We start from the raw sequence: 144,179 nt of genomic DNA on the forward strand, positions 1-144,179 counted from the left end.
ATGTTTGAGTGTGAAACACAGAGAAGGAAGGACTGATAATAGAGCAGCATAGAAGATGAGAGCAGAGAGAACATAGTAAGCACAAAACATGAGAAAATAGAAACACCTAGAGTGTAAACACATGAAGTGGAGAGCAAATTTGTAGCCACAAGCACAATTAGGATCAGGGTCGAAAAACCCAAGAGGCAGAGACCAGGGGAGCTGGCTCATGGGAATATCTGTTTGACTGTTGTTGGGACTTGGGAGCTGGAGTATCTGAACTCATGTTCCAGGGCTCCCCCAAAACCTGTTGCACACCAGATGAGTCCATTTTCTGTGCCTCCTTACTTCAGGGTATTTCCTTAAAATAAACTCATGTCACCATGGTAACAAAGACCCTATCTCAGGTGCTGCTTTTGATCTAAGAGAGGCCACACAGGCATAGTAATCATAGATTTAGGGTACCTATACACATTCTTCATCTTTTCAACAATTTAATGCAACCTTTTCTTGCTTTTGAGCCTAAACTTCTGGTGGGTAAAAATATGCATTTGTATACCAAAAGCCAAATTCTTTGGTGCTGATCTAGCTGTAAAAATAATGAACACTCATTAATCATAGAGAAATGTATCCCTAAGGTACTAAAAACATAGGTTTTCTTTTGTTGTATAATCTGGTGTTCTTCTCTGACCTTTTGCATTTCTGTTGTAAACTTTTGTTAGGACAACAGAATGGATGTCAGTTACTACTTTACGCTCTGTAGGGGAGGACGGTTTTCCTCAGCCCTCTTAGGGTCCCTGGCTGGGTCTGAAACATAAACTGACAAAGACAGATTAATGGGAGAAAAGTATACAAATTTATTTAATGTAAGTTTTATGTGACACAGAGGCTTTCATAAGGAAATGAAGACCCAAAGAAACAAGCCTGTGTATTTGTATGCTAGGTTTGAGGAAGAGTGGAGGGTTGTGGAGGAATATGACAGGTTAAGGAGCATGAGGTAATTGTAGTAAACTGGGGGACACTTAGCAAGGCCTGCCTGTTAGGATTCTTCTTGGTACCCTTTGTCTTTGGAGATAAGAATTCTCCTTCCCTCTGGGTATGGAGAGGGCACCTCTCACATGAAGAGTTTATAACTTGCTTCAGGGAAGAGCAGTAAGTGGGGGAGGAGGTCTGAATGACCTGTCTGCTTCTGCAGGAAACTCTTTCAGCTTAAAATATTTTCCTAAGGTATTCCAGAGAATAATAGCTCTGAGCAATGTAAACAGTTGTTATTAAGAACCTGTGATCAACTGGGTGTGAAAAAGCTGTGGAAATGGGAGATTTAATAAGATGATTTTCCCAACTTGTTTGTCCATATATTTTTCTTGAAAGGTATCTGTGGAACCTACCTGGAGAAATACTACTTTATGGCATCCTTGGTAGAGTCCAGCATTTTATTGTTTATATAAACTTTTTAATGAACTATAATAAGCTCAAAGAAAGCTGCAGAATTATGAGTATACAGCACAAGAGATTTTCTTAAAGTGACATCCTTGTACAACCACCACTCAGATCACAAAAAACAAAGCAGAGCAAAACAAAAACACCAGTATTATACCAGAAGCTCCATATTACCCCACCCTCTGAGCACTATCCCCGTACAGGTAACAGCCATCCTAATTTCTAACACAGACATTAGTTTCAACTGTTTCTTGGCTTTGTATAAATGGAATCATTTAGTGTGTGCTATTTTAGCTTCTATGTTCTGTGTTATGTTTGTGAAATTTCTCAGTATTGTTACATGTAGCAGAAGCTTCTTCCTTTATATGTTTGCATAGTATTCCATTGTATAACTGTACCATAATTTATTTATCCATTCTGTTGATGGACATTTGCATTGTTTTCAGTTGGGAGATAATACAAATAATGCTACTCTGAAGCTTATTGTACAGGTTTTCATTGTATATATGTACTTCTTTTTGTTGGGTGTATACCATGGAATAGAGTCATGTGATATGCATAAGTTCAGATAAGATTCTAAAGAACATTTATGACAATGCAAATTGCTCCACATTCTTGTCAGTACTTGGCACTGCCAGTCTTTTAAACTGTATCTATCCTAATGGATGCATTCACCGGATAGCTAACATTTATTGACCGTGGAAAGATCTATTTGTGTGTGTGTGAACTGTCTGTTTGGGCCTCCTTGTCCACTCTTTAACTTCATTTTCTGCCTTTTACATATTGATTACTAGGAGTCATTTATGTGTTCTGGATATGAGTCCTTTGTCAATTACACTTACTGCAAATATATTTTCCCATTTTTTAATATTGGCTTTTCACTTTGTTAATGGTGTCTTTTCTTAAACAGAAGCTCTTAATGAAGTAAAGTTTATGAATTAGTCCAGTATCCTTTGACCTGATTATGGACCATGTCATATTGCTCTGATGTCTTTATGAAATAGTCTTTAATAAATCATTCCTTTACTAGGTTTAATTAATAATTTGTAGCCTATTGTCTCATTTATAAAATTTAGGATGTTTCACCATAGATGACTTTCCTCATCCTTGCCCACTTCAAAGCCCTAATGCCTTTTATTTAGATCCCTCTCATAACGTTACCATAATTTGTCTTGTATGATAAAATGATTCACTACCCAGATGGTTCTATCAAAAATGTGAGTTTCCCTGGACATTCCTTCTTTCATGACAGGTACAGATATCACAAATGTAATTTACCCTGGCACCATTCCTTGTGGGACGATAGTTTTCCTCTTCTTCATTCAAAATGGTTCATTCATTTGCTTATTCAACAAACACTAATGGAGTGACTGATGTAAGTTAAGCACTCTACAAGACACAGTTATATAATAGTAAACAATATTGAGCACAGCACTTACCTTCATGCATTTTAGAGTCTAGAGGGAGAGAGAGACATTACATCAATTATTATAGATATTTATGTAAAGTAATTGTGGCAGGTGCTATAAAGGAAAAGTGCCATTGTCAGGGGATAGCCATTTTTCCAGGCAAGTGTATCAAGGGCTTTGTTTTTCCTTGTGGATCAGACACAGGAATGTTAAGAAAATAATGATTCATGATTCCCAGGAGTTTGGGTATGAGGAATTACTCCAGCTCAGTGACTGCACCAGTTGAGAGCATGATATGTGGCTTGTGATCTGCTTAAGTGAGCAAACATGGTGGCAATAGCCAGACCAAGAAAATCAGTGGGTGTTAACTTTGGCAACTTGTGATATAATATTTCAATCTTCATTCTGTAAATATTTGTTTTGGAAGAATTCCTGTCCTAAAACATTTATTATAATTTCTTCCAATTGATTGGGTAAAAAGTGTTCATGAATGTTCCAAGAGGTATTTTTCCTATACAGGAAATACTGACTGACAGAAAGCCTGTGGTGTCTGGTTTTTTTTTTTGTTTTTTAAATTTTTCTCATTCTACCCACCTTTCCTAAAAACGTGGGATTTTTTAATTAATTTTTTTAACTTGTGAAAACATTTCCAGCAGTAGAGATTTTGTAACTTTCTATTATTATTTTTATGTCTTCTTCGAAGCTAACGGTTCTTTAGTCTACTTAATCTAAGAGAAGCCACCTAATTATTTGCATCCAGGAATGTCTGTAGGGAAAAAAATCTGCTCATATCTTCAATTCTTTTTCCTTTTCCTTTTGATTTTTTTATCTGTATTTGCAGTGGACACATAATCCAGCATTGTCCAATGGATTGCAGAGCAAGCTTCATTTTCCATGTAGTTATTGGATTTCCTTTTATCTGATATTTTAATTGCCTGATGTCATATAGGTATGTTATTAGTTTATTTCAAATGACTGATTTTGGCATTCTGTTTTTTATACCATGGTAGAATGAGCTATAGTACCAGCAACACATTCTAAAATAATAGTTTATTTTTTCCCTTTGTTATTAAAAAGTAACATAGACTTCTTATAGGGAAGAGTGATTAAAAAAATGAAAATTTAAACATTATCTTACTTTTGGAATTTTGATATATGTTCTTATAGTCATTTATTTTGCTATAGCTTATATTTATTTATAGAAATGGTATCATACTTTGTATGCTGCCCTTTAATTTGCTTTTGTCATTTTACACTAGGTAATGAACATCTTTCTGTTATTACATAGCCAAAAATTAACATAATTAATGACTACTGCATATTTTATCATTTAATGTTTCATGATGTATTTAACCTTAGTTTCTTGGTCTAATTCAACCACACAATAATATTTAAAAGTACAGTGTGTGACTGGAAGACCAAAGGAGCATGCAATACAAATTTAGATAAAAGAAGATAGCAAAAAATGACCACACAAATGAATCAGTAAATGTTTTTTCATAAATAGTAGATGAAAAATAGAGAATATGAGCCATGTTTACTTTACCAGAAACAAAAATTAACCAAATATTTTAAATCTGTGCTGAAATCATAGTAAAAATTGGATTTATATCAAAAGATCATCAAATTTATAGCATAGGTCAAGAAAGTTGAAAAATGCGGTTTATGTGTCCATGCACAGATTGAACAGCATATACTTTGCTTGAATTATCACATGGTTTACTGGTAGTCTCTAATATGGTGCATCCTTTTTTTAGGTGAAACTCAACCATTAGCTATCATTTCTACATCCATTCATTCAGCAATTATTTGTTGAGGACGTAGTGTCTGCCAATGTCTTTCAAGACCTAAGGGTCCAGTAGTGAACCAGATAATACAGCCTTTCCTTTCAAGAACTCACAAACTAATGAAAAGGGCAGAATTTAAATATACCATTACACATCTAAGGGTAGTGGCCTAACTTTTACCCTTCATACTCTCTTGCTCTTCAGATCTGGCACAAATAAAACCAAGGACACATAGGGAGGCCAAAGGGAATGAATCTTGCTGGGATTCGAGGTTTTTACTGTCTTGAAATCACACCACATTGAGGCTAAACCACCGGGTGGTTATTCTTCCTTCTCTTGCCTCACAGTGGAATCCAAAGCTCAGCTTCCCTTTCCTATCCCCCATCAGCTGTGTAGCTGAGTCCAAGAATGCCAGAGTCCACAGGGAAAGGGATGTAAAGAAGCTGCAAAGCAAGGAGGTTTCCCTCTTGGTTGGAAAGACACTCTGGATTTATGTGTCAACGTATCTATGTTCTTGGATGTTTAAATTTGGGAACATAAATACCCATGCATGTTTAAAAGCTTTTAGCACAACTTGTTCTACTTTTCTCCCATTTACTTACAGAGGTATGTTGAGGGACATGAAAATCAACTCCTTAAGAAATCTTGAGGACTTCTGGTACAATATGACCAAAGAATCAGCTAATGCAATTGTGCATCTGGCTCTATGAATATATTCCCAATATATAACTGCATGTTCAAATGTCTATGTGTGTGTGTATTTTATAATCCTCTTGCTTGTGCCCTGCTATATCTAAGACCCTGGAATAATGTTTCTTGGCTGCACTCACTTTAGAATCAGCTGGATAGTTTAAAAATTTTTTGACTCCTGGGTTCCACCTCCAGAGAACCTGATTTGATTGGCCTGGAATGTGGTCTGTGCACATTCCAGACCAGTGTGCTGTAACTATAAGTGTTATACTTGGAACTTAAACTCTAAATATTAATTACTGTTTTCTCTTGTTTTTCTATTTTGCCCCAATACAAATGTCTGAGATAGAGCTGCCCCAAGACTCTGTCTGAATTCTACCCCTCCACTCACCAATTTTTGCTTATCGTATGCATCCCAACTTCATGTGGCCTATGTGGGGAACTTCAAATACCTCTGAGAAACTCTTCCCTGCTTACAGCTTTATACCACAGGAGGAATGGAAATAAGTGTCATTAAGATAACAATTCTATTATCACATATACTGCTTTCTACTGCATTTATATTCTCAGAACTATGCTTCTTATGGTGAATATGTATAAATCTTACTTCAGAATATAGATGAAATTACACCTAGAGCACATATTTAAATAATGTAGAGCTACATGACTTAAGGTGAGGAAATAAACGTTTTACATTTACTCTGTGGCATTTTTACACAAAAAATAGAAAATTGTTAAGCTTCAAATAATACATTTGGTTTCGCTTCTCTAATAAAGATTTCCTTGAGGTGGGGATGAGAGCTTTAAACTGAACATGGGATATATGATTTCAATTTCAATCTGAGCATACCCTAACTTAATCATTCATTAAATTAAAATGTGAGTTACTATGAGTGTTAGATAATTTCATGTGTCAATTAGATTTTTCTTTAAAATGCTCACCACATTTAAATTGGACATTGATACTTAAATATTTACATTTCCAAATGGTCTACTTTCTGAAACTTGGAACACAAGCATCAAGTTCAATTTGTTCACTTTCAATTTTTTTAAACAAGTACTTATTGAGTGCCTACTATATGCTAGACAATGCTCAGCATTGTTATACTAAATTGATATTGGATTGTCTTATGGAACTCATAGTGTAGTGAGGGATACAGGTAATTAAAAACATATGCTAATAAATACAAAATTATAAATTGAGATAACTACAATGAAGTAAATGGAAAATGTTCTCTAATGGAAAATAAAGGATGAAGAATAAGAGATTTTAGACTCTTGCAAATTAAAAAGCCCAGGATGGATGGGGTATAGGAATAGTATTTTTAGTCTTGGAAACAGTATGTACTAAAAGCTACCAGATATAAGAGAACTTGAAGTGTTCAAATTCATGTGGCTGGAGTTTATTGACCTGCTGGTGAGTAAGATATCAGATGGCCTTGAAAGATAAGTATGACTTTGCAGAATAAGGTAGCTTTATATTTTATTTAAATGGGATGGGAAGCCATTAAAAATTTTTAAGCATGATCCAATTCATATTTTAAAAATGTCCTATCAGTCTAGAAAATTACATTTAAGGCAAGTATAAAATCAGACAGATGAATTAATAGTTTATGGCAGGAGTCAATATGAGAGATGATGGTAGCCTAGATTGTGAAGGGGGCAAAGGAGGTTGATTTGGAATGGACTGGATGAGAAGGCTTGGAAGAGGAAAGACTCAAAACTTACTGTAGGTTTCTCAGTTGAGGAACTGGGTATATGCTGCAAGAATTACTGAGATGGAAAGACCAGTAGAAAACAGGTTTTATTGCTCTTGTTATTATTATTTTAGTGGGACTTGTGGAATTTGAGTTGGGTTTTGTATACATTAAGTCTGAGATGCCTATAAAACAATTATACTTTGATATCTTGGTATAATTATATGTAGCTCCATGTGCAGAGGAGGGGCAGGACTAATCTAGATTCAGTCAGCATCAGCATATGGATTTTTAAAAATGTTTTTATTATAGATTAAAACGTACACAGAAGTAGAGACTAGAACAATGAACCCCCATGTGCCCTTCACCCACCTTCAACAGCCATCAACTCATGGCCAATCTCGTTTCAACTATATCCATCCATTCTACCACCCCCACTGCTCCCCTCCTTCCACCACCACCACTAACACTACTGGATTATTTTGAAGCAAATCCCAGGTGGAATATAATTTCCATCATTAATTGTTCAGTACGGATTTCTAAAATTGAGGACTCTTTATAGAAATATAATCACAATATCATTATCACAACTAAAATAACAGTAATTTCTTTATATTATCTATTCAATCAGTGTTCCAATTTCCTTGACTATCCATAAATTATTTGTTACAGATTGTTTTTTAATCAAAATCTGAATGTTTTTTTTTTAATTTTTTTTTTATTAGTTTCTGCTTTATAACAAAGTGAATCAGTCATACATATACATCCGTTCCCACATCCCTTCCCTCATGCATCTCCCTCCCTCCCACCCTCCCCATCCCACCCCTCCAGGCGGTCACAAAGCACCGAGCTGATCTCCCCGTGCTCTGCGGCTGCTTCCCACTATCTATCTACCTCACGTTTGGTAGTGTATACATGTCCATGCCTCTCTTTCGCCTTGTCACAGCTTATACTTCCCCCTCCCCATATCCTCAAGTCCATTCTCAAGTAGGTCTGTGTCTTTATTCCCGTTTTACCCCTAGGTTCTTCATGACATTTTTTTTTTAATTCCATATATATGTGTTAGCATACGGTATTTGTCTTTCTCTTTCTGACTTACTTCACTCTGTATGACAGACTCTAGGTCTATCCACCTCATTACAAATAGCTCAGTTTCGTTTCTTTTTATGGCTGAGTAATATTCCATTGTATATATGTGCCACATCTTCTTTATCCATTCATCCGATGATGGACATTTAGGTTGTTTCCAGCTCCGGGCTATTGTGAATAGAGCTGCAATGAACATTTTGGTACATGTCTCTTTTTGAATTATGGTTTTCTCAGGGTATATGCCTAGTAGTGGGATTGCTGGGTCATATGGTAGTTCTATTTGTAGTTTTTTAAGGAACCTCCATACTGTTCTCCATAGTGGCTGTACCAATTCACATTCCCACCAGCAGTGCAAGAGTGTTCCCTTTTCTCCACACCCTCTCCAGCATTTATTGTTTCTAGATTTCTTGATGATGGCCACTGAATAAGTTTTATACATGATAATTTGTTGCTTTTTCTTTTAAGTTTCTTTTTCTTTTCTCCCTCTTTTTTCACTTGCAATTTATTTGTTGATAAACTAAAGTTATACTCTTATAGAGATTCTCACAATCTGTATTTTCTAGGTTGCATCCCCATGTTGTCATTTCCCGCATTATTCTCTCTTTCTCCCTTATTTCTTGTAAATTGGTAGTTAGATCTATAGTTTTTTACTTGACACAGATTTGATTTTTTTTTGTCAAAAATATTTCATAGATGGTGCTATGTACTTCCGTCATGAGGCACACAATATCTGGTTGTCTTGCTTTTTCTGATGTTAGCAGCCACTGATGACCATTGCCCAGATCCATTATTTCCTTTAATGTTGCAAAAAGTCTCTTCAATTTTGTTTCTGGGCAATTTGGACACATTTCCTACCTTATACTTGGATTCAACCGTTTCTCTCAGGAACTCGAGTTCCTTTTAGTTGAAAATGGTATTTCAAGAACACTGTCTGGGTATTCATTGTTACTGGCTTGCTCATTTTGGATACAGCTAGGAGACGTATCACACATTCATACTGATATTTTTCTATTAAAATCAGAATTACTAGGTTTTTACTTAGCTGCTTCAGTCTAGAATAGTGATTGTTTCTAATGTCATCAGAAAAGAGTGTGGAGAGGGCCCCAAACTGGAGTCCTATGAAGATAGACATTTAGGGATAGAAAAGAGGAAAAAGACCTGACGAAGCTGGTGGAGAGGAGCAAGTGGGTGTGCTGCCCTGAAAACAAGGATGAGGTAATGTTATAAGAAGGAGAAGACAACTGTATTGGATGATCCTGAGAAGTTAAATAATACAATGTGAAAATGTGTGAATTTGTATTTGGCAAAAACGAAGCAATTTCTTGCAGTGGAATGACAGGTGTAGAAACCAGTCAGAGTGGGTTGGTAAGTAGCTGGGAGATGAGAAAATGTAGACAGTGTGAATAGGGGTATATCCTGATTCTGAAAAATGGAAATAAAGTGGCCATTTATATCTGTTTTGCCTGAAGTATTTCTTAATTGATAAAACCTAGGTCTCAGTCAGGGCAAGTTTCTTCTTGAAGAAATCTGAGAGAGTCAGACATCCATGCTTACAAAATATAAATTATTGGGGAATAAATAGATTTCTACACAGTCTCCTTTTACATTACTAGATTCCTTAGTGTACTAAATGATTCAATATATGAAAATGTATTTACACACAATTCTTTTGACAAGTCTGTCATGAACCAAGAAAATTTCCACCTTCACTGAGCAGTAGAGGTCTATAGAAACTGTAAATTACTGATGTCTTATCACTGGTCACATCACTCACATTTCATTTTCTTACATTAGCCCTAGATTCCTCTTTCTTTCAGCCATTTCATTGTTCAGACTGTAAGAAGATTCAGAAGGTAAAGAAGAAAATCCAAACTTTCTGTCGTTTGCATGTGTTGTAGTAGATTCACCTAAAGTGATTACCTAAACTATGTATTCTCAGCCTCACTGGCTTGGCCAGATGGTGTGTTCCTTTCCTCTATAGCCCGTTAGTTTATTTTAGCAAACCCTTGAGACTGCTTTAACCTCCCATAAATGGAGTCGATGAAGGCCAGGTTCTTTCTAGGTTAATGATTTTGAGATCAGTATTTTTGAAAGCTAAGCACTGTTTCAGCAAAGAAAAAAAATCAACAGATGGGAGAGAGGGTCGCTATCGGTGATTATGATGGCAATAAAACAGCTTACAAAAGGAAAAGAACAGACCGTGTAGCTGAGTTTAGTCCTTCCCCGTAGTTAAGTGGTAATAGATACAAAAGTGAATCAGGCCTGCCTGTTGCTTCAGAGAGTCTTGAGGAGTAAAGGTAGATGGTAAAATGACAGTAATTATTTTCATGCTATTCAGTTTGGAAGTGTTTCACTTCTTACTAAGTGTTATTTTTCCAGGATTACAAGGCCTGCCTTTGAAATGAAGAGGGTAATGTTATTTGAGTAACTTTTATTTTGTAACATACAGTCAGTAGCAAGTAATTTTAAATGTTTTTGAAGAATAGCAATCTTGTGAATCATAGGAAGGCTCCATTTAAGTGGACCCAGTGTGACTATTCAAATTCAGCAAATTATTTCTCTGGAGGGAAAATTCTTTTTAATAACTATGATTAAAAACAGCTTATCTAAAAACAGTACTGGCAAAGACATGGGGGTTTTTCTTACAAAGAAGTTCTGGAAAGGGAATGAGGGTGAGTTTTAAAGAAAGAAAAAATATGAAGGATTAATAGTGTACTCTGCACTGCATTTCTTTTCTTTGCACAGGTGTGGGGACAATAAGGACCCACTCTGGTTTCGGGTTTGCCCTCTCTCTCTTTTATCTTGATTGTGCTATCACCAGAGAACTTTATCTTTCCAGCATCATGTAGAACAAAGATCAAATTAAAACACCCTAGGCAGAAGGGGTTGGAGGATGGGTACAAGAGGTGGAGTTGAGTATGGTTAAGGATCACTAATAGCTATAATTTTGTGAGGGAAAAGAATTTTTGAACTTAATATCCCAGCACCTAAGCTATATTTCCTGATTCATATATAATGGTCTGAAAGAAATATTGTACTGAAGATACCAGGAATATAGATTGAATGTCATGAAGAATGGCCTTCAAAAATTGCACCACATAATTATAAATGCCTCTCTTAATTGGTTAGAATCTTGAGGCATGTGTAGACTAGAAGTTAAGCTGATTTTCAGAAATTTTGGACCTCAAAAATGACTGACAATGCCAGCTTCACTTCTACTCTAGGGTAGATAGAATCAGTATGGGGGGAGTAGACCATTCCCTTCCTAAGTATGAGGTCATGGATACAAACCAATATTTCTTTACTGATGAGTTTTTTATTATTTTATGTAAGTTACAGGTATACAGCATTATAGTTCATCATCTGTATACAGAGTGATCACCAGCTATTATCCATTACCATAAAGTTGGCCTCCTGCACCCATTTCACCCACCCCACAACCCCCTACCCCTCTGGTAACCACTAATTGGTTTTCTGTATCTTTGAGTTTGTTTTTGTTTGATTTTGTTTGTTTGTTTTTATTATTTCCAGATTCCATATAAATGAAATCATATGGTTTTTGTCTTTCTCCAACTGACTTATTTCACTTAGCACAATACCCTCAAGGTCCATCCATGTTGTCAAAAATGGCAATATTTCATTCTTTCTTTATGTCTGAGTAGTATCTCATTGTATATATATACATACCACATCTTCTTCCATTTCATCCATCAATGAACACTTTAGGTTGTTTCCATATCTTGCCTATTGTAAATAATGCTGCAATAAACAAAGGGGTGCATATATCTTTTCAAATTAGTGTTATCGCATTTTGTCATATAGCAATTCTATTCCTTTTTTTTTTTTTTTTTTTTTTGAGGAATCTCCATACTGCTTTCCATTGTGGCTGCACCAATTCACAGTCCCATCAACAGTCCATGAGGGTTCCCTTTTCTCCACATCCTCTTCAATATTTGGTATTCCTTGTCTTCTCAATAATAGACCAGTGTGAGGTGATATTGTGGTTTGCATTTCCCTGATTATTAATAATACTGAGTATCTTTCATGTGCCTTTTGGCCATCTGTATGTCTTCCTTGGAAAAATGTCTGTTTAGATCCTCTGCCCATTTTTTAACTGAGTTGTTTGTTTTTTTGTTGTTAGTTGTATGAGTTCTTCATATATTTTGGATATTACCCCCTTATCAAATATATGATTTACAAATATCTTTTCCCATTCATTAGGTTGCCTTTTCCTTCTGATGATGGTTTCCTTTATTATGTGGAAGACTTAGTTTTAGGTAGTCCCATTTGTTTACTTTTGTTTTTGTTTCCTTGTTTTTGGAGTCAGAACCACAAAAATATATCTAAGACTGATGTCAGTTAGGTTACCAACTGTGTTTTCTTCTAGGAATTTTATGGTTTCAGGTGTTACATTCAAGTCTTTAATCCACCTTTAATCCATTGTGAGTTAATTTTTGTGTATGGTGTAAGATAGTGGTCTAGTTTCATTCTTTTACATGTGACTGTCAACTCTTTCAAGCAGTACTTATTGAAACAGTGTCCTTTCTCCACTGTATGGTCTTTGCTCCTTTGTCATAAATTAATCATCCATATATGTGCAGTTTTATTTCTTGGCTCTCAATTCTGTTCCATTGATCTGTCTGTTTTTGTGCCAATACCGTGCTGTTTTGATTCCTATACCTTTGTAGTATACTTTGAAATCAGGAAGCATGGTACTTCCAGCTTTGGTCTTCTTTCTCGAGATTGTTTGGCTCTTCAGGGTCTTTTGTAGTTCCATACAAATTTTAGATTTGTTCTAGTTCTGTGAAATATGCCATTGGCATTTTGATAAGCATTCTACTGAATTTGTAGATTGTTTTCAGTGGTATGGACATTTTAATAACATTAACTCTTCTAATCCATGATCATGGAAAATCTTTCCAATTTTTTTGTATTTTCTTCAATTTCTTTCTTTAGTGTCTTATAGTTTTCAGTGTACAGGTCTTTCAGCTCCTTGGTTAAATTTATTCCTAGGTATTTTATTATTTTTGATGCAGTTGTAAATGGAATTGTTTTATTAATATTTCTTTCTGATAGTTTATAATTAATGTATATAAATGCCACAAATTTCTATATATTGATTTTGTATCCTGTGACTTTACTGAATTTATTTATTAACTCTAAGTTTTTTGATGGAATCTTCAGGGCTTTCTATCAGCAAATAGTGGAAGTTTTATTGATACTTCTTCCTTTCCAATGTAGATGCCTTTTATATCTTTCCCTTACCTAATTGCTGTGGCTAGGACTTCCATTACTATGTTTAATAACAGTGGCAAGAATGGGCATCCTTGTCATGTTCCTGATATTAGAGGAAAAGTTTTTGGCTTTTCATCATTGAATATGATGTTAGCTATGGCTTTATCATATATGGCCTTTATTATGTTGACGTATGTTCCCTCTATACCCACTTTGTTGAGAGTATTTATCACAGATGGGTGTTGAATTTTGTCAAATGATTTTTCTGCATCTGTTGAGATTATCATATAATTTTTACCCTTCATTTTGTTAATGTGATGTATCGTGGTGAATGATTTGCAGATGTTGAACCATTCTTGCATCCCTGGAATAAATCCCACTTGATATTGGTGTGTAACCCTTTTAATGTATTTTGGATTTGGATTGCTAATGTTTTCTTGAGGATTTTTCATCTATGTCCATCAAAGATATTGGCCTGTAATTTTCTTATTTTTGATGTCCTTGTCTCTTTGCTCAGGGTAAGGCTGGCTTTGTAAAATGTGTTTGGAAGGTATCCCTTCTCTTTAATTTTTTGGAACAGTTTCAGAAGGATAGTTATTGAATTTTCTTTAAATGTTTTATAGAATTTTCCAGTGCAGCTGTCAGGTCCTGGGCTTTTGTTTGTTGGAAGTTTTTGCTTACTGTTTCAGTCACCTTATTAGTAATTGATCTATTTAGATTTTCTATTTCTTCATGATTCAGTCTTAGAAGATTTATGCTTCTGGAGATTTATCCATTTCTTCTAGATTGTCCAATTTGTTAGTGTATAATTGTTCGTAGTAGTCTCTTTTGATCCTTTGTATTTCTGTGGAATTAGGTGTAACATCTCCCCTCTCATTTCTGACTTTATGCATTTGAGCCCTCTTTTTTTTCTTTGTTAGTTTAGCTAATGGCTTGTCAATTTTGTTTATCTTTTCAAAGAACCAGCTCTTAGTTTTACTGATCTTCTTTATTGTTTTTTGTTTGTTTGTTTGTTTCTGTTTTCTTTTTTTTTGGCGGTACGCGGGCCTCTCACTGTTGTGGCCTCTCCCATTGCAGAGCGCAGGCTCGGGACGCGCAGGCTCAGCGGCCATGGCTCACAGGCCCAGCCGCTCCGTGGCATGCGGGATCCTCCTGGACCGGGGCACAAACCCGTTTCCCCTGCATCGGCAGGCGGACTCTCAACCACTGTGCCACCAGGGAAGCCCCTATTGTTTTATTTTTTAAGTCTCTATTTCACTTATTTTCTTTCCTTCTACCAATTTTGGGCTTTGGGTTACTTTAAGTATAAAATTGGAATGTTTTGGGGGATTTTTCTTGTTTCTTGATGTAGGCCTGTACTGCTATGAATGTCCCTCTCCAAACTTCTTTTCCTGCATCCCATAGATTTCGGTATGTCATACTTTTCATTTCTTCTCATTTGTGTTTAGGTATTTGATTTCTCCTTTGATTTATTTGATGACCCATTGGTTATTCAGTAGCATATTGTTTAATCTTCATGTTTTTGTGCTTTTTTCCATTTTTTTCTTATTATTGATTTCTAGTTTCATACCATTATGGTTACAAATGCTTGATGTGATTTCAGTCTTTTTGAATTTACTGAGATTTTTTTGTGACCTACATGTGATCTATCCTAGAGAATGTGCCATGTGCATCTGAGAAGAATATGTATTCTGCTGCTTTAGATGGAACGTTTTATATATATATCTGTTAAGTTGTTCTGGACTAATGTGTTTTTTAAGTCCAGTGTTTCCTTATTAATTTCGTCTGGATGATCTATCCATTGATGTAAATGGGGTATTAAATTTCCTACTATTATTGTATTGCTTTTCATTTTTCTCTTTAAGTTCATGAATATTTGCTTTATATAATATATATTGGTGCACCTATGTTGGGTGCATATGCATTTATAAATATTTTACCTTCTTATTGGATCAACCCCTTTTTCATTATGTAATGTCCTTCTTTGTCACTTATTACAGTCTTTGCTTGAAAATCTATTTTGTCTGCTCTGATTATAGCTACTCCAGCTTTCTTTTCATCTCCATTTTCATGGAATATCTTTATCCATCTCTTCAGTTTCATTCTGTGTGTTTTCTTCTGAAGTGAGTCTCTTGTAGGCAGCATATAAATGGGTGTTGTTTTTTTATCCATTCTGCCACTTCATGTCTTTTGATTGGCGCATTTAGTCCATTTACATTTAAGGTAATTATTGATAGGTATGTACTTATTGCCTTTCATTAATTGTTTTCTGGCTGTTTTTGTTTCTTCTATGTTTATTTCTTTTTCTCTTTCTCTCTTTCATTGTGTTTTGGTGGTATTCTTTGGTGTTGTGTTTAAATTTCTTTATTTTCTTTTGTGTATTTGCTATAAGTTTTTTCCTTGTGGTTACCATGAGGTACACATATACTATCATATGTAAATAGCAGTCTGCTTTAAGTTGGCAGTGACTTAAATTTGAACACATCCCGAAGGTTTATCGTTTTGCTCCCCATCCCACATTTCATACACTTCACAGCACACTCTACATTTTAAAATTGTATTATGGGGCTTCCCTGGTGGCGCAGTGGTTGAGAATCCGCCTGCTGATGCAGGGGACACGGGGTGTAGTTTTCTTCTTGGTGTGCCTGTGTCCTCATTTCTGCTACTTGTCTTGGTGCTGTCCTTTTGCCATTTGTTGTGGAGACTCTGCTCATCCAATTTTCAGGTCCCTTTCAGATGGAATTATTCCATATATGATTGTAGATTTCTTGTGCCCATGAGAGGAGGTGGCTTCAGGATCTTTCTTTGTCACCATCTTGAACCCCCTCCTCTCAATTCTCCCACTGATAAATTTTCAATTACCTATACAAGCTTCATATTAAAACAGAATGATTTGGCACAAAAGATGCCGTAAATTTGAAAATACCTAAGTTGTACAGATTGGGCTGTAGCTCTGAGTAGTTCAACATTTTTTTTTTTTCAGAAATGATCTTATCCACTTGGAAAATATGCCTTCTCACTGATTTCCATTCATTTATTTAAATATTTAAACCTAAAAAGCACTTAGCTCCCATTTACCAAAATGGTTCATATCCTGACACAATCAAAATTGCCCATGTAGATGAAAGTAAGTTATGGGTCTGGGAAGAATAAGGGAGTAATACTTCACACTTTATCTTATTTTGAAATTTTTCTTGTATAAAAATTGTAGGAGGGGAGCCCCCTGTGTCCTTTATCTGTCAGATCATGCACATGTCAAAGTCCAGCTATCTACCACATAAAAATTAAAACCCTTCTAAATTCACAATGAGGAGCTGAAAGCATACAAGAATCAGTGGGCAACAGCCAATATTCTGGGTGTCTTCCTGTCTATCTCTATGTAACTTCAGTATATTCTATTTCAAATGCATTGTCTTTCGGCCCATTTCTAATTGTCCCAAGGAAAGCAATTTCAAAGTCTCCTTTAAGCATACAAGTCAAATAGTTTTTTATGTATCATCGTAAGAACAAAACATTGCCAATTTTTACATTGGAATCAATTTCCATCATTTGAAAAAATAATTATAGTGAAAAGTTCTGCCTTTGCTTTCTGAAATGAATTTAGGAATGCTTTTATCTTCCATTTGCAAAGAAGTCCTCCATTTTTCCTGTGGAGTCACTTTCTAATCACGTTCCCTCGCATTCGGGAAATCCCATCTGTTTATGTTAGCAATGAACAGGCTAAGCAGAAAATGGAGAAAAAAATCAGAGGTGGGAAATAGAGTCTTGAAAACATGTGAGAAATGCTCAGAAAATACACACATACATACATATATTTTAGCAGTTTCCTGGAAACAATGGAAATCCCTTCTCTTCTTAAAAAATCTCCCTTCCTCCCTCTGCTCTCTAATTCCCATCCAAAACCCAGTGTTTTAACAGCAGTAATGTTCCCAGAATGAAACAAAGTGTGTTTCAGAGGAAACATGGGAGACTGAGAGCTGTGAACATATGTGCAGTGTAATGTGGTACTAAAATATAAGCCTTTTTAATTAGATCCTAAAACTGCTTTTTTAACACTATTTTTTTGAAGTTAAAGAATTGTATGGTTTTCTGTCATATAGATTCATGCTACTACCAAGCTTTCTTTTTAATTAATACGCAAATAAAGGATACATAAAGGGTTGCTCAGAGATGGCACATTTATCCTCACTAATGAGGACAGTGTGTGAGGATGCTCACTTCTTGCCTAAGGCTACGCTGTTTTCAGTTCTTCATCCTGTAATTGCGGAATTAAATAGTTTACACTGGCTTTGTGATTAGGAAAAGGAGAAACACATTTTAAGAGGTTAAAAGTCCACTTGGATATGGCATAGTTACAATTTCTGTTAACACCAAGCCTTTAAAATTTTCTGGATGCATGATTCCTATCTTGCCAGCATCCACCCCCAACTCCAATTCCCAGAACAAAAATATTTGGTTGGGAAGAATTAAATGGTAAGAGTTCAAGCCCCTCTAACTGACCAATGAGAAATACTGAGCCAGATGCCTGAAAAGGAGTTGAGAGAAAGTGAGCAACAATGGCAAACAAATGTCTGGACAGGGCAAATACTAGCTCATCAGGCCTTGAGCAATAGCTTAAAGATGGGGCTTTTGTTGAAGCTTCTCTGTTAGATATTTTGCTAGGTACAACAATGAGTGAAAATAAAACCATGCCATCAGGCGCTGGACCATCAAGTGAATGAGATGAAACAGATGTAAATAACTGAAATATAAGGTAGGTCAAGTTTAGCTGTGAGAGTGTCAGTCTGTTAATGATGGGCAAAACTTCTTAGAAGCAGTGGGAAATCCAACCAGTGAAAAGGCTTAGCAAGACATGTGTTTCAAAATTGGGCTCTTTGCATTAAAGAGAGAGTTTTAATTTATTGTTGAGGTTGTTGTTTAACATCTTTTTCCCAGTCTCCTGTCCTTATGTGCCTGGTACCATATAGACCAGGGAAAGAAAGGGCTCAGTGAGATGCAGGGAAGGGCAAGACTCAGGGATTCAGTAAGGTCAATGACAAATTGACATTTGAAAATAGAAGCTTAGTACAGAGATATAGTGCTTTGCAAAAAAGAAGAAAATGAACATCTCACTTTCTAATATTCCTCACTTTATGACACTTAGTGTAGGGATATCCTAGAGTCCTTTCATTCTTCACACACACAGAAATTTCAGTTGGGACCAAAATAAAACAAACAAAAAATCTGTTTGCCATTGATATATAAAATATTAAATTGTCCTATTTCTGGATGGAAACATACATGACATAAATTACTTACTGACATGAGTTTATAAATTCTAATGATGAGGGAGTTCATATTAATAATTAGCCTGAATTTGTATTAATACATATCTTATTTTGTTTTTTAAATGATGATAACATACGTGGGTTACATAGAGGAAAGTCCATTCTTATTTTTTTTAATTAATTTGTATTGGAGTGTAGTTGCTTTACAATGTTATGTTAGTTTCTACTGTACAGCAAAATGAATCAGCTATATGTATACATATATCCCCTCTTTTTTGGATTTCCTTCCCATTTAGGTCACCACAGAGCACTGAGTAGAGTTCCCTGTGCTGTACAGTAGGTTCCCATTAGTTATCTATTTTATACATAGTATCAATAGTGTATATATGTCAATCCCAATCTCCCAATTCCTCCCACCCTCCTGCTTTCCCCCTTGGTATCCATACATTTGTTCTCTACATCTGTGTCTCTATTTCTGCTTTGCAAATAAGATCATATATACCATTTTTCTAGATTCAACATATACGCATTGATGTACGATATTTGTTTTTCTCTTTCTGACTTACTTCACTCTATATGCCAGTCTCTAGGTCCATCCACATCTCCACAAACGACCCAATTTTTTCCTTTTTTACAGTTGAGTAATGTTCCATTGTATATATGTACCACATATTCTTTATCCATGAGGAAAGTCCATTCTTATAAAAAGATTGTATCTAAATTGATTTGTGCAATATCTAGCTAATATCTATCAATACCATATACAGACAAGAACACTTTATTAGAAGGGGAAAAAAATCTATGTTCCAGTACAGGTTATGCTCATTAGAAACACCATGTCCTTAGAGAAAGTACCAAAACTTTTATCTGAAAAATTAAGCATAATATTCATAACTCCTTTTTGTAGCAATTTTTGAGGATTGATAGAGATGTTTTACATGGAGGCGCCTTAAACATTTACACATTAATATTTAACTAAACAGAATCTTGTGAATAGATGCTTTGAAATGTTAAATTAATAACAACCTGAAATAAGCCTCTTACAACTCAGCAGTGTAATCCTTTTATAAAGTAAAAGACCTGATGTTCAAGAATTTCAAGGTAACAGTGTTTTTACGTACCTTTGTTTCTTGCTGGAGTTAGTTCATCAATAAATCTAGTGCAGACAAAATAACTGGAGTTTCCAACAAACTCATCTATATTGAAGCCATACAGGTTAAACATGATCCTTTTGAAAGTTTCTTTGGAATTGAATTATTTCAAACAGATTTATGGACCAAATATAGTTGAGTGTAGTTGATCATTTGATTTAGAAACAATGGAATGATGAACTATTCAAATGTTGCTGCTAATTGCCTTGCATCCTAAACACATAAATCTAGTCACTTTCATCTCTACCTCATCTGTCTGTTTCCTAATCAGCATTGTTTTATCTTGGAACTGAATTTCCAGAGGTTCTTTCTAGAAGTTGGGCAATGGAACATTTGCTTATTCTGAAGTAATTCAAACATTCTTTAAATGAGAAAAGCTCAGATAATGCAGTAATTTTTAGTTAAATTTTCTTTAATCTACTCTTAAAAATCAATTAAATTGCTTTTTAAAGTACCTATAAAAATTTCATTTTGATGCTATGTTTCCATTAAAGTTTCTTACATATTGTGTTATTCCAGGATTGTATGTCAGAATCTTACTGAAAGTGTTTGTAGTAGTGTCTTGTTTGTAAATAGGTGGAATTAAAAATATATAGTTCTGTTTCAGTAGTATGTGGGTTCAAGTTATTTTCAGGAAATCTTTTTTTTACCTTTTTTTAATGTTTGTTTAGGCAGCTTACCAGAAAAAGAGGTGGGGTGGATGGGAGGGAAATAATGGGAAAAGTATCTCACAAAATCAAATGTAGGGAAAGCAGCTAGGCTTCAGAGAAACCAAAGCAAGAACAGGAGAGCCTGCCGGAGCCAAGAATCCCCTCTTCGTCTCATTTTGGGCTTTCATCGGTTTGTAGCTTTGCCTCTCTCTTCACTTCTTTTCCTTTTCTAAATGAATTGCTTTATTGATGTATAAAGGTTGTAAGTGTACAGTTCAATGAATTTTTACAAAATGAACTCATCAATGAAATCATCACCCAGATTTATAACTAGAACAGTATCCATAGCCAGAAGACCTCTTTTGCCTCTCCTACTCATTAGCTCTCTCCTTCCCAAAGGTGAATTTCTGCTATCATAAATTAGTTCTATCTGCTTTTGAACTTCATATAACTGGAACTATACAATATGTAGTCTTTTATGCCTGGCCTCTGTCACCCAGTATAATTTTTTTTTTTTTTTTTTTTTTGCAGTACGCGGGCCTCTCACTGTTGTGGCCTCTCCCGTTGTGGAGCACAGGCTCCGGACGTGCAGGCTCAGCGGCCATGGCCCACGGGCCCAGCCGCTCCGCGGCATGTGGGATCTTCCCAGACCGGGGCACGAACCCATATCCCCTGCATCGGCAGGTGGACTCTCAACCACTGTGCCACCAGGGAAGCCCCACCCAGTATAATTTTTGTAGGAGTCATCTGTAATGTTTCATTTGTAGTTTCATTTGTTTTCATTGCTACGTAGTACTCCTTTGTGGAAATATGCTACAATTTATTCATTCTACTATGGTTGGAAGTGTGGTTTGTTTTTCACTTTTGGCTATTTTTAAAAAGTGCTTCTAGGCAACAAAATAAAAAAATAAGTAAATGGGACTACATCAAACTGAAAAAACCTTTGTACAGAAAGGGACACCATCAACAAAACAAAAAGGCAACCTACTGAATAGGAGAAGATATTTGCAAATGATATGTCTGATAAGGAGTTAATATTCAAAATATATGAAGAATCCACACAACTCAATATCAAAATAACAACACAATAAAAGAAAATGGGCAGAGGATCTGAATAGACATTTTTCCAAAGCAGACATACAGATGGCTAACAGACACATGAAAAGATGCTCAACATCACTAATCATTAGGGAAATGCAAATCCAAGCCACAATGAGATATCGCCTCACATCTACCAGAATGGGTATTATCAAAAAGACAACTAAGAACAAGTGTTGGTGAAGATGTAGTGAAAGGAGAACCCTCATGCCCTGTTGATGGGAGTGCAAATTGGTGCAGCCACTATGGAAAACAATATGGAGGCTCTTCAAAAATTGAACTGCCATGCAATTGAACAATTCCACTTCTGGGTATTTATCTGAAGAACATGAAAATGCTCATTCGGAAAGATATATGCACCCCTATGTTCATTGCAGCATTGATTACAATAGCCAAGATATGGAAGCAACCTAAGTGTCCATCTATAGATGAATGGATAAAGAAGATGTATATATATAATAAAAAATGCTCAACCATAAAAAAAAATAATCTTGATATTTGTAACAACATGGATGGACCTTGAGGGTATTAGGTTAAGTGAAATTAGTCAGACAGGGAAAGACAGATACCATATGATTTCACTTATATGTGGAATATAGAAAACAAAACAAACAAACCAAGAAAACAGAAACAGACTCATAGATACAGAGAACAAGCTGGTAGTTCCCAGAGGGGAGTGGGATGGAGCATTGGGTGAAATAGGTGAAGAGGATTAAGAGGTACAGACTACCAATAATAAAATAAAAGTCATGGGAATGTAATATAAAGCACAGGGAAAATAGTCAGTAATATTATACTAACTCTGTACTGTGACAGATGGTTACTAGACTTATTGTGGTGATCAATTCATAAGGTATATAAATGTCAAATCATTATGTTGTATACCTGAAATTAATATATTGTATGTCAACTGTATTTCAATTTAAAAAGAAAAAGAAAAAAATGTACTCTGTGCACATACTTTAACTTGTCTCTGGTGCACGTATTTGTGCTTTTCTGTTGGATGTATACCTGGGAGTAGAAATCCTTGATCTTAGGTTACAAGCATATTCAGGTTTAGTAGATACTGATAGACAAATTTCCAAAGTGGACATAGCAACAACATATGGCTTCTCCAGTTGCTCTACACTCACAATACAGTAAAGTAAATGTAAATTAAAACCACTATAGGATGTTAAGATAATATAAAATTAAATTATACTGTAGTAGTACATATCCAGGATGAAATTAAGAGTCCATTAATTATAGCATTTTTCAGATCTAGAATTTTCTTTTAGAAAATTTAGAATTTCTTTTATCTAGATTCCTTTACTCAGCAGAACATCTCCCTCTTGTTGTCTATTTTTTGAGCATATAAGTCACAGTTGTATTAAAATCCATGTCATATAACTCCATTGTCTAGATCATCAATGCAACTCTTTCTATTGTCTGCTTTTCCTCTTGGCCCTGTCTCTTGGTATGCCTTATATATTTTGATTGAAGGGAGGATGTTTTAAGAAAAGTTGAGAAGCTTTGGAAATGTGGCCTTCCTCCAAGACTGGATTTTATTTAGGTTCTTGCAGGTTGTTAGAGTAGGACTAAGCCAACCTTATCCAGTCTCACCCTGAATTGATTTGGGACTGAATTTTAGCCTTTTTAAGGATTGATTTATCTTGTTCAGATGTCTCAGCAGAAGGCTGGACTGTTTACTAAGGTCTTTTGACATTGGTAGGCTCTTAGCTCCAATTTTTATCTCCGAGCACAGTGAGACTACTGATAACTATACTTAGGTTTTCGGCCTTTTAGCAACTGTTTTCTGCTTGGTTCTCCAGACTCTCAGTCTGTTTCATTTATGAATGACAAATGCTTCTGGGGAAGGCCGCTCAGACTGCCAGGTTTCCTTCTCTGTACTTCCCTTCTCTTCAAAATATTATTCCCTCATACTTGAGCTGCCTTGCTAGCCCTGAACATCAAAATTTTTCTCCCCAGGTCCATGAGACTCCTGAAGGCTATTTTCAGCTTCTGTACCCCTTAGTCAACTCTTTCTACTTAGTTTATTATTGTGTCAGGCAACACTGCTTATGAATCAGCCAATGGATTGAGGCAAAAAGCAGTATGAAATGTCATGTTTACCTCAATGAATTTCTCTTCTCCCAGAGATGTTGACCCATTAAGCACTGGGTGTTTTAATAGCTCAATAATATTTCAAACAGATTACTCTTGTATTCTGCCCAGTTTTTGCAGTTGTTTTTATTATGAAGATTGGTGTGCTTCAAGTTAATTCACCATAACTAGAAGAAACAGAATTCTTCTCTTTATCTCTTCCAGTGTATGCTGACATTATTTTGCTTTTTCTCAATTTAGGCTTTTTCTCAAAGGCCTCTCTGGAGCCTCATGACTTCCAGGTCCACTACTCAACAGATATTGAAGGAAGTTTTGTGTGTCAGTTCCAAATTTTCAAGGTGAAATCTAGTTGTTTGAGCATTATAACTGACATTTGGGGGGGTATCATTTGGCCTATTATCTAAATCACAGGGAATCTGAGAAAAACTTCTCTAAGAAGCAGTAGTGGGATTTGAAGAAGGGAAAAGCAAGAATAATAGTACTCAAAAAGAAGCAGAATCAAACAGAGAAGAAAGGCAGATAGATATAACAAACATATGACCTGAAGTCTCAAGTTGCAATCTCCAAGGCTCTGTTTCCTGAGAGCTGTTTTTTTTCTTTTTTCTTTTTTTAAAGTTGGAAGCTTCCATGGAGTCTTTCCAAATTACAGTAGTCAAAAAAACCCAAAAAAACCTGTATGTGCTTAGTCTAGTTTTTTGTTGTATTTCTGTGACACATTCAAAACATCCTGACTAATAAATAAAACTCAGCCTCTAGGATGAAAAAATTATCTGACATAATACAGGTTACAAAATACTAGATAGACAATTTAAACTCCTTTCACCCTTGTATTGCTCAATTCTGTTGATCCTCTTCAGTAGGTCCTTGATCTTAGCACACAGCTATGCAGTGGTTTGTAGTATTTTGATTCTCTTTGCATTTCCTGCTGCAAGAAGCCCTATGAAGAAGACCAACAATCATCGAGAAACTGAGAGGCCTGCTGCCAATAGCTACGCTAGTTGGTCTTCCAGTCCCAGTCAAGCCTTAGAAGTAACTACAACCCCAGTGAGCATCTTAGTTACAGCACCATTAGACTTCTCCAGCCAGAACCACCCAGAGAAGCCACCTCAAATTTCTGATTTCTGATTTCTGAATAAACAATACATGTTTATTGTTAAGTCACTCTTGGGGGGTGATTTACTATGCAGCAATAGATAACTAATATGCTTCCAGGAAGACCAGGGCCAGTGCAGTTGAAACATTGTGAGTAAAACAGAGAATGATAAAAGATTAACTTAGAGAGAGGTTTGGGGGTAGATTATTATACAGGGAACCACAGAGTATGATAAGGAACTTAATTTTATTCCAAGTTCAATTGAATGTCGTCAAAGAGTTTTAAGTATAGAATTAACATACTGCGGAGAAAGAGAAACCAAATTTAATTGTTCATTCATTCACTTAGCAAATATTTGTTAAATGCATGTTTATAGCAGTTATTGAGCTAGGTACATGTGATACAATGATGAACAAGATACATAAAATGCCTCCTTTATAGAATTTTCATTTCAGTGTTCATGGCAATAACAAGCAGACAAGCTAAAAGTAAAACATAAATTTAGATTGTGGCAGACTGTGAAGGGTGAGTGGTAGTAGAAGGAATAGCGTGAAAGGACAGGGTTGAATGAAAGAAACTACTTTGGGGTCAGGAAAGACCTCATGAAGATGATAAGGTCCAAGTCCATGCCTTTAGGAAAAGAAGGCAGTAGGCATGGAGAAGTAGACGATAACTATCTTCAGGCATGTTGAAAAGGTCTTGAAGTGGGAAAGAATTTGACAAAATAGAATAGAAAAGAAGTTAGTGTTGTCAGAGCAGTTCAAGCAAAGAGGGGGTAGGATGAGATGTGCTTTCAGAACCAGACAGGAGTTAGATCATTTAAGGCCTCATGGACCATAGAACGGCATTTGGACATTAATCTAAATGCAGGGAATAACCACTGGAACTTTTTGAGCAGATGAGTATTAAGATCTGATTTATATTGTAAGAATCATTTGATGCTATGCAAAGAAGAGTTTTTAAAATATTTTATATAAAATATAAATAATTTATAAGAAATATATGAAGTACTCAAGTTTTTATTGTAAAGGGAGCAGGAGAAAAAGCAGGAAGACTAGTTAGTGGCTTTTGCATCAAGTCTGGCTAGAGAAAATCTGTCCTGGATTAGCCTGTGGCAAGCTGTATAAAGAGAAGTAGATGGATCCCATGGATACAGGATGTATTTTGGAAATACCTGTTGGCATTGCTGCTTGATGAGGGTGGGAGGATGGGTTAGTGAATGCTAGGGAGGATCTCTTTGCCTTTACAATTTAATGGCATGATTGTTTTCCTGTCTAAGGAATTATACGCAAGTATTTTAAACAATTTTAAAACTGAAAGCAAGTGTAAATTAATTTTGTTTCCAATTGCTAAAAAAATTTATAATACCTCTTGAAATCATTAACAAAATAAGGAATTACTGAATTAGTAGGTAATGCTAGTTCTTTGACCTTTCCTAGGGTATCTGAGAAAACAAGGAGAAAGTATATTTGATAATGTGTAATAATAAATCCTGCAGATAGAAAATGCCAGCAAGGTCTGATGGGGCAAATATAATGAGAATGATTTTCTGATGTGGACCTCCCTTTATTTAGAAATTAGATGTAAAAGCTCCTTTTTTGCACACACGTGCATTTATTTATTATGTATGTAGATACTTCATATGCATTATAGGTGCTTGTATTTTTACTGTGATCAGAAGGTCTCATTGCTTTCCTGTCCACCCCTCATACAATTTTAATGTTGTATTTTATATTATCCTCAGTATGTTATTTTTCACTTCAGCTCCCCCCTCCCATTTTTTAAGGAAAAAAAATCAGTCAGTTTAGGAGATTTTTATTATATTTCTTAACCCGTTATAATATTTCCTCCAAGAATAATACCTATGCTGTCAGTTGAATTACCTAGTGACTGCTGATAAATATCTGGAATATTAGATTACGCTTCTTTCTAGGTGTCTAAGATCAAGCATTCTTATTTCTTGACAATTGTTCAAGTTGATTTCCACAACTCTGCCATGTGTTTGCCCTTGAAATTTCTCATCCTTTTAGTTGAAGCATTGCATGTTAAGCCATATTGTGTTTAAGGAAGCATAGAGTCTGCAGAGGTGTGTGCCCAGTTAAAAAACAGTTGCCTTGTGGTAATACTTTTCTCCCAAGGCCATTCTTTACAGATTTTGTAAAGCGGGACATGAGGGAAAATCTCTTCTTGGAAGTCTGGAAGCAACCTGAAACACGTTGTGAAATCACAACCACTCTATTCTCACTTCAATAAAAATCTGTTCTGTATATTTTTTTCTCCCTAAAGTGATGTTAGTTTCATTGATTATGTGATTCCTTTCTTCTCTTACATTTTATTCCCCACCTATTCTTGTTCACCTATACATATCTTTTTACTGTCTGTAACTCATAGACTGCATCTCTTCATGAACTCGGCTACCATCTCCACACTCTGCCCTAATCTCATTTTACTCTATTCTTTTTTTGTTCTTCCTGATTTTCATACCTATATCCAATATGTGTGTATACATTTTTATATATGTACATGTGCAAAGGTATACAGGTGTAAGAATTTGTACACACCAGTGAGGCTGTAAACAAATTGATTTCTCACACTTTCTTCTATCCCCCTACCTAAGCACTGCCTTCCTCGTTTTCATTTTTAATCTCTCCTGGAATGAGGCCATGCACCCAGCTTTAATACTCTTGTTTCTGAATAACAGGTTTTTAAGGGTGAGAACTTTACAGTCAGAATCATGGAGCTTCCAGCCCCAGAGATTTTTATTACCACCTGGGAATAGCAGAAGTTACTAGAGATGGATGAGAGGAGCAGGCTTTCTAGCAGCTCTCAGAGGAAATTGGGGAAGTACAAAATCATGCTGGGGGCTGGAATATGTCCTCTGTAGATAAGAGCTGTTTGATTGGAGTTCCTTTTCTTTTTTTCATTATGGTAAATGCACATTCAGGATAATGTGACTGATATATATATATGTGACATACTTATTTTTCTTCAAATTTCTATGTATATAAATATAATAAATGTATTAGATGTATAACCACAATCCAATTTAAGAAATAGAATACCGTCTGTTTCTTAAAAAAACCCTTTGTGCCCTATCTCAACACATCCTACCTTCCCCTCTAGGGTAACCAATTGCCTAAATTTTGTATTTATAATCTCCTTACTTTTCTGTAAAGTTTTATTACCTATAAATTGGCAAATGCTCTAAAGGGAAAAGCAGTGCAAAATGCCATGTTCACCTTCATGAGTTTTCCTTCTCTTCAGGGTATTTACCCTGCAAGTCTTTTTTGTTTGGTTGGTTTTTATGTACCTCTTCTAGTAATTGTTGATAGGACAGTTGGCTTAATAGGAGCTAGTCCATCAATTCTAGGTGCAGAATTACTTCCATATTTAACTAATAATATGAAAAGTGCAGTGTGACATGAAGAAACCTGAACTCAGGCTGGGAGGCTTCTTGTATGAGAGAACATGGTAGATGTTTAGAGGTTTGCTGGGGAGGAAGGAGGAAGGGCATTTTAGGAAGATGAAATCAGGCAAAGCAGAGGGGATGCGGAATGACTTGACATCGCTGGGAAATGGCAAAGTGTCTCCCTTTCCTCCACCCCTCTTTCTTTTGACGCTGAGGCTTGCCAGTTCCAAGTTGTCCTGAAAGCTTGAGTAATATCCCTTTCTTTAAGAGATGGAGAATCAAATATGAATTAAAGAAGGCCAAGATAAATAGCATGTCAGTATGAGTTTCACTACCAGACTCTCTTTTAAAAACTCCTCCCTTGCTGTCTTTCTCAAGTGGACTTTCAGTGTTGTATGTTATGCTTCTGAAACAGTTGCCGTAGCTACATGCCTGACCTTACTCTACCAGGGCCTTGCTAGCTTACTAAGGATCTGCTGTGTACCCATCACTCTTGCCTGAAGGAGCTCATTATCTAGTTAGGGAGCCAAGATCTAAATACACAAAAAAGTCAGTTCACTTTAACCATGACTCATTAACACCTGCTATGTCTGGGATGGCACTCATCCCTGTGCTACAAGATGAATAGGAGGTGTACATGTATGCCTGGAAATGTGTGCAAGAATTATCTGGATGTAATAACAAAAAAGTAGAAACAGTAAAAGTTTTTGTCAATGGAAAATGAATAAACTATGATATAAACATTCAATGGAATGTTACAAACAAGACAAAATTAATTCATTCTCTTTGAATGTATCTACATGGGTGCATAAACATAATGTTGACTGAGAAAAAAAGCATTGTTCCCTTTTACATAAACCTTGACCACACACATATATACAAACATTTGTACTAATAATAATGATAGCCAATATTTATACAGAGCTTAACATGGGCCCTTAAAAACACTTGCATGCATTTTATTCTCACAATAATCATATGTTAGACTCTATTATCTTCCCCATTTTTTCAGATGAGAAAACCAAGGAGTTTAATAACTTGCCCAAAGTCACACAGGTACAAAGTGGCAGAGCTGCCTCCAGAATCTGTGCTCTTCAATGTCATGCTGTGCTGACTCATGAAAGCCTGATACTCTTGATGGGTGGAATAGTCACCAACTTCATAATAATAGTTATCTCTCAGGGGGAGGATGGAGGATAGGATAAATGGTAGGACTTTTATTCTATGAATAGTATATTATTTCTTAAGAAGAAAGGAGACTTATAGGAAATTTGGCATGACATGAAAATTTCCTTTATCTCAAGTTTCTCATGCTAATGTTTCCCTACTTTTCAGTTTATTTACAATGTGCAATTAATTGATTTTTTTAAAAAGATGAGTCAGAAAGGGACTTCATGTCTGGTAAGAGAAGGAACCATGAAAATAAAAACTATCTTGGTACAATATTACTGCTATAATTAGCATAGTGATTAGAGCACTTGAATGTGTATAAAGCATTATTACCTCATACATACACAGCCCTGGGTAGTGGGTAAGACAAGCATGTAATAATTTTACACATACGCAAACTGAGGCCGAAAGAGGGTACGTAACCTGCTGAGTCTGTGTAGCGACTGGTCATTGATAAGCTAGTTTTTGTTGCCTTATCAAATGAAGATGGCATAACAACAGCACTCCTCTCATTAAGAATAGTCTAGAAACACATCAGGCGTGGGAAAGTGCTTAGAAGAAAGAAATCCAATCAATAAGACACTAACTCACTCATTCCTTTTTGTGGCAAAAAGAATGCTTCCTTGTCTCTTATTCATCAGAAATGGTGAATTAAACTTGGGGAAGAGCTCTGGGATCTTTCCTTTCACATCTCCCCACCATGACTACCACCATGACAAAATGAGAAGAGGCATAGATGAGGCGATCTAGTCTTCATGCTTTTTTTTTTCATTTTCCCAAGATTAAATGATTATTAAAAAAGCACGCCACACTGTATAGAAATCAACTAGCGTGGGCTGTTCACAGGCTTAACTCCAAGACTGTGTTCAGAGGTCCTTGGAACTGTGGTCCATGGTAAAGTTTTACAGCATTACCAGGAGTGTGACAAGGCTGAGGAGTCAGGATCTGGAAATGTACAGAAAGAAGTTTCATCTTCCTTTGACCAAGTTATCAAGGAGACAAGAGATGATGGCTCATTCTGCTGCTACTCTCATCACACATCCCTTCCACGTGATCACTCTGAGAGCTACGGTACAATTCATTGGCAGAGAATCCAAGTACTGTGGACTTTATGACTCCATAGCAACTATCTATCAGGAAGCGAGCATCCTAGGATTTTCTACGGGTCTTATTCCTCACCTTGTAGGTGACATCATTTCTTTGTGGCTCTGTAACTCACCCGCCTACATCATTTGTGCTTTCTTCTAGACCTGTGCTGTTCACATGTGGCTACTGAGAACTGAAAATGTGGCTGGTGTGACTGAGGAATTGAATTATAAATTCTACCTAATTTAAATTTAAAAACTGAAGCAGTATAAAATATATTGTTCATAAAATGCAACTTTATTATTTTTAAGACATGTCACTTTAACATTTGCTTCATGTGAGATACTATTGTTGCCTTATCATGCCCATGTCAGACTTGTTTTACAGATACACATATCACCATCCGGGTCAGATTTAGTCAGATCTAGTCAGTGTCAGTGGATTGATTCAATTTGAATGGCTTTTTTTAATGCCCAGGTGTACCACTGTAATATGTTTATTTAAATATTTTATGCAAACAGCACAAGTTACAGTGATATCTACAATGCACAATTTATTTATTTCAACATTAATATGAAACTTTAATCTACCTACTGTATTACAGTTTTGTAAATTTACCTTCATAATCATGTGCTTCATAGAATTGTTTGCAAGTGATCACATCATATGCTTTAAATACTTAATTCTTTTTTCAGAATACTGTCATCCCCTCAAAAAATTTTACTTTAAAAGCCTAATATAAAAAGCATTTAGGGGCTTATCAAAGTGAGAAAATCAAAAAAGACCCAATCCCAAGACCTGGCTTAACAGTCTCTCCCCTGTTCCTTGAACACAACTATAGATGGTAGGTGGGGTTACATGGACATAATAGGGCCAGAGAGTCCCCACTCAGACTCTAGAAGGGTAGGAGACCAAGTAGCTTTGCATATCACAGAAGTGAAAACTGGAAGTTTAGGGGTGACTAAGCATGAGTTCAGAAAGGTGGGAAGAATTCATGACCCTGAATCTTTGTCGGGGGGAATAGCTGCTCCTTCCCTTCCTAATGAATCTGGGAGATGGGCCCTATTCCCCACCTCTTAGCTTAGCCTTAATGAAATTATATATGGCTGTTCACCACTATGCCTGTCTTCCACCCTTGTACATACTTTAAAGTAGTAGGAAGCTTGCAGTTCCCAGAGCTGTGTGTGTAGTTGGGGGGTGGGGGGGAGGTACTCTCAGAAAGGTTTCTATGGGCCTGTTTATCTCCCACCCAAATGAAAATGACTCATGCTCAATGGCCCTAATCACAGACTGTCTCAACACCCTTCTGTCTCAACGCTAGAGAGCATGCAGACAGCTCTGTGTGAGTGGTACGTGTGTGTGAATATGTGTGTAGTAACTGTGACTATCTACTGGACACTATGGACCCAGGGTGGGAGTGATGGTAAGAGAATGCCTCTTCTCTGCTTTTCTTTCCTCAAGTGGGGAAGGCCTAAGGGAAGAAGGAGCAGAGGAAAGGTTTTAGCAAAGATAGGAGGGGAAGGGGAACATGGTATTTACAGGCTTGGACTACATCTTGGAGTAGTTTGCAGGTCATTCTCCAGCCACTATATGGGAACTGGATTCAAACCTAGGGCCATGATAATTGATTCCTGGCTGAGGCCAGCTCTCTCATTCCATGACAGCCCAGTTCTGAAGGGGATCATGGATAGGAACTTTCTCCTGAAAACAGTGATTTGTTTTTTTAATAGTTATAATAATAGTAGCCAGTGGCCAGTGAATATAGAATAGAGCAGGCATTGGTTGGGTGTACATGTGTTGGAGATGGAAGGGGTATTGCTGTGAGGTGCAGGAGACAAGGCCTGGGAACAGGGTAGATAGTGCTCAGAGATCTGTTGTGTCAGTCTTTCTGGGAAGTAACTATACAAGACAATGGTTTATGCCCATTGGGTGGGTACCTTGGGGATGGGAAGCCTCTCCACAGTCTATCTTCACTGGGCCTGCCTTGATGACATAATTGCAGAGCACAGGATTCTCTTAGCCATCAACAGTGCTTGGGGAAAAAATAGGGCAAATAACAAGGAAGAAGCCAGGTGTAGTGTGAGTAGGAAAAGAAGCAGAAGAGTAAAAAGAGGAAAGAATGGACCAGGTTGTGGGAAGGAATAGAAATGTCCCCATCATCTGTTATCATCCCTCTTCCCCATACAGACACACACTCAAACCCCGATTCAGGCCCCATCCCATTATGTCTGATCAGGGCACTATAGAGCACATTGGTGCCATCTTGGCAAAAGCATTCATGGACTTTTCTTCGAGCACAAAGAAAACATCTGCATGGATGTCCTCAGACATGGCATTGCCCTCTCTAGTGAAGGAGACCACAGTGACTTCTGTCAGCCATGCTTGATTGTGACATGCAGATTTTATCCTTGATGCAGTTTAACCATCAGAATGGGGTACCACATGGTCATGTTCATTGACTTGGCAGAGCCTTGGATACCTCCTCCAGGGACACCTGCAGTTGAGGCCCCACAGGTGGGTCCTGAACCCTGTGCCAAAGATTCAGCCCCTACTCAGCCCATTGAAGCCTAAGTAGCCAAAGTCACCATCTTCAATGGTTCCATGGCATCTGGATCAAAGCAGTTGAAGCAGGTGAAGGACCAAGTGGAGCAGCTGCAGACAAAGAATAGTTTGAAGAGGTTGACAGAAGGAGGCAAATGGGTGAAGGGGTCCCCATGAAAGATGTAGTGAAAGCAGACACCAAAGCCACCTGATAAACTACCACTGACTAGGCTCTAGGCCAAAAAGGGTGGAGAGAGCGGGGCAGTGCAGTTCGCCCTGGCTCCATTCTACTTTCTTCATCCTGCCCTAGATCTCATATCACTGACCCTGAAAAGCAAACTTTAGCTCCTAGAGAGGACGTATAGCCTATAGCTCCGGAAGCTGATTTTTCTGCTCTTAATAACATACTTAATAATATTGTACATCCATCATTTTATTTGGCTCTCTCAACTTAAACTTCAGAGAAGCTGATTTACTCCATAAATGGAAAATCCGGGACTCGAGAACTCAGGGGATGTGCTTTTCCATGATCCCATGGACCAAAGCTAAGTCACCAAGGGAGAGATCTGAGTGACTGGCCTTCAGTCACACAGCAAGTCATATCTGGTTCCTAGATCTTCTCTTATCTTGAGAGACACATGGGTTGAGGCAATCAGGATGTGCACACACACAAGGGGGCTAGAAATGTGACATGTCCAAAATGAAGTGGGAGCACAGTTCAGGGAGGATCCCCCACCCTTACTCTGCCTCTTGCACTGTTTCCCCTTCCCTGACCCACGATCACAGAGAAAACCCCCAAAAGCAGGAGACTTCTTTCCCTTCTACCTTGAAAATTTCATCAAATGTTTTGTGTAACACCAGTGGTGCATGACTCCAGAGGGCATCATTTATTCACATTACAGAATTGTGCCCCAGGAGGTAACGTAAAATAACGATAAAGATTCTTGGAGTCATATAATCTCAGGTCCTAAACATCTAATGTTAGGACAGCTAAGATGCCTGAATGGTCTGGCACCTTGCAAATGGAGTGAACACAAAGTCCTTAGAGCTTAGCTGCTGAGATCACAGATTTCTCTCGAGGCCTATCCTAAGGGGATTCTCAGCGGAAACCTCAATGCTGAGAGTTTCCATTAAGAACTGAAATAAGCTTTTCAAGGCTTAGAAAAGAGACCTAGGAGACTTTGCATCTATTTGTGTGCCCAGTAGGATAACCCTTGGGAACATGTGGTAATTAAATATTTAAATTAATTATAATAAAATAAAGTAAAAAATTCAGTTCCTGGGCTTCCCTGGTGGCACAGTGGTTGAGAGTCCGCCTGCCGATGCAGGGGACATGGGTTCGTGCCCTGGTCTGGGAAGATCCTACATGCCATGCAGCAGCTAGGCCCGTGAGCCATGGCCGCTGAGCCTGTGCGTCTGGAGTCTGTGCGTCTGGAGCCTGTGCTCCACAACAGGAGAGGCCACAACAGTGAGAGGCCCGCGTACCGCAAAAAAAAAAAAAAAAAAAAAAATTCGGTTCCTGTTAGACTACCCACATTTCCCTTGCTCAATAGCCACATATGCTTAGTGGCTATCATATTAGGTAATGCAAACGTAGAGCATTTTCTCCCTCAAAGAAAATTCTGTTGGACAAAAACTTCTATTAGTCCTGGAATCCAGAATCTAATTTAACCTCTTCTTTTCCTGTGATCATCAGGACAGCTTTGGGTTTCATCAGGAAGGCCAGGTGCGTAGTAGGTAGGGAGGAGCAAGTCCTTGCAGATACCTGCCCTACAGAGAAGGCTGAAATGATCAGCATTGAGCAGTCAGTGGCTGAGACATTAGGACAGAAGAGGGGATGGTTCTGGAGATCAGCTGTATGAGCAGCATTCGTGAGCAGGTGGTGACAAGTTCCCTAAGTTACAGGGTCCTCTGTGGAAATAGCTTCTCTAACAGGTCTTCTGCCTTGGATTGTTGCTGGAGAAAATGTCCAGTTGGGTGAAAAGAATCTTTTGATTATCTAGTGAGCACAAAAAAGATGAGCTTATCTGAGGGCAAAATTGTGTAGATTGTCAAAATGTCATTCCCATCCACAAAGGATATGCTAGGGAAGATACCTATCACCTGTTCTGTATGTCAAGAAGAAGAGAATATAGCCACATGAACTGTATATGCAGTCCATAAATTCAAAGCACTTGACATTTTCTATAACACATCCCCATGATATGAATCATCCACTGTCCAGCAAATGGGTTATGCTGAACATTTGCATTCATTAGATGAGCTGTCATAAAGACAGAGTGTTGGAATTGTTACTTCTAGTCCTCATTCTGTGCATTAGACACTTGGGGATCAGGCCGACGTTGCCCACGTAGCCCATGGCAGTTCTCTGCATGTGAGCCGCCATCAGCATCTTTCTTCTCTCTCGCTGGGCTTTTCAGTGAGTGCTAAACAATTGCTTTAGGAGCTGGAGGAAGCTGTCAGATCCCCTGTGAGATTAGATGAACAAGCTTAACAGAACAGAAAGGCAAAAGGAGACTTGCTCATGCAGGGGCATACTTGCTTTGGCTCACAGCTGTCAGGAAAAGAGGGAGCTCCAGTGCCAGCAGTAAAAATAAGCTCCTCCTTCAGTCCTTAATATTATGGTTTTCTTAGAAAAGTACAGTTTTCTTGGGCATGCCCATTTCGACACTTTGGAGAGAACACTTTGCCAAAGGGAATTTGCTGTCTTCAAAATGCTTCTGATAATTTGCAAACCCTCCCACACAATTAAATGCTTTCCAGGAACTCTTCCCTCCTTACAGCAGTTACTCTTGGAGCCAACCTACAGATGTGTATATCTCCTTTGGGATATGATTGCCTCCCATGCACTATGCAAACCAAGACCTCTGCCTTCAAACTCACCCCTAAGTCCCAAAATACGCTTTCCTGCTCAGGCCCAGCAGAGGCTCTGAAAGATGGTGACAACGTATGATTTTCTTGTGAATAATCAGATTCGCTTTGATGACATAGCACACCTTTGAAACCATGCATCCCTCACAGACACCTACTTCTCATTCTTCTTTGCTGGTCCCTCCTCATCTGCTATCTCTTAATGTCTAAGTGCTCCAGAAACCAATTCTTGATCTCATCCGACCCCCTGACTTTAAGTCCCACGTATATGCTGCTGACACCCAAATTCAAAGCCCCTTCTCCTTAAACATCCAAAATTTAACTCCACATGTCCCCCTCATAAACGTGGTACATGCAAAGCATTCTCCATCTTCGTTGATAGCAACTCCCTCCTCCCAATTGCTCAGGCCAAAAGTGTTAGTGTAACCTTTGAAATCATCTGGTTAAGGCACTGGTAAATGTTCCACAGTCAAGTCTCTAGGAAAAAAAGAATCATTTGTTGAGTTTGCCGATTTCCATGGTGCAAAAGTTCTCACCATGGATAGAAGCCATCGATGTGAGTTCACTTGGGCCAAGATAAGAAGCAATGGCACAATCAACTCTCCTCTCTAGAGCTGCAGCACATCACTAGGCTCTTGTCTCTTTCCCTCACATCCCACCTTCAATTCAGAAGTAAACACAACTGGCTCTACCTGCAAACCACATTCATACTCCAGCTCTTTGTTCAGCCCCTGCTCTGTGCCATTCATGTTCCAGTCACCATCATCTCTCACCTCAGGTTTTGCAGTAGCCTCTTAACTAATCTCCTTTGCCTCATATAGTCTATTCTGAGCCAGAGGAACCTTTTTAAAAGATAAATCATGTCATTCCTCTGTTTGGAACCTTCTAGTAGCTTCTATCTCACCAGGCAATGTAAAAGCCATCAAATAGTAGTGCGTTCCTACTTTATTTTCCTGTATTTATCTTATCATTTTCTAATATAATAGTTTACTGTTTTATCATTTATTTGTCTGCTTTCCCATTCTAAAATGCAAGCTCCATAATGCTACAGATTTTTGTCCCTTGTGTCTGAAGCCCCAGCTCCTCGAAGAGTAAATAGACATACAGTAAGCATTCAATAAATAATTGTTGAATGAATGAATGAATGAACAAATGAATCTTACCTCTTCTCTGCTTTGACCTGGTTGCTCCTCATCTTGCTATCCTCCTGATTCCTGGGCCTTACCTGCTCCTAACCATAATGTATCCTGCCTCACTTCCGACCTGGATCCCTGTCCTTCACTGCTTTAGACCTCACACTTGATGGGTCAGGCCCTGACAATTCCCTAGTTCTTACCCACTTCCAGCACTGCCTGTTTGATCTGCCTCGTCGCCGGCCACTACCTGGTATAACACATGAATATTCCTTTTCGACTTCCTCCCAGCATCTTCACATTTTTAGAAACCTGCCCAAAGTGAATAATTATATAACCCATGTGCTCTCCTGCATCTGGCACTATGACAGTCACTGAAAACTAATAATTTAGGTGAATGATTATCCCTCTGTATTAAGCAAATACCCATCATCACTAGTGCAACTACATAAAAAGGCAATTAGTAGGTGAGTAAATAATCAGAGTCATGACCATTAATATTTATGGAACTCTTACTGTATGTTGGGCACTCTGTATGCTTTATCTCTTTTCACATTTTTCGTATCCACTTTTGTCAACTTAGATCAAGAGTTTGAATTTCTGAAGTAGCCTTTCAATCATAATCCATGTTTTTACCTTTTTCCCTTGCAATACTATTGTTCACACTATAATCTCCCTGATTTTTAAAAATATATTAACACTCTCCTGAGCCCTCTCACCATAATTAATAAAATCCAGACTATCAGTGTCCAGCGATAATACTTAGCATCAGCAGGTGCTTACTATTTCAAGTCTTGCTTGAATGCTTTATGTGCAGTTATCATATTTAATGCCCTCAACAATCCAATGAGGTAGAAAAAGAGGCATGAAGAGGTTAAATGGTTTTGTTCAGTGTCATGCGTTTAATAAGTGGTGAAGCTGGGATTTGAACCCAGTCACTTATCATTCTGCCATCCTGTTCCCCAAATGAGTAAACTGCCCCCTCAACTACATTTCCTACCTACCAAGGTGTACAACAGACATACAGGCTTCTTTTCCGCTCCTGGAACACATGAAACTGAAAGGCCTTTGTCAGCAGGGCTCTCCTGAACCACTCAATCTAAAGTGCAATGCTCTCTCACAACCTCCACTTGTCTCCTCTCACAGAGGTGGTCACACCTTAAAGATTTATTTACATATTCATCCACTTTGCCCACCACATCTATGTTTTATTCAAAACAGCCTATACCAAGAACTTTTCCATTTCTTAACAAACATCTGTTGAATCCACTCATGAACTTAGTGTTATTGAATCTTCACTACAGACCCTGAGGAAGTGCCACTCTTCATTGACAGAGATAGTAACTGGCCCAAGGTCAAAGAACCTATAAGTAGTGAAACCTGGACTGGAACCCCAGCCTTTCTGGTTGCAGAGTACCAGCAAGCTCTACTTCTCCCCTAGGTGCTCAGGATTTGAGGACCCTAAACAAGGAGATTACTGAAGCAGCTGGCAGATGGGCTTAATAATCTCCTCTGTAATTATCTGCAAATATGTAAACCTTGAAGTGAAAAATAAATCCTCCCTCCTCAGGTTTCTTTTTAGAGTGATGACTGAATGACCGAATGGAACCTCATCTTGGAGGCTTGCACTGAGCAAATCACAGTGCAAGGAGGCAGCTAATTGCCAAACTTGATTGCAACTGCTAATCACAGTCATAGGGAAAAAAAGTGTTGGGAATTAATTAGGCAAGGACCTTCCGAACAGCAGCAGGAAGCCTCTGAGTGACCTTTATTTACAGTCAGTTAAACAGAAGTGTGACTAAAAATGCCAGGGAGCAAATCAGATTATTAATATTGATTGCTTAAAGAAAATGAATAATTTAGAGACCTAGTCAGAATAAATAACCAGTGACAGAGATGAAAGAGCACAGCATACCACATTTCTAACATTCATCCGTCATGCGGCAGTGTCCCCTGCTCGGAAATTGAGAATTTTCACCCTCACAAAGCACAATTAGTTTCATGACCCAGCACGATTGCCGCTAGGAACTGTTCTCATTCAGCCAAGCATGGGGAAAATCCAGGGTGTTGAACTAAAGCTTTTGTCAACACTTTGCATGGTAAACTAATTACAAGTTCATGGAAGGTTACTTTCCGGTTTTTATCAATAAAGCATCAACCAGAAGAAGTTGGATTGCATTTTCTGTGCTTACTGAGTAAAGCTCACAGGTTTCCGTTTTTGATGACTGTATACCTTTTATGGTACATATACGACAGAAGTTTTCACCAGGAAAGGCAATCGTTTCAGATTGCTTGTAAGTAAAGATTTTCAGAGGTCATCTCCAGCTTCTAATAAAAGTTGCCTTTCATCTGCTGGAGTCAGTTTTCTACCCTACTTCCCCAGCAACATGCCTCTGTCCTAACTCCATTTGATGATAAGACAGACATAGAATATTTATTTATAGCAAGATCTTGAACAGGTACCTTTGAATTACATGTTTTCTTGAAGCAGTGATTTTTGAGATTTTTATGGTGTATGGAAGGGTTTAAGTTATACTTAACGTTATGCTCTCCTCTACCCAGAAATACTAATTAAATTTCCTGGTGGGGAGTTGTTGGAATAATTATGTTTTAGGGCCATAGATATTCATAGTTTTGCTGAAGTGGAAACATTTCAGAACTACCATAGTGGCAGAGAATCCAAGCATATTCACTTTGGATAGGACTCAGAGAAATTAAGCTCTGTTGCTATCAGATTAATGGAGCAAATTAACTAGCCGTGTTCAAGGCAGCCACAATTTCTATATGACAGTAAACATAATTTGTAAACCAATCAATAAAGGAAGTCAAATCATTCATTTTCTCTCTCCAGTATAGGCATTAGTATTCATTTATGCCTATACTAATTTATGTCATTCATATCATGTATCGAGTATAGATATTAGCATTATCTAATAGACATATATGAGAAATAGATACTGAGATGAAATGTTTTCCAGTTCTTTACAGTGAAGAGAGTTGAATTTTTTCCCTCTTTTAAACACAGTTATTTGAAGTACATCCCCTTAGTACCCAGCTGTAGGATGTCAAAATATATCGCTGGGTAATCTCCCCAGGTGTTCCATTGCCCTACAGTTGGAAAGGAACCAAATGCAAGTCTCAGTGAGGCTGAAGTAATTTCCTGTGTGAATTACTGGCTTTCATTGGTCTTATTCTGTTGCCTGTTAGACTTTAGCAAATACTGCCCAACTATTGGTCTGACTGACCCTAGGTGAGACCCGTGACCAGCACACTTATGTTCTTGTGGTCCAAAAAAAATGGGTACTAAAGGTTGGGAGTTGGCACCAAGTATGGCTGACATCTTCCAATGTGGCTGTTATTGTTTTAAGAATTGATGGGGTATTTTGTCAAACATGAATTGTCACTTTTCTGTTACAGAAAGGAACTGGTTGTTTGATTATTTCCCAGTAGTAGGAATTGCTGCTTTTGAACTGTCCTAGGGAGCAATAAGAAGGTCATCCAATTATTCATCTATCTTGTTATATGGACTTTTTTTTATGAGAATTTGAATTAATGTAACACTCCTTTTGGAGGGAGAAAAGGTCATGTGAAAATCAGATTCCTCAGTCCCCTGTGGTCTAGCACCTGTATGTCAGCACTGCAGGCTGATAATCTTCTGATGGCAATATTTTCCTGCACTTGGTATGTTGCAGGGAGATTTTTCTTTGCCCTGAAAATTTGGAAAATCTCATTATTTACAGGCTATTTTATACTATTTCTAGTATCTCTTCCTGGATGTTTTAAATTAGCTTGTTTTTTAAAAAACATGCAAAACTGATACTCAAAGGAAATGCATCAACAACAAAATGCAGAGAACTTTAATTAAATGCCAGCATAAACCCTTAATCACATCTGATGTTAAAGTAATACAGTTTTTATTGAGGTGTGCTAAATGATTCAGGTAGCTGGCAGGTTGGTTACCACAAGTCATTAGATTTTGAGGGGATTTTATGGGCTCTTGTTTGCATCTAGATACTAGCACACTGACTGTGGCAACCTTTCTTCTCCAAAGCAATTTTCATTTTCAAAAAAAAACAGAATTATGTCCTCTGCTTTAGATTCCAGAAGCCTACCTAGAATGGGCCTAGACAGTGGGTACAAAGTGGAGTTCACCTTTTCTGATTATTTTCTTATTTCCAGACAACAAAATGAGTCCAGTCCTTTGGAAAGGCAATACTGTGCAAATGTGCCCCTTTTAATACATAAAAGCTAACATTAAATAAATGACCGTATGACATTCTTAGATTTCTTGCTTTTGCTACTAGAGTGTGGCGATTTTCATGTTAATTTTATGTCATTTGTAATGGGGAGGCCTGGCTTTATGTGCAGATGTGCCCTATTCCTTTCCATTATGGGAAGCAAGTAATATGATTGCAATAATTCCTGGTATCAGATTATAAAAGCAGCATCTTTAGAATCTGTAAATGTGCTGTTTAATTTTATCCCTTTGTTTATACACAGATTAAAACACGATCCCCCATGGCCACAGCTTGTAATTGAATAAAGTGTTCTTAAGCTGCCACAGAGCAAGGGAGCAGTGCTTGAGTGACTTCGAAATAGAGTCAACACCTGAGGAATAAATTTTCTCCTTTGTCTTTCCCATGGCCTTGAATGTTTTGATAATGTTGAAAAGACACAATAAAAATGTTATTATTTAATGAGCAAAGAAATGTAGCTAGTCACTACACTGCCTGCTGCAAGAAAGGAAGATTTTTCAATATTACTTGAAGGATTTCGGGGTTGGGGTGGATATTTTCCATATAATTAATTTCATCTTAATTTGGTTAGCTTTCTGTAGAAGATCATCAGACTGAAATTGCAATATGTTTCTTTGTCTTTTTTATCCCCCTGAAGTCTCAGCATAATTTAGAACCAGGGAAAAGCGACTCTTTTGTACTTTACATGCAAGTCACAGTTTCCTTATTGGGTTCCAAAGGATCCCTGGTCTCCAAGCTCCAGTACACAGCTGCCACTGCATATGTTACTGCTGAAAACTAAAACTTGCTGAAATAATCATTCCCTATGTTTTTAAGAGGCTGTGTTTAAAGTACTGCTTGACACATCTCATTTCTTCAGGGAACTTGAGTTCATATTGCAAAACAGCAGAGCCAATGAAAACCTAAGATTTATTCTTTTTCTATTTAATATTGGATATTATGAAAAATCTTTAGAATCACTAATAATCAAAATTCTTTTGAGCCTGAGGCGTTGTATGTACTTTAGATTCTAGCGTACAAAACAAAGGTAAATCAACACCAAGTAGTGAATATAAAATTTGAATACTTTTCCATGCACATGATTTAAAAATATAAATTTTTTGTAGACACACAAAACTAGTACCACTTATGTTTATAACCATTAGAGGCGGGCTTCCCTGGTGGCACAGTGGTTGAGAGTCCGCCTGCCGATGCAGGGGACATGGGTTCGTGCCCTGGTCCAGGAAGATCCCACGTGCCGTGGAGCAGCTGGGCCCGTGAGCCATGGCCACTCAACCTGCGCGTCCGGAGCCTGTGCTCCGCAACAGGAGAGGCCACAACAGTGAGAGGCCCGCGTACCGCAAAAAAAAAAAAAAAAAAGTAAGTTAATGGAAGGTAATCTGGGCAGAATTCGCTGACAGCCTGAAGAGCAAATTAACATTTAGGGTTTCCTACCATTTTCTTTAAAAAATATTCTTAACAAATAAGAATAACAAGGCAATTTTCTCAAAATCCCCAAGCATGTTTTGTTTCATTTTGTTTTGCCCATCTTTTTTTTCCCCCATTCTGGACTTCTGGACTGTCAAACAGAAATAGGAAACATTTCTAAATGAAAAACTGTTCTAAGTGTGGTTTTAATCCAATAATCATTACCAGATTGAATTTCAAAGAATTCTAAAGATCTTTGTTTTTATGTTTGAGAGAAAGGAAAAATAAGTTGCATTTGAATAATATTTCAGTGGTTTTGTAAATAATATTTATTCTTAAATTTAAATGCAAAGTGTGGATAATTTAAGGTAGAAAGGAATTCAGTAATTACAGAGTTCCCTTTTAGCGAAGTCTTAATCAGTGTGGAAGAAGATCTCTTTTTGTGGCTTCATTGCATTCAGATGATGTCGGCAGATTCTGGGACAGGAAAGTAGATATGTGTTCCTTTGATGTTTTTCTTGGGAAAGTTGGAAGTGCATCCCACAGGGAAGATACATTTCTCCTTGCCTACTTAATAGCCCCCAGAGACACAGGAAGCCACCAGAATAGCTATATTTGATTATTATATAACCATTCAATTTCTGAATAATTCAGTGATTAATTTTTCTTATTTAGAAAGGTTATAAGTATGGCCAGTATAACATAATTTGTAAAAATCCCAGTCATTAACTACTTAAAGGTGAAAAAAGCTATTTTTGACTTGAACCATTTAGCTCTTTTTAAATAAAACTTACACTGATCAGGTAGATACTCTGCTATCAAGGTAGCCCTAATAATTCATGCAGACCATGTTTATCATGTCATAGTCCATTTTATGTCCATGCTTGATTCTCAGTAAATTCGTCTTCCTTTACCAAACCCACTGAAAATTAAAATGATTTCCATTACGATGGTTACTGTGTTTGGCTGTATGGACGAATTTTCATAGAATACATTTTTAAATCTTTTGTTCAACTATTTAATAGAAAGTTCTGGTAGATAGTGTGAAATCCAGAGAAGAACATGTTTAGAATACCACATATGGCAAACTAGCACTATCTGGAATTAAATTTATGTGAACTTACTCATCCTGGATGAAGATTACAGCTCAAAATACCTACACTCTCAAAAAAAAAATTTACACATCAGGAACATTATTCATCATTATTCAGTACATCTAAGAAAAATACTTCCTATGATATGTTTAACCCCGATGAGGTCGTGACAGAACTCTTTATAACTCTACAAATATCTTAACTTGAGAAAAAAAAATATGTTTTAAGAATATAAAGCCAGTTGACTGATTTCTTATGTGGAACTTTGCATAAGAAATAACAGAGAATGGGGTATTAGTCCTGTCCATAAAAGAAGGGAATACTATGATGTGTAGACCCTGAGGGGATACAACCCACTAAACTTGACTGATCACTTGTGAGAAGCAAGAGACCAGAAGCCAAGAGTGACTTTAGACTTGCCAGACTTTAGATTTGAGTAGCCAACGGAAAATGGTTGTATGAACAGAAAGAGGGGAAACAGGAATTTCTGGATACTATAATGAGTTCAGTTTAGAATCTTTTGAGTTTAGCCAAACCTCCAGGACAAGGGATCTAGATGAGAGATGGAAACAACTGATGGCTTAAATGTCGAGGCTGGGGAAACAGATGTGGGAGTCGTCTATACACATATCTGTGTATTTACTGATTGAAAATAATAAATGAACATAGGATAAAAGAACGATTACCTATAACCCTGCTATCCAGAAACAAACAAATAATATTATTACAGTATAATATATAATGCATTCCCCAGTCTTTCCACTACACACATACACATACATGAATGTGCTTTTCATCCACTCACTTGCATGCATAACTATTCTGTTTTGAAAACTTGTAAGTAGACAGCTAAGGTATCTTAGCATAACATTGTTTCAAAGGTCTGCAGTTGACTTGTCACCTTGTGACCAAATTGCAGTAAATAGTAGCTAGGAGGAAAAATAATAGACTCGGAGAATACCTGGCAAATTCTCATATATTAAGTGCTAGTAAATAAGTCTTTTTTAGCATACCTTGTTTAAAAGAGGATTTGAGTCCAAAGAAAAACCTGTTCAAAAATACCTTTGTATTTTAAGTTAATACATCAAATCAAAATTGTCTCACTGATTCCTTTCCGCCTTCCTCATGCTTGCTCCTCTTCAGTCTGAGACATGATTTCAGCCAAGGTAATTAGGATGATCAAATAACTGTTTGGCAAATCTTTTCTTGCATTAAGGGAAAGAGAGCTTGCTCTAGGTTGGTCCACATCACAATTATGGCAGTCCTGTTTGGACCTGTGATAATGGTTTTAGACATTATAGCCTCACACTGCTGAGTTTCAGAAACTCCAACCAGAATTGCAATTCCCTGAATTGTCTTAGTGCAAGCACACAAGAAGTGAAAGAAAAAAAATCTACTCAGGGAAGAAAATTGTATGTAAGTAGAAGGTATGAAAAAACTTGCCATAATCTGTACTCAGATAACATAGTCTAAAAATACAAAGAACATTGGGTGTGTGCCTCTTAAGTCTCCAGTGAGAAAAATATCCAAAAGTTCACAGAGCTCAATTGTTTTTCCAAAATGCCCAATTAGGAAAATCAATTAACTAGGCATAATGGGCCCTGTGGAGAAATCGCTTCATTTCATTGGACTAGGAAGAGAAACTGTGAAAAACCTATTTTTTTCTATTGCTGTACCCTTCCACAAAGCTGTGAAAAAGAGAGAGAAAGAGAATATATAGGAAGATGTCTTATGGCGTCTCTACCTAGCTAAGTCTCAGCTATCAGTTGTGACATCCCAACCTCTTTCTCACAGAATTTGGGTTTTTATGTAAAATCTGGGCAGATTTTTACTCTTTAAGGCTACCACTGTGTCTTAGGGTCCTGGTCTCCCAAGACTAGCTTTTAAATAGGATCTAGTCTCTCCAAGTTATCCTTTCTATAGAGATCTGGAAAATAAATAGACTTAGACTTTCTTTTTTCAGTTTCATTTTTCATACTAATAGTGAGTGAAGGGGCAAGCAACAACAATGGCCAAAACAAACACAAATTATAGAGTTTCCAGAAAGTTTCCAGCTTCGTCTTGGTGATTATCCCAGATACTCAGAGAGTCTTGCTGATATCTTTTGCTCCAGAGTATGAAGTTAATCAAATTTTGCTTTTCTTCAATCCCTGGATCTTCTCTAGATGATAAAGAGTACTTTGTTATTTCAGATTGATTCAGCATAAAGGTCTGACAGAACCCACTGGTGTGAGAATAGATGTGTATCCATGGGACATTTATATAAGCCTGATCTTATGAGGGTGATTTGCGTTTCTAGAGATTATGACCCTGACTCTCATCGGTTAAGTGCCTTCTATTCTCTAAGTCCAAGGTCATAGTAGGGCATTTTCTCACCATGAAAGTTCTGAACTATCTAAATAGAAACTGCAGTCTGGACGTCTGTGATACTGCTTGGATCCCCATCCTCTCTCGATCAGATTACTGCATGAGTGAGCTAATCTCTCTCTGCCTTTAGGTCTCATCTATAAAGGAGAGATCATATTACCTGCCTCATAGGGATGCTGTGAGAATTCAATATGTTTATAAGGTAAGACGGCCCACGACTGTGCCTTTCACATTGCAAGCATTGTGTAATTACTATCATTGCCAGGATTTATTTTGCAATGAAGTTGGGTTTGGCCTACACTGGTATTATGGACGGAATTGTGTTCCCCACAAAATTCATATATTGAAGTTCTAACCCTCAGAACCTCAGTGCCTGTATTTGGAGATAGGGTCTTTGAGAAAGAGATGATTAAGCTAAAATGAGGTCATTAGGGTGGACCTTAATCCAATATGACTGGTGTCCTTCAAGAAGAGGAGATTAGAACACAGACACCGAAGGAAGACCATGTGAGGACATAAGGAGAAGATGAACATCTACAAGACAGGGAGAGAGGCCTCAGAAGAAACCAACCCTGCCAGCACTTTGATCTCCAACTTCTAGCTTTCAAAATCGTGAGAAAATAAATTTCTGTTGTTTAGAACACCAAACAAAATCGGTGGTACTTTGTCAGCCCTAGGAAACTAATACATATGGACTTTAAAAATTGAAATTTTCTAATAAAAGTTCTTGTTTGGGGGCTCTCTTGAAAGTCAAGAGATTTGACAAGGTGGACTCCCTCAGCTACATGGAAACAAAAGATGGCAGTTGAATGATAAATATTGTTCTTCTTAGAGAGAAAATGGATTATCCAGTTGACCACAAGGCCACCATTTCCGGTTTTCTCACATCCAATCCACTGGCCCATTGGTATCACGGCACCTGATCTAAAGGTCTTGTTCAGTTTTGGTGATTATTTATATTGGTTCTAGTTTTCCAAATTTAGCTAGACAATCCCTGGTGTAAAAAAAGACTTTCTCCTGTCCTGACACCCAGGGAAAACCTTCACAGGCATGATAGCACACTCTTGGTGGGTTTGGGGTTTGTTCACAAGTAGTTACCTCTGTAGTTCTGTTTCTTTCTCGCCTACCCAGTATGGGCAGTAAAATACACATTTTGTATTATGGGGTGTGTGTGTGTGTGTGTGTGTGTGTGTGTGTTGTGACTCAATGTTTGAGAATTACTTTCAACAGGACAGAAAACATTTCAGTTTTAAAACAAATTCGGATATCATAAAGCCATAGCTTTCATTTCCCTGATTTTGGCTGGAAACTCATCCACTTTTCCACATGTAGTGCATTGCCACGTCATTCTGAAAAGCACTATGATCTCTAAGATACCAGTGGAAGGCCCAGGGTGGCGTGGCCAGCCAGCGAGGCTCTGCTGTAACCCCACACTGAACACCCTGTAATGAGGACGACTCCTGCTTGGAGGCGTTCCGTTTCATGGGTTGCCATTACCGCTAGAAGTACGGTTCATGTCTGCTGCTGGCTGGTCAAAGAAATAGTGTCAGTTTTTTAATAACAAGCTGTAAGCACTTGCAAGTCAAAGGGAGGGAGGGAGAAAGAGAACCGTGCCCAACGTTATTTCAATAGGCAAGCTCCAAAGTCTTCTAAGGTTAACATTGCCTAATTAATGACAGCACCAAATGGAGCCAAAAGCGTGAAGTCTGCAAATGGCTAATAATGAGGACTAGATAGATATACCCCGCTTTCCATGTATTTTCATAGGGCTGGCTGCAAAATGTAATTGAGGTAAATGGGGTTTTCTGCTTATTTCTTATTCTTTAATGCTGAGAGAGTGTTTGCTATTCTCTTTTCTTACCTCAAAGAACCTCAGTTAATTGTAGCAAATTTTATACCTGGTGGTGTCACCGCTCAAATCATTGACACAGAAACCCTTGAAGGGCATTTCCAGAAGGAGGGGGAGACACAGTCCTATGCTATGTTCAGCGCACATTATCTCTTTGCAGTTATAGCTGATGGACCCTAACTGTCATGTTGGGTAGCAGGAGGGGGATTGTTTCCAACTCTTCATGCTTGTGAAAACGAGGCTTTCCATTCTTTCTTTTAAATGCTTAAATTCAAATCATTTTTAAAGTACCATGACCCTTTAATGAAAACAGCCAATAAAATAGGATCTGAAAAAGAAAGACAGATTTTAGGAACATGAGATTTTTTTTTCTGTGGGCTTTGTTTTCCCGTTCTTGAATTAATCACAGCTGTCTTACACCTGCAAAGGTTATTTTTATCTAGCATGCTTTAAATTAAAAAAAACAACAACAAAGGGAGCAATCTGATGTTCTTCAAGCTCCCATAACCTTCCACAGAAAAGAGGGATGCATTAGCTCTATGCAGCTAAGAATCCAGCTTTTTTTTTTTTTTTTTTTTTTTTTTTTTTTTTTTTTTGCGTTATGTGGGCCTCTCACTGTTGCGGCCTCTCCCGCTGCGGAGCACAGGCTCCGGACGCACAGGCCCAGCGGCCATGGCTCACGGGCCCAGCCGCTCCGCGGCACGTGGGATCCTCCCAGACCGGGGCACGAACCCGTGTCCCCTGCATCGGCAGGCGGACTCCCAACCACTGCGCCACCAGGGAAGCCCAAGAATCCAGCTTTTAATTATATCTTCCTTGTGTTTACATGAACTAAAGTTTGCATTTCAGAAGCCTTGTGGAAGGATTCCTGTGGCTGACCCAGGAGTAGTAGGGAATTTCTCCATCAAGTGAGTATTGATGAGCTGCAAAGTTCAGTGAACAGGAAAATTCTGCTCCTTTTATTGCCAATGTGACAGGTTACTTTATTACCATGCCTTTCACAGCAATTTAACAGTTACCCTGGTAACGGATTCACTGAGGTAATGGGATCACAGGCATTAGAGCCGAGGCGGGCTGGCCGCTCGGAGCAGCCATCTGCTGGCTGCTGTTGCGGAGGCTGTCTTCCTGAAGGAGCCCTGACAATCACGGGGCCTGCCTGGCAATGAGGCAGGTGAAACTGCAGGCCTGGCCTATTTAGCTGTACTCTGGTGATTTGTCTTTCTAATTCTATTGAAATCATAATCAGGATTTGTTTCTGATTAATTAACTAACCTTTTGGTAAAAAGATTAGATAACGAAATTGCTGCCTATTCAGAGATAATGAGATTTTTATTACTCTGTCAAAAGAAAAAAGTACATTTATGTGTCACCAGCCGCTGTGTCAAGAGGAGGGAAAAAAAAAAAGATCTAAGTCTTTGTCGGATGCGTGTATTCCTCAACAGACTAAGGGTGTACTTCATTTTTCAGGAACTCCCCGGTCTTATTTAAAGCCTATAGGAAAAGCTTTCAAAACAGCAAACAAAGTAATAAACACATTTAGGCCAATAGGCTTTTGGGGGAGGGTGCTAATTTGTTTTAAAATGTCTCCTAATGGGAGAGAACCACTTAGGAGTCTCAGGAACTTGCTTGTACTGTGTGAGTGTATTTATGTAAGTGTGAGAGTGTGAAGAAAGCAGTAAAATCTCCTCCCGAGGCTTTAAAATGACATCTGTAGACAGGCTGCTTTTCCCCTGCACTACAGGTATGTCTCTGGTTTGCAGTACATTTGCCTTCTGGCAGGAGTTGTACTTGGGCAATGGGAAGGGGAAATCATCCGAGCTTAGCAGGCTGGGAGGTCACCTGTGACTGTCACAGGTAGGCTGTGTTAGGAAATGAATTATTCTAACTGGCTGACTAAAAAGGGAAGCTTCTCCCTGCTTCACTCCAAGACACACAGCCGGTTGATTTAACCTTTTAAGAAGTCACAGCTCAATCCTTTGTTAGGGAAGACTTTCATTTTCTCACTCCTCTGTGGCTTCTTCAATGTTGTGATATGAAAACAAAAACAAAAACAAAAACTAACCCAGGAAAAGTGCTTCCCTGGATAAAGAGATGCCAAATGAGCCAATCGGGCTGCATGCAGCAGTCAGCGTCACAGGGAACAAAGCACAGTGTATTTCCAAACAGAATTTCACAGAGCTTCAATATTGTTTTAATTACTAAAACCTGAGGAGGAAACAGAGTGCCTGTCTCTTCCTGTGATGCAGTAAAACCGAGGAACAGGAAGGAGGGCCAAGCAGTGTGCTGGGACCCAGCTGAGCATTTTGTTAAAGTGTATTTGTGTCACTGCCTTTTCACATTCAATGAGACACTTATGTTTCCTGTGACATCCTGTGGCCCTGGCCCTGGCTGCCTCAAGTTTGTGTGTGTATGAACAGGAAAAGATTTCAAGTTCTAAAAATGGAAGTTTCTGTTCTGAATTTCATATGGTTCACAGACAAGTTGAAACAGACCAAAAAAAAAAAAAAAGTGAAGGAGATCAGATGTGCACATTCCAGAGCCTACATCCCTGTCCTGGGGTTCCCACTCTCCATCCCTTCCTTTATTCTCAGCCCCTCCTGCACCTCCAACTGCCAGCTAACGGGCTCCATTTCGGATAAAAGATGCTTGACAAAGAAAGAGAAATAAGACATTAGAAAGGAGAAGGCTGCTGCCGGGTGGGGATTTCTGCTAGTTCATTGCCAATAGCTTTTTACAGGAACTTGATCTTGTTGGCGCTGTACCAACTGAAGGGAAAGAACGGGGCGGGGGCGGGAAGCCTTTGTCTTCAAACTCCCAGTGAAATATAGGGTTAATATTAGCAATTATTATTAAAATTAGCCAAATGTTATTAAATGATCTTTGTATAGAAGAATAAGTATAGTTTTCCCTTTGGCAGACAATGACATCTGCAGCTCTACATTTTCATGAAATGACTATACTTAAAAACATTGCTTCATTTTCATGGTATTTCTTTTGTGCCTAGGAGCAACCCTGTAATTGTTCACTTCAATTACAACATTACTATTTTAAACTGAAACCCATTTTATCTGCATGCCAGCTTTTTATTTGTTTTACCAACTATATCTATTTCCATTACTGCAAGGCTGATGGTTTGTCTCAAGAGGAAATCAAATCCATTAATTCAGAAATTTCAAGCCCGACTAGCTCTGCCATAAGCAGCATTTCTTATGCTAATAGCAAATGTGCTGAGACTGAAAGGAACTGACATGGCCCTGTTTTTTATCATAACTTAAGCATTTATGTAAGAAGGCAAATCTAATAGTACTAGGAAACTGTAAGTGTTATTATATATAATTCACTTTCCTGAGATCTGGACAGGGCTCTGGTTTGTGTAGCCATGGTTTAAATCAGGCTGCCATGAGACTTTAACTCACCTGACTTTTCCTATTTAACCAACATATGGCTTCACAACAGCTACATCTAGCATGAAACTAGATTCGTGTGTGCGTGGTTTTTTTGTTTTGTTTTGTTTATTCTCAAATTTTTCTTTCCTCCTTGAAAGAGAGACTTTTGTCAATGTGGGAGAAAAATAATGATTTTGTATTCAGGTGATGTCTGAAACTTATCCCTGTAGCAGCACTAGCCTGAGACAAACCTGGCCCCATCCTGCTTCATTTTTAATTCACACTGTTTGGGTCCTATCACACGGTTTGTGTTCAGTTAGATAGCTTGACTCGATAAAATCTGACTGTGACCCAGAAAAAAAAAGAGACAGAGATTGCTCCTGACTCCTGCATAAGTAAGCTTCTGCAGGCTCTGTGACCTGTTTATGTCAATGGTAAAGTGTAAGAGATTACTATCACAGAACCACATCATCTTCTGGGATCTAAAAAATACAGAAAGCTCTTGAGGACCCTGGCCTGGCTTTGTCACCACAAAGCCCTTTAGTGCTGTAAATCAGTCCTCATTGGGAGCTCTTATACACCAGCCGTCACCGATAAGCTTGGGAGAAGAAGACAAGGCTTTTAGGAACTGTTGAACCATGAAGTTGACCTGCTTAGGGTTTTGCTGTAGGCTATTAAATCCAGCATGGCTGTTTGAAGACGATTCCGCTTTCTTCTTCCTTTGGCCTGGTTAAGCAACTCTACCCCCAGCTCAATTTGGCTGATTAAAAAAATAAGAGGAAGAATGGAACAACCTGCTCTTTGAGAATACCACCTTCACACATCAATTTTAATGAGTGACTTATGCTGACGTAGTTTATGAGCTCAAGCAACTTGACACTCATTTTGCAGCTAAGAAAAGATTTACTAACTATACATACTGCTCTGCTTTTGTTGGCATGGGTACCACGATTCTTTTCTCCAAAAACAAACCCAAAATCTTTTGTAAACATGCATTATTTGGTTAACATATTGTAAATGGATCCCAGTTGTACAGCACAAGCCTCTTCACTATTGTGTAAACAATTATCCACTGAAAGGCTTGCTTTAAATTGTAAATGAATATATTTCAGCTGTAATGTTGCTTTCAGACCTGCCCAGTGATATAAATCTGGTCATTCGTTTTTTGCACTCTGCGTATTACTAACCAGTTAGAAATGTGCTGATTATTTGCACAAGCCTTTCACACTGCAAGCGCAGTTAAATTGCTGTTTTATTTTTCCTGTGTCTGATGAGTGTTAACAAGAGCGCCATTTTAGGAAACTCAAACCAAATACAGCTCTTTAATTGGGGCTGGGGGTGTTTGGGAAAAGCCACCTGGTGAGTAATTCTACTGTTAAATGTTTAGAAGTTCACCCACCCCACCACAGCACTTATGGCAAGATTAATTAAAGGGGGTTGACAAAAATTCAATGCCTTGCCCAAGCAACACAAATAGCTTGAAGTATGGTACATCCAGTTATGGGGATAGATTACTTAGTGCAGTGTCTAATTCCCAACTCTCTGTTTTCAATGCCTGCATCGCCAGGCAGCTCCATGTTTGGGTTAGGCGAGTTTGCATTCTATAACTCCCAAAGAAAGCATAATTTGGAGAGAAAATGATGTGGTGCTTTCACTGGGCACATGACTTGCCTTTGAAGCATCTGCCCAGGGACTGATGAAAGTTCCAGCTGACTCAGAGAGCTTTGTCTTCTTTTTTTTTTTTTTTTTCCTAAACATTCAATGATTCATTTTTAAAGTTCCCCCCACCCCTTGCAGTTTAATGGCATTCCAGTAATGTGCTGATCTGCAGAGCTCTGGAGACAAACATACGATGACCTCAGATGGTCTCCTTGGTGTAACTTTATCTAGCTCCATCTGTTGCAGGAAGAGGGGACTTCTTCCAGGGCCTGAGAGTGGGCTCTTGCCTAACACTCGGAAATGAATTGTCTGAGGAGACACACGTGCTGACAAAGCAAAAGACTTTATTGGAAAGGGGCACCTGGGTGGAGAGCAGTGGGGTAAGGGAACCCAGGAGAACTGCTTTGCCATGTGGCTCGCAGTCTCAGCTTTTATGGTAATGGGGTTCGTTTCTGGCCAGTCACCTTGCTTGTGCCCGTATTTTGTCTGACTCAGGGTCCTTCCTGGTGGCGTGTGCATCTCTCAGCCAAGGTGGATTCCAGCAGGAAGGTTTCTGGGAAGTTGGCAGGACATGTTATGGGCTGGTGTCTCTTCCCTCCTTTTGGCCCCTCCCGAATTCTTCCAGCTGCTAGTAGCTTGTTAGTTCCATGTTCCTTATCGGGACCACCTGCTGTGAGATAACTCATGCAAGTGGTCATTATCCTGCCTGGCCAGGGTGGATGGTTTCAGACAGTGGTTCCTTAACATGTTGATAGAACTACAAAACTATACTGGCACTGCCTTAGATAGTGCTGACCTTAGATCAAGCCTAGGATAATGGAAAATGCCCCAGTTTTTGCCCTGGATTTGTCCCTAACTAGCTCAGTGACTTTGGACACTCATTTTAACCTCTGTGAGCCTTATCTGTGACATGACAGGGTAGGGCAGCATGATCATTATTGTTCTTCCAAAACTAAAATTCTAGGAGGTCTGGGGTGCATAATTCTAACTGCTGTTTAGCATCCATAATTAAATATGAGGGAGACTCAATAGTAAAAATATATGGTATTTATTAGATAAAAGTATGAGGCTCTGTTTCCGTATTGAACATTAAAAAGGAAATCTGTGGTTTCCTGTTACTGCAAATTCTGTAGAGTTAACATAGAATAAATACACTTCCTGTAGCATGCATTCTTTGAAGCCATTAATGCCTATACTATCTGTGAGTAAACCACATGAGTCATACATTTTAGATCTAAAATAGTTTGTACTTGTATTATTTCCAATTTCTTTAATAAAATTTTTCCTATTGTGATCAGGATTCAAGCTACCTTTTTCTTCCTGACATACTATTTATTCAGATATTCTGTTTTACATGTTAAATTCAATTTAGATGAAAGAATGTAAGTAATGTGCACAGCAATATATACCTGTGAAAATAAAGATAGGAGGCTCCCCTATCTGAAACATTCTCTTTAGATATTGATTCAAGTTATTACTCATGGCAAATTGGAACCATAAGACTTGAGTACAAAAAACCCATTTAAGAACCGTTATTATCAGCTTTATTATAATGGCAAATACAGGATTTATTCCAATCTTTTGCTGTGCTAAACACAGTTTTCTAAATAAGAAATAGACATGCTCCCGTAGCATTTCTCTTACCCCCTCTATGTGTTCTATGGGCATTTCACAAAGGAAATGGAATTATTTTTGAATGACATATGTTTTAGTTAGAAAAATGCTTTGAATAATTTTTTTAAATGTGTAGTTTTTAGCTAGTCCTGAATCCTGATACTTGGTTCATTTTAAAATTTACATGCTAGACCAAATTCAAGTAGTAGCAATGCCTCCTTTTTATCAACTTTCCCATCTGCTGTGACTTTTATTCAGTGCTTCCTAGAAAAATAGATATTTCATTACTCAGTGCTTTGCTGTTTTCTTTGCCTACTTTTGACCCTGTCCAGGCAGACAACTGGCTGTCATGATTTTACTTTTCAACTCTTCACTTTATAACCCGGTGTCGAGGAATACCCCATTTAAAAGAGGAAACCACTTATTTCAGGCCAAATGTGTAGAGTATTGATAAAGTCAGCTTGGAGCTGAAATGTTTATAGAACAGCTCACCGTGACCATCTTAACGTATTGAGGAGGGAAAGGTGTTTCTATTGAGGTCTTAGCTATTTAGACAAAGACAGTCTTGTTCTGACTAATTCTTTGCTATCAAATAAATGTTCATGGTTGTTGCAGTAGTGATCACCTAAATACCCAAAAGAGTTCAAGTAAGTTTTTCCATTATTATACTGAATGAGTTCAAAAAATTCAAATATTCTAATATACAGTCAGCTATGCCTGAGTTGAGACTTTCCTGCTATTGTCAAGTAACCAACATAATCTAATTGGATATTATTCTGTACCGTATTTGTGAGCAGACAGAATCCCCTTGCCATGACCTGGATCTCAGAGGATGTCCAGCTATTTAAAAATTGTTTAAGAAAAAGGTCACACAGGCTTGATTGATATATTCCTCTTCAATTACTTAACCTCTAATCACTTTGAAGGTAGGGGATTTACCTTCCTTGTCTTTCTAATCCAAGATGTAGCACAGTGCCTCACATTTAGTTCATATTCAGAAAATGTTTATTGACCTAAATAATTATGGCATCCTGAGCATTCATTCTTCCCTATAAGGTGGTAAATACAAGTCAAGTAATCATCAACATATATAATAAGTTACATGTGTAGGAAATGTTCGTTTCTACTTACAGAATGTCCTGTTTGTGAATTTACTTGAGCCTAGACAGTTTCAGAAGCTAAAATGTTATTCATATTGCAAAAATGAAGACTTCTCGAAAATACAATTAAGATGATACACCTATTTGAGTTAAACCAATATGACGGGGGAGGAGGGAAGATTATAAACCACAAGGAAAGAAATTAATCTCAGCATTTAGGAGAGTTCTAGTCTTGAAAATGTCTTTTTGTTATTACGTATCTAGAATGTGATTTTCTGCATAAACTTGTACAAGAGTCTTTAGCTACACTTTCTGCTTTTAGACCTTGTGCGAGGACTTATAATTTAAAGATCACTCATTTAAATAGCATCAGGAAGAGAACAATTTAGTAGCCATTATCCTATATTATTTCACTCTTCTTAAACATGCATGTATCATTTTTTTGTAAAAATAGTAAAGCTCCTTTGAAAAAGGAAACTGAATGTGCCATTTTTTTCAAATGCAGTATGACATCAAGCCCAGACAAAAGGAATCAGCAGAGGCTACCCTGCAGATGACTGCTACAGCTCTGCTGAGTCCTGAAGGATAAGGGAATTTAGCCTGGAGAAAGGAAGCAAGATTCATTTCAGGCAGAGGGAAGAACATATGTTGTTCCATAGCTTTGAGTTTAAATCATACCACATTAGAAATGCCTTTCTTGACTACAGTCCAAATGTTATTTATATTTTACAGAAACTTAATTTTAAAGAATTATCTACCTTCTCTTTCAAAAAAGTATTTACCTTTTTCAAATGGAAATTTGAGATTTATAATAAAACAAATAATAAACCAGTTATCAAATAGCTCGATTTGACCTCATTAATTTTAACTTCCAAATATATTGAATCTTGTTTATTTGCTCGTCTATTCAGTAAAATTTTATTGAATCTATGGAAACCTCTAAGAACTATGATAGCTACTGGAGACACGGGTAAAAAAAACCAACTGTGGCCTCATGCTCTCATGGTGCTTATAGATCTTTGAAGCCATCTCCTCAATCATCATGAAAAGTTAATGGCTCTAGATGAAAATCTCCAGGAAGTGGATACTCAATTATTACTTTTTTTTTTTTTACATAACAAATTACCACAAAACTTTGTCTCTTAAAACAACAATAACCATTTATTATCTCACAATTTCTTTGTGTCAGGAATTTTAGAGCAGCTTTGCTGGGCTGCTCTGTTTCAGGGTTTCTCACAGATTCTAGTCAGATGTCAGCTGAGCTGCAGTCTTCTGAAAGTTAAAGAAGGCTATAAGATCTGCTTCCGAGTTCTCTTAGACACATGGTTGTTGGTGGGAGGCCTCAGCTCCGGACACTGGGATTCTCCACAGAGCTGCTTGAATGACCTCATGACACAGTACTGGTTTTCCCCAGAGCAAATGATCCAAACAGGTTGGGTTAGAAGCTATAATTCCTTTTATAACCTGGCCTCAGAAAACACACATGATCTCATCTGCAGTATTCTACTGACAAGCTTTGATTCATTGTGGGAAGGGACCACACCAGGGCATGAATAGCAGGAGGTAAAAACCACTGGGGGCCACCTTGGAGGCTGGCTACCACAATTACTAAACCTCTGTTTAGAAAATCTCCACATCTCTGAATCTAGTTTGTGATATAGTCATCATTTCGAAAACTCTGATTTAGTTCACTAATTAAGTTCAAGTTAACAGCTCTTTTACTTAGAATCTGATGAGTTTAAGGAATAAATTTTCAGGGAGTATTGGGCTTTCTGTTTGTTTCTTTTCAATTAAATAATCATTCCCAGTACTTTGAAACAATTATTCTGTATCAGAAAGCCATAATCTGGAATGAGCTTTCTCTGTTCTTTGTGAGGCATAAGGGCTCCTATAAAGTGCTGGCACAATTATATGAACCATGGTATATTCTTCCCAAGTACTGAAAATTCTAACTCATCCAGGAATCATTTCAGCTCTTTCATCTGTGTCCTGTACCGAAATTCTGAGTAAGATTTAAATTTTTCAGAATTTCTGTTGCAAAAAAAAGTTCAAAGCACTGATCTAACTCAGAATCTACCAAATGCAAGAATTCTTTTCACAACCTCCCTTACAGATGGTCGATGGGTAGCTGGACTACTTTACATGACAGGAGGCTCATTTCCTCATGGGAAACAGTAAATTCATATTCAGTAGAAAGCCAAAATCAGCTCATTGAAACTTCAACCCATGAATTTTAACTCTGCCTTCTGGAGTAATGTAAAACAAGTTGGCCTCCTTTACTGCATGACAACCCTTCATGTAGATAGCTGTCATTTCTTGCCCTTATAAACAAGTAATAAATTAACTATAAATTGATATTCTAACTATACATCATTATTATTTAAATACCCTGAGGCCACATTCTGTCTACCTAGTTTCAGGGCCTCATCATTTCTTTAAAGATATTGTTTAATTCAAAATTTATAGCCTTTTTCCTTAGTCCAAATTAGTGAGATTTTACTAAATGCAAAAGCAAATACTTGTTAGAGTTCTTAGAGATTGTTAATTTAATTTAATGACCCTCTGGAAATCTGAAGCTTAACTGAAGCAAATTCCTTTTCTGCCTTCACATCTATTTCCCCACAGAAGGTTTTAAAAATCAGATTGTAAATCCTGTTACTGCCCTCTGTCTGGTTGACAGGTATTCTTTGGGTTTACTTGGAGTCAGATGAGATTACCTAATCCCAAGAGTTCTATTTTCCCCCTTGCCTAAGGCCTTCCTGGTGTTAATTAGGTGTAAGGAGAGGCTCAGAATTAACTCTTTCCTCTTGCAGGAACATTTACCTTCCTGTCATTAATTGCACTGCAGCAATAATGATGTAATAACACCCTTCACTGTTGAGATTGCCATATTTTGAAGGAATTCTCAAGTGTACCAGAGAGAGTTCGTAGATCTAATTCTCATCCAGAGAGCTGCCAGGGAAGGATCTGAGATTTTTTGACTGTTTGCTCAGTATCATTATTCTTGGGGACTAACTACTTTTGAAAGATTGCCTTGTTGGTTGTGGCTGGCTGGTTTGTTGTCTTTTCTCTGACCTTCCTAAATGGTGAAAATGCCTGTCTTTTGATAGCCATATTTCCCTCTGGCTCTGTGCTCCTTTGCACTGATGCCACATGGAAAGATTTTTCTCTTTCTCTGTATTCCTCAACAATAAAGCTGTTTAATTTGGGCTTTCTGAAGAGTTTTATCAATGCCAGTAGCTTACCCAGTCATTGTACACAATGGTAGCAATTGCTACATTTTTTAAAGTGCACTGTTACATAGAAGTCCTCAAAATCATGTTGCAAAAGTAACATCTTTATTTATATAATACAAATAGCGTTTCCGAACTACTAAAACCAGTGATTTATGCAGGGTCGAGAACAAGGCAAACATGCTTCATCTCTACATATTTATTCCCTGTGAACTTTTCTCCTAGAATTTTTCAGGATAAGACAAAGCTAGAGGAATTGTACTCTTTAAGAGGAAAAGAGATGGCCCTGCCAAAGACAGAGCCATGTGAAATCAACTCTCACCTCAAATGTGAGTGTTCTGGGTTTAAGAAGTAATTAAAAAGTCTTGTTAAACAAGCTGTCCATTAAATGTAGAGAGTCATGTGATTTTGGTAGGTGGAAATCTAGGCTGTAAGAATTTTGACAACTAATTTAGGCTTTTGGGATTAGTCATGGTAGGGGGATGAAAACTAAAATCTGACTCTCACTGCTACTTTTATTACATTTTTCTTTAAGGTCAGTAACTTAAAAGTCATTAATGAAGAAGGTATATTTCATCATAATAAGAACACATTGAGTAACACAAACCATTCATTTCCAGGAAAATTAGAGAAATTTCTGTGGATGTCTTTTGTTTGCAGCTAAACTTTAAGCAGTTTGGGGCATATTTCCATGTTAGGAAATATGGACTACAAGAGTGTAAAGTGGTCTTTTTTTTTTTAAGGCAGCCCTCTTCTTTTTTTTTTATTAATTAATTTATTTATTTATTTTTGGCTGCTTTGGGTCTTCGTTGTTGCACATGGGCTTTCTCTAGTTGCGGTGAGCAGGGGCTACTCTTCCTTGCCGTGTGCATGCTTCTCATTGTGGTGGCTTCTCTTGTTGTGGAGCACAGGCTCTAGGCATGTGGGCTTCTGTAGTTGTGGCACGTGGGTTCAGTAGTTGTGGCACATGGACTTAGTTGCTTCGCGGCATGTGGGATCTTCCCAGACCAGGGGTCGAGCCTGTGTCCCCTGCACTGGCAGGTGGATTCTTAAGCACTGAGCCACCAAGGAAGTCCCTAAAGTGGTCTTTTTTTTTTTTGGTACGCGGGCCTCTCACTGCTGCGGCCCCTCCCGTCGCGAGCACAGGCTCTGGACGCGCAGGCCCAGCAGCCACGGCTCACCGGCCCAGCCGCCCCGCGGCTCGCGGGATCTTCCCGGATCGGGGCACGAACCCGCGTGCCCCGCATCGGCAGGCGGACTCCCAACCACTGCGCCACCAGGGAAGCCCCCTAAAGTGGTCTTTTTAACTTTTCTCTAGGTTGTACCTGAAGAAGGATATCTAAAAAAATAATAGGAATGAAGTAATGCCACATGATTTCTCCTACTGTTAAAATAAACTAAGCTCAAAACTTAGTTTTAAAGATAATGTATACTCAAAGAGCATATTATGTCATTGCTTCAAAACTTTATGATCTTGGTGAATCTACACACACAGTGGTCAAAGAGAATAAAAGACAATGCTAAATACTCTAATAATGTTTAGATTATCCATAAGAATGTATTTAGAATGTTTAAAGCATTATAATATGTAAAATGGTCCCATGTCATATTATCCAAGTCTTAGAGGAACATTATGAAGTTACTAAAATTGTGTGTTATCTCTAACTTACAGATGACTGAACTAAAACAGAAACTTAATGACCATAATGGATCTAGATTACAGGGCAATTAATGACTCATTTTGTGTACCTACCATTTCCCTCTCTGAATCCCCCAGGATTCTGTAGCACACTATTATGAAGAAGCGTAAAACTCTCTGGCTGCAATCTCTGTAGTTATATTTCCATTTATTATACATACAGTAATAAATCATAGTAAGGTTAATACATGAATAGTATGAATTTGTCAACCAAACCAGGGCAATTTTGAGGGTGAAAGGTGATGCTACTAATAACTATGCTGGGACCTTATGTGTTCACTCTAAGGATAAGTAGAGATTAGAAAACTGTTGAACACAAAAAAATTTGTGTATATATTTTTTTCAGTTTTGTTTGTTTTGTTTTGCCGCAAGAGTGAGAATCTTTCTTATATGTGTGAGGATGTTTGTTTGTTCTCTGCCAGGATAAGGGATGATTAAGGAGGATAGTTTTGCTCTTAACCAGGATGGGATATTTGTTCCCTCTTCATTTCTTAATATCTCTGAGAGTATTACGCAGGGTAGTCAGCCATATTTAGGTAAATGTTACAAAATAACAATTATAGGGGGAAGGTTTTATCTTCAGAAGTTTTCTAGGATATGTATGTGTGCTTGTGTATACATATATGTATTTGACCGTACATTTTTTCTTGTCTTAAAAAGATAGATGGGAGTAATAGAAATGACTAATATTGAGTACTTTTTTAAACACAAATGTTGCATAAATATTTTTCAGTGCTCACTAAAATTTAATTTTGGATTACTAAGAGTTACAATCTCAGACAAAATAATCCAGTGCTTACATTTTAAGTTTTATTTCTCAATAGCAATTACTCATTCTGAAATTAGTTATCTTTTAATAAGGGATTTTAATGTATTATATTAAAATTATTCTCACTAAAGTATTTGTATTTATTTCTACTATCTTCTGTTGTATTTTTCTCCTGTTCTATTTTCTGTTTCTTATTATTTTATAGGTTAACTTTTTCCTTTCTTGATTATTTTTTGGTTGGTCACAGTTTTTTGGGTTCTTATTTTTTTCAAATAGGTAATTCTAACTCTATTACTATTTCACTAATAAGTGCCATATATTTGTAAAAAAAGGATTTTGAGATAAATTTGCCTGAAAACATCAAAATGAATCAGTTAAGTGTAATAATCAGCCTTGCTTTGATGACAAATAACCTCCAAACCTCAGTGGTTTACCACAAAAACTCATTTGTCTCTTATCTTTCATGTTATCTGTGAAGGTTGCAGGCTGACTGTGCTTTACTGCATTTATCTTGTTAATTCCAGAATCTAGACTGAAGGAGCAATCCCTTTTTAGAACCTGCCATCCTTCTGGTGAACGGAATAAATACATACATACATACATACATACATAAAAAGAGCTGAGGCACTCAAGACTTTCAAAACTTCAGATTGGATATAGTGTATTTCATGTCTGCTCACCTCCCATTGGCCAAGGCATGTCACATGTCCCTGATGTCAAGGGGGTTGGGATGTATGCTTCTCCCATAAGATGGTGCTTCAAGCCACATGGCAACAGAGAGGGTAGAAAACAATTGAAAATGATGGCACAATTTACTACAGTAACTCTAGTCTGTTTGCTCTGATAAGACAAGATCAACATGTACTGAACCCACCAGGTGCTGGGGATTCTGTAAGGAACAGAACTATCCTTGAATAAATGGAACTTATGTTCAGGTTGTGATTTTCCTACCCCACTACTCTTCTGGTTTTGTATTGAAATTATAGGTAATTTGCAGTAAATTTTCACAAGCTCTGACTACGCTTTTTGCAAAGTAGCCTGTTCTTATTCTATGAATTTGGTATCCTGTCAAGTCTCTCTGGGAATAGAAACACTTATTTTAAAGTTTTCTTCTATTTCTGTTGTTAACTTGACTTTCTTATGTGAGAATTTATCCTTTTACATGGTTCAGGTATATCTTTATTCTGTGTTGGCTTTTCTCCTCTTTCTATGATTGATCTATATTGAAGACTACAGATGTCTTTCTCAGTTCAAGTGACTATCACGGTTTCCCAGGCAAGGAATGTGAATTCTGTCCACAGGCCATTTAGCTATAGCAAGTAATCAGTAGCAAATAACCAGGAAAGGGCCTGGTATGTGGGACCAGTGAACATATTGTTTATTTGGTTTTATTTTAAGGTACATGGGGAGCTTATGTTTTGCATACAAGTAATTCTTATTGTGAAAGTTATTTAGACACCTGCTCTGTTTTTATGCTGTAACCTCAAAGCCTACTCTGTAAGTTCCCCATGGAAAAGTTGCCATATAATTTAAAGAACTTTATCGTGAGAACAAACACCAGAGTCTGTGTATTATGTGTTGAGTCTAGCCCAGTGATTCACAATCCTTTAAATAATATTCAGAAATTTTCTTAGAGCCCCCTTCTGCTGCCTCTGATCTGAAGGCTACTCAGGGTACACCTGAGACTAAGGGGAGATATGCAGGGTGAGTGAGGATTTGCAGTAGATACAAAGTTCAAGTAGGTGCTAAAACACTCAGTAATAATGATAAATAATATTTTAGGCACTATTTTGAAAGAATCAAAATAATGCAGAAATCTAAGATGGGTAGAATATCAAACTTAAATAAAGACAGGATCACTAATAGTGCGATGCTGAGCCACATTGGAGCATGAGGCAAAAGGAAAAAAGAGTCATACTGATATTTTTTTAACAATGGAATTTGGGCATTAATTTGGATTTTTTTAAATATTCTTTTAATTACTGAGTTTTTTGGCACCCCCTCAAATTTTGCATTCAAGACAAGTTCCTCACTTGTCTCATTTACCTCGCCCTAGTCAAGATTCTGACTCAGAGCCATTCTGGGAAAACACCCCATTTCAGTGGTTCTGTGTTACATTTGTATTATGTGAGCAGTTCTTTGGCTTTGTTGGGTTAAGTAAAAAAATCTCATCTATCAGCTTTAGAGCTTTTACAACTTTCCCAATATTATTGTCCACTGATGGAATTTTTTTCCCTGCGCTGCTACAGATTTACTCTTATTTTTTGTTTTGGGGGTTTTTGCTTTCCAGTAGAATTTTAGGAGAGAGTAAAGGTAAACTTATGTGTGTATATATACTCAGCCATCTTGAAGTAGAAGCTGGCAACAGTTATAAATGCAAGAGAAAAATAATGGTAAAATCCTGTGGCAAGGGAGAGATAGGTAAAAGAGATGCCGTAATTTAAAACTCATAATTATTTTTTAAATGGCCACTGTTTCTCCTTCAAAAATAATGGATGGATTTGATTTGGGCATATTTTAGAATTTGGAAATAAAAGGTTTGAGTAGAAAGGAAAGAGATAAATTGAGTCTTTTCAATCAAGCCATAAAGAAATAATCTAGAAAAGTAGGGAGACAGACAACTCAGTTTCCATGTTCTGTGAATTCTCCAAAGTATCATAAAGATAGATTCATTGGAATAGAGACACATAACTGAGCAAATAAGGAAAATTTCAAATCATTGCATTAAAAAAAAAATCTCTAAATTCAGGTAAAACAGTCAAAACCATCCTGTGTTGTGTTGTGATGGAGACCTAGACCAGCCATTGCTGGTCTAGCAAAACCTTCCCCTTTGTTTCACTGGCAGTTCATGTCAGAACACCAAATGACTAATTTGTGTCTCAAACACTGAGGTGTTTAAAATATAACATCTACCATTTATCAATTGCTTAATGTCTGTCAGAGACTAAGATGCTTTCTCAGGTCATCTTCACAACACAAGAAAAATGTGTGTGTAGGAATTAAAACCTCCCTTATCTTATAAATAAGGAAAATAAGGAAACTGAGTCTGAAGAAGTCAAGTAACTTGACCAAGGTCATACATTTAACATTTGCTGAGCTTGGGGTCATTCCCAGGCCTCTCTGGTCCCAAGCCTATGCTCTCAAACACTGTATCACAGTTTTAGCACAGAAGGGGAATCTTTCTTCTATCTTAGTGATCAGGTTAATACCACAGTAAACTTGGACCAGTTAGTAGAGGACCCCAATTGTCTCTCTCTTCAGTCGTTTCATTAAAACCTGTTCATTGTGAGTGTGTAACTTATCTTTACACTTCAGTTTTCTTATGTATAAAATAAAACAAGGGCTTCCCTGGTGGCGCAGTGGTTGAGGGTCCACCTGCCGATGCAGGGGACGCGGGTTCGTGCCCCGGTCTGGGAGGATCCCGCATGCCGCGGAGTGGCTGGGCCCGTGGGCCATGGCCGCTGGGCCTGCGTGTCCGGAGCCTGTGCTCCGCAACAGGAGAGGCCACAACAGTGAGAGGCCCGCCTACCGCATAAAAATAAATAAATAAATAAATAAATAAATAAAACAATGCCTAAGATTCCTACCAACTCCATGATTCTGTGATTATTATCAACAAGCCATTTGCTCTAAGTAGGTCATAATTGGAGGCCCTGGTGACATAAGTGGTAAACTAAGAAACCAAGATTCAAACAGGTGAATTCTAAGGAAACAGAGGTAATCCCCTTAATTTCCTGCAGCTCTTTTTATTCTTATTCTCTCCTTTTAATTCTGAATCACTCAGTTTTTTTATGTACCAACTTTGTTTTTCTTTCATCTTATAGTAATAGAACCAATACAATTCACTTGGCCTTGCTCTCTCTACCCAGCTTTTTCCCACCATTGAAAACCAAGCCACCTTTAGATTAATAAGACGCGTGAGCCCCACCTCAGAAAATTTCACACATTTCCCTAGGAGGCCATGCCTTCTTCACCCATCACTTGAGAATCTCAGAGACAGCCTATTGAGTTACTCTGCTATTCAAAATGGTTGTTGAGCTTTACTTGCTGGAGTTTTTTATTAAAATTATGTGTTGTCAGGGAACTTCAAATTAAAAGAACGAGACCTCATTTCACAAGCATCAGACTAAAATTTTGGAAGTACTGGAGAGGATGTCAATCAACAGACACTGTCATAAATTGCTTTGTGGAGGGGAGGGAAACTTGTACAACCATTTTAGAGAGCAGTTTATCAATATATCAGAAATTTTAAAATATGCATGCCTGAGGACTTGAAAATTTCACCATCATACATGTGCACCCAGATAAATTCTAAAAATGTTCACTGTTGCATAGCTAATGATATGGAAAAACTAAATAACTTACATGTTCATCAGCAGAAGAACAGATACATGAACTGTGATTTTTGCAAATAATGGGAATACTATTCATCAATCAAAATGAATGAATCAAAGCTATGCGTAACAATATGAAAAAATCTAAAAGCCTAATAATGAGGGCAATAAAAAGTTGCAGAATGCTACATACTATATGAAACCAATTAAATAGTTTTAAAACATGTGAAACAATAGAATATTTTGTTTATGACTATATAGTTCAAAACTTAAAAGGGCTTGCGGGTGACAGATAAGATGAGGACAACTGCTAATTCTGGGAAAAAAGTGACTGGGTTCATGGGGCAGAGAGTTTCAATTATATTTGTTGTCCCTAATTCTTAAATGGGTAATGTATACATGGCTATTTGTTTTATTAGTTTTATATTTTTTTGCATGACTTAAAGATTGTACAATAGTAAAAGTAAATATATTTTTATTTTCTAAATATGAAATTTTAGAGGACCCGCCATGGTTACCAAATTCCACAAATGCTCAAGTCCCTTATATGAAATGGATCCTCAGATACGGAGGGCTGACTGTTATGAGATTCAATGTTTTTTCAAACATTACACACTTTTCTCCGTAGACACCAATATGTCCCCCATGAGAATGAGAATCATTGCTTTAACCAATCCACACTTACGTTAATTTAATCATGTGACAAAGTTCCAACTATGAGTTTAACCAAGCACTACTTCATGTTGCTGATCACCATCTCCACTCACCCCCCTCTATGGGAGCCCAAACTTTCTGGGAAATGGTAGAAGCCAGAGGCCAAGAGAGCAATCTCATTAGCTTGTTGCTAGATTAGTCCAAGCCCAACAAACTTACCCTGGCTCAGAGCCACTGCTGAGGGGAACCACAGTGACTTACTCAAAATCAATGGAAAAGCTTGGTCAGCAGCCCCCAAAATTCTCAAGTACACAGGCTTGAGATAAACCTTGACTATATCATTCAGATTCTTTCTGTCGATGAAAATAATCAATAAATAATCAATTGTAAGAATAGAAAAGAGTTTTATTGGAGCCAAACTGAGGACTATAGCCCAGAAGCCAGCTTCCCAGATTACTCTGAGAAACTGCTCTGGAGAAGCATGGTTTTCAGCACAGTTTAATATCTTGTCAGAACAAAGAACATTAAACAAGTTTGGGATACATTTCTTCAAGGTCTCAAAAAAACTAGACTAACATGTACACATATAGCATGTACAGTTTGGCCTTGGCTCCTGGGAAGGGAATCTCATCATCAAAGTAGTACCGGCATTGGCATCCCAGGAAGAGGGGCATTTAATCTTTATTTTTAACATGGACATTCTTCTGGTCTGTGTGCCCTTTTCTTTAATACTTAAAGCAGATGTGCAATGTAAGTTTGATAAGCCACAAACAGGCTGTTTTAGTTAGCATAGAAATCAAGTTAACTCATATAGAAGCCAGAATAACTTCCCTATACCTCAACATGTGAAAATTTCTTTTATCATTTCCCTTCCTGACATCATTCTTTGCATCAAACTGCTTTGTAAGCCACCACCCAAAGCAAATCTTGGGAGGCAATATGTGGTTTGGCCTCCAGTGACTCTTTACTCATTTGCTTGTGAGTTTCCTTCGGATAAGGTCACTAAAATAAGGTTTGGTTTCCACTACCAAGATAACAAGAATCACTTTATACACAGTTTGGCCTCCATTGAGATCTTGAACTCCATTTCCTCAAAGAACTGCAATATCCTTGGCTCCCTCACTCTTCTAGTTGAATAATGTCCATCATTCTACATTTTTTGGCAAGTATTTGCAGCTCAGGAACTCATAGTTTTTTTTCTTCTTGAATTTATTTACTTAACTCCACTAATCAACCTCTCCTTACCTCAATAGTTTCCCACCCCAACTCACCCCAGCTACACATTTCATTACCACATCCTAGAGCTCCGTCTTCAGATGAACCATCTCTTTATTAGCTTAACCCATTTTTCCTCTTTTACCCAGGTACTATCTTGTGCAACGGTTCTTGGGCAAGAGCTCCAATTCATTAACTTTAACACCACTGCCTGTTCACTGCTGATAACCCTCTTGTCCTTTCTCTTCCCTGGATGGGATTTCAGGGGCAAGGACTGAAACCCTTCCTTTGCAAATGCCCTCAAATCCCTGGCCTCTCTCCCTCCATTGCACTCACTTAGCAAATACTGGCTCTGGTTAAACCCACATATCTATTTCTCTACGGCTGAACCCAAGCAACTAAATACTGTTGGAGAAAAATCACAGTTTGTTGATTGATGTCACTTTAAATACAATGCAGAAATCTCAAACAAAATTCAACAGTAACCCCGGTTCTATTGTATTTTCCTGCTAACTTTTCTTTTTCACTTTCCAAGGTGACTATTTCATAATTTTTCCCTGCTGTTTTAAAATTTTCACCTGTTTCACCTCCATTAAGTATTACTCATAACTTAAAATCTTATCTCATACTTAATTGAAAGAAAAAAAAACAGTAAAATTTAAATTTCCAAATGATCCAGCAAACATATCTACAAAGTCTTGTGTATATGCTCTATTTCATCTCCTGAAAAAAAGGATAGACCATTCCAGTCTCTATTAATAGCCAATGTATCCACTTGTGCTAAGTATCATTTCATATTTTGTCTTCTCAAGGACTTTGCTCCTGGGGTATATTAGTATCCATTGTTGCACAACAAACTCCTCCAAAACACAGCAGCTAAAACCAATGAACATGTATTATCTCACAGTTTCTGAGGATCAAGAATCCAAGAGTGGCTTAACTGGGTGAATCTGGGCCAACATCTCTCACAAGTTTTCAGTCAAGCTGTCTGGGACCACAGTCATCACACTATTTCATTAGGGCTGGAGGATCTACTTTGAAGCTCATTCTCATGGCCATTGGTCAGTTTCTCACTGACTATTACCTGGAGGCTTCAGTTCCCCACCACTTGGGCCCCTCCATGGGGTTGCTCAAAATTTGGCAGCCTGTTCCCCCCAGAGCAAAGGATAAGAGACAGAGACAGAGACAGAAAGACTAATATAGCCTATTATGAAATAGCCTATTGTAAAATAATTTTGGAAGAGACTACCACATATAGCATTTTGTTGGACGCTCTTGGTCACTGTGGCATAATAGAAAATATATATTTTCATCACTGCCTGGTTCTTGGCACAGAGATCTTAAAATCCTTGTAATTTCCTAAGTGATAAGAGCACTAGGAGCATCTTTTGTTCTAATGTTTGGTCTTTGACCCTGGCTCCTGACACAAAGTTCCTAAATCCCTTAGAATTTCTTGGGTGATACCAGTGTCTTTTGTTCTAAATGAGGTGACTCTTGATGGTCTCCTACATGGCAGCTGGTCACCAGAAAGACCAGGCCATTATTAGAAGTCTGGAATTTAACCCAACCTCCCATTCTCTAGAGAGGGGAGAGGAATTAGAAATGAAGATAATGATTGATCATGCCTATGTGATGAGCCTTTGTAAAAATCCCCAGAGTATGGGGTTTGGAGAGCTTCCAGGTTGGTGATCACATGGAGGTGCTGAGAGAGTGTCACTCCTGGAATGAGCATGGAAGCTCTGAGCTTCTTTCCACATTTTACCCTACACATCTCTTCCATTTGGATGTTCATCTGTATCTTTTATCATATCATTTTATAATAAACTGGTAAACAGTACATAAACTATTTCCTGAGTTTTTTGAGCCACTCTAGCAAATTAGTTGAACCCAAGGAGAGAATCATGGGAACCTCCAATTTATATAACCTATCAGTCAGAAGCACAGGTGACAACCTGGACTTGTAATTGGCATCTGAAGTGGGAGGAGGGGGTGGACAGTCTTGTGGGACTAAGCCCTCAACCTCCAGGTAGATAGTGTCAGAATTTAATTAAATTGTAGGACACCCATCTAGTATCAGATAATTGCTTGGTATAGGAAAAAACCCCACATATCTGGTGTCAGAAGTGTTATCAGTATGGTAGTAGTGTGAGAGTAAAGAAGAAACACAAGGAGGAGTACTGAGGTTTGTCCTCCATCACATATCCCAACCCTGATACTATTGGAACGGGTCTACCCAAGTGTGTGAATAATGAGAGGTGGGCTTACTGGGAGCCATCTTGGAGGATGGCTCCCATGTGCAGTTACTCCTGTACAGCTTAGATTGTAAGTATCTCTCTTCCTATTGGAGCATTCCCACCAGCATACAAAGTTGCTTCTATCAAAAAAGAAAACTCCCATGGCCTCACATTTCCATCCATCTGCCACCTAATCTATTTGCCAAACCTCACTGCCAAATTTCATAGGACTTGTCGATAACCGCTGTCACCATGCTACAGCACTTTTCATTCATTCTCTAATCCCCTCCTCTATTTTCTGGCCATGCCACTTATCTGAAATAATTCTTGTAAAAATCAGCAACGATTTTATGTTGCCAACTCTAATGAACCCTCATCTACCTTCATCATGCTATAGCTTCTAGCAGCATTTTAAAATATTGTTTCTCTTTTGTTTTGCATGCAGAGGTGAATTTAGGTTTTGTGAGACTTGAAGCTTATGCAGTTTTGGACACTCTATTTAAAAATAAAAATTCAGAGTTCTAATATTAGATATGAAAGTACATATTTATTTAGAATTAAAAATAAATCACAAAAATGCAAATATTAAAAAATGCCACCAATGTAAAAAACAGAACTCTATTTTTTTCTTACAAATTTGGCTGCATACTGTTTTATTACCTATTCATATACTAATGATCTTGATATATTATTTTCTATTATGAGACTAGAAAGGTAATTTAGCTTTTCTCTAGAATGGTTGATCAAAAATCTTTTAAAATCATTTTTAGTTTAGATAATTTACTTTCAGCTTAATGACTCATCAATGATTGTTAGCATTGTTGTCAAATTTGAGAATTTTTCTCTCAGCTTGTTTTTTTTTTTTTTTTTTTTTCGTTACATGGGCCTCTCACTACTGTGGCCTCTCCCATTGCGGAGCACAGGCTCCAGATGCACAGGCTCAGCAGCCATGGCTCACGGGCCCAGCCACTCCACGGCATGTGGGATCCTCCCGGACCGGGACACGAACCCGTGTTGCCTGCATCGGCAGGCGGACTCTCAACCACTGCACCACCAGGGAAGCCCTCTCAGCTTGTATTTTTATTGCAAATACAAGCTACACGACTTTGATGAACTTTCCACAGTTCACATGGAACTCCATACATTCAAACCTTATTTCTCCTCCATTCCTGGTGCCAGACATCATGATAAGTCTTCTAATCCTTTCATTTATAGTCACACTGCCAAGTGAGTTAGCATAGTGGGCATCCAGGACATTCATGGAGGCCATTCCTACACTGGAATGGCTAGCAAAATTTAACAATACACAGCAGTAGGTTGTGAACTACATTAAGTTGACAAAATCTAAAATAAATGAATACATAAATGTGTTATATTCCAGTATACAGATGTATATAATGTTTGTAGATTACTTTTCTATTGCTACTTAACAAATGAGTACAACCTTAGCAGCTTAAAACAATACATACTGTTATCTCACAGTTTCTATAGGTCAGAAGTCTGGACACAGTCTAGCTGGGTTCTCTGCTCAGGGTCTCAAAAGGCTGTGCTCAGTGTCAGCCAGGACTGGGTTCTCATCAGAGGCTCAGCTGGGGAAAAATCTACTTCTAAGCACCTACAGTTCCCTTGCAGCTGTAGGATTCATGGCAGCCAGCTTCTTCAAACAAGCAACAGAAAAAGTCTAGCAAGATAGATACTACAGTCTAATGTAATTGTGTACATGTAATCACTCATTCCATCACCTTTGTTGTATTCCACTGGTTAGATGCAAGTCCCACGTCCTGCCCTTAGTGAAGGGGAGGGGATTACACAAAGGCATGAACACCAGGAGGTGGGGATGAGAGGGCCATCTTAAAATCTGTCCACCACAGTCTGTCTTAAAGAACAGATACAGGACTTCCCTGGTGGCGCAGTGGTTAAGAATCCGCCTGCCAATGCAAGGGATACGAGTTCGAGCCCTGGTCTGGGAAGATCCCACATGCCACGGAGCAACTAAGCCCGTGCGCCACAACTACTGAGCCTGCGCTCTAGAGCCCTTGAGCCACAACTACGGAAGCCCGCCCGCCTAGAGCCCATGCTCTGCATCAAGAGAAGCCACGGCAATGAGAAGCCTGCGCACTGCAACAAAGAGTAGCCCCTGCTTGCCACACTAGAGAAAGTTCATGCACAGCAACAAAGACCCAACACAGCCAAAAAAAAAAAAAGAAAAAGAAAGAGAAAAATACATATAAATAAATAAATTTATTAGAAAAAAGGATACAGAAAAAGTACAAAATAATACTTGCCATATAGACAAACTTATTTTAATGAGTTCAAAATAATTTACATACAGCACTGTCTCAGTGGCTCTGTGAGGTAATATGTGTCTGCCTTCTACATGAGCAAATAAAATTTTTACCCTTTTTAGCTTCCAAAGCCAGGTACTTGAGCTAGAACTTGGACTTCTCACATTTCAACATACAGTTGATCCCTCAATGACAGTAGCTTCCTCTAGAAACACTATAAAGTTGAAACTTTTATTCTTTAAAATAGCTTTTAAGTACCAGAACCACTCAATACACATTTTTTAAGCATAAACTAATTACTGAGAATTAATTAAGCCCTTAGTTACTATTTGCATACAATTAAAATACACTTTCATTTGAACATATCTTGATGTAACACCCAGTTTTCAGACTTATAAACTTAAAGATTTTGTGGACTTTGCTTCAGTTTTCTTTTGCAGATATTTGAGACTATTCTCATCATCTAGTACTCATTTTCGTTTTCTAAAGACTCACCTGGAGATGTTCATCTCTATCCTTAATTTATCCTAAAAACAAGGGCAAGAATACTTCTCAATGATCTTAAAAGTTTACATTGACAGTAGTGGTTAAGGTATAGCTTGTTTAATTTCAGTAGCCCTGTGTGTTTTTTTCTTAGCTCTCATTCCTCACTGCGTACCATATATAGAAGCATTCCTTGTTATTACAGTCTTTATCCTCCACACAGATATGCCCAATTAAAAGGCCATGTTCTAAAGGCAGGGAAAACGCAGATGTTTTCACTTGCCCATTACTCCACATAGCAATGATATTAGCTTTTTAGCAGTCTACAAATTAGCAATGTGAGTGTTTTTTGAACCAAAGCTGAAATTTGTAGTGCCTCTAACGTGTAATGAAGTTGCATATTTTTTACCATGCATTCACTCAAGCATATGGGTTTTATAATTGAACTCAAGAGATTGTATTTTGTATTCACTTCTCCTCTAATAAAAATGTACGTATACCAATGCTTCTGTCCCTATTTGGAGACACAATTTGATACAGTTTGGTCATCTGTTATACAGTGTAGATATGCTTTCATTCCTCTGTTGAAAGAATAAAGTCATGATAACTTAATTATGCAAAATAAATTACTAAATAGCAAACTATATTATTTCTGCACATCGTCATTGTAAAAGAATTACATGATGATATGAACTATCAGTGTCAAGAACAAATATCATTACAACACATATGCTTAGTATTTTTGAGGAAACATGCAATTTTAAAGCATAAGCTTAGCTCTACTGTTATTACTCTTAACCAACCAAGCTTTCAAATAAATGTTCACATTTATATGAATGTTTAAATTGTGGATTTTAGGAATGCTCAGATTATACTCAGAAGCAAGTATTTCCAGATTTTGCTTAAAATATTACTTTTAAAGCTTTTTTTATTGCAGTTGAATATAGTGGAATCACATCTGACGAAAACGTAGAAGTAATTGGAAAATTCATTAACTCCTTTTAGACAGCCTTTAATGATTTGAATTAAAGTTAGACCTCTGGTGAGGTTCATACTTAATTGTTGTCATCTGTGTGCAGTGTAATTTCAAGGGCTGTGATAAGTTAAATTTAAGTGGTTTAAAATTTTTCTTTTGCATTTACTCTTCTGCCTGTATGTGCAGATGTTTGTGCATATTTTTCTCCCATGCAATCAACCATTAATTGGGGTAGCCCTTATTATAGTCTTCTAATCAATGAAATGAACACTAAAATGATCAAAACCATCAAATGGACATTTTCACTTTAAAATTATTTTTTTAGGAAATTGTTTTATTAGGAAGGAATATATATTATTTCAAAATGAAAACAAATCACTAAAATTTATTAAGCATTTACTTCTTTAAATGTTTATTTCTATGTAGTAATTTCCTTCTCTCTGTGTTTTATTAAATCATCACAAAAAATTTTAGAGAAGTATTATTTCCCTAATTTCACAAAAGAGGAAACTGAGGCACAAAAGGCTAAATGACTAGTAAGAGGTAAAGCTGAGATTCCAACAAGGAAGTCTGGGTGTTAATGACTAACTTATCCCATCTTTAAGAAGTTTAACATCAACTCGAAACACTCTTTAAATGAGAACTTATTCATTGCCCTTTGAAGAAAATATTTCTTTTAACTAAGAGTGTAAAATTCATGTTTTGTCTTATCTGCTATTGAATTGTATTAAAAAAAATAAGAAATGTCCAGAGTCTATTTTGTTTTTATAACACTCCTGCATAAACTCAAAATTATTATATTGGTTCTTTCACTTTAATATAATTTCCTAATAGTACCACCAGTGTTGAAAATTTGTTTCTTCTTTTCTCTTCCATGTTCAACACCACTTTCCTGCCCCACATCCACTAAATAATGACAGCAGATATTCTTTAACTGCTCAGCCAACTATTTTGCACAAACAATTATATTTATTAAAAAAACCAGATTGATTTTCTGTCTATAAAAAAAGAGATTTTGAAAATATTATGCTTCTCGGTCAAAGCTTATGTCAATAAAATACTCAGTAAAGTGGAGATTTGGAAATCATCCAATTAATTTGATCAATAGAGAGAGAAACTCAATATTTTAAATCCTAAAGGTTTTTTCCTCTTCTAAATTGCTGTCTGCAGACTACACTGATACAATTAGCCAGATAATCACCACATCTTACTGTAACATGTGTTCACTCCTCAGTATTGTAAACAATTGGTAGACACCATGGGTTTTCTCAAATTCTGACTCTTCTCTACAGTTAGTAAACAGTTGTGAAGTACAACAATACAATAAACTTCAAAAAATGTGTATATTAACTGAATTATAACTAATTAGTCTAATGAACTACCTGACTTTGATTATAAGATTACGCCAACTGGGACTTCCCACGTGGCTCAGTGGGTAAGAATATGCCACCAGTGCAGGGAAGACAGTTTCAATCCCTGGTCCTGGAAGATCCCACATGCCAGGGAGCCACTAAGGCCATGCTCCACAACTACTGAGCCTGCGCTCTAGAGCCCATGAGCCACAACTACTGAAGTCCACACACCTAGATCCCATGCTCCGCAACAAGAGAAGCCACTGCAGTGAGAAGCCCGCGCACCACAATGAACAGTAGCCCCGCTCGCCACAACTAGAGAAAGCCCACGTGCAGCAACGAAGACCCAATACAGCCAAAAATAAATAAAATTAAATCCATTTTTTACAAAAAAGAATATGCCGACTAGTATGAAAGTTCTAGATCACTTTAATATTGATAAACAATTCTGACTTTAACATTCCCACCAAATGCAGAGATTTGCATGGGAATTTTTGACAACATCTATTTCACATGTTTTGAAACTTCACCTTGTTCAGATTTTAATTTTATTTATTTATTTATTTATGGCTGTGTTGGCTCTTCGTTTCTGTGTGAGGGCTTTCTCTAGTTCCGGCAAGTGGGGGCCACTCCTCATTGTGGTGCGCGGGCCTCTCACTGTCGCGGCCTCTCTTGTTGCAGCGCACAGGCTCCAGACGCACAGGCTCAGTAATTGTGGCTCACGGGGCTAGTTGCTCCGCGGCATGTGGGATCTTCCCAGACCATGGCTCGAACCCATGTCCCCTGCATTGGCAGGCAGATTCTCAACCACTGCGCCACCAGGGAAGCCCCCTTGTTCAGATTTTAATCAGGAATTCAAAGAAATGAATGTCAAATCATTTTAAAATGTTATCCTGAGTTTAGGGCTACAGCAGTAGCTGTGATTTGCTCCGTTTCCCTCTCAGGGGTTTTGAAATACTGATGATGTCGAAGAAGTCTCCCGTATCTTGTTCCTTCTATTTCATAATAATATCAGAAATCACTTGAGGTCATGTTTTGTACTGTAAGCAAGTACAAATTACGTGTAATGAAGAATCTACTGTTGTTCTATTATTAGCTACCTTTTCCTAGAGAAAATTTTTTCATTCAAATTAGAAAAAATGTCAACTCACTTGATTTAAGTCACAAGCTTTTATTACATTCAGTGTCAGAAAAAAGATTTGGTGATTAATGCAACATTTTGGACTTTTTGGGGCTCAAATAAAAAAATCAGTTAAAGGTGGGGTTAATCACCTATCTATGAACATCAATTTATGAAAAATACTAAATGGCATAGAATGATTATACTCAGAGCTGTCTAAAAAGGAGAAGTAAAAAAGCGAGGCAGGTGCTTTTTTGCATGGATTCATGACACTGTATGATTATTTTACACATAAAGCTAATTTGTAACTGTTAAAATAGCTGACCCATTTCGAGGAAATGAGAGTAACTAGCAAATATAAGGAAATCCAATATGAACTTTCTGGACCTATTAATGTGCTGACTAGCTTTGGATGCCTTCCTAATTACTTCTTAATGTTTTGCACAAGTCATCAAAACCTGCTAATACATCTGTTGAGCCCATTATTTCATATATATGTGTGTGTGTGTGTGTGTGTGTGTGTGTGTGTGTTAGGATACAGAGGGAATACATAGATTATATGGTACTATGTATCCTTTGTTTATTTACCTGTAGAACTACTGGAATTTGTGAAGTAAGCATGGTTTTTCAAAAACATTTTGGTCCAATTTTTGATCTGTTTTCTATTTCTCTATTTCTGCTTTGTGCTACAATTATGTTCAAAAATGTCATGTGAATCTTCCATCTGTTCTCATTTAAACTTAGAGCAATTTTTCTTAATGGTACTTAGACCGCATTAAGTCATATAGATATCTTGTTTTCTTACTTTTAAAATACCTGCCTCAGAAGACCTAAATGGACATTTCTCCAAAGAAGACATACAGATGGCCAAGAGGCACATGAAAAGCTGTTCAACATCACTAATTATTAGAGAAATGCAAATCAAAACTACAATGAGGTATCATCTCACACCGGTTAGAAATGGCATCATCAGGAAATCTACAAACAACAAATGCTGGAGAGGGTGTGGAGAAAAGGGAACCCTCTTGCACTGTTGGTGGGAATGTAAGTTGATACAGCCACTGTGGAGAACAATATGGAGGTTCCTTAAAAAACTAAAAATAGAATTACCATATGACCCAGCAATCCCACTACTGAGCATATACCCAGAGAAAACCATAATTGAAAAAGACACATGCACCCCAGTGTTCATTGCAGCACTATTTACAATAGCCAGGTCATGGAGGCAACCTAAATGTCCATCAGCAGATGAATGGATAAAGAAGATGTGGTATATATATACAATGGAATACTACTCAGCCATAAAAAGGAACAAAATTGGGTCATTTGTAGAGATGTGGATGGACCTAGAGACTGTCATATAGAGTGAAGTAAGTCAGAAAGAGAAAAACAAATATCGTATATTAACGCATATATGTGGAATCTAGAAAAATGGTACAGATGAACCGGTTTGCAAGGCAGAAATAGAGACACAGATGTACAGAACAAACATATGGACATGAAGGGGGGAAAGCGGGGGGAGGGGAGACGAATTAGGAGATTGGGACTGACATATATATACTAATATGTATAAAATAGGTAACAAATAAGAACCTGCTATATTAAATTAATTAATTAATTAATTTAAAAAAAACCTGCCTCATACATGTGTATAAGTGAGTGTGTAGTCGGTCTAGCTGGTAGATACTAAACAGAGAGCTTTTTAAACCATGATCTAAGAAAGGAATAGCTATTTTCTAAGTTATCTTACCCTGAGATAAGATTCAAAATTAACTCGATAATTAGGAAAATATTTTTTAATAACAAATGTTTTACATTTTAATTTTTGGCCTGATTATAGTGCTAAAAAATGCTATCCAGAATAAATATAATTTAGGGAGAAAAGGAAAGAAAAGGTTTTTATGATTTTTAAATTTTTCATTACATTAAAAATAATGAACAAAAGGGTCCTGTTTCTCAACATATTACCCAAGATAATGAAGGGAAAAGTACAAAAGAAAATTAGATTTATAATTCAATATAAAATAACATTTACTACTAACATTTGTAAGAGTCACTGTAGAAGTATAGGTCAGAGACCAAGCAGAAAGACAGACACCATACTAGGTATTGTAAACAGAGGACATTTCATTGAGAGAATTAGTTACTTAGGTGTTGAAAGTCTGAAAGAGCAAAGAGTGAAAACTGATATGAAGAGATCATAATGTAGAAAACAGCATCTTTTGGACTGGGAGAACTAAATGGAATTGATGATGCCATACAGAAGAAGAGTGAAGTAGAAGCCCTGTGGATTGCAGCTTGTGCCCATAGCTCAGATGTGGACCTTTGACAGAGAATGCTTCACCAGGGATGCTCAGTCTTATGGTACAGCACGTGAGGGCACAGGAGGTGTTCGGAAGATGGGGAGTAGGGTGATTGAGAGAAAGAACAGCTGTTTTTTTTGGTCACTGAGAAGCATGACACAGTTGATACTCACACCACTGAAGGCATGTCAGATAGTGCTGAAAGCACCAAAACAAACTGGAAGCTGCTGCCTTCATTGTCTTCTGCTCCTGGAGGCATATAGAACCAAGTGGAAGATGGATATGGGCCCATTGTCTTTTCCACCTTCCTTTAAATAACCTTCCAGCTCCAATTACTCCTTTCTGTCAGCCACTGGCAACCATTGATCTACTTTCTATTTCTACAGATTTGCCTAGTCTGGATTTTCCATAAAAATGTAATCAATGATATGTGGCCTTCTATTATGCCTTATTTTACTTGGCATAAAGTTTGGAAGATTTGTCTATAATATAGCTTGTATTGATACTTTGTTTTTATAAATAATAATATTCCATTGTATGGTTATACCATATATTGTTTATCCATTCATTAGTTGATGGGCATTTAGGTTATTCCCACCTTTTGGATTTTATGAATAATATTTCTATGAACATTCATATACAAGTTTTTGGGTGAACACAAGTTTTCAATTCTCTTGGCTATATATCTAGTAGAATTGCTGGATCTTATGGTAGCACTATCTTTAACTTTTTAAAGAACAGCCAAAATGTTTTCCAAAGTAGCTTCACTATTTTACATTTCCAACAGCAGTGTATGAGGGTTTCAATTTTTCCACATCCTCGCCAGCACCTGTTATTGTCCATCTTTTTTATTATAGCCTTCCTAGTGTGTGTGTTGTCTTACTGTGGGTTTGACTTGTATTTATCTAATGACTAATGATTTTGAACACTTTTTCATGTGCTTATTGATCACTTGTATATATTTTGGATAAATGTCCATTCAAATTCTTTGTTCATTTTTATTTGCATTGTCTTTTTATTGTTGAATTGGAATTTTTTTAATGTATTCTATGTATTCTGAAAAAGGATACTAGACCTTTATCAGGTATATGATTTGCAAATATTTTTTTTCCCATTATGTGAGTTGTCTTTTCACTTTCTTAATTGTGTCTTTTTTTTTTTTTTTTTTTTTTTTGCTGTACGCGGGCCTCTCACTGTTGTGGCCTCTCCCGTTGCGGAGCACAAGCTCCGGACACACAGGCTCAGCGGCCATGGCTCACGGGCCCAGCCGCTCCACGGCATGTGGGATGTTCCCGGACCGGGGCACGAACCCGTGTCCCCCGCATCGGCAGGCAGATTCTCAACCACTGCACCACCAGGGAAGCCCTTAATTGTATCTTTTGAAGAACAGAAGTTTTCTTGGGATGAAGTCCAATTTATCTATTTTCTCTTTGGTTGCTTTTGCTTTAGGTGTTGTATCTTAGAAACCATTACCTAATCTAAGGTTACAAATTTTTCTTCTAATATTTACATGATTTTACTATACTTGGATCTTTGACCTATTTTGAGTAAATTTTTGTATATGGTGTTAGGTAGGGAGCCAGCTTCATTCTTTTGCATATGGGTATTCAGTTGTCTGACACCATTTATTGAAAAGACCATTCCCTCTCTCCAGTTCATGTCTTGGCACCTTTTTCAAAATCATTTAACAATAGATGTATGCAGGATTCTTTTTTCTGAGCTCCCAATCTTATTCCATTGATCTATCTATCCTTATGCCAGTGCTATCCTGTCTTTTTAGTTATATTTTTTAAAGTCTTCGTCTTTTATAACTCTACACTAAAGTTTATAGAGATAAAATGATATGACATGACATCTAGGATTTATTTTAAAATAATTCAAAGATGAAAGTGAGAGGGATGGGTAGGTGTACAAGTTGAATAAGATTGGCCATATGTTGGTAATTGTTAAAACTGGGTGATATTACGCACAGAGGTTCTTTACACATTCTAACTTTTATAGGTTTTATATTTTTGACAAAAATATAAATAATGGCAAATATATAATAAAAATATACAAATAACAAAGATGACAAAAAGTGAACAAATTATCCACCACCACCACCATATTACAACTCTGGAAGAAGTAAGGGAATAACTTGGATATATTTCTCTCATGTGTAAATGCTTTCCCAGCATATTTCAGGAAATGTATTTTTTTCCTATTTCTGAATCCTGAGAAAAAAATAGTCAAAAAAATCAGGAATACAGAGGAAAAGCATAACAGTTCTCCTGTAAGAGCTTAACAAACAACATAGAGACATTACTGGTTAGAAGACATCACTGATGTCAAGTTGAAAACATGGAAGAGAAAGGTTAAGGTTGACCTTTCCAGGAACCAGGACAGGAGCACATTGGAGAGAAGTTATTCTTATCTAGTTTGTCTTATAGTTAAACTATAAGACAACCTAACTATAACTACTTATATTTATCATCATGTTGTGTATTCCTGAACCTGATTGCTGCTAACAATGAGTCATTTTTGCAAATATATAAATATTAATGAGATTATTTACATAGCATACTTTATACAAATCCTATAAACGATGTTCTAAGGAATAAGTTTTGGAACCAAAATACATCCTTCAGTTAGTAATTTTGACATGACATTCTGCATATTGCTGTCAATCTTGCTGGGGTATCTGAATGTAAGGTTATTCAAATGCTGCTCAATAATGTTTCCTGGTATTTCCCAAGGATTGGATATGTGCTGTGGTACAGTTCTTTTTAAATATATGAACAAAATAAATGCAAATAGAGATGGTATTGTGAAATATTCCAATAAGAATTAAGAAACTGATCTAAAATCTGTTTTAACAAGAGAAATATTGATTTCAATGACAAAATCCAAATCAAGGCAAGAAAACAAAATATTTTCATTAAAAAGAAAATGAGATTTATGGAGCAGTAGGTATTCTAATGCTTAATTTAAGCTTGTAGACATATTTGTAACAATTTGATCAACATTGTTGAAAAATAAATAACGTTTTCTGGGCTAGAATATTTGTCATAAAAAAGATCAAGGTTATGTAATAAGGCAATTAATGCTTTGTGAGTTTTAAAATTTCATGTTAAGAAAGATCATGTCTATTAAATATGTGTGGCATTATCTTTCAATTATTTAAATGACTTTTATTTGTCATTTATTTTATGTGAGTGTTATTTTCTTTAATATTTTCTATCATAGTGTGCCCATATCAGTTAGAGATCAGTTCTCCATGCTGTTGAAATGTACAATGCTGTTAAAACTATACTTTTATTATTATATCATTTTTTACATAATATCTCTGAAAGTATAGTATAAAAGTGGTTTACAGTTTACTCTTATCACAAAAAAATGTGAAAAACAGAGGGAAATTTATGATTCCAGGACTATCTGAGAATTTCTAGGAATTCTGGTTTCATATTTCAGAATCCTGAAATTGATATCTGTCAGGAATTTGGAAATACTACCTGAATTCTGTTTTGAAGGTGAAGAGCTGTAGCATGAAGCTCTAGCAGCACGGAGGTGTTGGCTTATTGTGTGTCCAGAGGGACAGTGGTCTAAAGCTAGGAAGATTTTAAAAATGACAAGTGATCATCACTCAGACTGAGTTCACAGAACCATTCCTCAGAGAGATCCAGAAACTCAGTGTCTGACTTCTGTATTTCACAGAATGGGAGCTTCAAGTTGTATTTGGTCATTTTAAGGAAGGTGACGCCTTAAGACTAGAATAGTTGGGGACATCCGAGATTTGGAAACAATTTAAATTCTACAACTAAGAATCAAGTGAAACTTAGAAGTTCAGCCTACGAGAGAAACTCCATTACTGTTATATAGGGAGTGTCCTAAACAGCTGTTCTTGACCACCATGGAAAATCTGATAGAAGGAAATGGAAGTGGTTTCAAATGTACATAAGAAATCACTGTTTAAGTACCAGGATAATAAACTGCTAGTTAATTGTAGAATCTCCAGTTCTAGAGATGTTTATGAAAAGGTTGAAAATTACTTATTCTGAGAAGTGAAATACATCTGTCTGAAATAGGAAGGTTGAGCTCTTTGTGTTCTTCCAAACTTATTATTCTATGTATCTTTCTAAGATTCAGAATTTGAGGTTTTATTTACTTTAGGCTACAGGCCTTAATGAGCTCAAGATCTTTTCACTGTTCTATGATCAAATACGAAATACATCCATAGTTAAAAATAAATTATCTTGAAATTTAAATCACAAGAAATATTGAACTTAGTTAAGAGTTTATTCTATTCTTTCTCTTAAGCATTAGTGGTGAAGGGTTGGGGGAGGGATTGTGTGTGTGTGTGTGTGTGTGTGTGTGTGTGTGAAGGCAAGGTAGAATGCAGGGAAGAGGTGATGTTATATGTTTATGTCACCAGCCCACTATTAGATAAATTCTTGCTGAGAAACATGAAGTGGTGCTTTGGAAGCACAAAAGATTTAATGTACCTTCCAAGAGAGCAGTTCTTTGCCTATTAGCCAAGATGATGGAACTCAATGTCGATTTCATAGATACAGCTGACATTTCACAAATGGAAAACAAGTACAGACAAGCTTTTTATTTTCAAATGATTTTCACAGTCAAAAGAGAATACTGTACCCACAAATATGCTTACTTGAAGGAGAAAAACATTTCCATTCATTTTTCACATGAAAAGTTTTGACAGTTGAATTGAGGTGAATTGACTTTGGCAATTTTTCTGTTTGGCTTTTAATACTTCCTGCTCTTTCACAGAGAAACTTAAAGATCAATTAAGTATATTATACTGTGTTGAAATTATATAGCATTTAACTAAAAACCTAAAAGCAATAATGCTTTTCAAGAATGGAAAAGAGTCCATATAATAGTCCATTAGAAGTGGATTGTTTGTATCATTAAGGAGAATCATTATGTGCTTTTGAATGAGAAAACACACTGAAGAAACAGAATTCGATGGTGAATGAACATTTGGTTAATAGTTATGCAGCATACATTCAAGAAGAAATAAAGATATGTGTATGTGACTAATAGACAAAAGAATTTGCAACACAAGTTGCATATACCATTAAAAAACAATTATTTCTGGAAAACCCATAAGAAGATTTTGCATCGGTTCATATCATCATGTTAATACACGTTTTTCAAAGATACCAATTTTGAAATATAATAAGCCATTTCCTCTCCTATTAAAAAGTTGAATTGCTGCCACTAAAGGATTTATACACCTGCCAGATGCTGCTCAATTCTTCAGTCAAAATACAAGTATCTCAATTACAACCCATATGTACTCCTTCTGTATTATGAACTGCAATTTCATCTCCATTCTCAACCAACCATGAGACTTGAAACATAGCCTTCCAATTATGTGGAAATGTACAAAATTGTATGGGGTTGGAGACTGCTGGCAGAGTTAGGTGTGGGTGTACGTAACACATCCTTTCAGACATATACACATAAACACTACTTGCTCTCTTCTTTTATTTTTTCCCCTTAATTATTGAACTAGGCAATAACCAAAATACTCAAGAACTAGTCTTAAATGAGGAATAACAGGAAGGCATAGAGGAAGAACTACATATAGGTGAAAACATTCCATAAAAATGAGACTGCAGGTAGTTTTTTTCCCTAGATTGTAAAATTAACACATCATTTATGCCAAAACTCTCAGTGAGAACTTACTAGGATCAGAGAAAAATATTTTCCTTTTGATAGTCTCCAAAATAAAATAAATTAGCTTAGTATCAGTCTTTTTCAGGGTTGTCTTAGAAGCCCTGAGGGAGAGCCTCACACACACACATGCACCTGTACACAAATGAACGAGATGAGCTGAACAGCACAGATCTGCATTGTAAAATAAACAACTTTGTGATTTTTATTTGTACCCTGGATTTGAAGGTTACCAAGAGACCATCTTTTCCAGATTACTTACATTTTTACTTAGCAGGTTCCAAATTTTATCATGTTGTAGTATTTCACAACATCTGAACACTAAGCCTCTAGAAACCCTTTTTCAGCCTCTAATTTGTGGCTTTTAATCTGCTGCAATTTGGGAAATCATAAAATGCATCTTGGTATAATTGTATCCAATATCAGATAAAAGGGAATAAATCTGGAGGGGGGGCCTACAGGCCTCTGCAGTAACGTTCTCACAGTTCCTTGTGTGGCCCTGAATGATCATCTAAACTCTGAATTTCATTGTTCTCTTCCTGTAAAATACAGGGTTGGACTTCATGGGCTTCTAAGCTCCTTGATAGATCTGAGACTTGTTTTGGTTCTCCAAGGCAGTTTTGTTACTTTCTGATTCCCATTTTTTTTCTTAGTTTGCTGAGTAAGTGATCTCCTTTCGAAGTGGTACTATACTTACTATCTTGATTATTTAGTGGCAAGATATTTCCTAAGAATTCAAGTAGAAAATGAAGCTTAACAAATAGATCATACAAGCCACCCTTTTGTGGCATTTAAAAACATCCCATAGGTGTAGACACAAAGATTTATAACAACATGTATTTTTATCACCCCAGCAAGTCATATTAAGTAACCAATAAACGTTTGACACTTGGATGAGGGAATGAACATGGAGCTGAGTAGGTCAGATAGTATCATGTACCAATCAGGGAATAGGATTTACATTTTAACAACTTTTCTGTCATTCTTCATTTGCTTTTATTTTGTTTGTTTAGTTTACAAACAAAAGAGTACATTGTCCCTTCTTTCCAAACTTAAATGTAAATAGCTTTCCATTCTGTATGGACAGAGAATAATTATTTTGATAGGAGCTATTCTGTGTTAATTTATTTGTTATTTGGCTTTTCCTGAATCTCCCATAACTAATACTGTAACTGAGATATAGCCATTCTGTTACATATCTATCTGTTGTATATCTTTATATAGATATGGGAATACATATATATGTATATAATAGGGGATATATATGTGTGTGTATGTATATGAATGAGGAAATGACTAACAATGATTAGTGGTTTATTAAAAGGATTATTTTTTATTAAGTTACTGCGTGTAGTGAACTTAATTTCTTTCTTTTTACAACTTCCCCTTCTATTACAGGCTGTTAAATAAGCTCAGAGCCTAGATCAGCTAAGCAGCAGACTCAGTAACAGTAAATGAAGTGCTGTGAGCTTACATCAGACTAATTAGTCTAAAGGATAAAAAAAAAAAAAAAAAAAAAGAATAGGGGAAGGGTTTGGGAGGACTTTTCAGGTTGCTTTGTGAAAGGCAGTTTGCTTAATTAAGCCAACCACTAATTGTTAAATATTTTTCAGGCATTAACAGAGCTACTCTGAGTGTAATTAAATTTTGATTTTAGTGGTATTTGCAGGGATTAAAGTCACAATCTGCTGAGGCACTGGGGTTAGTTAATATTCACTTCGCTGCCACAGCTGTCCTCCATTATAATACAAAGGACAGGAAAAGAGACAGCAGAATGGGGTGAAGTAATGAGAAAGCTATTCATTCATCTGAACCAGCTCCTCACTCCACAGCCTTGTACAAATGAGTCTGAGCTGGATGACACACAACCAGGCATTAAATCCGATTTAATTTGATACAATAAAGGGATGTCTAAGCCCTGTGCATTCTTACTTTTATACATGAGACTATGGAATGGATTTTAGAAAAAGATAATCATGATTATCATACGTTTCCATCCAAGTGGTGTTTCTGGACTTATTAGCTCTACAGGAGTCCACCAGGATTGTAAACCAATTCCTGCTAAGCCATTATTTGTCCCAACTGATCTTGAATGAACCCTGTGGAAGGTGGTAGTGACTTTAAAGCCCTAGTAAAATTTAAACTGGCAGGATCAATGTTTTGAGGGTTTTTTTTTTTTTTTCCCAACTGAGACTGCCCCTGACCCCTCTCCCCCAAGCGAAAAAAAAAAAAAAAAAAGAGCCCTGAAGGGTTACATGCACTTGAAATGAATGAAGCTTAGCACCCCATGACTGACAAGGAACATTCCTACTGCTGACTCATAACATTGCTGGGGTTTTATGTGTTGTTTTGTTCTTTTAATTCAATAACTTTATGCAATGTCTTCCAGTTATATACTCTGAAGAGGACAGGCATAGAAAGAAATCATCTTGTGCTCCCTTCCAACACCAGCCCCCAAAATAGGAGTCTAACCTAGAATCTCCTCTCATTTGTGTCCAATCTTTATATTGGCTATTGACAGTAGTTTTCAGGGTGATCCACAATCCAGGGTCCCTGCATCAGTGGTACTAGGCTCTCAGTGTGTGCAAAGCAGCAGCCTTGGAACTAGCTTCTCAATACAAGCTAGTGCTAGGGGTATTCAAATGAGGAATGTGGCCACTTGTATCCTGTATTGGCAAAAACCATTTTTAAAAAAGAACCAAAATCTGGAGTACCCCTGGTGTTTACCATGCCACTTGACATTAGAATAAAAGAAAGAGAGAGAGAGGGAGAGAAAGAGGGAAAGAAAGAAGAAAAGGGAAGGGAATTGGGGGGTGGGGAAGGGAAGGGAAAGAAAGGGAAGAGAAGGGAAAGGAATGGTATCAATCTAGCAAAATTCCATCTCAAGGGAACTTGACTGCAATATTTCTATTCATAACGAGACAAGTTCAGGGACTAAGTGATTTGTATTAGTCATGAGATCTCCTCTGTAATCTAGTTGAATTACTATATAGTGAATCCTACATTTGAGTTTGTTCTGTAACAAAAGTTCCTGTCTGGCTGCTTCTGCTGGCAAAGATAAGTAGAGATATGATGAGTGGATTATATAGGGCAATCACCTTGAATTTCAATTAATATTAGCATAATTTAATTCTAGTGTTAAGATGACCTTGGCCCAAAGGACTAGGTTCCTTTTCTAAGAGGCTTCGATTTTTCACTTCACATGAAGCCTCACCCAGCAACTGGGAAGCAATTTCTATTGGGTAAGTCATTGTTTCCTATTTAAAAGAGCACAATGCAGTACTTTGGGAAGACATTTGAGAGCAACAAGCATTAACCATACAGTCCAAATATGTTATGTGTCTCCTGATGTCCCAATATCTTGAGTGTCTTGTTACTTCTAAGTGACTAGAGGTAATAGGGAACATTCTTGTCCTGTGCAGTTATACCCCTTGGCTACTCTCTGCTGTGTGACCCTTTTTCTTCCTGCACTCAGGCTTCTGATAACTTCTGCTTGCTGACGTTCCCTTCGTTTCTTAGATAGCAGCAGTATTTCCTTTCAAACTTTCATCTTAGCAAAGGAATATAGCTCTTTCTTTATCCTACATAGTGGCTATTTTAGTACATAAATAAATAAATAAAATGCCCAGGCAGAGCATTTTTCTCTTTGGCATTTCTTTTGTTATTAATGACATGTACTAGTTACCATACGCATCTCAGATGAAACTGTTATTTTCTCCATCATTTCGGCTGCAGGCCATGAAACCCTTCTCTCTACTATCTTTGCCTGAGGTGGAGAGAGTACAGATTCTTCTTTGCTTTAGTGTAACTTACCCTCAATATATTATCCAAATAAGGATATAAAATTAAGAAACAGAATCTCCAATGATTTCCATGCATAATACTAATAATTTTTACTGACACTCTCTCGTTGGTAAAAAAAAAAAAAATTATAATCCACCATCACTTAGGACATAGTGCTTTGGTCTCAAGGTACAGAGCCTAGATGTCCCACACCCTAGGCTAGAGAATTAGCCCACAATTCTCTTTCTTAATTCCTTGCAAAGAACAACTGTGGACAATTTTAGAATGGTTGTTTAGGAATGGGATATCCCGTTACTTTGAAAAACACCATGCAAGCTAGCTACCCACACAGCACAGATAGGAGCCATCTTTATGTCTGATAAAGAATCATGCTTCAATTAAACTGAGCTACCGGAGACTTCCCTGGTGGTCCAGTGGTTAAGAATCTGCCTTCCAATGCAGGGGACGTGGGTTCAATCCCTGGTCAGGGAACTAAGATCCCACATGCCATGGGGCAACTAAGCCCGTGCACTGCAACTACTGAGCATGTGGGTCACAACTAGAGAGAAGCCCATGTGCTGCAACAAGGAGCCTGCCACAGCCAAAAATTAAATAAATAAATAAATAAATATTAAAAAATGAAAACAAAACTGAGCTACCTATTCATAGACAGGATTGAAATGACTCTGGTCTACAGCGTTCAAATTCACGAAAGAAAATTTCCATTTTGCCTATGGAAACACAAGCCTATCTAACCTGTAATTTGCAGTTACTGTCATGTTACAAGTAAGCTATTAAGTTTGCCAAGTAGAGTTTGTTTGATATTTCCAAAGCTGTTCCAACCAGATTGGTACAATAGCAGTTTACATCAGCGAGCAAGGCAGTCACCAGCCAACACCCACTTTCCAGTTCTTTTCAATCAGAATTGATTTGGACACTAAAACCTTCACAAGATATTTCTCCCCACATTAAAAACATGATAAATGGGGGACCTTCAAGATGGCAGAGGAGTAAGATGTGGAGATCAACTTCCCCCCCACAAATACATCAAAAATACATCTACATGTGGAACAACTCCTACAGAACACCTACTGAACGCTGGCAGACCTCAGACTTCCCAAAGGCAAGAAAATGCCCAAGTACCTGGGTAGGGCAAAAGAAAAAAGAAAAAACAGAGACAAAAGATTAGGGACGGGACCTGCACCTCAGGGAGGGAACTGCAAAGGAGGAAAGGTTTCCACACACTAGGAAGACCCTTCAGTGGTGGAGATGGGGGGTGGGCGGTGGGGAAGCTTCAGAGCCATGGAGGAGAGTGCAGCAACAGGGGTGCAGAGAGCAAAGCAGAGAGATTCCCGCACAGAGGATCAGTGCCAACCAGCACTCACCAGCCCGAGAGGCTTGTCTGCTCACCCACCAGGGCGGGTGGGGGCTGGGAGCTGAGACTCAGGCTTTGGAGGTCAGATCACAGGGAGAGGACTGCGGTTGGCTGTGTGAACACAGCCTGAGGGACCTAGTGTGCCACAGGTAGCCAGGAGGGAGTCCAGGAAAAGGTCTGGACCTGCCTAAGAGGCAACAGACCATTGTTTTGGGGTGCACGAGGAGAGGGGATTCCTTCCTCATCTGCCCACAGAAGGCAGAGCACCGCCTAAATGAGCTCCAGAGACAATCAGCTTGGACCCCAGAGATGGGCATGAAATGCTAATGCTGCTGCTGCAGCCACCAAGAATCCTGTGTGCAAGCACAGGTCACTATCCACACACACAGTGCCCCCCCACCCCGGGAGCCAGTGCAGCCTGCCACTGCCCATGATCCAGGGACAACTTCCCTGGGAGAACAGTGCACCTCAGGCTGTTGCAACGTCTTGCTGGTCTCTGCTGCCGCAGGCTCGCCCTGCATTCCAGTTATAACTACCATACCCCTCCCTCCCCCTGGCATGAGTGAACAAGAGCCCCCTAATCAGCCGCTGCTTTAACCCCCTCCTGTCTGGGCAGGAACAGATGCCCTCAGGTGACCTACACACAGAGGTGGGGCTAAAACCAAAGCTGAACCCCAGGAGCTGTGTGAACAAAGAAGAGAAAGGGAAATCTCTCCCAGCAGTCTCAGGAGCAGCAGATTAAATCCCCACGATCAACCTGAGATACCCTGCCTCTGTGGAATACCTGAAGAGACAACAAATCATCCCAAAATTGAGGTGGTGGGCTTTCGAAGCAACTGTAGACTTGGGGTTTGCTGTCTGCGACTGATTTGTTTCTGATTTTTATGTTTATCTTAATATAGATTTTAGCACTTGTTATCATTGGTGGATTTGTTTATTGGTTTGGTTGCTCTCTCTTTTTTTATTATTATTTTTTTATTTTAATAGTTTTTTAAAATTATGAAAAAAACTTTTTTTCTTTTGTTTTTTTCTCCTTTTTTTTTTTTAAGAAGATGTTGGGGGTAGGAGTTTATTAACTTATTTATTTATTTTTGCTGTGTTGGGTCTTCGTTTCTATGCCAGGGCTTTCTCTAGTTGTGGCAAGTGGGGACCACTCTTCATCGCGGTGCGTGGGCCTCTCACTATCATGGCCTCTCTTGTTGCAGAGCACAGGCTCCAGATGCACAGGCTCAATAGTTGTGCCTCATGGGCCTAGTTGCTCCGCAGCATGTGGGATCCTCCCAGACCGGGGCTCGAACCCGTGTCCCCTGCATTAGCAGGCAGATTCTCAACCACTGTGCCACCAGGGAAGCCCCTTTTTCTCCCTTTTCTTCTGAGCTGTGTGGCTGACAGGGTCGTGGTGCTCCAGCATGGTGTCAGGCCTGAGCCTCCAAAGTGGGAGAGCTGACTACATTGGACAACCAGAAATCTCCCAGCCCCACATAATATCAGTCAGCAAGAGCTCTCCCAGAGATCTCTGTCTCAACAATAAGACCCAGCTCCACCCAACAGCCAGCAAGCTCCAGTGCTGGATGTCCCATGCCAAACAACTAGCAAGACAGGAACACAACCCCATCCATTAGCAGACAGTCTGCCTAAAACCATACTAAGTTCACAGACACACCAAAACACACCACCAGATGCAGCCCTGCACACCAGAAAGACAAGATCCAGCCTCATCCACCAGAACACAGGCACCAGCCCCCTCCACCAGGAAGCCTACACAAGCCACTGAACCAACCTCACCCACTGGGGGCAGACATCAAAAACAATGGGAACTATGAACCTGCAGCCTGTGAAAAGGAGACCCCAAACACAATAAGTTAAACAAAATGAGAAGACAGAGAAATATGCAGCAGATGAAGGAGCAAGGTAAAAACCCACCAGACCAAACAAATGAAGAGGAAATAGGCAGTCAACCTGAAAAACAATTCAGAGTAATGATAGTAAAGATGATCCAAAATCTTGGAAATAGAATGGAGAAAATACAAGAAACATTTAACAAGTACCTAGAAGAACTAAAGAGCAAACACACAATGAGGAACAACACAATAAATGAAATTTAAAATTCTCTAGAAGGAATCAATAGCAGAATAACTGAGGCAAAAGAACGGATAAATGACCTGGAAGATAAAATAGTGGAAATAACTACTGCAGAGCAGAATAAAGAAAAGAGAATGAAAAAATTGAGAACAGTCTCAGAGACCTCTGGGACAACATTAACATACCAACATTCGAATTATAGGGGTCCCAGAAGAAGAACAGAGAAAGAAAGGGTCTGAGAAATTATTTGAAGAGATTATAGTTGAAAACTTCCCTAACATAGGAAACAGAATAGCCAAGCAAGTCCAGGAAGCGAAGAGAGTCCCATACAGGATAAATCCAAGGAGAAACATGCCAAGACACATACTAGTCAAACTATCAAAAACTAAATACAAAGAAAAATATTAAAAGCATTGAGGGAAAAGCAACAAATAACATACAAGGGAATCCCCAGCTGATCTTTCAGCAGAAACTCTGCAAGCCAGAAGGGACTGGCAGGACATATTTAAAGTGATGAAAGGGAAAAACCTAAAAGCAAGATTACTTTACCCAGCAAGGATCTTCTTCAGATTTGACAGAGAAATAAAAACTTTTACAGGCAAGCAAAAGTTAAGAGAATTCAGCACCACCAAATCACTTTACAACAAATGCTAAAGGAACTTCTCTACTCAAGAAACACAAGGAAGGAAAAGACCTACAAAAACAAACACAACACAAATAAGAAAATGGTATTAGGAACATACATATTGATAATTACCTTAAATGTAAATGGATTAAATGCTCCACAAAAAGACATAGACTGGCTGAATGGATACAAAAACAAGACCTGTATATATGCTGCTACAAGAGACCCACTTCAAACCTAGGAACACATACAGACTGAAAGTGAGGGGATGGAAAAAGATATTCCATGCAAATGGAAATCAAAAGAAAGTTGGAGTAGCGATTCTCATATCAGATAAAGTAGACTTTAAAATAAAGACTATTACAGCAGACAAAGAAGGACACTACATAATGATCAAGGGATCAATCCAAGAAGAAGATATAATAATTGTAAATATTTATGCACCCAGCATAGGAACACCTCAATACATAAGGCAAATGCTAACAGCCATAAAATGGGAAATTGACAGTAACACAATTACAGTAGGGGACTTCAGCACCTCACTTTCACCAATGGACAGATCATCCACAATGAAAATAAATAAGGAAACACAAGCTTTAAATGACACATTAAAGAAGATGGACTTAACTGATATTTATAGGACATTCCATCCAAAAACAACAGAATATACTTTCTTCTAAAGTGCTCATGGGGCCTCCCTGGTGGCGCAGTGGTTGAGAGTCTGCCTGCCGATGCAGGGGATACGGGTTCGTGCCCCGGTCTGGGAGGATCTCATATGCTGCGGAGCGGCTGGGCCCGTGAACCATGGCTGCTGAGCCTGCGCATCCGGAGCCTGTGCTCCGCAACGGGAGAGGCCACAACAGTGAGAGGCCCGCGTACCACAAAAAAATAAAAATAAAAATAAAATAAAGTGCTCATGGAACATTTTGCAGGACAGATCATATCATGAGTCACAAATCAAGCCTTGATAAACTTAAGAAAATTGAAATCGTATCAAGTATCTTTTCCAACCACAATGCTATGAGACTAGATATCAATTCAATTAGAGGAAAAAAACTGTAAAAAATACAAGCACACGGAGGCTAAACAATACATTACTAAGTAGCCAAGAGATGACTGAAGAAATCAAAGAGGAAATCAAAAAATACCTAGAAACAAATGACAGTGAAAACACCATGACCCAAAACCTATGGGATGCAGCAAAAGCAGTTCTAAGAGGGAAGTTTGTAGCAATACAATCCTACCCCAAGAAACAAGAGAAATCTCAAATAAACAACCTAACCTTATACCTAAAGCAATTAGAGAAAGAAGAAAGAAAAAAACCAAAAGTTAGCAGAAGGAAGGAAATCATAAAGATCAGATCAGAAATAAATGAAAAAGAAGTGAAGAAAACAAATACAAAGATCAATAAAACTAAAAACTGGTTCTTTGAGAAGATAAACAATTGATAAACCACTAGCCAGACTCATCAAGAAAAAAAGGGAGAAGACTCAAATCAACAGAATTAGAAATGAAAAAGGAGAAGTAACAACTGACACTGCAGAAATACAAAGGATCATGAGAGATTACTACAAGCAACTCTATGCCAATAAAATGGACAACCTGGAAGAAATGGACAAATTCTTAGAAATGCACAAGCTTCTGAGACTGAACCAGGAAGAAATAAAAAATATAAGCAGACCAATAACAAGCATTGAAATTGAGACTGTGATTAAAAATCTTCCAACAAACAAAAGCCCAGGATTAGATGGCTTCACAGGCCTATTCTATCAAACATTTAGAGGAGAGCTAACACCTATCCTTCTCAAACTCTTCCAAAATATAACAGAGGGAGGAATACTCCCAAACACATTCTACGAGGCCACCATCATCACCCTGATACCAAAACCAGACAAAGATGTCACAAAAAAAGAAAACTACAGGCCAATATCACTGATGAACATAGATGCAGAAATCCTCAACAAGATACTAGCAAACAGAATCCAACGGCGCATTAAAAGGATCACACACCATGATCAAGTGGGGTTTATCCCAGGAATGCAATGATTCTTCAATACACACAAATCAATCAGTGTGATACACCATGTTAACAAATTGAAGGGTAAAAACCATATGATAATCTCAATAAATGAAATCAAAGCTTTTGACAAAATTGAACACACATTTATGATAAAAACTCTCCAGAAAGTAGGCACAGATGGGACCTACCTCAACATGACAAAGGCCATATATGACAAACCCACAACCAACATCGTTCTCAATGGTGAAAAACTGAAGCCATTTCCTCTAAGATTAGGAACAAGACAGGGTTGCCCACTCTCACCACTATTATTCAACATAGTTTTGGAAGTTTTAGCCACAGAAATCAGAGAAGAAAAAGAAATAAAAGGAATTCAAATCAGAAAGGAAGAAGTAAAACCTTCACTGTTTGCAGATGACATGATACTATACATAGAGAATCCTAAAGATGATACCAGAAAACTACTAGAGCTAATCAATGAATTTGGTAAAGTAGCAGGATACAAAATTATTGCACAGAAATCTCTTGCATTCCTATACACTAATGATGAAAAATCTGAAAGAGCATTTAAGGAAACACTCCCACTTACCATTGCAACAAAAAGAATAAAATGCCTAGGAATAAACCTACCTAAGGAGACAAAAAACCTGTATGCACAAAACTATACAACACTAATGAAAGAAATTAAAGACAATACAAACAGATGGAGAGATATATCGTGTTCTTGGATTGGAGGAATCAATATTGTGAAAATGACTCTACTACCCAAAGCAATCTACAGATTCAATGCAATCCCTATCAAACTACCAATGGCATTTTTCACAGAACTAGAACAAAAAATTTCACAATTTGTATGGAAACACAAAAGACCCCGAATAGCCAAAGCAATCTTGAGAAAGAAAAATGGAGCTGGCAGACTCAGGCTCCCTGACTTCGGACTATACTACAAAGCAACAGTAATTAAGATAGTATGATACTGGCGCAAAAACAGAAATATAGATCAATGGAACAGGATAGAAAGCCCAGAGGTAAACCCATGCACATATGGTTACCTTATCTTTGATAAAGGAGGCAAGAATATACAATGGAGAAAAGACAGCCTCTTCAATAAGTGGTGCTGGGAAAATTGGACAGCTGCATGTAAAAGATTGATATTAGAACACTCCCTAACACTATACACAAAAATAAACTCAAAATGGATTACAGACCTAAATGTAAGGCTAGACACTATAAAACTCTTAGAGGAAAACATAGGCAGAACACTCTATGACATAAATCACAGCAAGATCCTTTTTGACCCACCTCCTAGAGAAATGGAAATAAAAACAAAAATAAACAAATGAGACCTAATGAAACTTAAAAGCTTTTGCACAGCAAAGGAAACCATAAAGAAGATGAAAAGAGAACCCTCAGAATGGGAGAAAATATTTGCAAATGAAGCAAATCACAAACGATTAATCTCCAAAATATACAAGCAGCTCATGCAGCTCAATATCTAAAAAACAACCTAATCCAAAAATTGGCAGAAGACCTAAATAGACATTTCTCCAAAGAAGATATGCAGATTGCCAACAAACACATGAAAGTATGCTCAAAATCACTAATCATTAGAGAAATGCAAATCTAAACTACAATGAGGTATCACCTCACACCAGTCAGAATGGCCATCATCAAAAATTCCACATACAGTAAATGCTTGAGAGGGTGTGGAGATAACCCTGTTGCACTGTTGGTGGGAATGTAAATTGATACAGCCACTATGGAGGTTCCTTAAAAAACTAAAAATAGAACTACCATACGACTCAGCAATCCCACTACTGGGCAGATACCCTGAGAAAACCATAATTCAAAAAGAGTCATGTACCACAATGTTCATTGCAGCTCTATTTACAATAGCCAGGACATGGAAGCAACCTAAGTGTCCATCGACAGATGAATGGATAAAGAAGATGTGGCACATACATACAATGGAAAATTACTCAGCCATAAAAGGAAACGAAATTGAGTTATTTGTAGTGAGGTAGATGGACCTAGAGTCTGTCATACAGAGTGAGGTAAGTCAGAAAGAGAAAAACAAATACCGTATGCTAACACATATATATGGAATGTAAAAAAAAAAAATAAGAAAAGAAAAAATGGTTCTGATGAACCTAGGGGCAGGACAGGAATAAAGACGCAGATGTAAAGAATGGACTTGAGGACACAGGGAGGGGGAAGGGTAAGCTGGGACGAAGTGAGAGAGTGGCATGGAGATATATACACTACCAAATGTAAAATAGATAGCTAGTGGGAAGCAGCTGCATGGCACAGGGAGATCAGCTTAGTGCTTTGTGACCACCTAGAGGAGTATGATAGGGAGGGTAGGTTGGAGACACAAGAGGGAGGGGATATGGGGATATATGTATACATACAGTTGATTCACTTTGTTATACAGCAGAAACTAACTCAACATTGTAAAGCAATTATACTCCATAAAGATGTTAAAAAAAATGATAAACAACTTTTCTGTCTTCCCCACATACACACCCAAATTCTAAAATAAAAGTGTATCGTGTATTATTTTTGTTATAGTAGTTTGTTGAAGAAATAAAATTTACTTTAGGATAAACCAAGCTCTAAAACAAACTCAAGTAATCCAAAGGATTGATTCATCTTTTAATGTCTTACTCTTTCATAGAGCTTACTTCTTAAAAGCTTCCCCTTTTTCTTCAGCATCATCAGTCATTCTTAATAGGTTTAAGAACACCTCCAGCAAAGTTTGGATTACTGTTATGTTTCTTTTCAAATTGTTTTGTTCATACTCAGAGTACAAAATTGTTAGTATCTTTGTAAATTTACTTTTGATTAATTCTTAAAGTTCTCTGACACAGTCAACTTGGAGCTAGGAAATATTATTCTGTTGACATGTGTGATTTGTTAGATGATCTAAAAATGCTTTGAAGGCATTTACAAAGTTTTAGTTACAGGTTTTTATAAATGTATAATGTACTAAAATTTAGGCCAAATCACGCAAGGAATTCTTAAGAGAGTCTGAAGCTGAAAATGAATCAAAATTTTCTAAGCCAGTTATCCATTCTTACCAAGGTTTTTCTTTGTGTACTCTGACAGGAAAAAAATTCCTTCTTTGTGATGGTGACAAATAATACATGTTACTTCTTGTTTTGCATCTAGAGTGGGTGTGAGGGTGGCCAAAGGCATGTAATGACCTGTGTCTCCATGTTGTATATTCCCTCTATTATTTGTGTGATACAAATATTTATACCATGCAAAGACCTTGCCTTCCTAACTCAGAATTCTGTGCTTAGAAGACCATAGCCATTAAGTGACTGTAAACAGCCCCATTTGAGTCTTGTGGCCACCGTGGAAGAACAAGTTGAAAGAATTTAGGCTGTGAGAAAGCAAATGCTTGTTTAAACACATGTATGATATAATTAAGGGAAGACGCTAGGGAAATTATCCAAAGCACATAAGAATCAAATAGACTCACTTTAACAAGTATGAAAACTCTATTCAAATAGAAGCTTTTGGTGGCTTTCTAAGAGATCATACTTGAAAAAAGGGGGGTAGGGGTGGGGATAGAGATTATAATTCATTCTAGAACTATACAGTATAAGTAAATGAACAATAAAAATGATAAATTGGGCAGTAAAAATGATTACAGGTATAATGCTTTCACATACTGGGCATTCATTAAATTGACTTCTCAATGTAATTACTTTAACATTTCTATTTCTGATTCAGTACAGATTTTTGGATCATTAAATTAGATAGTAAATATTATACATATTTCAGGAAGGTAATTTATGGTCTAACAAATTCCCCCACAGAGAGTAAGTGTCTTATGACCAGACCAGCATTTTCTGTAGTAAATTTTTGGACTTAAAATCATTGTTTAAAACCACTTCAACAAATATGTATTTTGCACCTGTTACACTAGGCATTATATAGTAAACTAGCACATAACTGACACACAGCAATTATTTCATATACCTCTGTATTCCCATAAATTTTTGTGAATACTCTCTACTTTATATATTATATAATATATACTTTATACATCATTTAATAACTACTTTGGGCATGAGTTTTTTTCCCACCTAAATTCAATGGCACTGTCACTGCATGCAAGGAACTTACAACTTAGGAAGAAAAGCACTTATACCACTAAATAAGTATCAGTAAAGCACTATAAGAGAACAGATGAAGATTCAGTTAATTCTTCCTGGGGCAGGTAGAAAGAAAGATTTTAAGAAATGGTATTTGATCTAGGTCTTCAGAGTATAGGAATTCACTAGACAGGTAAGGAAAGAACATCCCAGGCAGGAGAAAAGAATAGGGCACATACACTCTTGGTGGGAATGTGAATTGGTTCAGCCACTGTGGAGAATATTATGGAGGTTCCTTAAAAAAATAAAAATAGAGTTACCATATGATCTAGCAATCCCACTCCTGGGCATATATCTGGAAAAGATGAAAACTCTATTTCAAAAAGATACATGCACCCCAGTGTTCATAGCAGCACTATACAATAACCAAGAAATGGGAGCAACCTAAATGTCCATTGACAGATGAATGGATAAAGAAGACGTGGTATATATATATATATGTATGTATACATATATACATATACACACAATGGAATATTACTCAGCCATAAAAAAGACTGAATTAAAGCCATGTGTAGCAGCATGGATGGACCTAGAGATCACCATACTAAGTGAAACAAGTCAGACAAAGAAAGACAAATATCACATGATATCACTTATGTGTGGAATGTAAAAAAAATCACACAAATGAACTTATTTACAAAACAGAAATAGACTGACAGACATAGAAAAACAACTTATGGTTACCAGAGGGGGAAAGAGGAGAGGGATAAATTGGGAATTTGTGATTAACAGATACACACTACTATATATAAAATAGATAACCAACAAGAATCTACTGTATAGCACAGGGAACTATATTCAATATCTTGTAATAACCTATAATGGAAAAGAATCTGAAAAAGTATATATATATATATATATATATATACACACACACACACACACAAACATATATGTATAAATGAATCACTTTGTTGTACAGCTGAAACATTGTTACTCAACTATACTTCAATAAAAAATTAAATTACATTTAGTTTTTAAAGCAATACTAAAAAGAAATACGGCACAGACATGTGGAAGTACATGGCATATACACTCAATAATGGAGACTTGCTACCCCAAGAGAGATTTGACCACCTGGGAGCTTGCTAGAAATGCAGAATCTCAAGCTCCATCCATGAACTTCAGAATCCGAATCTATATTTTAACAGTATCCCCGGGTTATTTTGTTAAAGGCTGAAACACACTAGCTAGGAAGGCTTGCATTGTTGGAGTGTTGGACGTCCACACTACTGGAACAGGTGGAGGAAACTAGACAGGGACACAACTGGACTGTAGCATCCAGGAGCCTGCGATCCATCCTGTAGGCATCCTGAAGTCCTCCCATGATTTTCTGAAGAGCAGAATAACAGTACTAAACCAAAGTTTTAGGATCCTAATGCTTGTGGAAAATACTAAAGAAGGAAACTAGTTAGGATATTTTTCTGGTAGTTTAGGTAAAAGAAAATCACCACAAATTGCCTCAAAAGAGATTGCCATGATTTAATCACAGCAAAAGAGGCCATATTTAGAGAGGAGAGATTGAGAAAAGGAGTTGCTCTAGGACGTGGCTAGTTTCAAGATGAATGCTGTAAAATACTGTTGGAGTCAAATATAGATGAAAGTGGTTAGAAGTATAAAGGTAAAGAAACTTCAAAAGTGGGATGCTAGGGTGGTCAACATTAACACAGGCCATTTACCCTCTCAGTCATTCATTTATTCAACAATGTTTGTCAAATATCTGATACCTATTTGTATATGCCAGTTACTTATGAGCACTGAGGAAACTGAGTCTGCCCACAGGAACTCATGTTCTAGAAGAGACAAAAAGCAAACAGGTAGATGAAAGACTATGTAATGTAATTTCAGGTGGAGATTAGTGTTAGTGTCATCAAAAAAAAAAATAGGACAGGCTCAACCTTAAGTCAGAGGTCAGAGAAGGACTCTCTATGAACCTGGTCTTCATGACAAAAGGAAAAAGGTGAAGTATCTAAAACTGTCTTGGAGAATTCAACTACCTTTAAGAAGACATACACTTTGTTTCATTGTTTTGCAGAAGAAATTGAGTCATTATCATTTTAAGGACAACTAAGATAAAACCTTGGATTGTTTTACACTTTCACTTATGTCACATTGATCCATATAATCCAATCTGAAGGGGAGAGAAAAAGGTTTTACAGATTAAAAGTTAAAGTTTCAAACAGGTGGGGTGACATCTAAAAATGATGAGATCTCTGATCTTTTGACTTATAGATGACTTAACTACTAAGTAGTAAATTATGCATTAAAGTTTGTTAAGCACATAAAAGAGTTTCAGGCTACAGATCTAAAAAATATAAACCTCATGGTGGTACATTAAAGATGGCTGCAAATTCTTTGCTACTCGTCCCATTGAGAAGTGGAGTCTAATTCTCCTCGCCTTGGATCTGGGTAGGTGAAATGACTTATTTACCACTGCATGTGGGGAAGGTGATGTGATGCTACATGACTTTTGAAGCTAAGTCTACCAAAGTCTAGAAGTTTCTGCCTTTTCCCATTACATCACTTACTCCGAGGGGAAGTCAGCTACCAAGCAAAAAGTCAAAGTATCCCGAGAACACCATGCTGTAAAGAAGACCAAACAGGCCATGTGGAGAAGCTGCATGCACCTCTTCCAACCCCATGCAAGACCTATGAGCAAAGAAGCTTCAGGTGACTCCAGATCCAGCTGCTGTTAGACGGCAACCCCATCAGAAATCCCCAGGGAGAACTGCCCAACTGAATCCAGTCAACTGACAGAACTGTGAGAGATTTTTAATAAATTATTATTTGAAGCCATCAAGTTTTGTGGAACTTTCTTACACATCAATAAACAGCCAGAACACTTATTCTTTTCAAGAGGCATGTGATGGAACAAAAAATATTATAAATAAATGGATACTGACTAAACTCAAGACTTTGAAAGTAATGCGTCCTTTCATAGGTATCTCATTCTATAATATCCACATAGATTTCCACATGATTCAAAGGACTTTTTAAAATAAAATTAATGCCTTTTATTTTGGATTTAGAATGTGTTTTAAATGTAGTGCTCTGAGAAAACAGTATAGCATCAAAGAGTGCTAAAACTGGGAAGTCCCTTGCTTAGAGACCATTAGTCCAATCCTCTTAATTTGCACATGAGAATGGAGAGGGAGGAAAAGCATGAGAGATTCCACAATTTTCAGAAATTCATACAAATTTAGTGATAAAACTTGGAAACCCCACATTTCTAGACTCATTTTTTTTTTTCTTTTCTCAGAGATTTTTTTTAAATTAGTGTTTCAGTGATGAAACCGGCATGGTATTATTTGACTGCTAGATTACATTTTATATCGTCAGATGAATCCAAGTGTTATATAAATTAGACCTAACACTTCAATTTCAAAAGCAGTGCTATTTGTCTTTATGATATACTGTATTATACTATGGTGATTGGCAATTTAAAAGCCAGTATGTTCACAAGAAAACTAGTCTATGGAGATAAAAATCAGAAGAGCAGTTACCTGGGATGGGGTAGGGGGGGTAGGGGGTGGTAAGGCATTGACTGGAAAAAGGCACATGAGAACTTTCTAGGGTGATGGAAATTATCCATAACTTGATTGAAGTTTGGTTACATAAGATGAGTATATATTTATTAAAACTCAGTACTGTATTCTTAAGATATGAGCATTTCACTATATGTAAATTACTTCTTAATGAAGAAAAATAATAAGAACAAAAAGAGGAGAGATTTTGTTGCTTCACATAAGAAAATGACTTGTCAACAGTTGTCTAGCCAATAGTGGAGATGGTTTGGGCTTATTTGAGTACCCTCTCTGTCTTTTTCAATTTTGAAATGGATGGGTGAGGTCAAGGGTATGTACATCTGTGTTCATGAAACAAAGTAAAACTAATGAAGCTACTCATAGGCTAAACATATGTGACCACAAAACATTACTATTAGAAAGGGTCTGGTAAATCATCTAATCCAACTTTTTTTCATTCTACAGATAACCTTGATCTTGCTAACAAATCCAATAAATAGCTGGGCTTTCTTAAAACCTGATGGGAAATGAATATGTTGAGCCATTGTTTGTAGAGTAGAAGCCCATTTGTCCAATGAAATCAGGTCAGTAAATAAAAATAGGGTAAAGATGATATTCAAAAAGAAAGAGGGCTTCCCTGGCGGCGCAGTGGTTGAGAGTCCGCCTGCCAATGCAGGGGACACGGGTTCGTGCCCTGGTCTGGGAAGATCCCACATGCCGCAGAACGGCTGTGCCTGTGAGCCATGGCCGCTGAGCCTGCACGTCCAGAGCCTGTGCTCCGCAATGGGAGAGGCCACAACAGTGAGAGGCCCGCGTACCGCAAAAAAAAAAAAAAAAAAAAAAAAAAAAGAAAAAGAAAGCCAAATAATGTAAGCATTTTAGCTCACCTAAAACATGAATTAAGTTGAAATATTCTTTCTTCAATCTTTTGGTGAAGGACTACAGCCTTTTGCTTCTTTCCCCCTGCTAGTAGATGTGCCATTTGGAGAGTTGCATAGACTCTCATGGATAAAGAGAGGTAGGGTAACACAGTGGAAGGAGAATGGAATCTGGCAGAAGCTGCCTGGGTTCCGAGTCTCAGCTCTGCTCCTTGCTAGCTGTGCAATGATGGCATAGGCTCTCTGTGCCTTAGTTGCCTCATATGTCAAATGGGATAATATTACTTACAACACAGAGTAGTTAGGAGATTTAAGTGATTTAATATTTTTAAAACACTTAGAACAGTGCTTGGCTCATTGAAAGTACCATGGAAGTGCATATTTAAGAAATAAAAATAAACAGATTCCATGATGCATCAGCTTTGAATTCTAGGTTAGTTTCTTTAGAGGGTGAAAAATTAAAGAGAACTTCTTTCTTCTTCTTCTTCTTTTTTTTTTAATGGTTGTCTAGCCCATCTAATTTGATATCAACTTTTTGGGTTGTTATTTTAACGAATCAATTTTATCAAGTCTTTCTTCAGCATTACATTTCTTTCCATAGAAACTCAATACTCTTTTATTCATATTCATATTTGGCCACTTGGTATAATATTTATTAAATAGTAACAATAGGAAGTAAAACATGTGTGCTATAAACACAATAAATGCTTGGTAGGCACCAATTCAACAAGTGAGGCAAAGGAACAGACCCACTTGAGAACAGCCCACTAGCCAGTAGCTTGAAGAGTACAATAGGCATTGTTATTGTGCTAAGACAGAGAGAATGAGAACCTTGGCTAATCCAGAGGTTAAAAGAGTTGCTGCTGTCCTATGAAACTGCCATCTTAAGACACTTGGAGGCTTTGTGCTGTTTCAAACTTTAACTTGAGAGATCTATGTTTATAGTTTTTTTTTTTTTTTTTTTTCCTGCGGTATGCGAGCCTCTCACTGTTGTGGCCTCTCCCATTGCGGAGCACAGGCTCCGGACGCGCAGGCTCAGCGGCCATGGCTCACAGGCCCAGCTGCTCCGCGGCATGTGGGATCTTCCCGGACCGGGGCACGAACCCGTGTCCCCTGCATCGGCAGGCAGACTCTCAACCACTGCACCATCAGGGAAGCCTTATGTTTATAGTTTTATACTTAGAACATATATACATAATATATAACATAATATATATTATATGCATAATATATATAAATACAAAAACAGAGAGCCAATGAATCTCTATTTTTCCAGAGTTATCATTAATACTAAGTAGGTTAGGGAAAAAGCTGCAGAACCATTGTCAGTAATTCTTTAATACAGAGATTACACTTTATAGCGTCAGATGAATCCAAGTATTATGTAAATTACATATAAGACCTCAACGCTCAAAGCAGTACTATTTGTTTTTCTCAGGTACTGTATGACACTCTATTGCTTGGGGATAGAAATCAGAAGTGTGGTGACCTGTGGGATGGAGAGGGGCTGACTGGAAAAGGGACACAAGAGAACTCTCCTGGGTGGTGAAAGCAATCTATCTCTAGATTGGGGTGGCCATTACACAGGGAGTTGGATGTGACCTAGACAGCCACTCTGCCATCCCCATGCCTTCTCCAGTGCCCATGGACTTTTCAGTTCATCCCGTTCTTGCTACTTGTTCCCAACCCTGCCCCCAACACACCAGGAACTGTTGTTCACTAGTTAACATGTCAGCAGAAGCGGAATAACTTCCCCACATGCATATCTGGCTAGAACAGGACAGGAACTAAATCCCTGATAAAAACGTGTTTTAGAAATTGACACTGACATGAGCTGGGACTGTATTTGTGTTTTAAAAGCATCTGTTGGACTGCTTCATACTGACTGAGGTTTGACAGGTCACATTCCATTTCTTCCATTCTATTAAAGAAAGTGGTGGGCCACATAAGGACATGGCAATAACACATCACTTGAGTACATGAGCTAAGCATGCATTCCAAAGATAAGTATAAAAATCTCCAACCCGTGCCGAAAAGCATGCATTTTCATCTTAGACAGGCTGATTACAGCCTCAGCAGCAGGCCTGAATGTTGATCCCCATTCAGTAATGCTTTGGATGCCTTTATTCCAGCATTTCCCAGCAGTGAAAACATAATGGAAAAGAAACTGCCAAATGACAGCTCATTGCTGCTGCTCCTTTTTTTTAAATATAAGAAAAATAAAATGAAGGAAGACAATAAAGTGAGCAGGAACATAAAAGAAGATAGAGGCAAATGTATAAAACAAATTTAGATCATCTGAAGTAGAAGAAGCTTTTGCGGATATTTTACAGTTTACCTTACTTTTAAGAAAATGTACAATAAAACTAAACAAGAAAAAAAATGTTCATCATGGCAACTACCTTTAAGTGTGAAATGAACTTCTCAGCCTAAGCTTTACTTCCCAATGGTAGCATGAGCAGTTCTTATGGAATATCAGTGAAAAGAGATGTACTTAAGTAGAATACATACCAGCTACCCTCAAGACTGCCTAATAATACAGCTGCACTTTTAGGATAGTAGAGACATATCCTACCCCATTTCAAAACAATAATCCTACAAGGAGAAAAACATGTGAGTCCTTATAAATCAACAAGCAAAAAGACCAAGTGGGATCCAGCATAGCTAGTAATGCCATTGCATCTGCTACCGCCATTTCTCATATTAGGGACTGGATGCTTTTTTTTAAGGCCCTTCCTCTCTGTTTGCTTCCTTTACATCATAGCCCTTGTTGTCATGCATGTAAAAGTGACATGCACACTAAACGAATTCACTGTGGCCACCCCTGAATTCCAGATGAGAATAGCTTGAAAATATATTTTTTTCAAGACAAGTCAACACATTACAAACAAGAAGCCCCTATTTTAATTTAGAGAGCAGACTGAAACCCACAGCAGAGAGGAGATCTGACTCCCCAGTGCTGTGAGCATTGGCGGTGGAACTGTCACAGCAAGGAGGCTCTCGGAAAGAGAGGGGAGATTCAAAGCCAACACCAGTTCCCCTGGGGTCTGTTGTAATCAGGAGACAAATGGTCTGTACTCAGTAACATGTATTCATTGTGTTGCAAGAGGCTGCCAACGCTAGCTTTCCTACGCTTTTGTGGAAATACAGTACGAGTCTTTTTTCCCTTTCAGTTGCTTTAGAACAAGAAGAATAAAAAAGTCCACTGCTGACAAACACTGCTTCAGGCATTTGACACTGGTCTTTGATCTAGTTACTCAGACAGTTCAAAATGAACAAATTAGGTGTTTACAACAAAAGACATTCCATTTCAGCCTGTTCAAGTGCCAAGCAGGGTGGACAGTATTCTCAAACAGAGCTGGGAAATATCTCCCTGCCAGGCCACAGAACGGGCACTGGGAGATGATTCCCCCACAGAACTTAATAAATTAGGATACTGCTTTCATGAATTTAAAAAGAGAAAGAAAACAAGGGGTTCAGGGGTCAACGAAATAAAATCTAAACCATGCGGATCACTCAAGCTAGAGGCCCACAGGGGTATCTCTTAGTTCTTCCTGGGGTGGTTTCATTATGGGACCAACAGAGCAAAAGCATTCATTCTCATTTCTGCCTGAAGACTGTGGCACCCATCTAGTCTACACACCATGTAGAACAGGGCAAGCAAGTTATTATGTAAAGTCAGCTATTAAAAGTATTCTAGGGCTTCCCTGGTGGCGCAGTGGTTGAGAGTCCGCCTGCCGGTGCAGGGGACACGGGTTCGTGCCCCGGTCCGGGAGGATCCCGCGTGCCGCAGGGTGGCTGGACCCGTGAGCCATGGCCACTGGGCCTGTGCGTCCGGAGCCTGTGCTCTGCAACAGGAGAGGCCGCAGCGGTGGGAGGCCTGCATACCGCAAAAAAAAAAAAAAAAAGTATTCTAACATCATTCTCAAGGAGAGGAGGAAAATTGGGTGTCTCTGTGTCATTTCTCTTCATGAAAGAGAATGGTTTTGTTCCCTGGACTTAAGTGTCTGTTTTGTTTCTACTGAAAACAGTACAGCTGAGAAAAGGACTCTGCCTCTGTTTCCTCTTGGTGAAATGAAGAGTTTATCCTATGAGATGATTTGTTAAAGGCTTTGGCAGTCTAGGACCAATGAAGACTGCCTATAAATAGAATATGTAATTTGTACCATGTTTTTCTATTAGGCAACAACCTGGCCTTTTTAAAATAATATTTTACAATGTTTAAAAAAGCAGGTGCCATCTCAGCCACTGTTGCAGCAGCAGTGGGCTTTGAGGTGTGCTATGTGATTCAGGGGTACATACAGAACATGCTGAAAAGTGGCACCTTAAAATCACAGTCATTTTCAGCAAGCAGTGGGGAGTGGGAAAAGGGAAGTAAGTGGAGAAAAGGAACGAAATCTGTTAGTCCAGATCCCAACATCCCCTAGAATGGAAATGTCAGACTTGAAAATACCAAGTGAACCAGCTTGTCTAATATGTTACCATCCTGGCTTATAATTACCGGAAAGAAGTTATTTGTCTGTTGTGTTCAGCTCCCCTGTCAGCACTCCTGTGTTTAATTATCAGACTTCACTGAAAGTTCAGCTTCCTCGGTTCCCTCCTCTTCTTGCAAAAACATAAATCGGAACTTCTTCCTGGTTTCTGTTAACTGTTTTGGCACGCCGCCGCATCCAGCTAAAGAGGTGGCTCCTCTCCCAACTGCTAAAGGAAGCAGCTGTTCGGTGCAGTTTCAGCTCGCACAAGCATGACTGTTTAATATATCATAGTTCGCAGCCTCTTGTCCATCAGCTGGGTGAAAAAGAGAAGCCTCTGAGGAGGTTGTTTGCTAGCTTCACCTCCACGCAGCACAAGGGCTTCAAACATCTGCCCGCTGTGGTGCAGCTGAGCCAGGAAATTCAAAACTGCTCCAAATAAGGGACCCAGCAAGTAAAACAAACAGTTGTTACCCTGCCCTCCCTGCTTAGCCTCCCAGGCCACAGATCCTTCCAGTGCCAGTGAAAAGGATCTTGTTCTGGGTGTGATTCTTTCATGCACGCTGTTGGTCAAAATAGAGTCTTGATTGTCAGAGACAAGAGCTGGGTAAGGCAGAGAACTTTGGAATCTGGGCATCCCTAACTTGAAAGAAAACAGCTAGAAGTTAGTTAGATGCTGCATTTCCCCACTCTCTCACCAGTGTTCCATGACTGAATCCAGCCCTGAGGAGAAAAATGGAGACTTAGGAAAAGCTATGATTTCAAAGTCTGCTGAGAATCTGGACTCACCCCACAGAAGTTGTCCTAGACAGAAGAGAATAAATCAGATGGTAGTGATGTTTGTTGAGGTTTATTTGTAGCTGGGCTCGACAGCAGTTCAGAGCTTCTCCAGTTGGTTGGTCATCCTCTGAGGTATGATTCTCCCCATCAGCCAAGGTTGATGACAGCTAGTAGGACAGACTTTGAACCACAGCTCTGCCACTTATCACCTCTGGGACTTTGGGTGACCTAGCTCTTGTCAGTGCCCCAGTAGTCTCCATACAGCGGAATAATAAAAGTTCCAACATCATGGGAATATTAGATATTAAAATAGATAAAGGTATTATATGCCAAGTACTTAGAGCGGTGCCTGACACGTAGTGAGTGCCAAAAATGTGCTAGGCACTACTATTGTTGTTGTTATTATTACTACTACTACTATTCCATTTTCTTCACTGTTTCTTCTTCCCCCATAGCTCCTGGCATATTGATTTGATTTACTCAGAGTAAGCTTTCAATAAATACACACTGATTAACAATGTGCAGTACAATGTGACAGGCTTTTAAGTAGAACTAGCTCATTGACAAATACTTTGGCCAAATATTCTGGTAAATTCGACATCTAACAAGGTGACTGTGAACACTAATCTACATGCAGTAGAGCTTCTCTGCTTACACGTGAGTGTCTAAGATGGACAGAATTCTGTATATTTCACACAGTTTTAGAATCTAAGGGTTTGTTGTCTGTATTAGTTTCCTGCAGCTGCCGTAACAAATTACCACAGCCTTGGCTTAAAACAACAGAAATTTATCTTCTCATAGTTCTGGAGGCCACAGCTCTGAAATCAAGGTTTCAGCGGGGCCACACTCCCTCCAGGAGCACTCGAGGAGCATCTATTCCTTGCCTCCTGCAGCTTCTGCTGGCTCCAGGGGTTCCTTGGCTTGTGGCTGCGGCACTCCAGTCTCTGTCTCCAAGGTCCCACCACCTCTTCCTCTTCTGTCTTCTCCCTTGTGCGACTGTCAGTTTCCCTCTACCTCACTCTCATAAGAACACTTGTCATTGGATTTAGAGCCTACCTGGATAATCCAGGTTAAAATCCTCCCGGCAAAATCTTTAACTTAAGCACATCTTTTGCCTTATAAGGTGATATTCACAGGTTCTAGAGACTAGATGTGGACACGTCTTTTTTTTTTTTTTTTTTTTTTTTTTGCGGTATGCGGGCCTCTCACTGTTGTGGCCTCTCCCGTTGCGGAGCGCAGGCTCAGCGGCCATGGCCCACGGACCCAGCCGCTCCACGGCACGTGGGATCTTCCCGGACCGGGGCACGAACCCGTGTCCCCTGCATCGGCAGGCGGACTCTCAACCACTGTGCCACCAGGGAAGCCCGGACACGTCTTTTTGAGGGACACTATTCAGCCCACTATGATATCTATTACCAAAATATGCTGAGATTATAAAAGTTATCATTTATTTTAATCAAGAGCAAATGTTTATACCTTTTCTAGGAATATTTGTGCTGGTCAAATAATTAGACACATACACATATGCCTACACCCTAGCTGTTCTCCATTAGAGTGAGAGGGAGTTTTTGTTTTGTCATTGGCAGAAAACATGTTTCACTGGATGAGGTGCCAAGGTAAAGGAGAAGGGAAGAAAAGAAGGAAAGGGGATGCCAGGATTCCTTTATCACCTCCTGTGAACTGGTTTTCATTCTCCTTGTAGGAGGAGATGGTACAAAGCACAGGGCTATGAAGGTTCATGAGATTCCTCAGTGAAAGTAGAAAGGATCTTGTGAGAAACTCTAGCACAGGGAGAGCTGCTTTGGAGCCCAGTGACCATCAGTGGGACATTTTCTCTGTCTCTGTGCAGAACCGGCATAGCTCCTGCTACCTAAGATTCAAAGCTTTGGAAGCATCCTGCAGCACTGCTCTTACTTTGGATGAGTCATCTCATGATGTGCTGGGGCATCAGCAAAGCAATGGAAATGGACAAGTGGAGCCAGAGAGACAGAGGCCACCATTGTGAGGACATAAGAGATCCATTCCACTGGAGACTTCCAGAAAGATCTGAAGGGCACTTTACTTGGATGGATGAAGCCCTGTTAGTGTGTGGGTGGAAGTTATCCTGCAAGTTGACATTTGCATAAACACCTCCCTATTTAGAGAAGGAAATGAGGATGTAGGGTACCACTAAACTCTAAGAGATTGAGAAAGGGTGGGAGAAGCATTTTGACACACTGGTTGTAATAGTTTTCTATGGCTGCTGTAAAAAATTACCTAAAAACTTAGTGGCTTAAACCAACACCCATTTATTATTCCAGTTTCCATGATTTGGCTGTGTTCTGAAATCAAGGTGATGTGAGAATTGTATTCCTTTCTGGGGGCTCTGGGGAAAAATCCACTTCCAGGCTCATTCAGGTTGTTGGCCGAATTTAGTTCCATGCAGTCATGGCTCTGAGGTCACCATTTCCTTGCTGGCTGTTGGCTGAGGCTTTTAGTGGCTGCCCACATTACTTGCTCATGACCCTTCCATCTCCAAGCCATTGGTGGCACATCTGATCCTTCTTGGGCTTCTGATCTCTCTGACCTCTCTTCTCCTTTTAAGGGCTCATGTAATTATACTGGGCACAACTGGATAATCCAGAGCAATGTCCCTATGTTATTATCACATGATTAGTAAATTTACATTTGGAAAGTTCCTTTTCCCACGTAAGAAAAGATACAGTTATAATACCAGAGTGTTAAGGTCATGGGGGCCAAAATTCTGCCTACCACACTGGTAACTCTTACAGCAAAGCACCCTCTCCCAACTCCCACAAAAAGACCCCTGGGCTAGCAATCAGAAGACCATTTTCCAGTGTCACCTCTGCTGCCAGCTCATTTGTTGATGAACATGGGTGTCCACTGCCCTGCTTGGGGACTGGTTTCTTGTAACTAAAGTGAAGGGATCTGACTAGATGCCATGTAAACTCTCTTGTTGCTCCAGAATTATATAACACTGTTTCTCAAGTAGTGAAAGATTACAACCCATTATCAAATCTGCAGTACAAAAGGTATCTTGTGGTTTTTCAACCAATTGCTGAACTATTGTCAGTGCCATTGCTAGGGTCAGAACAGTGGACTGCTGCCACCCTATATATAAACTGTGATTTTACAATAGATAATACAAAGTATACGACATAAGCACACCAAATAGTTTCCTTTAGGAAATCGCTGACCATGCATGCAACTGAGTCATTCAAAATAAAGGTTTGAGCTATTTGAGTTTAGGCTTTACAACAGACATCACTTTTGAACAAATCATTTCATACGGAGTTTAAATGTAACTAAGTATTCAAAGTGAAAGACACAGAGGGCCTCTAGCTTCCAGCACACCTCAAGGGCAATGAGCTCCTTCTATTCATAGCATTCAACTTCTTCCATCAATCTCTCCCAGATGCCCAGGATCAGATAGTGTTTTCCAAAAGAATTGCAGTTTGGCAAACCTTGTCAGAGCCTGAAGTCTAAAGCATTACCTCAAATCTACAGACTTCCAGATAAGGCCTAAAGGTCTAAATATCTAATCCTGTCATTCACTTGGGTCATCCTAAGATTTCAGTGCATCTTGTTATGCAAATGGATCAATATAACATTCACATTTTAAATTGTTGAAAACAAGAAGGACCCCATCTTTCAGGTCTGTCTTTCTCAGTTGTTGTCTCTCCATTGCTATGTCACTAAATCCATCTCCAGATATCTTTTGTTCTACTTCTATATCAGTAACATTCTTCAAGACTAAAGAAATGAATATTTTCTTAAAAGGTTATTGAAATAGAAAGGAAATTGAAAGAAGTAGTTATTGAAATTGAGCCACTCAACGTTACATAACACTAAACAGAGATGCTTTCTAAAATTCACATCTTAGGTCTAGAACTAAATTAAATTTTATTCATTCAACAAATATTTACTGACTACCTACTGTATGCCATATCTAACTTCTAAGGATAAAATGATGAACAGAATAGTCCTTGATCTCAGAGAATTTACATTCAGTAGAAGACAGACAATAAACAAATAAATCAAAGCACTGTGAAAGAGAGGTGAATGGGTAGGGAACAGAGTGTGACTGGGGTGGAGTATTTTTAGAAAAAGTAGTTTCTGTCAGGGTGACAAATTAAACAAGAATGAACATCGATTGAATATGTCAGGAAAGAGCCTTCCAGGCAGAAGGCCTGGAGGGCAAGTGCAAAGGCCTTGGAATAAGATGTGTTTGGCATATTCAAGACACATAAAGAAGCCAGTGTATCTTCCGTGTTGTGAGCAAGTGGTATAGTGGTCATCATGGAAAGAACAGCCCAGTCAAATCATATGGGGCTATGGTAATGACTTTGGATTTTATTCTAAGTGTGATGGAAGCCAAGGGAGAGGTGAAAACAGAGGAGGGACCTGATTTGATTTGTAATTTCAAGTTATCACTTTGGCTGCAGTTGGAGAATAGAGGTCAAGAGTAAAAGTCAGAAGGCAATTGAGAAAAGTTATTATATAGCAAATATAAGCTCAGGCAAGAGATAGACTAGGGTGGTAGTAGTAAAAAAGTGATCAGATTTAGGATGTATTTTGAAGGTTTTGCTGACATGTCTTGCAAATAGATTGGATATAGAAAATTAGGAAAAGAGAGAAGGGTGAAAGCCCATTACTGACCAGGATAAAGTAACTGTCAATTACATCCTCAAGCATAAATTGAACCTTCTCTTTAAGGAGAAGGGATTGATAGTTTTCTTCACTGTCTGTTCCCTTGGGAGGACTTAGTAATGTCTAGACGTGAGGAGATAATGATGGATAACTGGAGAGACAGTAACTACTCCTGTGTTGTCCAAGCTGAAGGCATACCAGCAATGCGCATCACGACCCATTCCGTGCAGGTGGAGGCTGCATTGGAGGAGAGAGGCCAACATAGAAGCATACATTCTGCCCTTTTCATAGCAGTACTGTAAGGGAGCCACAGTCAGGGAGAACAGACAATCCTTTTACTTTAAACTTTAAGGTATAACTATGTCAGCTCGTAACCAGAATGGTATTTGGCAAAGTAGAATGAAATAACTTTCAATAAAGTTTTCAGGTATATTACAAATACACCTTTACCAGAAGGTAAAACATTTTTCCCCCAAGATTCCTTTCAGAATGAGTTGAAGGTTTCACCCCTCCTCCCCTTAATCTTCACACCTGCTCAAATTTTGGTACCAAATATATATTAAATAAGTCCATTGAATATGTTGTGTATTGTAATCCAGGAATACTCAGCTATATAAAGTCCTTTACGTTTTTTTATTTTCAGATTCATAGTAAGGCCCAGTATCAGGTATTTTATTTAGATCCTGGCTTCACCCTGCTCTTGGCCACAGACAGAGCCTTCAGCCCTGGCTGACCATGAGGCAGATGGATCATCAAAGAGGCAAACCACACAGTGGAAACGTATCTGCGTCCCTCATTAATTAGAGTTTATTGTAAAATATTTTTTATTTAAATAAAATCAGGTATTTTATTTATTTTTATTAGATCCAATTAATTTAATAAATCAGTATTTATTTATTGAGGTCTTACTACAGACTTGACTACAGGTCAATCTACACTACACTCTGTAGATTCTGAGAATACAGATGTGATCACTATATGGTCTCATCCTAGTAGGAAAGAAAGAAACATAAATAAATACCTATATTAGCATATGATGTCAAAATAAATAAATGAGTGAAGTGCTATAGGATATTAATCAGCTGTAGTTAGCATTTGGGTGAGGATCTCATGTGAAGTGACTGAGAGAGCTGATATTTGAGTTTGACCATGAATGCTTCGAATCATGACAAAAAGGAAAAATGGAAGGAGAAAGCATACATTGATCTGGGTACTTGTCGTTGCTGATGGTGGTAGTTCCAGATCAATGGTGACAGGGAGCAGGGTGGCATCATGGTCAAGAATACGATCTCTGCAACTGCAGCCTCAGCATAAATCCCAGTTCTACCACTTGTAATGTGTCACTTGGCAATCTAATTAATCTCTGCATGCCTTGCTTTCCCCATGTGTAGTACTGGAATAACAGCTATTTCTTAGAGCTGTTTGAGGATTAACTAATTTAACTTTCAGTGCTTTTGAGTAAAGCTTTAATACCTAGTAATAGGTGTACAACACTGTGATTATAGCAATTAAAAAAGCAGGTTAACAGTTTCTTATTTGAACCATGTTAATAAAGAGCACAGGGCAACTTTTATGGAGTAATTTAAGCTTTAAAATATGATTATTTTTCATCTCTCTTGATTTCAAAAGTTAAGACTGAACTTACCAGGATGGAAACTTTACTTTCTAATGACTATGTTTACATTTAGTTATTTCTAATCAGGATGCAGTGATAGGTTTAGTGCCCAAATGGGTCAAGTGGCTTCACCCTGCTCATGGCCACAGACAGAGCCTTCAGCCCTAGCTGACCATAAGGCAGATGGATCATCAAAGAGGCAAACCACACAGTGGAAATGTATCTGCGTTCCTCATTAATTAGCCACTAGAAAAAGAATTCAAAGTCATGTCCTAATGGCATTTAGGCAGTGATATCATTTTTTTTTTTTTTTTTTTTTGCGGTATGCGGGCCTCTCACTGCTGTGGCCTCTCCTGTTGCGGAGTACAGGCTCCGGACGCGCAGGCTCAGCGGCCATGGCTCACAGGCCCAGCCACTCCGCGGCATGTGGGATTTTCCCAGACTGGGGCACGAACCCGTGTCCTCTGCATCGGCAGGCGGACTCTCAACCACTGCGCCACCAGGGAAGCCCAGTGATATCATTTTAATCAGTGAATTTAGTGCTTTAAAATTATAAATTGAACAACATTCTTATGCCTGCAGAAAAGACCATATTTGGATTGGATTGTAAGAACTGAATTTTGGGTGAGATTCTGGCTTGCTTACTGCGTGATACTGTCATATTTGGAGGCTAAGTTATATTTTACAATAAATTCTTCCATTGGCCTTATCATCTTCTAATTTCCAAAATTAAAAAAGCATCTTGAGAATCTTGAGTAAGACATAATGTGGTCACAGTGCAAGGACGCCGTGGAGAAAATCAGTGAAACTTCTATGGGCAGGGAAGAGACAAATTACCAGCTCTTTGCCAAGGTAAAGCCCAGCTTGATGATGAGGCAGTGAGAATGAAAAACAAAGGAAAAGCAACTTACAATACCCGATCATAGAATGACTTCTTTATCTACTTTTGTTCCTTCCACTTTGCCTGGCAACTGCTAAACATTCTCCATTTGCCAAAGCACATACACAGCCAAGGGCTGTGGTGCCAGAAACGCATTTAAATGACAATGCAACACTTGTGGTTAAGGAAGAATGCCCTGTGAACTGGAGATGCCTTGCCTACAACTGCTTTGCTGTGTTTAAACTGTCCTTTGTGCATCGTTTATTCTGAATACATTTGAGGGCAGCTGGAAAAGAACTGATGAGTGAGTCTGAATGTTGAGAGAGGTGAAGGAATGACATTTTAAAGGCAAACATTGAGACTTCTCAGCCGGAAGAAGCAGCAGCTGCTACAGATGCTGATGTAACAGATGACATTGAGGGCAGAGAGTGGGGTGGAATGTCAGTTCAGTGGGAGAGAGGCTGCCCTACAGAGAAAGCAATCCACTAACCACAAATGCTGCAGCACCCAGACCATGCAGAGCAGCCTGGGTTGGGGTCTTCTCTCAGCAAGATGGCTGGCTGAAAGATAATAGAGGAGAGAGAGGGGGAGAGAGATTTAGAATACATCTGCCTCTGTGGCAGGAGACATTGTCAGTAGCATTTCAAACCTGAAGAGTGTAGCCTGCACACTTCTTTCTTCAGAGCAAGCTGTGCACACCTCCTTTGGAAGCTGAAAGATTGTGCTTTATGTTCAGTGACCTTAAAGAAACTCTACTTTGGTACCTTTGATTCAAGAATTCTTTGCCAGCCACTCTGGTTTGAATTGTTACTGATGATTGGGACAAGTGCCAAAATATTTGACTAGTTGTCCAAAGCATTGGAGAGTATAAAAATACAGTCTTGTTGCTTGAAAAATGCCATTTAGACATCAGTTAACCTTGAGGCCTTTTTGACCTATGTCCTCTGGAAGAGTTCATGAAAATAGAAACAAAGAAAATCAAAATGTACCGAACTTAGTATCTGCAAACCCCATGAAACAGCATATCAAAGGATTGGTTCCAAGTCAGTCTGACATCTGAAGAACAGCAGGGCTTACAGCAGGTGAGATATCAAAGAAAACAAAAGAGGAAGTGAGGCAGTCACAGCCTTACCTGGTCTTTGCTGGGGAAGAAAGCCTGCAAAATCTGAGGCATCCGTTTCTCAATATGTTCAATAGCAAGTCAAAGGCTTTCATTCATGCAGAGAAGTTAACAGAAGCCCAATATCCATTTGGTCATTAAAGAACCATTTACTGAGGCACTGCTATGTACCAAACATAGGGGACTGAGAAGCAGTTACAAAAGACATCGCACCTGATAAAAGATTTTATATACACATATAAAAATTATATACATTTATATATATTTATATATATATAAAATATATATAATCAATCCATGATTTTAAAAGAGTGCAAAGAATATTCCAAAAAAGGATACAGGGCTTTTAGAGTGATTTTTATAAAATCACATAAAGAGGGAGGAATCTAGTAAATAATAATAGCAATAGTATGGGAAGGTACCCAAGTTTTTATAAATAACAAGAAATAGGTTGTGCCATTAATTGAGAGAGTGTGTAAAAGGAGGAGTAGATTTAAAAGGGAACATGGTAAATTCTGCTTTATATATGTCTCTCAGGTTTGCATAGGTGACCCCAAAATAATAAGATGGCCTGAACTGAATTTTCTTTTCTTTTCTGCCACCATCACTGCCAGCAGCATTATAACACATGAATAGCAAAATGAATAGAAAAGGAACAGAAAGGAAGAAGTGATTTGCCTATATCAAGAAAAAGCATTAGGACACCTGAGGGTTCTAGGCAATTGTGTCCAACACTCAGACTTTTCCCATCTTTTTTTTTTCTCACATTTTCTATAATTTGATTGCTAACAATGTGAGCCCAGAATCTGAATAGGTTCAAATTCTACTACTTCCTGGCTGACTGTCCCTGATAACTTACTATGTCTTACTAAGACTGCTTCCTCCTTTGTGAAATGGGGATAACAGTACCTAAATCATACAGTTGATGAGAGGATTGATGGATTCTACACATTTTAAAAGCTTAAAACAATGCCTGGGTCATAGCCAGTGCTCAGTATGTGTCAGCTACTTTCTTTCCTCCATCTTGTTTTTCTCCACTTCCTTGTGCTTTTAATTTCCACTCCTGCCCTCAACCCTTTCTCACCGTCCTGTGGGGAAAAAAAAGCTTTGGACTGAGAAGATCTAGGTTTCAATCCTGATGCTGTCACTTATTGCCTGTGTGTTCTTGGAAAAGTTCTTTGACCTTCTGAACCTAAATTTCCTAATCATAAATTGCAGATGTTAGTTCTGTATTTCTTATTAGGATGTGGTGAAGGGTGAAGAAGAGTTTATGTGTGTTGGATATTCTCCATTTGCCCCTCCAAATCCACTGTCCCATTTTCTATACACTTCTGCGCTCTATGTACGTACTGTTGTTTATCAACTAAATCAGTGGGCAGACTTGCCCTCTGCCTCCTGGTTTGGCTTGGTGAATAGAAGACACCAGAAGAAATTTGAGAAGACAGGAGAGTGAGGTCAGGGTGTTTATTTCCCTAGTTCTCTCCCTGCTCAGTCCCTGTGAATGAATTGCATCAATCCATTGAAGGTCGCAGTTCTGGTTTAAGCAGCCCCCTCTGTCTCTGGGTCCTGCTTGGTGCTCCCTCCCGTGATGCTTTAAGCCTAGGTATGGAACAGGCTCCCCACTGTTGCCAGCCCTGATGCACCGCAACATTCCGTGCTCATTTCCCTAAAATAACCCTACAGGCATCTTTGTACATATCCCTTTATTAAATTCTCCTCAATTATCCCTGTTTGAGTATGCCATCTGTTTCTTTCTATGATCCTGATTGCTACACCATGTAAGGTCCCTGGCACTGTGCCTGGCTCCTAATAAGTGAGAGTTTCTCCCTAAAAACAATGCCTGCCCATGACTTCCTCAGGCATTGCCTCACCATAGGTTGGTGTTCACAGGAAAAGAGAAGAGTCCTGACCTTGACATCATGAATCTGGACAACAATATAGAATTTCTTTTTTTGTTTTTCCTTTGGAAAACCCGTGGTTATTTAATTCAATCCAGTAACAAGATTTGTCTAACTAATGGGCAAAAACATCTCTGATTCAAAATAAAATTATAAGATACAGCTATTATTAGCAAATAAATCCAAGGGCAAAAAATATAAAGTTTACTATAAAATGATTGTATGTTTAAATATCTCAATAGTAGATTTAACATAGTAAATAGCTGAAAAGTTTATTTTCCCAGTGCTTGGCATATATTAGGCTTTCAAGTTTCATTGAACATTCTTTTTTTTTTTTAACATCTTTATTGGAGTATACTTGCTTTACAATGTTGTGTTAGTTTCTGCTGTATAACAAAGTGAAATCAGTTATATGTATACATATATCCCCATATCCCCTCCCTCTTGCATCTCCATCCCACCCTCCCTATCCCACCCCTCTAGGCAGTCACAAAGCACTGAACTGATCTCCCTCTGCTATGTGGCTGCTTCCCACTAGCTATCTATTTTACATTTGGTAGTGTATATATGTCAATGCCACTCTCTCACTTCATCCCAGCTTACTCTTCCCCCTCCCCGTGTCCTCAAGTCCATTCTTTACATCTGCGTATTTATTCGTGCCCTGCCCCTAGTTTCATCAGAACCTTTTTTCTTTTTTTTTAGATTCCATATATATGTGCTAGCATACAGTATTTGTTTTTCTCTTTCTGACTTACTTCACTCTGTATGACAGACTCTAGGTCCATCCACGTCACTACAAATAACTCAATTTCGTTTCTTTTTATGGCTGAGTAATATTCCATTGTATATATGTGCCACATCTTCTTTATCCATTCATCTGTCAGTGGACACTTAGGTTGCTTCCATGTTGGACAACAATATAGAATTTCTGAAAAAGTGGGGAAATAATATTGCCCAAAGTAGAAGAACCTATAGCCATACCTTCCTTGGATATTCAGACCCCAAAACAAATCCCTAAAAAGTGAGGTTTATATTTATTGTTCCTATATGTTGCCACCCCTGGATGCTGCCAGGTGCAATGGTGCCCTGTTCATCATTCTGTCTTTTGGAAAATTCCAGGGTCCTCTAACACATGAGAAAGAAGAACAAATCATGAGAAAGAAGAACACAGTTTGTTTTCTTTCACAGATCGGTCACTTATGCCTCTCCTAAGGAGTTTCTCCCATAGTTGCTGGTTAAAGGCTTGGGTGGAATTAGCACAAGAACAATGGAAGGTGATCAAATCTTTTAAAAATAGTATAAAAAATTTCAGTACAGTTTTACATGAAGAAAAAATATCTAAACTTATTTTCCAATTTATAACCACTCTACCAGCATCTCCTTTAGTTCTAAGTCAAAATATTCATATTTTGGTCTACAAAATAATAAATAAAGGGATGTCAATTATGCAGCTGACAAATAATACAGAAGTTAGTATATTTATGTGGCACACTTCTCCTATTTTGTTTTATTTTTCTTGGGTGCTGGCTTTTTTACACTTCCATTGGTTTCATTTTGGTGTTCATTCTTTGTATTCAAACATGCTTTTCCTAAGCTTCATGCTAAATTAGCCTCATCCTAAATACCAAATATTTTCAATTCAGATCCTAAATGTATGCAGGGTATTAAATTCATGGTGCTGTTTCCATAACCCTTGACACTGAATATTTAACAGGAGTTTTAAAAATTCTAGTAATTTTTCCTGGTTGTGAGAAAATATGCGGTCATAGGACAGCCACTTAAAGTGTAAGTAGTATTTTAAATCATTAGCGCTAACATGCTTCAGTGTGATATTTCTTTTATATGTTAATATTAGCAATCTATTTGAGTGTTTTGTGTCTGCTTCACAAATGTTTTGCTTGCATATTTTAAGAATTGGAAATCTCACTGATGCACAGATAATAAATACTGATGTCTCTATTTTGTTTAAAGTGTGTAAACTCTGACTTTTCTTTCTCTTCTGTCAAATCCCTTGTGGCTGAGGACCTTAATCTTCCCAGTGCCTTGTGTGAACCAAGATGGTTTGTGTTCCTTCATAACAAAACTGACCCACGATAATAATTACAGGGCAGCCTTCTTTCCCCTAAAGAGTTAAAAGCACATAATTTGTCCCTAGGAACCTATAGCTTGCTTCTACGAGGCTCTTCAGATGTGTCGGTTTACTAAGAAGAAATAAATGGGATGCTAACAGATGAGGTAGGGCTCTGAGGAAAGATCTCTTTCAATTGGGGCTTCACGTTTTCTTTTTCTCCTTTTCTTATTTTAACTTCCTTTAATGCTGATAGGGCTGAATCAAGGTGACAAACATCTGGCAGTATGCAGCCGCCACAGCCTCATCCTGCATACCTCCCTCTCTAGCACCACCAGCACTGATGGGGCCTCAAATGTTTGGCCTTGGAGCAGACATAATAGGTTTTCAACTAAGTGCAGTCCGGGAGTTTCTCTAGGGGGCTGGACCAGTTCAGAGACAACCCCAATCCGTAAGCTTTGCAACATGACTGATGCACTTGGAAGAATCATTAAAAAGATGATGAACAAAACAATATCTTAGAATCAAAAGGTAAAGATACTCTAAGGATAGTACACCTCACTGCAAGACTATAAAAAATTAGACTCTTAATCCAGCAAGTTACTTATTTGGGTAAAGTTTTTTGTGTATACTTAAGATATGCATTCTGTTATTTATAAGAACATGTTATTTATTGCTTGGAATGGTGGCCAATGCCTAAAGGAGACAGAATCTGAGTGCCACCGTGTTTAGTGAACTGTTTAGTTGTCCGTTGCCATTCTCTATAGAGAAGAGGAGGGAAATTGCAATTTCAAGATACCCTTTTAAAATCACCTATCATTTTTCACAACAAAAACTGATATACAGACTTATTAAATGGAAGTTCTGGTGGCTGTAGACCCCATTCCCTATCCAAGGGGAAAAAACCTCAAAACAAAAAATACCTGTTTATTTTGCTGGGGAACAGCTTTTATCAGTAGAAAATGTAGGATTATAACGCAAATAGATGGGCCCACAAATTAGAGGCATAAAGAGGTGAATCTAAAGAACAGCTTTGGAGGACATGACATCCTCAATTTCTTCTTATATAAATAAGAGTTGAGGGGGTTGTATTAATTCAGTGCAAAGAGTACAGCTTTTTCTGTAAGAAGGTGGTGCTAATTCTGACGCAGCTTCTTATCAGCAAGTCACTGAAATTGAGTCAGCTTCCTTATCAGTGAAATAGATAATAATACAGATGAGGATTAGCAAGATGCACGCAGAGCCAGTGTGGAGACTGGCACGTAGGGTTGCCCAATAAATGATTTTCCTGACAAACTATGTTTTGTTTAGTATTTGCCACAGTGTGGTATGAAAAAGAAAAGTGAAAAATTTTGAACATAAACATACAAAATCTGCTTATCCAGCAATGACGTCCTCTATCCTTCAGTCTTGTCCCCAACTTTTTCTGAACTCCAGTCTGCCAGTTTCTTCTTCTTCGTTTATAAGAGGGAAGAGCTTAATTTTCTACACTGATTTATTACCTCCACGGTGACTAAGAACATAGGGAAGACTGCATCATTCCCCACAGCAATACTTGTCCTTGTATTCTCAGCCTCCTAGCTAAAAAACATCTGCATCTGAGAGAGAGAACTTGGTGATCTTCTTTTTCTTCTGATTAACCAACCTCACTCAATATTCTTCACTCTTGATTAGCAGTTGATTTTATTTTCCAATTTAAATAAATCTGTAATGAAAGACTAGCTGTCCTCTTCCACATAAATCATTCAGTTAAGGTCTCAGACTTTGCAGCCAACCTGCCCAGGTCTCTTGGGTTCCCTGTTTGTTGGCTGTGTGACTGTGAGCAGGTTATTAATTTCTTTCTTCCTCAGTTGCCTCAACTTGAAAATGAAGTATAAAAATAATACCTACCATTTAGAGTTGTGGTGAAGATTATATTAGTTAGTATTTGCAAAAGAGCATAGAATATGCCATATAAATGCCATATAAGTGTTGGCTGTAGTTTCCTAAGGGTCTCCATTTAGCTTATTTCATAGTTAACTTTCATACAAAGAAAAAATATATATGTGTGTGTGTGTATATCTATATCTATATCTATATATATATATATGTATAGTCAACTATTAACATGAGTAGTAAAGCTGACTGACTTAACTAGTCAATGGAGTTTAATCCCTCATCTAACTCATGGCTAGCCTGGTCCCACTGAGTGAACATGCTTGGAGAAGAGATCATTCTTCAACTTGCTTTGTCCATCAGGCTGGTTGCCTTGGGAGCTTTACCCCCAAGTCTCTCTTCACCTTCAAAGCCCAAAATGATGTCTTTGTAACAAAATTAAAACCATATTTATTTTCTTTCTCATATTTATTTTCTTTATTTTCTTATTATTGCGATATAATTGACATTTAACACTGTGTTCGTTTAAGGTTTACAATGTGATGATTGGATATATGTATATATTGTGAAGTGATTACCACAATAAGGTTACTTTACACTTGCATCACCCCAGTTAGTTACAATTTGTGTGGCAGGGGGGCAAGAACTTTTAAGATACACTCTCTTAGCCACTTTCAAATATACAAATACAATGTACAATACAGCATTATTAACTATAGAACTTATTTATCTTATAACTGGAAGTTTGTACCCTTTAACCACCTTCACCAATTTCCCCTATACTACCTCCACCACTGGAAACCACCAATCTACTCTCTGTTTCTAGGAGTTCAGTTTTTTTAGATTCCGTATATACATGAGAATGTACAATATTTGTCTGTCTGACTTATTTCACTGAGCATGATTCCCTCAAAGCCTGTCCATATTGTTGTCAATGACAGGATTTTCTTCTTTTCATGGCTGAATAATGTTCCATCTGTCCATGGACACTTAGGTTGTTTCCATGTCTTGGCTATTATAAATAAACCTGCAAAGAACATGGGGGTGCAGTTATCTCTTCAATACAGTGATTTCATTGCCTTTGGATATATACCCACAAGTGGGATTGCTGGATCATATGTAGTTCTATTTTTAATTTTGTGGGGAACCTCTATACTGTTTCCGTAGTGACTGCACCAATTTATATTCCCATCAACAGTGTGCAAGCATTCCCTTTTCTCCACATCCTCATCAGCATTATCTCTCATTTATTTGATAACAGTCATTCTAACAGGTGTGAGAGAGCCACATCTCATTGTGGTTTTGATTTGCATTTCCCTGATGATGATCAGTGATGTTGAGCACCTTTTCATGTTCCTGTTGGTCATTTGAATATCTTCTTTGGAAAAATGTCTATTCAGGACCTTTGCTCATTTTTAATTGGATTATTTGTGGGTTTTGCTACTGAGTTATATGAGTTCCTTATATATTTTGGAAATTAATCACTTATCAGGTATATGTTTGGCAAATATTTCTGCCATTCCATAGGTTGCCTTTAAATTTTGTTGATTGTATCTTTTGCTATGCAGAAGTGTTTTAGTTTGATGTAGTCTCGCTTGTTTATCATTGCTTTTGTCATTTGTGCTTTTAGTGTCATTTCCAAAAAAAATAATTGCCAAGATCAAGGTGAAGGGGCTTTTTCCTTGATTTCTTCTAGGAATTTTATGGTTTCAGGTCTTACATTTAAGTCTTTAATCCATTTTTAATTAATTTTTGTGAGGTGTGTAAGATACAGATCCAGGTTCATTTGTTGCCATGTGAATATCCAGTGTTTTCATCATCATTTACTGAAGAGACTATGTTTTTCCAATTAAGTATGTGGGATCCCTTGTCAAAAATTGACTGACTGTGGGCTTCCCTTGTGGCACAGTGGTTGAGAGTCCACATGCCAATGCAGGGGACACGGGTTCGTGCCCTGGTCTGGGAGGATCCCACATGCCGCGGAGAGGCTGGGCCTGTGAGCCATGGCCGCTGAGCCTGCGTGTCCAGAGCCTGTGCTCCGCAATGGGAGAGGCCACAACAGTGAGAGGCCCGCGTACCACAAAAAAAAAAAAAAAAAAAAAAAAATTGGTTGACTATACATATTTATTTCTGGAATCTAGATTCTGTTCCACTCATCTATGTGTCTGTTTTTGTGCCAATACAATACTGTTTTGATTATTATTTGTAACATAGTTTGAAATTAAGAAGCATGATGCCTCCACCTTTGTCCTTCTTTCTCAGGATTGCTTTGGCTATTTGGCATCTTTGTGATTCCATATGAATTTTAGGATTGTTTTTTCTAGTTTTGTAAAAAGTAATGTTGGAATCCTGGTAGGGAGGGATTGCATTGAATCTATATACGGCTTCCATTAGTATGGACAGCTTAACAATATTAATTCTTCCAGTCCATGAACATGGATATCTTTCCATTTATTCATATCATCCTCAATTTCTTTCATCAATGTCTTACAGTTTTCAGGGTACAGATCTTTCACCTCCTTGGTTAAATTTATTCCTAAGTATTTTACTGTTTTTGATGCTATTGTAAGTGAGATTGTTTTTCTCCATTTACTTTTCAGATAGTTTGTTTTTAGTGTATAGAAATGCAACTGATTTTTGTATGTTGGTTTTGTATCCTGTAACTTTCCTGGATTGACAGGACTGTAGGCTATACTCAGCAGTTGGGCAGGACTTTGAATTTTCTTCCCTGCCTGGGAAAGAGGGTAGAATGAGCTCCACAGCAGGTACTCTTTGATTGGGGACCCAATCAGACAGAACTGCTAACAAATCTCCTTGGCCAGATGGGACCAACAGCTCAGCTCTGAAGATGGGCAGAGTCACTGGCTGGGATCTCTCTTTGGGGCCACTGCAATCAGGAATGCTATCCACCAGGATCAGAGTGCTGGTGCTATAAGTCTTGCCCCCTACTCTGTCTCAGTCTGATTCCTGGCAGTCAAGCCCCACAGATCCATCTAGTGATTTTCATGAAGTAAGACCTGAGTGGCCTCTAGGGAAGCGTCTCACAATGCTAGGGAAGCTGGATGTCCACTTTGGGCTCTCTTTTCCCACTGGAGAAATCATAGGCCCAGGGCGGCCTTCTCAGAGTGGCACTGTGATGGCCTGGGGAAGGCGATGAAGTAGAGTATAGCTGCTCCTCTTACCCTTCTAATTTTCTGTTGTCCAGAGGGGGGTTTAACCTCACCCATGGGTTCTGGGAATTTTACAGTGGTGTCTCATCTATGGATCACTGCTAGTTGATCTTCTTTTGAGAGGGACTGGAGTGGGAATGTCCTACGTCACCATCTCGATGATATCACTTCAATTCATATCTCTAACACAACATTCTGAAGATCACTATCCAGGAAGAGTTCAAACCCAGCACATCCTCCTCCCACTTCACTTCCAGGAAGAAGCAAAGAGCCATCAGATCAGAGCCACATGCTGAGGAGCAGAGGTTTGGAAAAGATGAGAGAACTAGCCAGAAGTGCTTGATTTCCAACACCCTTTAGACTCCATCTTTTGATATTGTTTCTTCTTTCCTTTCCCAGAAGTTATGTATCTCCTGCTTGTTAGGGGCTTCCCCGTTCTTGAAAGGCTTACATGTCATTGGCTTACCAACCTCTTCTGTTCTCCAGGTCTTAGGGGTGAGCTAGCAAATTGACTATAGGTGAGCCAGACATATTCTATGGTTTTCACAGAACTGTTAACATTTGAATTAATTGCCCACATTTAAAACTAGGGAGATTTCATGTAAAGTTTGATTTGGGGCATCTCTTGAAAAATTGGACTATCTGGCAAAATTGGACCAACTTTATTTACTTCATTGCAGTAACTGCCTGGAGCCAAATGTGGCTATACCACATCAACAGGGTGGGCATAAACCAGAATCTCTTCACTCTGTTGTCTCAGACAGCCCACACACTGCACTCAGTTACATATTCTACCAAGGCCCTTAGGTGTACTCAATTGTTTTACCCCTGACTTAGGAAGAACCATTCTTTCCTTTGGTACACTTCTCCTTTTCCCCCTCCCTCCCCCTTCTTTCCCCTCCCTCTTCTCCTCCTCCTTGTCCTCCTTGTCATCCTCCTTCTCCCCTCCTCCTCCACATCCTCCTCCTCCTCCTACTTCATCTTCTCTTTCTTCTTCTCCTCCTCCTCCTCCTCCTCCTTCTTCTCCTTCTCCTTCTCTTTGGATCACTGAATAACCTGAAGAGCCATGACAAGAAATGACCCTAAGGAAAAGCTGCAAATAAGATTGATTTTAATTCAAATATTGTGGTGCAGTTGATCCAAGCTAAAAGAATCCTCAGCCATACCAGCTGTCCAACATGAGGTGGGTCACATAGGGTCCAAAATGAGGTGGGCCACAAGGACCATCTCTTGTGTCTTTTATCATCAAATGCTCCATCCTGTCTAATTTCCTATTTTCCACTACAAGAAAAATGGTGGCAACAGTGCTATTACAGACGATGCCTTGCTCTTCTGAACTTTTTTGTATTGAAAAAATGTAGACCTCCTTGCTTCTATAATTCCCTAATACTCTTTATTTACTATTGTTTCCATCACTTCTCATGACATTACATCACCCATCCTGCTGCCTGTGAATACAGGTTTCCAATGCCCATTTCAAAGGTTGTTACTCAGCTTCATTGATGAAGACCACAAGTGCATGTGCACCCAGAATATGCAGAAAAATGTGAACAACACTTTGTTTTATGGTCATGTTAAATTTACCATATAGAATTTTACAGTGTAAAAACATAGGATAATACATCTCCCAACAATGTCCCTATAGGCTGTAATCACAGCATTTTTATAATTACTTCTTTCAACGTTGACTGCTCCCTTGACTTTCTATACCAAAACCAACAGGGACAGTAGGCAAAAGACCCAGTGATGGAGTGAAAAGGACAGTTCCTTTGTCACAAGGGACATCTCTCCCTTTTTTTGGCACAGCTTAAGACAGAGTAAAACATTCCCACATCAGTCAGAAGAAAGAGAAGGTGTCGATCCAATGGCCTGTTGGCAATAAGCTTGCTCCCCCAGGACTGCCTGGTAAGGGGTGGAGGGACTACCGTGGAAGTCACCAGCAGGGATGCTCACAGAGTAAATCACACCCATAGAGCTCCCTTGCCACCCTGGAATTCTGTAGACTGGAAGTGGCATAGTGATATGGTGGGAACTCAGAGCCAACACAATGGCCCTCACATGCATTTCAAGCCCAAGAGTTGATGGTAGATGTTTTGTAGCCCAGAGATCTGAAATCATCCTGTGTCTCATGTAAATGAGTTATATCAGCATGTCAGCCCCATTCTTCAGTCCCAATTTTACATGATCCCACAAAGAAATGCCTGGCTGGCCAGTAGGACAAATCTGCTTTCCAGGCCACCATCTATGAACTGGGCCCTGACCACAGAGGCCTGGGATGTCCCATAGGTGAGGATCATGAAGCTCCTTGGAACACCTGATCAACCATTGTTAAAGGTAAGGTAGGGGCATAAATGGTTGGAGACTAGCTTGCTATTCTGGCCTAGGCTCAGGGTATCCCCCTCCCCAACAGAACTGTTGTCCAGTTCAGTGTCAGGCACTAACGAGACCCCTCTTACCTGGGTCTAAGGGCAGAACCAGCCAACAGGCACCCCCTCTGGAGGCATTTCTGAGGCTCTCTGGAAGAAGGTTAATATGTCCCACAACTTTGTTCTATGGTTGTTGGTCACCTAGCAAGCCAGCAACTTGCCCCATTCTTCCTGGCTGGCTGTTGCTATCAGATAAAATGTTTCTCTTCTCTGTTAATACTGGTGATTTTATAGTCAATCCACTTTGTATTTAAGCTGTAAAAAATTCCTCCCTTAAAATCCCTATCCATAATCTAAGATGAGGCTATGGAGTTTAATAAAACTTCACTAATGGATTGAGAATAGAGATGCGACTTACAGCAAGAAAAAGAAAGGAAGGAAGGGAGGGAGGGCGGGCAGATGGAAGGAAAGGAGAAGGAAGGAAGGAAGGAAGGAAAGAAAGAAAAGGAAGGAAGGAAGAAAGAAAGGAGAGAGAGAAAGGGAGAAGGAGGGAGGAATGGAGGGAGGGAAGGAGGGAAGTTAGTGTAAGGATTCCTGCTCTTACAGTCCCTAGCCCCAGGGATTCTTTAATGACAGTTTACCCCATTGGATGACACCAGCACAGTGTATGTGCCCAATGAATGAATATTAGTTAAATGAATAAATGAAAAGTTTCAGGATTCAGGCCATCTCCCATGCAGGGGGAGGGTTTCTGACTGTATTCTTCTTACCCTGGAGTTATTGCTCCAAAAGTCTTGACTTACCCCAAAAGTTTTGATTCCCATAAAGAGACTGATGGGCTATGCCACCCAGGGTGTGTAATTATCCCCACTGGCTCAAATCTACCCACAGTGAAGATAACCTCTTGTGTTATTATTCACAGACTTTTAACTCTCAGTTTCCATTCCAGAATTAGATCTAGGCTTTATCTTTATATAAACAAAATCCCATCAGAGGCCTTTTTTTTTCCAGTGCTTATTTTAAAAATAAGCATCTTACTAAGCAGAATACAAATTTCTTCCTTCAGTAATATAAATTTTGAAATTGCAGCTTCCTCCCTATCTCTACCTCCACAGCCTCCCAGTGTTTCAACCATCAGGCAGGGTTCAAGTTCAAGGTTCTGGACTTCTCTGCCCTCCAGTAGCCTTTGCAAGTGGCAGCATTTCCTAAACAAATTAACTATTTGGGGCAGGGGATGGGGAGTCCATCTGACTTCTTTTGGTATTGCCTCTCCTTTTTTAAGGAGTGAGCATTCTGCCTGGCTTTGCTCACTGTGCTTAGAGCGCACTCATTTAAGCCTAGCAAGGGTGGCTGGTCAAGGATTCTGGTCATCCCTACGTATTTTTCCACCTTGGAGACAAAACTAACAATCACCAACATGCATTATAAGTTAGCTGTTGAAAGCTTGAATTGTTAGTTTAAATATCTAGTAAGAAGGGAACTTTCATTTTCTAAAAATTGTAACTGTTTAGAACTCACAGCCTTATATTCAGGCTCTGATAATTTCTAGGGTAATAAAGCTTCGTCAGAATCAGGTTTTAAATTTAATTTACTTTTAATCGACATATAGTCTTAGTTAACAAAAGCTACTTGTAAATTTCAAAACTTTGAGAAAATTAAATATTAACATTTTCCCTGATTCTACTATCATTTAGCCTCTTTTCAAAAATATGTTTAATTTTTTTTTCTTTAATGACCTTTGCATTCTGGTAGTTAATTGCTAAAATAATTACTAAAATTATCATCTACCTAAGTCCCCTTAAAAGAAATCCAGTTGTATAAAGTAAGAATAAATGAATGAATTACTTTGTTTAACAATAAATTGACAACTAATACTAGAAGTTGCTTAATTTAGGATGGGCTTTTCAAAGTTACTTTTGAATAATTTTAAGGAAGACCACAAAGTCTAGAAATATAATGGTTCAGGTTATCTGCAGTTCTACATCATTAAAGAAATCCTGCAATTGCTTTATATTTATTTAAAGAAAAACAAAATATTGACCTTCCCATCTATTTTATGGACTAGTGTTAACCTTGCCTGAAAAAAGATGGTGATTTTTAGAGTTATGATTGTTAATGGCCTTTGAATGCATCCTGCTCAGGCCTTTAACTCCCCAGTGTAAGTAAGGTTCAGCCCTTTCCAGATGGGAAAATGATAAGGACACTAGGAAGATAGCAGGTGATTCTTGGGCAGCTGCCAGAAACTTGCAGCAAAATGAATTATGTAGGGCCCCGGTGCTTTAGCCAGCATTTTTTCCGTTTTAATTTATCAAGCCAAAGCTTGTTGACATGAAAGTGAATGAAATTGTTATACAGTGGGCTCTAAAAAGCCAACTCAAGGGTTTAGTGCAGAAGAGCTCTGACTATAAATAACAATGAAAATACAGGAAATGTTCTTTCTACTAACACCTGCTCTGTTATTTGAGATGCACTGGCAATTAACTCAAATCCCAATATCAGTATCAACTGGAAAAAGGCCAATTCTTTGAAATATTACAGAGGCTGCCTAATCTGTTGTAGATGATTATCAAAAGGCTAATCCTCAAAATAGTCATTTTGGTTTTTGATATGTGGAGCTGTATTTATTTGTTTATCAAATGTAATATAATAACTGGCAGAAATGACAAAGTAGTATTGATACTGCTAGGAGAGAGACTTTGCAATCAAAAAAGGTTAATACCATCTTGCTTGAAAAAAATTATTTTGCAGTGACTTGTCCGAAAAGGAAAACAATGATATAAATCACTGAGCATTCACAAATGAAATCTCTGCATTTAGCTGAAGAATATAAATCGGGTTTTATAGTAAAAGCAAGATAGCTACAATTTCCACTGTGAATGAAAGAAAAAAATTAACTGATAAGAGTAGGATTTAACGCGTGTACGTTAAGGGGAAAAATCTTCCTTGATGAAAGAACATTTAATATTTCAAACCTCTAGTCAATGTTTTGTACATAGTGGCTCCTGATTAAGTATCTTTCTTCTATTAAAGAATATTACATGTATTAGGGAAAGATGAAGTAAGATACTGTCTCTTGTCATCTGAGGATGGGATAATACAAAGTTTCCATTGCATCTGCTTGGACCCTGTGGAATCTGGAAAAATATATTGTCTATGAGTCTATTTATTTCTTGATGGTACAGTTTATTTATTCATGCCTTTCTTCAAAGGATATTTATTGAATGCCTACTTTGGGTATTGCACTTAAGAAGGTTGTCAGCTGCCCAAATTGACCATGTAGATGAATCAACTGAGCATTACCTTTTCTATCGAGGAAGTTAGAACATATAAATAAAAACCTATGATACAAATATGAAGTGGTAAATATTTTTATTAATGTTTATAATCAATATAAAACAAGACTTCCCACTATCATCACTCTTTTTCTATTTTATGAATTAACTTGTATCTTGCCAGGAATACAAAATGAAGTGCCATTTAGTTTCACAATAATTTGTTGCCTTTATTTAAAACAATAGAATTGCATGTTATCATAGTGCTGGTAAATCTAGACTCTATGCTTACTATACTATAATCTATACACTACAAATAGACCATTAGGCCATTCCACACAACATCACTGGAAGTCATTTAAAATGACTGTTAGTATTATTAAATGATGATAATAAAATACTAGACTATTCAGTTAACTTTGAGGAAAAATAAAACAATGATTAACATTTGGAGGAGTGTATCATATTCTAGGTATGTTGCTAATTGCTTTACACACATTACCAGTTTGATCTTTATGTTACCCCTGTGTGATAAGTACAGTTGACCCTTGAACAACATGAACTGCATGGGTCCATTTTCACGTGGATTTTTTTCAATAGTAAATACTGCAACACTACACGATCTGCAGTTGGTTGAATCCTCAGATGCAGAACCACAATAAGGGGGTTATATAGAGATTTTTTACTTCAGGGTGGGTGGGTACTCCTAACCCCCGTGTTGTTCAAGGGTCAACTATATTACTATTCTTGCAGTTTACAGATGAGGAAACTGAAGATTTGAACATTTAATTAACTTGACAGTGTTTGAATTTGAACCCCGGTGAGCAATACCATTAGCAATTGCACTAATCTGAAACAGACTATCAATTTTTGAAAAGAAAAGGTAAAATATTATTATTACTTGCAGAAAATATGATTCCATATTTAAAAAGAGAATGAACTGGAAAGCGATTACAAATGAAGACACATATTTACATAGTTAATAAATGTAAATTCTTATATATAAATTATAACCAATTAAAAATATAATGGAAGAAAATATCTCAATCATAGTCCCGAACAGAACGATCATTGCAAAACCAACTTTATAAGGAATCTGTAGGTGATTACAAGGTGCAAATTTTTCAGTATCTTTTGAAAGACATAGTAAAATCCTTCAATAAAATGCAATCTATCCTGTTTTTATAAATAAAGACTCAATATTGTTAAAATATTAAGTAAAAAAAAACCCTCTAAAATTTATGAAATGAAATCATGTTATTACATTAGTCTGGAAAATAAATCCATAAAACTGGCTAGAAATATTCTAAAGAGGAAGAGTAAAGAATCATACTAGGGCTTCCCTGGTGGCGCAGTGGTTGAGAGTCCGCCTGCCGATGCAGGGGACACGGGTTTGTGCCCCGGTCCGGGAAGATCCCACATGCTGCGGAGCGGCTGGGCCCGTGAGCCATGGCCGCTGAGCCTGCGCGTCCGGAGCCTGTGCTCCGCAACGTGAGAGGCCACAACGGTGAGAGGCCCGCATACCGCAAAAAAAAAAAAAAAAGAATCAAACCAGATAATAAAACATATGCTAAAGCTCTAATTCATATAACTTTAATAATGGCCCAGGAATACACAGAAATATCAACGGAAGAGAGTGAGTTCAGAAATAGACCCAAATACATATGAGAAGTAGCACAAAAAGCATCTCAAACCAGTGGGGATAAAGGTGAATTTTTCAATAAATCTTTTGCAACTATATAGTCATTTGGAAAAAGTAAAGCCACATTTTCAAAACACTACTTACATAAAAATAAACTCCACATGGATCAAAGAGTTAAAGTAAACAGTGAAGCCATAAAAATATTGGATGAAAACATGACTGAATTAATTTATAACCTTAGGATGGAGATGATCTTTTTAAGCAGACACAAAACTCAGAAACCATAAATCTGATAACTTAGACAACACTTAAAAACCTTTCAGCAAAGTCTAAAACATTATGAGCGGAGGATATTTAACAAAGAAGAAACACATGACAAAAAAAATTAACATCCTTAATTTTGAAAAATATCTTACAAATTGATTTTTAAATAGAGGATAATTTAATACAACTATAATGCTGTTTAGTTACATTAAAATGCGATAATAATCTAAAAACTGGGATCAACTTAAATATCATTCAGTAGGAGATTCATTAAATAAATTATGGTATATCTAAATAATGTAAAAATGTGCAACCTAATAAATTAAAAAATTGGAGTAGATCCAAATAATATAAAAATGTGTATCACTTCTTTAAATATTTAAATAATTTTAAAGAGTGACAGCCATAAAGCTTAAAAAGGTGCGTTTATATATAGGAAACATTATTTCTAGCTATAGATATTCAGAAAAGGTGAGCCTTAAAAAGTAAAGAGAATTTAAAGATAAGGAGAAAGAAAAGAGGAAGATTGCATTTCAAGCTAAGAAATAACATGCTGAAGACTGAGAGTTAGAAAAGGTTGAGAAGACAGATGAAGTTTAAGATAAATGAAGAGAAAAAGCATGATGGGGTCATATCACTGAAGGCTTTAATTATCTTATTGAAAAGGATTCAGGTGATGAGGAAATAACAGTTTGCTGTGAACTAACCCGTCAGGCACAAGCAGAATCTTTCCTGAAATATCTCATTTAAACCTCTCAGCATACCTAAGAATTACATATGATTATTCTCATTTTAAAAGTAAGGAACTGAGGGCTTCCCTGGTGGCGCAGTGGTTGAGAGCCCGCCTGCCGATGCAGGGGACACGGGTTCGTTCCCCGGTCCGGGAAGATCTCATGTGCCGCAGAGCGGCTGGGCCCGTGAGCCATGGCCGTTGAGCCTGCGCGTCCAGAGCCTGTGCTCCGCAACGGGAGAGGCCACAACAGGGCGAGGCCCACATACCGCAAAAAAAAAAAAAAAAAAAAAAAAGGAACTGAGACTTGAAAACTTAAATAACTCACCTAAGTTCTCACAGTAAGTAACAGAATTGACATTTAAACTAGGTAATCATATAATTTATTATATAACTTGGGACACTTTTGAGAGTGAAAGGAACAGCAGGCTCAAATAAGTACTGTCGCGGCCAACAAAGGAGAATGGTCACCATTGGTAGGTTTGAACCCAAGCCTGTCTCCAAAAACCTACTCCCTGACATCACTTACCTTTCACAGGTTGGTCCACACCAAGCATTTTCTTTTAAAATCTTCTCATGACCTCACCACAGGCTCTGTCAAACATTGTCTCACATCAGAATTAGGGATGAATTAGCCCTGTTAGCTCACCTGGCTGACATCTCTATCCACAGAAGGAGCTGTACAACTTATGGGACAGTGTTTTTCCCAGGCACCTGTTAAATGACCCAGACCTCAACGTTTCCAGTCTTGTCCTGGAATATTGTTCTTCAGAATAATAGAGCCTACAACTTCAGAATTTGAATTCCATAACGTTTCTTTTCTAGAAAAATATATGTTACCGCTGCTCATTCTAAGCCTGATCTTTTCTAGCTAACAATTCTTGCTTGATTTATAATCAACATTATAAACAATATAAATGACATTATTTAGGAGTTCTTTTCCTTTTGCAAGCTAAGAATTCATTGTTAGCTTAGAATAGTTATTTAGAACTGTGGGTGTTTTCAAAATACTTCTCATCAAAAATTTCTTTGTCAGTCGACCATATTGGATGCCTATTATTTCACTCCCTTCGTATGTTAAGCCTGTCATCTTTATCCTTGTCTTCTTCTACCAATTTTTTCCTCCAAGGCCCTGTTCATATTTTCTTGTCATTAGGTACAGACTCACTGTATGCACATTCTAAAATGTGCCAGTATTAAAATGAAAAGTGCCAGTAATTTCTATACCTCGTTTTAAGGATGATTGTTTATATATTAGTAGTATTTAAGTATTTATAATCAAGATTATCTACTTCCCTTACACTTACAAGGTTTTAATGAATATACTCTATATGGAATATAAAATAGGGAATATATTTCATTATCTATCTATAGATAGATACACACATATATATGTATGTAACAGCAAGTTTATAATAAAAATTGTTATTTTGTACTTTTAAATGTGTTATAAATTTTTGAAGGCTTATATATACTTGGCATTTTCCTTTACCTCCTTCTTGCCAGATATTTTGTCTTGCTATTGTAAGCAAACTAATTTGTGCCACTCAAACACCAGATGAATATAGCTGATGTTTCAAGAAACACTGTCAAACCCAAATATTTTCATAGAGTCCATAAATAGCAGTTCCAATTAATTTTCTTTCATTCCTCTTTCCTTCCTTCCCTCCCTACCTTACTCCCTCCCTTCCTTCCTTCCTCTGTTCTTCCTTTCTGCCAACAAATTGACCAACGCTTTGTGACAGAAACAGTTCCTGGTGAAATGAATACAGAAGTAAACAAGACAAGGCTTCTGACCTCATAAAACTTACCTTCTAGTGGGAGGAAATGTGAGCAAATTAAATGTGTTGACAGTGCAGAGTACTCTGAAGAAAACTTTTTAAAAAAGTGATGTAAAATAGTCATAAAGATAAACAAAAGCCCAAAGAGTCTGTTGCTTGTAGATCTGCCTGTAAGGAATGCTGAAGTTTGTTTTTAGGATAAAGGGAAATAATACCAAATGAAAGAAAAGGGTGAAGAACTCTGGAAGTGGTAACTATGTGGATAAATGTAAGAGAATATATATATTTTTTCTGCTTATAATTTCCTTAAAAGGCAACAACAAAGTAATCACTCAGTTCTGTTAGAAAATTTCAGCAAACTGTAGATAGATAATTTCCTCAATCTAAAATGTATCTATAAAAAACTACAGATAAAATCATACTTGTGGGCTTCCCTGGTGGCGCAGTGGTTGAGAGTCCGCCTGCTGATGCAGGGGACACGGGTTCGTGCCCTGGTCTGGGAGGGTCCCACATGCCGCGGAGCGGCTGGGCCCGGGAGCCATGGCCGCTGGGCCTGTGCGTCCAGAGCCTGTGCTCCGCAACGGGAGGGGCCACAACAGTGAAAGGCCCATGTAGGGCAAAAAAAAAAAAAAAAAAAAAATCATACTTGTGTTCAGTGAAAAACTGAACATTTCGCTCAGTCAGGAACAAGGCAAGGATTTGTGCTGTGACCACGTTTAGTGGATATTGTATTTCAAGTCCTATCTTACAACAGGGAGAAACATTAATGGAGGGTATAGAGACTAGGAAGAAAGAAGTAAAACTTTTACTTGCAGATGGCTTGATTATTTACATTAAAAATTCTAACAAATCTATAAAACAAACTACTAGCACTAATAAGTGAATTTAGCAAGGTCACAGGATACATGGTCAATATATTACAAAATCAATGTTATTTCTATATACTAGCAAAAACAACTGGAAAATAAAACTTAATAACAATATTGTGTTTTACTATCTATTGCTGCATAACAAATTGCCATAGGTGTAGTGACTTAAAACTACAATAAACATTTATTATCTCACACAGTTTCTATGGATGAGGGATTTGGGAAAAACTTAGCTGAGTGATTCTGGCACGGGGTCCCTCAAGGGCTGGCAGTCAAGATGTCAGGCAGAGCAGCAGTGCTCTGAAGGCTGGACGGGAATATCTACTCTCAAGAAAGCTCACTCACATGGCTGGCAAGTTGATGCTGGGTATTGGCAAGAGGTCTCAGTTCCCTACCACATGTGCCTCTCCTAGAGCTTCGTGGGTGTCCTCATGATGTGGCAGTAGCTTCCTCCAAAGTGAATGATGATCCAGAAGAGATCAAGGCAGAAGCCACAGTTTCTTTTATGACTGAGCCTTAGAAGTCCCAGTCAGTCATCCCCACGATGTCCTCTTGGTCACTCAGGTCAGCTTTATTCAGTGGGGATGCATACGCAAGGGTGAACAAACAGAGAAGTGGAAATCTTTGGGAACTTTCTTGAATGCTTATCACCCCAAATACTATTTATTATAGCACCAGAAATGTATTTTTTAAGTGTAGAAATAAACATAAAGTATGTGTAAGACACTGTGCCAAAAACTACAAAGCATTGCCCAGGGAAATTGAAGAATTTCTAAATATATGGAAAATTATGCTATGTTAATGGATTGGAAGTCTCGATGATGTAAAAGTGTCAATTCTCCCCCAAATTGATGTATGATACAAGGCCAATTAAAACCTAATCAGGCTTTTATGTAGAAATTGACAAGCTGATTCTAAAATTTGTAAGGAAATGCAAAAAAACTAAAATATCCTTGAAGATAATTGGAGGACATGCACTATCTGTTTGCAAGACTTATTACAAAACTACAGTATACTATCAAGAAAGTGATAGACAATAAGGAGAGCAAAAGAGTTCAATGACACATAGTAGAGGACCCCAAAATATTCATGTTTGTAAACAGGTCTCTTTGTTATTCAACAAAGAAGCAAGGCAATTTAATGTGGAAAAGTCTTTTTAGCAAATAGTGTTGGAACAACTGGATAAATGTATGAAAGAATAAATGAATCCTGACCTCTCATTTCAAATTATACACAAAATAATTAAATTAAGATGCATCATAGACTTATATGTAGAAGCTAAAACCTTAAAACTTTTAGAGGAAAACAACAGGATATCCTGAGGGCCTTGGAATAGACAATAATTTCTTAGAGAGAACATAGTAAACACTAAGCACAAAAGAAAAAATATAAAATTTGACTTCATCAAAATTAAAACCTAACAACAGCTTTAAGAAAATAAAAATACAAGCCTCAGGCTGGAAGAAATTATATATGTATATATAATCATAGAGAGAGAGAGACTTGCATTTAGAATATATAAAGCACTACTAAAACTCATTTTAAAAACAACAAATAGATAAGAAATGGACAAAAACTTGAACAGACCCTTCATAGAAGAAAATATATGAACAGCCAAAAAGCACATGAAAATCTCAAAGTCATTCATTGTCGGGGAAATGAAAATTAAAACTGCAGTGAGATAACTAGAAAACTATTGCACACCCTCTAGAATGGCTGAATTAAAATACTGGCAATATCAATGTTTTCAAGGTTGTGGAGCTACTTGAAGTCTCAAATTTTGGTGGTGGGAGTATAAAGTAATGTAACCAATTCAGAATATAGTTTAGCATTTTCTCATGGCTAACATGCATTTACCAATCAATCAGTTCCACTCCTAGGAATTGACTCAAGAGAAATGAAAACATATGTCCAACAAAAAGACTTGTGCTTGAAAGTTTATAACAGCTTTTCATAGTAACAAAAAACTGGAAATAGTCCAGATGTCTATCAACAGGGAAATGGGGAAACATATTGTAGTATATCCACAAAATGGAATGCTAATCAGAAATTAATAAGAGAATAAACTAATGATACACAACCACATGGATGAACCTCAAAAACATCATGAAGAGCGAAAAAAGTTACACATGAAAGAAAATATACTGTATGATTCTATTCATATGAAGTTTAATAACAGGCAAAACAAATCCATGGTGTTAGAAAGTGAAGTGGTCGTTGCCTATGAAAGGTGGAGTTTGACTAGACTGAATGGACATGAGGGGGTTTTCTGTGGTTAATGGAAAAGTCCTATACTTGATTAAAGTGTTGTTTACATAGGCGCATACATTCATCAGAACTCACTTAAGATCTGTGAATTTCATTGTATGTAAAATTTACCTCAATTTTTTAAATGAGAAAAAAATTAAAAGAGTAAAACCAGTTAGGAGGTTGCCGCAAAAATTCAAGTGAGAGATGATAGTGGGACCAGCAGAGATGGTGAAAGTAGTTGGATGGGAGACATGTTTTGGAGTGTGCAGATAACACTCACTTATACAATGTGAGAAATGAGGAAAAGAAAGGAATCAAGGGTTACAAAGGTGAGAGGCGTCTACTTCCTTGGGAAATTTTCTCAAAGTATAGCTCTTTATTTCATGACTCATCAGGCATCCATAAACCTTTCTACATTTTCCTCTGTTTGCCTTTGTTAGAAGGGTTCAGCATTTCCTGATTTGGAAAGTTAAAGCCAGTCTTTGACCGATTTGCCCTTAAATCTCTTCCTTACCCTTCTCCTGGTCTCTTCTCTGTCACGAGGAGGTGGCTTCCCGCCAAGCTGTGTCTCAGGCTACCTTGTCAGATGGCTTTTGGTTGGGTTTGGCCAATGGAAGAAATGTAGGGAGATTAAAACATAGGAGGAAGTGAGAAATCAGAATAGTTCTCCTCCTCTCTCTTCATGGGTGCATGTCTCCAACAATGGCTCTGTCTCCTTTGTGTCTCCAGCTTCCATGAGATGATTCCCACCCCCAGGCTCCCCTACCACTGAATTGCCACTTTGGTCCTCCAGCCTAGTAATGGCTACTATTGTGGGTAATACTTATGTTGCCTGGCAATCTCCTGTTGGCTTTTCAGCATTTACCTCACTTGTGTGCCTGATTTCCTGTATTAACTTCCCTCCATTTAAAACTCATAATTTGATTTCTGTTTCCCGAGTTTAACACAGGCTATTAGTGAGGAAAGGAACAGAGTAACACTGGGCCCTGCAAACTCTTAAGACTGGGTCCAGTTTGCCTATGATCTTACTTATTGTGCGTTGGTGCACATATGCACGAAAGACTCAACTGTTATATTTTTGTAAGAAAGGTCAACTTAATAATAACATCCACTTTACCTTGGGGAATGTTTTAAGCAACGTTTTGTTGTCAAAGTTTTCTCCTTAACATGTATATAAATTAACTTAGGGCTTCACTCAGAATAAATGTTCCATAAATGTTAGCTATTATCACCTGTAAAGCTTCTTGTACTACTATTCCTCAGTAAAGTATTCTTTGGAATTCTGTAGTCCTGAAGAAAACACATTTATAATTAACCTTAGGCCTTGGGGGTTCATGTATAAACAGTTAAGTTAAGAATATGATTTAATGAATATCACATAAGGAAGAAAAAGAGAAGTTCCCTAATAGACTAAAAATGTAGTTGCTTAAAAATATGTCTAAAAGTTTGGAATGATGAAGAAGTTCTGGAAATGTGTAATGTTGATGGTTGTACAACACTGTAAATGTAATTAATGCCACTGAACCTCATACTTAAAAATGGTTAAGATGGCAAATTATATGGTATGTATATTTCACTACAAAAAAAAAGTAAAAAATAAAATAGTCTAAAGAAAGCAGAAAATACAGAATAGGGGGATATCTGACAATTGTCTTTTTAAAGATTAGGATTTTAAAATATGTGTGTATAACTGTGTTAGTCTGATGTTCTTAATTTCAGAGCATAATAACAAAGAAAACGTAAAGGAAAATGAGTCATAGTTTATTTCTTTTCCACTTCTACCATCTGTTCACATTAGCCACAAAGAAACACCCTCATAAAATTCATTAAACTACTGAGTTATAATTCAATGTGGTAATAAGTCTTCAACACTGTACACAATCGACAAATGACTATGGCAATGACATCATTGTAATGGTCATAATTACATGACAATTCAGATATTTGATCATTCAAAACATCAGTAAAATAACTATTCTTCTTTTTTGTCAGCCTCTAAATACCTCTATTCATTCTTTATTCAAGAATCTGTGGCTTTCAGGGAAAAGATAGAAGCCAGTACAGCGATGATGGAGACAAAGCTGGGAGAGGGGGAGGAGAATGGGGTTTTGAGGGACAGCAGGAAAAAACACTGCACCATGCACCCTGAGAGTAGAGAGAGGGAGATGAATGTGCATGAAGCCAGCCTAATTATTGCAGAGTGAAAGGTCATCAAAATCAATTTACAGCACGATGTACAAAGGTCATTATCAGCCTCAGATTTCCTCTGCCCGTTTAAAACACAATAAAAATAAAATGAGTGCTTTAATAACTATGATTAGCAAAGAAAAAAGCATATCATTGAGCCATCTGTTTAAATATTTGTGCTACCTTAGTTTTACTCAAAACAGCATGAAAGATGAGCAGTGAGGCGATTTTTTTTTTTTTTTTTTCTGTTTGTTTGCTTTTAAAATCCTGACATTTTCTCCACTGGTTGCTGAGATTTATAACACAGATGAAAGAGCTCCTCTAAAATTACTGCCCTTTGCAATCAATAGCACAGTATTTGTAACGACTTCCTTTTTATTAGAGAGCACTTCATTATTATTTTTATTATAATTTTATGGGACAGTCTGGAGCAGAATTCATCATTCACTTATTTGAAGTATCTCACTTATTCAATGGCACAGATGGCCTGATCTGAGGAGATTTAATCACCCTATGGTTGGGCTGCCTTGATGCTATATAAATGCAAACCATGAGAGAGGCAGGAAGCAACGGGAAACAATAATGTTATCTTAGGCATCGTTAGAGATTCTATGGAAGCTAATTCATTTGGGAACTTTGGAAGTTATAGTTATAAAGCTGCATCTTTTTGCTTTTCATCTAAAAATTAATATAATAGTACCATATGGGGCAGGGCTTTTGAAGTTTTTTTAACTATCTCTATCAGTAAAAATTACATTTTACGTTATGACTCAACACACACACACACACACACACACAAATATTCACACATATACTGAAACAAACATTTTAAGAAGCTGTATTTGTCATTATTATATGTGATTCACAAAGCTTTTTTTCTAATCTTATTTATTGTTTTTTAGAAAAATGCCAGTCATAATCTACTAAACTGTTCTAATAGATGGGTCTGTATCCTCATATGAAAAACAGATTTAGGTTCTTTTGTGTTTTCAATGAAATAATATATGTGAGTCCTCAGTGTATATCTGGCACATGGTAAACATTTGATATTTATAGCAGTTATTATGAGAAATGTCTTGAATAGATCTTGCAACGTACCACAGTTTAAAGCAACCAGGAAATGACCTGCCTATAGAAGTGGCTTCTCTGAAAAATTTTTTTCTGTTCATTGTCCTATCCTTGTCCAATTATCTGGTTTTGAAAAATTATCCAGTTGATCTTATATAACAGAAGACCCTGATTGTAGACAGGAAAAACATAAACGTGAAAGAGAAAGATCACTGAAAGACTGTCATTCCCTTTCTATTCTCGGCTTCCTGGTTCACTTACTTGTTAGTTCTTGTCTGTATCATATGATGTAGGCAGAAGGGAAGAAGTTTAAGTTCCATAAAGTTGCATCTTTATAAAAGAGTTTAAAAAATCTGTAGTCTATGACCACAAAGAAAGAAAAAAAAGAAAGAAAAGGATAAAGTAGATACACAAATAGGAAAAAATGAGGAATTCTCTGACTTTTGACTATATATTATATTATTCACTCACTTTCCATAAAACTGGAAGGAGACTTTTGAAATCTTTTAGCTAACTGAAGTATTTTCATCCTTATTTTATGCATTTAATAAATATATATTTATTAAGAACCTATATTTCTAACATAAGAGAGTCTAAGATTTGTACATACTTAATTATTTTTAGTTGAGAAAAATTATCCTTTCTAAAATGTTAAATTTTCTCCCTCACCCGTGATAAATTAACCACAGACCAAGAAATATGTAAACACACTGTTCATGAATTTTCCTGAAACTTGTTCTTTTAGTTGAGAGTGAGAATTTGAAAATCACAATAGCATGAAATATGAGCTAGACTGAGACAACATTAGTCTGGATTACCACTACTAAGAACAAAGTGCAAAGTGCATTTTTAGGGAGATAAATTACCAAATATCAAGAAGAGATGATAAAAGTCAATGGGAAAGGCAAGAAAGAGTGCTTCCTTTTCTATGAAGACCAATGCCATTTCCATCCAGAGGAGGAAAAGATGAGAATTTTTCATTGCCCCTTTGTTATGGACTGAACATCTATGTTCCCCTAAAATTCATATCTCAAAGCCCTAATCCCCAGTGCGATGGTGTTTGGAGATGGAACCTTTGCGAGGTAATTAGGTTTAGATGAGGTCATGAGTGTGGGGCCCCCATGACACATGGGATTAATGTCCTTATAAGAAGAGGGAGAGACAGCAGGGCTCTGTCTTTCTCCATCATGTAAGGGCACAGTGAGAAGGTTGCTGTCTGAAATCCAGGAAGAGGAACTCTTACTGGGAACCAAATCTGCCAGCACCTTGATCTTTGACTTCTCAGCCTCCATAACTGTAAGAAATAAGTGTCTTTTGTTTGAGCCACCTAAGCTATGGTATTTTGTTGTAGCAACCCGAGCTGACTTGTACATCTTTAATATGCAGTATTTGGTAAGAGCTGATGAAATTTTACCTGTTTAGCTTTACTACAGCCATTGACATACAAGATATGTACTTTACACTGACCTCTGTAATGACAAGAAGGTAATAACAGAAATTATGGGTGGGCTATAAAGGTGATGAGCCAGGGAGAAGCATGCTGCGGGTGATGGAGGAATGGGAGTTCTTTATGCAGGAATGCAGTCTTAGCAGGAGCACATAGATATAGGTAGGAAGGAGAAATGTCAAGCATTTTTCTAATTATTGGCTTTTATTTTTACAGTCACATTTTTGCCAAAAATGGCCATTCTGAAACCTCAAGTTCTTATTTTTAAGGTTCACATTAATGGGAATTTCAACATAAGCTGGAGTTTATAATGTACTGCTTAATGAGCATGGGGTTGGTTAAATTAAGTACTATTTCCATGGAAGCTTTAAACACTGAAGCCAGCTACAGAGATGAAATGATCAGAAGAGGAAAAACATCATAGATTACCCCATCTTCCTTCCCCACTTAGCTGAACTGAACCAGGATTTCTCATGGTGACTCTCATTAATAAGAAATCTGAAGTAGAAACAATCCATAGATGAAAGTGATCTCTTCTCAGACTGATTCTAGCCACCTGACTGTGCTAGCCACCCCCCATGGCTAGTCACTCAATCACAAAATGTAGGTGTCATATTAAGCAGAGGAGTCTGAATTTAGCACGGACATTCACTGTAGTGTGATTTGATATAGGCACCCAGGCTCTGGATTGAAACTGCCTGGGTTCAAATCCTAACTCTGTTCATTATAGTTGTATATGACAACTAAGTCTTGACTTACTCATCTGAAAAATGGAAATAAAATATCTCACAAGGTTGTTGGAAAACTTAAATGAGATCATCCTTGTAAGCCCTAGAATCAGGCCAATCTTTTCTACTTCTTGGACCTAGAATTCCCCACTTCAAAAACATTCTTCAGAGAAGGGATCATGGAATCAAGAATTAAAAGGAGAGTGAGCAGCCATCTAGTCCAAGACAAAAAAAACAAGTCCCAGAAGCATTAAAATCCTGCCTAAGATTATACCATTGTTGGTAAAAGTCGAAGGCCAAAACTCAACTCTTCTGATTTTCATTCCTCCTCATGGTCTCCAATGATGAGAAATGCTTCTACCATGCAAATGAGACAGGGCAGTCATCCTCCACAGATATTCATCTGTGTGTAGCAGCCTCTTTCCTTCTGGCTTGTCCACATCTTGCCTACATCACTATTCTTAACACATTTTTTTTTTATTGTCAGCAGTTTCATATTTTTCTAGCACATTGGTGTAAGCTTTGACTGTGCCTGAAGCAAATGAAGTTTGAAGTCAGCAGTTGCCTGACCATAATTAGGCATTTAATTAATATTGTTGTAAAATGTGCTTTTTTGTTTGAATAG

This window comes from Hyperoodon ampullatus (assembly GCF_949752795.1).
Source record: "Hyperoodon ampullatus genome assembly, chromosome: 4".
NCBI classification, from domain to species: Eukaryota; Metazoa; Chordata; class Mammalia; order Artiodactyla; family Ziphiidae; genus Hyperoodon; species Hyperoodon ampullatus.